The sequence below is a fragment of the Mya arenaria genome, chromosome 5 (genome assembly GCF_026914265.1).
Source record: "Mya arenaria isolate MELC-2E11 chromosome 5, ASM2691426v1".
NCBI lineage: Eukaryota > Metazoa > Mollusca > Bivalvia > Myida > Myidae > Mya > Mya arenaria.
This window is the reverse complement of record NC_069126.1, coordinates 76,748,255-76,870,564: the sequence shown is the minus strand read 5'-3', so window position 1 is coordinate 76,870,564 and position 122,310 is coordinate 76,748,255. Positions and strand designations below refer to the sequence as shown.

Below are 122,310 nucleotides of genomic sequence, written 5' to 3'. Positions count from 1 at the left end.
GTATAGTCACCTTATGGCTTGCAGATAGTTTAAAGTAAAACAGAGGATTTCTGGTAAAGCCGAAACTTTGCCTTTAAATCTTACATATTCCTTAGGGAGAGGACATCTTAGATTAAATATGTGAAGTGGACTTTGTTCGTCTGGAAAAGGCAAAACTGAGCTTGCACAATATGTAAAGCCGTACAAAAAGTTTCGTATGTACACCGAAATTCTAAATTATCATATAATATTCTTCAAATGTTGTTTTAAAAGTAGGGTATAACATTTTGTTTCATATATAGATTGTTATAATGTTGAAAATGTCATTTTTCCACAAGAACCAATCCTAATTTTATTATTGTATTTGGTGAGGCCGCGGACTCTCGTGTCTGCAATGTTTTTAGCGTTTCATTTAATTGGAGTTGGATTTTTTTTTCTCTTATTTGCTATTTTGTTTTTTGTAAAAGGGGTTATGTATTGTTTGTCCCACTTTATATTTGCTTTGTGTCAAAAGTCCTAAGCAATATCAACTATAAATTATATTTTCAGAACAAACAAACCCAACAACATTACGATGAACTATTACGTGAAAGTTGAGCTTGTGGCTGTAAGTGTTGTTCTGCTGATTTCATTTTTCTGCTCGGGAAAAAGCTTTCGGGAACTTGATGAAGACAAACTCAGCGAATCAACGACGCTTGATGAATTTACAAATTCAGTTCTGCCATCAGACGACATTGAAGAGACAGGATATGTCATTTCCGGTCCAAGCGATAAGAGAGGCTTCTGGGATAAACGAGGATTCTGGGATAAGCGCATGCCCGATCAGGCGTGGCTTATGTCGCGTTACTTTTTCCCGCGGTTTGCCTACATGATTGCACCCTACCCGACGAATCAAGAAAAGATGAGAAGACGTATGAATGGAAAACGTGGATTTTGGAACAAAAGAAGTGACCTTGGTGACGTAGAATCGTCGAAGGCTTTCAGCGATTTTTACATTAGAAAATGAAAGCAACGAATGGTTTAAACTACACTGTTTATAACATTGCTATTGACTAAAAATAATTGTTAATACTTTTATTTATTAACGGCCTAATTCTGTATTATGTACCCAAGGTATCGAAACTATTAAATATTCGAGTAGAAAAAGACAAGTTATAAGTAATAATAAGGGCTAAACTATGTTCCATATCACAAATTGACACTGTAGTTGCCAATGTAGTATTTCAATAATTGTTATATATGACTAATGATATTAAGAAAGAAAAATATCTTGTGTTATCAATGTCAAAATTATCATAAAACATACATTAGTATACAAACGTAATTAAATGAAAATAGCAATTATTTCTATAAGTGTAATACGTTTAACCCACTTCTGTGATTTTTTCAACAAGTGGAGTAACGTAGAAACTATATGAACATAAGATACCAACAGTGAGCACTAGATGTTCAGGTTTCTAGCCTCATTCACTTTAAAATATACTTTCTCAGACGTAAAAGATTTAAGGGCAAAACAATTTGAAAACAATGACTACTTGGTTTCCAAAATGTTCATTGTTATAGCAAACGAGTTTACTGATGACCATAAGATTAGAACTAGGTTATGGCGGTTCTCTGGTCGAAACTTGAACAAATATACACAAGTAATCTTTCACTTGCTTGCACATAAAGGCACTTTGATTGTTTAACAGGAAATCTTTGATTATTATGGACCAATAGCTAAAGATGTTTTCAAACTTAAACCAAAGCAATGGCTTTTCAAGTTTTATACAGGTGGACATATTATTAAAAAGAAATTCGAGGCGTTTTGGCTGTCGGTGTCAGTGCAATAGGAAATGATCTACTGACTAAAGTTTGCTCACTGCAAATTAATTAAATGAATTGGCAAGAAAAGTGATTGGTTACTTAAAGAGGCCTACCTAACACACATGACTGTTAAATTGGAACCACCCCATCCACGTGAAGCGCTTTTTAGAAATAATACGCAAAAACAAGTCTGCAATGATTGAACCTCTGATCAACTGGTTAGGTTTTCCTGCTGTTTTTTTTTCTAATATGTACATATCCATACCCATATAGGTGACTAATGAAGGAATGGTATAAAATTACTTGGTTTTCATCTATTAGTTATATTGTTAATTAAAAAACTAGAATTCCGTAGCTCAGTGTGCTCATCCTGTTGTTCGATAGTTATGAATCATCTTTGGACTATAGAATGGTTTGGATGTTCGACATGTAATGTAGATTATTTTTGATTTCTATTGGGTTAAACCTGAGTCAGAGCAGCTTTTTGAAAGGACGATCATTACCATGCATAGTGGTACAAGGTATTGAAATATGTGAATAAGCACGTGCTATTTTTCTATACAGAAATGTTTGCACTCTTAATAAAAAGTGGTAACAAAACACCATGTGCTGTATAATGAGATTTATTGCAGGGCGTAAATGAATACGACCAACAGGAAATCTTAAGAACATTCGTTTGGACTATCATGATCGACCTTCAAGGAATAAACCAGATTGTTTGTGGCTTTTAACTAAACACTCAATTAATAATGAACAAATTAATGGTCCATAATGAAACATAAAGTAATTTTTCATACTACTATTTCACTTCTAAGAATTTCCTTCTTTATTTATATGGGCAGCAATTGGTCAGATGCATCCCTCTATTTCTAAATCGTCAGCTAGTTGGTCAGCACTTTAACACAACCCGAAATGACGTGTCTTTTTTACGTAGGTCTAAATGCATGGACGGAACACAAAGCAGGACCGTATTACACCAAAGACAATTAAGTCCGAAAACAATGTATATACTACTTTTAGTGTTTTACTCGATGTGTTTACCCTTAAACGGTGATCTGCCTTACTTTTCTGAAAAAAAAATACATCAACTTTTAATCAATCAGAGATCTAAAAAGCTCGTTTTCGGAACTCCTTAAGTTGACTTATTTTATTATGACCAATGGTATTTCTAGTTGTAGTAGTATTAGAAGTAGTAGTAGTAGTAGTAGTAGTAGTAGTAGTAGTAGTAGTAGTAGTAGTAGTAGTAGTAGTAGTAGTAGAAGTAGTAGTAGTAGTAGTAGTAGCAGTAGTAGTAGTAGTAGTAGTAGTAGTAGTAGTAGTAGTAGTAGTAGTAGTAGTAGTAGTAGTAGTAGTAGTAGTGGTAGTGGGATTGGTGGTAGTAGTAGTAGCTGTAGTAGTAGTAGTAGTAGTAGTAGTAGTAGTAGTAGTAGTAGTAGTAGTAGTAGTAGTAGTAGTAGTAGTAGTAGTAGTAGTAGTAGTAGTAGTAGTAGTAGTAGTAGTAGTAGTAGTAGTAGTAGTAGTAGTAGTAGTAGTAGTAGTAGTAGTAGTAGTAGTAGTAGTAGAAGTGGTAGTAGTAGTAGTAGTAGTAGCAGTGGTGGTGGTAGTAGAAGTAAATCAAGTAGAAAATGCGTCTTGGCAACATCAGTTCTTTCACTTCGTAAAAGTCAGATTAATTGTTTCACACAAAGAACCATGCGGCTTCATGCGCTCCTCTGGGTGATCATATTCGATGGCATAAATTGGTTCCAACTCATAAATCACTCCCTCAAAGTTCCCAAAGTGCAGTCGTAACGATTGCGCGTCTGTTCAAAATATTCCACTAGGTGACAATATTGTCATTACCTGCGCATATATCAGCCCATCATTACGCAGGAAGCACGCTGTGTCCTTGTTGGATATCACAAAAGCTACTCCTCAAACAGTACATAGGTAGAATGTGTTATCGCTGAACTTTAGATCGTTGGCAACATACAATATCATTCTGACGTGAGAGGATGGTAAAGTAAGAAAAATCATCTAATAATTTGTTAAACTATTTAAAATCCTGTTTCAGCGTCGAATCGTAAACTACTTTTATAACCAATGTCTATGTTCTGGCATCTAACAACACTGGCTATTTATATATGTTCTAAAAAAAATCTTTCGACTGAGCTTCTGTTGAACCTTAAGAAAGAACATTGAATCACAGCAGGAATTCACAGGTAGAACAATGTGCTTATTATTACGGCAAAGCAGGATAGAGCACAATTGATCGTTATCGGGAAATATATGTATTTATAACTGCATTTAAACCTTAAACAAACAAACACAAATGGAAAAAATATAATAAAATAGTTTTGGAAATGTAAGAACTGAAATGATGGTTATACATAAAAGTAACCTCAGCTAACGCCTCAGTAAATATTGCTTCCGGTGGTGAGTTCACATCAAATTTGATAGATTGTGTAATAATTGATGACATCTATAGCTGTGCAGAACAAATCGGCAATATTCCACAATATGGTGCGTAAAATATGAACGACAAGTTTAGAAGGAATAGTGAACATGTTGTAGCGAATGCCGATAGTTTCATATAAATGCAATACCACTTTACAACATAGGGTAAAAAGGTAAAATATGGCTATTGCATTCACTCCAAGCATAATGAGAGAAAAAAAATGAAAAGTTGACAAGTATTAAAATTTATAATATAGTATTTATGCCCTTGCAAGATCATTCGCGCGAACAGTTATTCCTCAGTCCATGGGTATAATCGAATGATGTTCCCGACTGTATGGAAACTTAAAAGTGAAAGTTTGACAATTGTATTGCACATCAGTCGATATATTACGCACAAACACATTGTAGCCAAGTTTGGTATATCTTGGGTAAGAAAAGACTACTACTACTCGAGCTAACTGGAATAGGATTGTACAAAATATCCACTTTGTTTTTCTTGCAAAATCATAAATTTTAAAGTGTCATAATACACCAGTCAATCGTAACCACGCCCACACCCCATGTTCGGGGAATAGCGGGGACTTTGACTTTCGGTCAAGCCCAGGTAAAATCCCCGCCTTGCGGGGAATAACTGATGGTAAAATCTCCGTCAAATGCCCCCGCAACTCAGGGACCTTAGGTAAGGCCCATCCCCTGTATATTTGACGCGAAGACAAAACCACCGCATTCACACGGCACTGCGGGACCACCGGGAAGGTAAAATTACGGCCCATTTTCCCGGCGAACCCCGGTATAGCCCCTGGGGGACCGCTGTTTCAATTGACTGGTGAATAAAGGTGTAACGTTAAGAGCTGTATTAAAAGACAAATATTACCAGTTTGGATATGACTACTCACAGTGAGATGCGTTTTATTCTCTTTCTTTTTTTAATCAAGCACTGGACTCTGAATTAAAGCATAGTGTTTAGCCAATGAGCTACTTTCAATTTTCATTTATTTGAAAGATTAATGGTTTGTGATTCCAAAACCTCGATAAACATTTGTCGGAGTTGTTAAAATATCAGTGTAATTTCACGTGCAAGTAGCCATTCCCTTTAGAATATATAGGAAAAATATCTGATTGACTCTAACCTATTGTTTGCATTATATTGAAAGTAATTGAAAATGATAGATCCGTTTGGTAAGATGGAAGACTTATCTCTAATTCACTTACACATATGATATGCTTAACCTTTATGTTTCTGGAAACAGTTCGTAATGCAAATATGTACTCATAAACTTCCGAAATCCCAATATATCGGTAAGATATCCTATCAAACATATACGTAACTTAAAAAAATACAAATAGGTCGGGAAGGTAACTCAGAGATAGAGTGTCCCTCGTACGACCAAGAGGTCCAGGTTTCGATCCACGGTTAAGGAACGTTCTTTCTTGTGGCCACTCACATGGACACCCCGTAATGGTGGGCGAATGTTGCACAGCTTAATTTGTAGCCAACACAACACATTGTTGTGAAGGCCGATTCATTCAAAACTTAATTGGCAAAGGCATTGAAATTAACCGAAGAAATACGTTTTGATGTCACTTGTCTAATAGCCAGTTACTGTAAAATTAAAGGGACTTTTTATAGTTCCCGACGATATGTTACTAAATGACATGTGGTGTGTATAGTGTATAGTGTATAGTGTATTGTCATCACCTCTGGCATTATGGGCCCATCGCTGTAAAAACAAAACAATCAAACTTTATACACAACAACAAGTCAAGTCACAATAAAGTCGTAGGCAAAATATTTTTATTCTATTTATTCAACTTTTTTTCGAATATTCGAATACCGATTTTGACATTCGAATACCAAACGTTTGATCGAATATTTGAATATTTGTTTGCATCCTTAATAAAACTATACAATGCACGCGCCATGCTGCACGTGACTTATCTGGCATATAATATTTTCAGTACGATCAAATTCACCGGAAACTTCGGCCTTATATAAAGTTTCACATTAGTTTGTTTAAAAAAGCTATATATATATAGTAACGAATGTTATATTCGGTTTATCACTTGACACAATGATAATCACAATTAAAATGTCCCTCGGTTAAGCAATAATGCAGTTTATAGGCTCGGGCAGATCTATTTAGACTCCAATACCGACTGACTGAAAGTACATACATTTTTGTAAAACTACTGCAGACTTCAGTCTTAAACAATCAGTGAAATAAGTGGCCACTCATGAGATACAAAAGTAGTAAACCCACAAATAATTACTTGGTGTGTGATATTGTGGGGTGGCATAGAGGTGACATGTGTGATTGTTTATACCGTGACAACGACTTACTAACTCGCACCCACGCTTGACTGTGTTGTTGCCAAGACCTACTAACTCGCTCCCACGACTTACTAACGCGCTTACTCATCCAAAGACTTTCTAACTCGTTCCCACGACTTACCGACTCGCTCCCACGACTTTCTAACTCGCTCCCAAGACTTTCTAACTCGTTCCAGGAACGTTTCATATCAAAGACTGAATGAAAGACGTCCAGGAGAACCCTTATAAAGGACTTTTTAAACATGTCACATGAAAACACAATGACAGTTTAGACAGCTGGTTTAGTGTTATTGTTGTCCATTAAAAAGGCTTAAATCATGCTCATCAACTCGCGGATTTTTAAGTGTATGTGCCAATCTGTGAATTAGGCAACGGTAGCAAGAGAACACTTTGTATACAGTATGTCATTGAATATTCAGAGGTTGAAGTATTCCTGTAAGGTCGTCGATATCTTTTCAAACGAAACACACACAACAACTCCATCCGAATGTTGAAAACTTCTAGTATATTTTTTCTTCCGTCAGAACCATACAATACAGTCAAAACTACACTGTTTAACTGTGAATACTATTGAATATGGATTTCTCGAAGATGATTAAAAGTAACAAGTTTTCTTCATCATAGAATTTAGGTTAGCAATTGGTTTTCTGTGGACACCTGTGATATCGGTTCTGTGACTACCGCCTCCTCCTCCAAGCCTGCAGGTATATAAGCCGCTATCGGGAAACGCTCTGTAGCAAAAACCAGTCCTGATATTGCCGTTTTAATATGGTCTGAAATAAGCCGCGCCGTTAAAAAGTCGAAACCTGTAGGAGCGAGTTTTCTTTTCAATATCAAAGCTTTAAAAGAGGACTTCCCAGAATTAAAGGTAAGCTTTACTTTAGCAATTTTACTTTATTTTATTTTTTGTAATATACTTAAATTATTTATCGCTGATATTTTATTCGCATGTCTATTTTCCCTGTCATTAAACTTAACACAATTTAGTCTCAATTGTTTTGTTTTTTTTATTGTGAAATAACTCATATATACATGTACAAGTTAATGGTTTATCATCTATAATAATAGGCCAATCTAAACTTTTATCTTTCAGAAGTTAAATACAAGAATATCTTTACCATATAAAATAACTAAAAAAAACTTGTCGTTTAAATATTTTTTAATATTTGTTCATAGAGGGATGTGTGTGTAGCAGGACCTAATTATAATTCATCAACAGACCGTCTTTAAATACCCAGGTTGTCTTTATGAATAACTTGATATATATATTAAATATAAAATAGTTCAATTTCATAATCTTAATTTTACTTATTGATAGAGGATAAAGTCTGTGAATGATGAAATATGGAATTTTTATCAGTGGAATAATAACCGGTTGAAATATGAATTAGATATTTTTACAGCAAACTAAGGAGTGAAACAATCAGCTTTAGGAACTACTAGAAAATTAGTTGTAGGTACTTCCCCTAGATCAAATCCTAATATCTCACTTTTGAACCTGTTAATTTTGCAAAAAATAAAAAAAATGATATTAAAAAGTTGAATATGTTTAAATCAAGATTTAATTGTAAATAAACATAACAAAACGTTTATTAGAAAACTGGTTATCCTGATTTTCAAACATTTCTTAGAGCTGATTACTCGAACATTTGCTTACGTACAATACGAATTACAGACAAAAACAACTGCACGAACATAAATTCGATGGTTTATCATGTATCTTATATCTTCTGAAACTTTATGCCTTTGTAAAACGAACTTCCTGGCAAATTTACGCAATAACCGTTGCCCCACCACGCCTCGAAAAAGGCCAACAACAGAACGACGAAGACTGGTATACATCTATTCATCTTGAAGTGAATCAGCCAGATCTCTGATAGTCAGTGTGTGTATACCACGTGATAAATTACGTCATATATGCTATGTAGGATGGCAACATTTTGCTTTAAATGAAGACTGAAATCAAAGATAACTTTTCTTTTACTACACCGTTTCAATTGAAACAAATGCCAGTCTATGTCGCTTAAAGAGCCACGCCTTCGTTTTACTATCGGATTTTGATAAGGTAATTAATATAATCAGACACTTCGACAAACTTGTTTCCAAAATAATGTTTTGACAGTGCTCCTTCAGATGGCCGTATTGCGAAAAGGTTTGTCGAAGTGTTTTAAGAAACTAAACTCTGGTAAAAGACCTAAAGCGGGGCTCCGTAAGCGGCGTAGACTGCTCTTTGTTATATTTAAAATGGTTAAGATATAGGAAAGTTATCTTTGTTTAAAGTCTTCATTCAAAGCGAAATATTGCCTTCTGACGTAGCATTTATGACGCAATTTATTACGTGGTATACAAACACTGATAGTGAGGGGCTATTGAATAACCACGTATCATGAAACAAACTCTTACACTTAGAAAGTGTTTTAATCAAATGGAAATCGCCATTTGTTTTGCTAACACGTTCGACCGGTGTGATTTGGTCTTGTATTAATGCCGTGCGCAATTTGACAAAAAATGAATATCATGCATAAACGGTAATTATTTGGAACATTTTATGATTTATTTGAATTATTTTTTGTTCTTTCTTACGATTAAGACCATATTCTTTCTACCGATCATTGATATCAGCACATACCAACAGAAGAGTTATAGAGGGCAAGGTTAATATCAATAGCTGTACACTTTTGATCAGACCAATTTGTTTTGTTCCTAGATTCAAACTGACAAAGGAGAGCATGCATGTATAAAACGTTTGTTTTGTATACAACACGTGATAGTATGATATAATTGAAAATTTGTCATAATATTATGGAACGTTTGTCACAAGTTTAATTTGTCACACAGTTTTTTTTTTCATTTATAAAAGTGTCTTTCAGTGCAGATGCCAAAATGTGGTTGAACTATTTTTAGCACACATTTAGGTGGTTAAACCAAAATAAAATTACCACGAAGGCTCTTGTACAGCAAAGGAGTTGTCAGGAAATTAAAATACCACATTTAAATAATGTTAAAGCAGAAACCATTGCAAAAATATGTGTTTTTGGAACTTAATCGTCATAAAAAGTATCAAATTCTCGCTTCCCACAGTTGTTAACAACAGACTGGCCGAGGGTTTTCCTTCAATAACTTTTTTATTCGTAACCTAGACGCATGAAATAAAAAGCCGAGTGAGGCATAGTAATTGTAGAGCCGAATGCGCGTCATGATATTTTTGAAATATATACTTTATACCACTAACCAGGCGAAAACAGGTTCCAAAAATCCTATTTCGTCATGGTTTCGCCGCCATCTTGCATATCAAGCTCCAAAACCTCACTTAAAACCTTGCAGATTCGGAATACGTGTACCCCCTGGTCATCAGCGATCAAATCTTTGCGCGAAGAGAGTCCATAGGAAGCAGAGTAGCAAATGTATTCAAAAAAGGGCTATTAAAAATACCAGTAAAACTACGAAAATAAGCATAAACTTTTCTTTTATAGTGTAAGATCGCATTCCATTTCACTCGTTGTCATAGGAAAATATATACCAGATAATTGCTAGGTTTTATTACTACCTTCCCTTGCAGTTACTGGACCCAGAATATTAGGAAACACAGTTCTATGTACGCCAAAATGGAAAGAAAGTATTAATTTTTCATGAAGTCAAACTATATTGAAAAGTGGGTTCTATCGAAAGTATTTTAAAGGATTTAGATTAAAGCTTATTGGTTTAGATAGAATATAAGCTATGATAGTGGCGATTATATTAAATATATAGAGTCTTTCAATAGTTATTTAAACTATCCCCACGCAAGTCTATACGGCTCCCAAATAAGGTGGTATTACTATATACTGTTTATCATTAAAGGGACTCGCTCTTGTTTTTGGACCATCAAAAAATATCCCGGTAATGCATCTAAAACACTTATTGTCTCATTAATGTTCTCAATGATATTGAAATAACAAAAAAGGAAAGTATATAATAGGAAGACTTAAGTGTGGTGTCAAATCAAGAAAACATTGCGATAATGTCAATCAACCAATCTCACTACAACAAACGCTGAATCTCGTTAGTAACGGTATTCAAAATTGTGGTATTCAAAGACAATATTTGAGCAAATATTAACATTTGTTGAAGGGTCCCAGCCGTCAGCATCTTAGTTCTTACACTCCTAGCAATTTGCCACATTTTATTTAGTAATATTTTTTCAAACCTTAAGCGAGTCCCTTTAAAAGAGCGACAGTCTTAAAAGATTAAGTTAAAGTAACTGCTTCTTTATAGAAAAGTATAGTGCTCTACAAAGAAACTCTCTATGTTTATAGTATGTGTGAACTGCATAAAAAGCGTGAAATATATAGTAGACAAATAGCATTCTTGTTTAGTGTGTAATAACAACGTTTCAAATTTTCATTTTTGATTTCTTTATTACCCGGACATACTGATACAAATAAAATGAGGTCAGGCTTTAATATAGTAGTATGAGGTGAAAAGGAATAATTATTTTTGATGCCATAATGATCATTTTCCGTAGAGTGTTTGCAAGATATGCAATTTACTTCTATATTGTTAAAATCAAGTGTGCAAATGTGCTTGATATCGACCATGTTATTCGAGAAATTATTCCCAAGAAGCCAAAGTTAGCGAACTTCTTTTTCTACCAGTGGACTATTGATTGGCAAGACGTAGCAAAATAAAGATGTCGGAAATAAATCCATATTACATGGCCAAAAAATAACTACCTAATGGTAGAAATACATATAAAACAAAGTTGAATACAACCTACATTTACAGCCAATGGAAATGCAGAAAGGCAAGCATTAAGTATTAGGCTTACTCATTAAGAATTTCAACTTTCGCGGATGTTTAAAGGCCTGCCTATTGCCACTCATCCGATACACACTCCCTGCGTCAGATTTTGCGTTGACAATGTGTAAGCCAATTCGTGAGATGACCTGAAGTAGCACTTTAATAATTCAAAAAGGCTCATTCGCTTCGCTTACTGCGCCCATAATCTTAATCATTAAAATATTACTTCATACCAACTTACTACTGTGAAGCGCAATATAAACTTAAAAAACCGACACAACGCTTCCGCTTGGGTACAATGAGTGAATATGTTTACTAGAAGCACATGACTATTTCCATCATCAAATACCAACAGTAAAATGCAGGAAAATGAAACATACCAATTCATATTTCATATTTGAAACCATTATGCCCTTTCAAAATAAAGGTATTGTCTTGTTTGGCGAAACCACGAGTGAGAATATAGTTTTCTATGATCACAATTGAAATCTTAAACAATCGTACAACACTGAAATGAAGAAAGTGTCTGTTTCTTGTATGCCCTTTTTCGGAGTTTTATTGGTATTTCTTTTCTAAATACCCCTTTCTTAAAAGAGTGTTTGCTACGCCGCTACCTGTGGGACGCCCCTCATGAAAAGTTATAATTGATGACGTAGCTGTTATTTTCTATTTCCGGTTCGTGGATAAAAAGTTCTCGTTAGAGTTGTTTATTTCAGTTGATTGTATACCCGTTTTTTTGTTCAGAAATTTAATAAACATACATCAGTGAACTTTTTTAATCCATATATATTCCAAATGTAACCAGTTATGCATGATTGATTTCAGGATTGCATTTTTAAATTAAACAGGGCATAAATACCTGACCAAAAAAATACGCCGCCATTTACTGAATAAAACAAATAAAAGTTCGGACGTGTTATCAAACGATTGCGGATTATCATTGTATTTAAAAATTGTCTAAGCTTAGAGTTTGGTTAATGATACATGTGTATTCGGTCATACCTCAATGTCAGAGACCAGCCTGATTCGCTTGAGGACGGGTCATTTTCCACAAAAAGAGTGAAGATCACGTAAGATTGTTGAAGTGTGGGAGGGGTAAAGAGACAACTTCTAATTATTGGGTTAATTTCCAGGGAAGTATTAAAACAAAGTCAAACAGTACAACAAGATATTTGATAAATAATATAACATCGAACTTATGCTTAAGGAGTTGTTTTCGTCTGTACTTTGTTTTGTACGAAAGCAATTAATGGAATATTCGAAAGCTTCAACGTTCAAAAAAAAATGGAAGAGCAGGATTACCATTTTTATTTTTGGCAGCATTTTCTGGTTCAAAGGTGATGTCAAATTTTGGATCAGTAAGTACAAGTAACTACAATGGATTTTAAAAGTAGTTCTTAAAGTTGATATTTTAACTTCTTGGTTTGCTTTTCGATGATAAATGGAGTTTAATCAGTGAAAAACGAAAACAGTTAAAATAACACTTTGATATTTTCACTAATGTTATTTCAATTTTAAAACTCCATATTTCATCGAGAAACATGAAAGAAATATCTGTTCTGCAAAGTTCCAATATTGCACTATTTGTTGGTATGGTGGCCATAACGCGTGCGCGTCTGTTCAAATTCCACACTAAGTTACAATAGTGTTATTGCTTGCGCATATATCAGCCCATCATTACGTAGGAAGCAAGCTGTGTCCTTGTTGGACATCACACAACCTTACTCCTCAAACAGTTCATAAGTACAATGTGTTATCGCCGACCTTTATATCATTGACAACATGCAAACTAATTCTGACGTTAGGGGATGGTAAAGTAAGAATAGTTTGAACCTAGTATTTATTTTAATTATTAAACACCGCTGTTGCAGCGTCAAATCACGTCGTAAATTAATTAAATAACGAATGTCTATGTTCTGACATCTAATAACAATGCAATGTATGTATGATCTAAAAAAGTCTACGACTGAGGTGCTGCAGAATCTTATACGGAAAGAACATTCATACGGCATGAATTCACAGTGACACGTCTAATAGTAGAACAATGTGTTCATTGCTCTCAAACATGGCAAAGCAGGATAAAGCATAATTGAGCATTATTGGGAAATAGATATTGCCATAAACTACATTTATAACTTATAAAATGGAATTGTTAGAATTTTACTCTCCAGATGAAGACAATAGAATTCTCGTCTAACGCCGCAGTAAATATTGCTTCCGCTGGTGAATTCACATCAACTTTGATAGATTGTATAATAGTTGATGACATCCATAGCTGTGAAGAAAAAATAGGCAATTCTCAACAATATTGTTTGTAAAATATGACTGACAGACAAATTAAGTAGTAATATTGTACGCGTAATAGCGAATGCCGATATTTTAATATAGATGTAATACCTTTTATACCATAGGGTAAAAATGTTAATGTGACTATTGCATATATTCCTTGCATATTGCGAGAAAAGCATGACCAGTTCACAGGAATTAAAATAAACTTTAGTAATTATGTCATTGCAAGGTCATTCGAACTAATACTTTCTTGGTCCAGGTGGTATATTCGAATTATGCTCCCGATTGTATGGCGTTGCTTACTGAAAAATAAAAAGTGAATTGGTGATGGTTTCACAATTTCATGGTCCCTAACCCAGAAAGTGCGACCTGCTTGACTTTCATAAACAAATGAGATACAGAGTTGTATCCCCATTAGCATTGTCACTCCATTGTCACCATGGATACGAAATGTTAGGGTATGAGTGGAGAGTCAATGTGAATTTCAGTCCAATGTTAACAATAAAGGGCCCATAACTCGTGCGTTAATAGTGCTATCTGGCTGTTGGTAAAACGTATTTTAGATATTATGCCGTTAAACAGTGTTACTCATTTAAGTAAATATCAAGGGACATAACTCCAAACTTAATATTGTTTTCTGGTTGTTGATTGAACTCCATCGAGCAAAGTAACAGTGATGATAAGAAATGCATAAGTTAAAGAATGGACAAAGTGAAGTTGGTAAAATGCCGACAAAAAAAGGACTTAACTCTGGAGTGAAATTATGCCAATCTGACTATTTATCAAACTCTTGTAGCCAAGGTTAGTTAATAATGGTAAAGAACAGCCTTGGTGAAACTCGAGTTAACTGGAACATGAGTTAACTTTACGAAAAACCTACTTCGATTTACTTGCAAATTGATTGCAAATCAGTTATTCAGTTTCATAAAAACGTAACATAAAGGGTTATATTAAAAGGCAAATAATACAAATGTTGAAGTGACTATTCAGAGTGACTTGCGGTTCTCTCTCTCTCTCTCTCTCTCTCTCTCTCTCTCTCTCTTAGCACATGACGCTGAATTAAAGCATAGTCATACCATATAAGGCCATGGGCGACTTTAATTTTTTCATGTTTTAAAGATGAATGGTTTGTGATTCAAAAATCTCGCAAAAAATATATATTGTTTGGAGTCGTGAAAATCTTGAAATCAGTGTAATTTCGCGTGCCAATCGGTCTATTCTCTATAGAATATATAGGAAATTAATTTGATTATCTCCAACCTATTATTGGCATCGTATTGGACATAGATGAAAATGATAGATGCGTCTGTTAAGTTGTAAGTCATACCATCTATTCATTTAAAATATTGAATTACATAATAAATAGACAGAGATTATTATGAAATATTTAACCTTTATGTTTCTGAAAACAAACAGATGTGAAATTAAAACCAATATTGGTATTTATGCAAATGTCTATCCATAAATAAAGCAAATCCATAGTATATCCACAAGATACCCAAACTATTATATACACTGCACTGGAAACAACATATACAAGCTCGGCAGCCTTATACCAACTGTTGCCTTGTGAAATGGCATGGTGTTCAAATACCAAACAGGATCAATGCCACGTAATACAGCACACAGTGAACGAAAACCAAGGAGATCATTGAGGATTACATACAAATGATCACAGACCAAGTCGTTCATTTAAGGAATGAATTGCGGGGTTGATGTCATTATCGGGGTATGAACGCAATTGGGCTGGTCTAAGTGTGTGGAGTCCGAAGTACTCCACGCGTACTTTGACCAGCACAATTGCGTTCATATCCCCGATTATGACATCAACCCCGCAATTCATTCCTTATATTTAAACTTATAGTTCATTATTTTGTTCAAAAAACATTAAAAAAATATTTCATTTAATTTCAGATTACTTTTCAGTAATCCTTTCTGACCCATTCTGTAAATAGGACGACCCGACTGCTACCGGAAACATTTTTTTTCAAACGACGTCAAAATAACGCGGGAAAAGATCAACCACTTGAAATCACTTTTTAACGTAAAATTGAAACTCTTTGGGCAACAAAACGTTTAAAATATAATAACTTAGCACTTTCTAAAATGGTGATTTATATTTTACGGGACCTGCTGACACAATACAAACAATAACAAGATCAATAGTTTTCATGTATATTGTTATGCGATGAATTGCGATCCGAACATATCCGAAGATGTTGCGTTCATCGATTGATGAACGCAATTGCCGAAAGGCAGTTCATTTAAGGAATGTAAGTTGAGGTGTAAATTTTGAGGGTTAAACACACATTGAAGGAAAACCAACCAGTTCAATTTGGGTTAAAAACACATTGCGTCAGTTTATCTAAGATTTAAAACATATTTGGCCGATTGTTCATAATTTTTTAAAGTAAACAACGAATTTTCAAAATTGTATTTCTTTTAAAGCTGCACTCTCACAGATTGAACGTCTTCGACAACTTTTTTTATTTTTTTATCTTGGAAAGAGCAAATTTTTGCGTAAATATCTGCAAGCCAATGATAAGATTGCTGACAAAAAATCAAATCGCAGATTGTCATATTTCCGTTCGAAAATTAATGTTTTATGGCTTAAACCGTTACTTAACGGTTTAAGAAAATAACAAAAAAATCTGCGAACTTATTTTTTGTCAGCAATCAATATTACTGGTTTCCATGGACTTCCGCAAAAATTGGCTTGTTCCAAGACAAAAAATAAATAACTTGTCAAAAAGTTCAATCTGTGAGAGTGCAGCTTTAAAGCTTAGAGCTTTTCGCATAAATATTTAGAAGGGAAACACGTATGATCGGCACTATTCCTATCAATATTTCACACAACAGTTTTAGTTGTACATGTTTGAGTGAAATATATTTATTAACTCATCATAAATTGTTTCACTATTAAAAGTAAACAACGATATTGTTTAGTTCATTGGGGGTTAAACAAACATTGAGCGAAAATCAAGAAGGTCATTGCAGGTAACACCGGTGATCGATGCTCAAAGTTAAACTTGTCCCAATACTTATAAATGAAAGCGAAATAAAGCCTTATCGGAATATGAGACGCTAATATTTGAGATTCAAGATGATTTCCATGGCTTCACAAGTTTACATCGTTTGTTCGATGACGTATAGTCACCTTATGGCTTGCAGATAGTTTAAATTAAAACAGAGGATTTCTGGTAAAGCCGAAACTTTGCCTTTAAATCTTAAATATTCCTTAGGGAGAGGACATCTTAGATTAAATATGTGAGGTGGACTTTGTTCGTCTGGAAAAGGCAAAACTGAGCTTGCACAATATGTAAAGCCGTACAAAAAGTTTCGTTTGTACACCGAAATTCTAAATTATCATATAATATTCTTCAAATGTTGTTTTAAGAGTAGTGTATAACATTTTGTTTCATATATAGATTGTTATAATGTTGAATATGTCATTTTTCCACAAGAACCAATCCTAATTTTATTATTGTATTTGGTGAGGCCGCGGACTCTCGTATCTGCAATGTTTTTAGCGATTCATTTAATTGGAGTTGGATTTTTTTTCTCTTATTTGCTATTTTGTTTTTTGTAAAAGGGGTTATGTATTGTTTGTCCCACTTTATATTTGCTTTGTGTCAAAAGTCCTAAGCAATATCAACTATAAATTATATTTTCAGAACAAACAAACCCAACAACATTACGATGAACTATTACGTGAAAGTTGAGCTTGTGGCTGTAAGTGTTGTTCTGCTGATTTCATTCTTCTGCTCGGCAGAAAGCTTTCGGGAACTTGCTGAAGACAAACTCAGCGAATCAACGACGCTTGATGAATTTACAAATTCAGTTCTGCCATCAGACGACATTGAAGAGACAGGATACGTCATTTCCGGTCCAAGCGATAAGAGAGGCTTCTGGGATAAACGAGGCTTCTGGGATAAGCGCATGCACGATCAGGCGTGGCTTTTGTCGCGTTACTTTTTCCCGCGGTTTGCCTACATGATTGCACCCTACCCGACGAATCAAGAAAAGATGAGAAGACGTATGAATGGAAAACGTGGATTTTGGAACAAAAGAAGTGATCTTGGTGACATAGAATCGTCGAAGGCTTTCAGCGATTTTTACATTAGAAAATGAAAGCAACGAATGGTTTAAACTACACTGTTTATAACATTGCCATTGACTAAAAATAATTGTTAATGCTTTTGTTTACTAACGGCTTTATTCTGTATTATGTACCCAAGGTATCGAAACTATTAAATATTCGAGTAGAAAAAGACAAGTTATAAGTAATAATAAGGGCTAAACTATGTTCCATATCACAAATTTACAAGTAGTTTCCAACGTAGTATTTCAATAATTGTTATATATGACTAATGATATTAAGAAAGAAAAATATCTTGTGTTATCAATGTCAAAATTATCATAAAACATACATTAGTATACAAACGTAATTAAATGAAAATAGCAATTATTTCTATAAGTGTAATACGTTTCACTCGCTTCTGTGATTTTTTTCAACAAGTGGAGTAACGTAGAAACTATGTGAACATAAGATACCAACAGTGAGCGCTAGATGTTCAGGTTTCTAGCCTCATTCACTTTAAAATATACTTTCTCAGACGTAAAAGATTTAAGGGCAAAACAATTTGAAAACAATGACTACCTGGTTTCCAAAATGTTCATTGTTATAGCAAACGAGTTTACTGATGACCATAAGATTAGAACTAGGTTATGGCGGTTCTCTGATCGAAACTTGAACAAATATACACAAGTAATCTTCTACTTGCTTGCACATAAAGGCACTTTGATTATTTAACATGAAATCTTTGATAATTATGGACCAATAGCTAAAAATGTTTTCAAACTTAAACCAAAGCAATGGCTTTTCAAGTTTTATACAGATGGACATATTATTAAAAAGAAATTCGAGGCGTTTTGGCTGTCGGTGTCAGTGCAATAGGAAATGATCTACTGACTAAAGTTTGCTCACTACAAATTAATTAAATGAATTGGCAAGAAAAGTGATTGGTTACTTAAAGAGGCCTACCTAACACACATGACTGCTTAAATTGGAACCACCCCATCCACGTGAAGCGCTTTTTAGAAATAATACGCAAAAACAAGTCTGCAATGATTGAACCTCTGATCAACTGGTTAGGTTTTCCTGCTGGTTTTTTTCTAATATGTACATATCCATACCCATATAGGTGACTAATGAAGGAATGGTATAAAATTACTTGGTTTTCATCTATTAGTTATATCGTTAATTAAAAAACTAGAATTCAGTAGCTCAGTGTGCTCATCCTGTTGTTCGATAGTTATGAATCATCTTTGGACTATAGAATGGTTTGGATGTTCGACATGTAATGTAGATTATTTTTGATTTCTATTGGGTTAAACCTGAGTCAGAAGCAGCTTTTTGGAAGGACGATCATTACCATGCATAGTGGTACAAGGTATTGCAATATGTGAATAAGCACGTGCTATTTTTCTATACAGAAATGTTTGCACTCATAATAAAAAAGTGGTAACAAAACACCATGTGCTGTATAATGAGATTTATTGCAGGGCGTAAATGAATATGACCAACAGGAAATCTTAAGAACATTCGTTTGGAATACCATGATCGACCTTCAAGGAATAAACCAGATTGTTTGTGGCTTTTAACTAAACACTCAATTAATAATGAACAAATTAATGGTCCATAATGAAACATAAAGTAATTTTTCATACTACTATTTCACTTCTAAGAAGTTCCTTCTTTATTCATATGGGCAGCAATTGGTCAGATGCATCCCTCTATTTCTATATCGTCAGCTAGTTGGTCAGCACTTTAACACAACCCGAAATGACGTGTCTTTTTTACGTAGGTCTAAATGCATGGACGGAACACAAAGCAGGACCGTATTACACCAAAGACAATTAAGTCCGAAAACAATGTACTAGTATATACTAATTTTAGTGTTTTACTCGATGTGTTTACCCTTAAACGGCGATCTGCCTTACTTTTCTGAAAAATATATATCAACTTTTAAACAATCAGAGATCTTAAAAGCTCGTTTTCGAAACTCCTTAAGTTGACTTATTTTATTATGACCAATGGTATTTCTAGTTGTAGTAGTATTAGAAGTATTAGTAGTAGTAGTAGCAGTAGCAGTAGCAGTAGTAGTAGTAGTAGTAGTAGTAGTAGTAGTAGTAGTAGTAGTAGTAGTGGTAGTGGTAGTAGTAGTAGTAGTAGTAGTAGTAGTAGTAGTAGTAGTAGTAGTAGTAGTAGTAGTAGTAGTAGTAGTAGTAGTAGTAGTATAAGTAGTAGTAGTAGTAGTAGTAGTAGTAGAAGTGGTAGCAGTAGTAGTAGTAATAGTAGTGGTGGTGGTAGTAGAAGTAAATCAAGTAGAAAATGCGTCTTGGCAACATCAGTTCTTTCACTTCGTAAAAGTCAGATTAATTAATTCACACAAAGAACCATGCGGCTTCATGCGCTCCTCTTGGTGATCATATTCGATGGCATAAATTGGTTCCAACTCATAAATCACTCCCTCAAAGTTCCCAAAGTGCAGTCGTAACGATTGCGCGTCTGTTCAAAATATTCCACTAGGTGACAATATTGTCATTACCTGCGCATATATCAGCCCATCATTACGCAGGAAGCACGCTGTGTCCTTGTTGGATATCACAAAAGCTACTCCTCAAACAGTACATAGGTAGAATGTGTTATCGCTGAACTTTATATCGTTGGCAACATACAATATCATTCTGACTTGAGAGGATGGTAAAGTAAGAAAAATTATCTAATAATTATCTAACTATTTAAAATCCCTGTTTCAGCGTCTAACAACACTGGCTATTTATATATGTTCTAAAACAATTTTTTCGACTGAGCTTCTGTTGAACCTTAAGAAAGAACATTGAATCACAGCAGGAATTCACAGGTAGAACAATGTGCTTATTATTACGGCAAAGCAGGATAGAGCACAATTGATCGTTATCGGGAAATATATGTATTTATAACTGCATTTAAACCTTAAACAAACAAACACAAATGGAAAAAAATATAATAAAATAGTTTTGGAAATGTAAGAACTGAAATGATGGTTATACACAAAAGTAACCTCAGCTAACGCCTCAGTAAATATTGCCTCCGCTGGTGAATTCACATCAAATTTTATAGATTGTGTAATAATTGATGACATCTATAGCTGTGCAGAACAAATCGGCAATATTCCACAATATGGTGCGTAAAATATGAACGACAAGTTTAGAAGGAATAGTGAACATGTTGTAGCGAATGCCGATAGTTTCATATCAATGCAATACCACTTTACAACATAGGGTAAAAAGGTAAAATATGGCTATTGCATTCACTCCAAGCATAATGAGAGAAATAAAATGAAAAGTTGACAAGTATTAAAATTTATAATATAGTATTTATGCCCTTGCAAGATCATTCGCGCGAACAATTATTCCTCAGTCCATGGGTATAATCGAATGATGTTCCCGACTGTATGGAAACTTAAAAGTGAAAGTTTGACAATTGTATTGCACATCAGTCGATATATTACGCACAAAAACATTGTAGCCAAGTTTGGTAAATCTTGGGTAAGAAAAGACTACTACTACTCGAGCTAAATGGAATAGGATTGTACAAAATATCCACTTTGTTTTTCTTGCAAAATCATAAATTTTAAAGTGTCATAATACACCAGTCAATCGTAACCACGCCCACACCCCATGTTCGGGGAATAGCGGGGACTTTGACTTTCGGTCAAGCCCAGGTAAAATCCCCGCCTTGCGGGGACAAACTGATGGTAAAATCCACGTCAAATGCCCCCGCAACTCAGGGACCTTAGGTAAGGCCCATCCCCTGTATATTTGACGCGAAGACAAAACCACCGCATTCACACGGCACTGCGGGACCACCGGGAAGGTAAAATTACGGCCCATTTTCCCGGCGAACCCCGGTATAGCCCCTGGGGGACCGCTGTTTCAATTGACTGGTGAATAAAGGTGTAACGTTAAGAGCTGTATTAAAAGGCAAATATTACCAGTTTGGATATGACTACTCACAGTGAGATGCGTTTTATTCTCTTTCTATTTTAATCAAGCACTGGACCCTGAATTAAAGCATAGTGTTTATCCAATGAGCTACTTTCAATTTTCATTTATTTGAAAGATTAATGGTTTGTGATTCCAAAACCTCGATAAACATATGTCGGAGTTGTTAAAATATCAGTGTAATTTCACGTGCAAGTAGCCATTCCCTTTAGAATATATAGGAAAAATATCTGATTGACTCTAACCTATTGTTTGCATTATATTGAAAATAATTGAAAATGATAGATCCGTTTGGTAAGGTGGAAGACTTATCTCTAATTCACTTACACATATGAGATTGCTTAACCATTATGTTTCTGGAAACAGTTCGTAATGCAAATATGTACTCATAAACTTCCGAAATCCCAATATATCGGTAAGATATCCTATCAAACATATACGTAACTTAAAAAAATACAAACAGGTCGGGAAGGTAACTCATAGGTAGAGTGTCCCTCGTACGACCAAGAGGTCCAGGTTTCGATCCACGGTTAAGGAACGTTCTTTCTTGTGGCCACTCACATGGACACCCCGTAATGGTGGGCGAATGTTGCACAGCTTAATTTGTAGCCAACACAACACATTGTTGTGAAGGCCGATTCATTAAAAACTTAATTGGCAAAGGCATTGAAATTAACCGAAAAAATACGTTTTGATGTCACTTGTCTAATAGCCAGTTACTGTAAAATTAAAGGGACTTTTTATAGTTCCCGACGATATGTTACTAAATGACATGTGGCGTGTATAGTGTATAGTGTATAGTGTATTGTCATCACCTCTGGCATTATGGGCCCATCGCTGTAAAAACAAAACAATCAAACTTTATACACAACAACAAGTCAAGTCACAATAAAGTCGTAGGCAAAATATTTTTATTCTATTTATTCAACTTTTTTTCGAATATTCGAATACCGATTTTGACATTCGAATACCAAACGTTTGATCGAATATTTGAATATTTGTTTGCATCCTTAATAAAACTATACAATGCACGCGCCATGCTGCACGTGACTTATCTGGCATATTATATTTTCAGTACGATCAAATTCACCGGAAACTTCGGCCTTATATAAAGTTTCACATTAGTTTGTTTGAAAAAGCTATATATATATAGTAACGAATGTTATATTCGGTTTATCACTTGACACAATGATAATCACAATTAAAATGTCCCTCGGTTAAGCAATAATGCAGTTTATAGGCTCGGGCAGATCTATTTAGACTCCAATACCGACTGACTGAAAGTACATACATTTTTGTAAAACTACTGCAGACTTCAGTCTTAAACAATCAGTGAAATAAGTGGCCACTCATGAGATACAAAAGTAGTAAACCCACAAATAATTACTTGGTGTGTGATATTGTGGGGTGGCATAGAGGTGACATGTGTGATTGTTTATACCGTGACAACGACTTACTAACTCGCACCCACGCTTGACTGTGTTGTTGCCAAGACCTACTAACTCGCTCCCACGACTTACTAACGCGCTTACTCACTCCAAAGACTATCTAACTCGTTCCCACGACTTACCGACTCGCTCCCACGACTTTCTAACTCGCTCCCAAGACTTTCTAACTCGTTCCAGGAACGTGTCATATCAAAGACTGAATGAAAGACGTCCAGGAGAACCCTTATAAAGGACTTTTTAAACATGTCACATGAAAACACAATGACAGTTTAGACAGCTGGTTTAGTGTTATTGTTGTCCATTAAAAAGGCTTAAATCATTATCATCAACTCGCGGAGTTTTTAAGTGTATGTGCCAATCTGTGAATTAGGCAACGGTAGCAAGAGAACACTTTGTATACAGTATGTCATTGAATAGTCAGAGGTTGAAGTATTCCTGTAAGGTCGTCGATATCTTTTCAAACGAAACACACACAACAACTCCATCCGAATGTTGAAAACTTCTAGTATATTTTTTCTTCCGTCAGAACCATACAATACAGTCAAAACTACATTGTTTAACTGTGAATACTATTGAATATGGATTTCTCGAAGATGATTAAAAATAACAAGTTTTCTTCATCATAGAATTTAGGTTAGCAACTGGTTTTCTGTGGACACCTGTGATATCGGTTCTGTGAATACCGCCTCCTCCTCCAAGCCTGCAGGTATATAAGCCGCTATCGGGAAACGCTCTGTAGCAAAAACCAGTCCTGATATTGCCGTTTTAACATGGTCTGAAATAAGCCGCGCCGTTAAAAAGTCGAAACCTGTAGGAGCGAGTTTTTTTTCGATATCAAAGCTTTAAAAGAGGACTTCCCAGAATTAAAGGTAAGCTTTTACTTTAGCAATTTTACTTTATTTTATTTTTTGTAATATACTTAAATTATTTATCGCTGATATTTTATTCACATGTCTATTTTCCCTGTCATTAAACTTAACACAATTTAGTCTCAATTGTTTTGTTTTTTTTTATTGTGAAATAACTCATATATACATGTACAAGTTAATGGTTTATCATCTATAATAATAGGCCAATCTAAACTTTTATCTTTCAGAAGTTAAATACAAGAATATCTTTACCATATAAAATAACTAAAAAAAACTTGTCGTTTAAATATTTTTTAATATTTGTTCATAGAGGGATGTGTGTGTAGCAGGACCTAATTATAATTCATCAACAGACCGTCTTTAAATACCCAGGTTGTCTTTATAAATAACTTGATATATATATTAAATATAAAATAGTTCAATTTCATAATCTTAATTTTACTTATTGATAGAGGATAAAGTAAGGATAAGTAAGAGGATAAATGATGAAATATGGAGTTTTTATCAGTGGAATAACAACCGTTGAAATATGAATTAGATATTTTTACAGCAAACTAAGGAGTGAAACAATCAGCTTTAGGAACTACTAGAAAATTAGTTGTAGGTACTTCCCCTAGATCAAATCCTAATATCTCACTTTTGAAACTGTAAATTTTGCAAAAAATAAAAAAATGATATTAAAAAGTTGAATATGTTTAAATCAAGATTTAATTGTAAATAAACATAACAAAACGTTTATTAGAAAAATGGTTATCCTGATTTTCAAACATTTCTTAGAGCTGATTACTCGAACATTTGCTTTCATTCAAAACATTACAGACAAAAACAACTGCACGAACATAAATGCGATGGTATATAATGTATCTAATTTCTTCTGAAACTGTATGCCTTCGTAAAACGAACTTCCTGGCAAATTTACGCAATAACCGTTGCCCCACCACGCCTCGAAAAAGGCCAACAACAGAACAACGAAGACTGGTATACATCTATTCATCTTGAAGTGAACCAGCCAGATCTCTGATAGTCAGTGTGTGTATACCACGTGATAAATTACGTCATATATGCTATGTAGGATGGCAACATTTTGCTTTAAATGAAGACTGAAATCAAAGATAACTTTTCTTTTACTACACCGTTTCAATTGAAACAAATGCCAGTCTATGTCGCTAGTCTACCCGCCTTCGTTTTACTATCGGAGTTTGATAAGGTAATTAATATAATCAGACACTTCGACAAACTTGTTTCCAAAATAATGTTTTGACAGTGCTCCGTCAGATGGCCGTATTGCGAAAAGGTTTGTCGAAGTGTTTTAAGAAACTAAACTCTTAATCAAACTCTGGTAAAAGACCTAAAGCGGGGCTCCGTAAGCGGCGTAGACTGCGCTTTGTTATATTTAAAATGGTGAAGATATAGGAAAGTTATCTTTGTTTAAAGTCTTCATTCAAAGCGAAATATTGCGTTCTGACGTAGCATTTATGACGCAATTTATTACGTGGTATACAAACACTGATAGTGAGGGGCTATTGAATAACCACGTATCATGAAACAAACTCTTACACTTAGAAAGTGTTTTAATCAAATGCAAATCGCCATTTGTTTTGCTAACACGTTCGACCGGTGTGATTTGGTCTTGTATTAATGCCGTGCGCAATTTGAAAAAAAAATGAATATCATGCATGAACGGTAATTATTTGGAACATTTTATCATTTATTTGAATTATTTTTCATTCTTTCTTACGATTAAGACCATATTCTTTCTACCGATCATTGATATCAGCACATACCAACAGAAGAGTTATAGAGGGCAAGGTTAATATCAATAGCTGTAAACTTTTGATCAGACCAATTTGTTTTGTTTCTAGAGTCAAACTGACAAAGGAGAGCATGCATGTATAAAACGTTTGTTTTGTATACAACACGTGATAGTATGATATAATTGAAAGTTTGTCATAATATAATATTATGGAACGTTTGTCACAAGTTTAATTTGTCACACAGTTTTTTTTTTTAATTTATAAAAGTGTCTTTCAGTGCAGATGCCAAAATGTGGTTGAACTATTTTTAGCACACATTTAGGTGGTTAAACCAAAATAAAATTACCACGAAGGCTCTTGTACAGCAAAGGAGTTGTCAGGGAAATTAAAATACCACATTAAAATAATGTTAAAGCAGAAACCATTGCAAAAATATGTGTTTTTGGAACTTAAACGTCATAAAAGTATCAAATTCTCGCTTCCCACAGTTGTAAACAACAGACTGGCCGAGGGTTTTCCTTCAATAACTTTTTTATACCGTAACCTAGACGCATGAAATAAAAAGCCGAGTGAGGCATAGTAATTGTAGAGCCGAATGCGCGTCATGATATTTTTGAAATATATACTTTATACCACTTACCAGGCGAAAACAGGTTCCACAAATCCTATTTCGTCATGGTTTTCGCCGCCATCTTGCATATCAAGCTCCAAAACCTAACTTAAACCCTTGCAGATTCGGAATACGTGTACCCCCCTGGTCATCAGCGATCAAATCTTTGCGCGAAGAGAGTCCATAGGAAGCAGAGTAGCAAATGTATTCAAAAAAGGGCTATTAAAAATACCAGTAAAACTACGAAGATAAGCATAAACTTTTCTTTTATAGTGTAGAGACCGCATTCCATTTCACTCGTTGTCATAGGAAAATATATACCAGATATTTGCTAGGTTTTATTACTACCTTCCCTTGCAGTTACTGGACCCAGAATATTAGGAAACACAGTTCTATGTACGCCAAAATGGAAAGAAAGTATGAATTTTTCATGAAGTCAAACTATATTGAAAAGTGGGTTCTATCGAAAGTATTTTAAAGGATTTAGATTAAAGCTTATTGGTTTAGATAAGTATAAGCTATGATAGTGGCGATTATATTAAATATATAGAGTCTTTCAATAGTTATTTAAACTATCCCCACGCAAGTCTATACGACTCCCAAATAAAGGTGGTACATGTATTACTATATACTGTTTATCATTAAAGGGACTCGCTCATGTTTTTGGACCAGCAAAAAATATCCCGGTAATGCATCTAAAACACTTATTGTCTCATTAATGTTCTCAATGATATTGAAATAACAAAAAAAGGAAAGTATAAAATAGGAAGACTTAAGTGTGGTGTCAAGTCAAGAAAACATTGCGATAATGTCAATCAACCAATCTCACTACAACAAACGCTGAATCTCGTTAGTAACGGTATTCAAAACTGTGGTATTCAAAGACAATATTTGAGCAAATATTAACATTTGTTGAAGGGTCCCAGCCGTCAGCATCTTACTTCTTACACTCCAAGCGATTTGCCACATTTTATTTAGTAATATTTTTTCAAACCTTAAGCGAGTCCCTTTAAAAGAGCGACAGTCTTAAAAGATTAAGTTAAAGTAACTGCTTCTTTATAGAAAAATATAGTGCTCTACAAAGAAACTCTCTATGTTTATAGTATGTGTGAACTGCATAAAAAGCGTGAAATATATAGTAGACAAATAGCATTCTTGTTTAATGTGTAATAACAACGTTTCAAATTTTCATTTTTAATATCTTTATTACCCGGACATACTGATACAAATAAAATGAGGTTAGGCTTTAATATAGTAGTATGAGGTGAAAAGGAATAATTATTTTTGATGCCATAATGATCATTTTCCCTAGAGTGTTTGCAAGATTCCCATTTTACTTCTATATTGCTAAAATCAAGTGTGCAAATGTGCTTGATATCGAGCATGTTATTCGAGAAATTATTCCCAAGAAGCCAAAGTTAGAGAACTTCTTTTTCTACCAGTGGACTATTGATTGGCAAGACGTAGCAAAATAAAGATGTCGGAAATAAATCCATATTACATGGCCAAGAAATAACTACCTAATGGTAGATATACATATAAAACAAAGTTGAATACAAACTACATTTACAGCCAATGGAAATGCAGAAAGGCAAGCATTAAGTATTAGGCTTACTCATTAAGAATTTCAACTTTCGCGGATGTTTAAAGGCCTGCCTATTGCCACTCATCCGATACACACTCCCTGCGTCAGATTTTGCGTTGACAATGTGTAAGCCAATGAGTGAGATGACCTGAAGTAGCACTTTAATGATTCAAAAGGCTCATTCGCTTCGCTTACTGCGCCCATAATCTTAATCATTAAAATATTACTTCATACCAACTTACTACTGTGAAGCGCAATATAAACTTAAAAAACCGACACACCGCTTCCGCTTGGGTACAATGAGTGAATATGTTTACTAGAAGCACATGACTATTTCCATCATCAAATACCAACAGTAAAATGCAGGAAAATGAAACATACCAATTCATATTTCATATTTGAAACCATTATGCCCTTTCAAAATAAAGGTATTGTCTTGTTTGGCGAAACCACGAGTGAGAATATAGTTTTCTATGATCACAATTGAAATCGAAAACAATCGTACAACACTGAAATGAACAAAGTGTCTGTTTCTTGTATGCCCTTTTTCGGAGTTTATTGGTATTTCTTTTCTAAATACCCCTTTCTTAAAAAGAGTGTTTGCTACGCCGCTACCTACCTGTGGGACGCCCATCATGAAAAGTTATAATTGATGACGTAGCTGTTATTTTCTATTTCCGGTTCGTGGATAAAAAGTTCTCGTTAGAGTTGTTTATTTCAGTTGATTGTATACCCGTTTTTTGTTCAGAAATTTAATAAACATACATCAGTGAACTTTTTTGATCCATATATATTCCAAATGTAACCAGTTATGCATGATTGATTTCAGGATTGCATTTTTAAATTAAACAGGGCATAAATACCTGACCAAAAAAATACGCCGCCATTTACTGAATAAAACAAATAAAAGTTCGGACGTGTTATCAAACGATTGCGGATTATCATTGTATTTAAAAATTGTCTAAGCTTAGAGTTTGGTTAATGATACATGTGTATTCGGTCATACCTCAATGTCAGAGACCAGTCTGATTCGCTTGAGGAAGGGTCATTTTCCACAAAAAGAGTGAAGATCACGTAAGATTGTTGAAGTGTGGGAGGGGTAAAGAGACAACTTCTAATTATTGGGTTAATTTCCAGGGAAGTATTAAAACAAAGTCAAACAGTACAACAAGATATTTGATAAATAATATAACATCGAACTTATGCTTAAGGAGTTGTTTTCGTCTGTACTTTGTTTTGTACGAAAGCAATTAATGGAATATTCGAAAGCTTCAACGTTCAAAATAAATTGGAAGAGCAGGATTACCATTTTTATTTTTGGCAGCATTTTCTGGTTCAAAGGTGATGTCAAATTTTGGATCAGTAAGTACAAGTAACTACAATGGATTTTAAAAGTAGTTCTTAAAGTTGATATTTTAACTTCTTGGTTTGCTTTTCGATGATAAATGGAGTTTAATCAGTGAAAAACGAAAACAGTTAAAATAACACTTTGATATTTTCACTAATGTTATTTCAATTTTAAAACTCCATATTTCATCGAGAAACATGAAAGAAATATCTGTTCCGCAAAGTTCCAATATTGCACTATTTGTTGGTATGGTGGCCATAACGCGTGCGCGTCTGTTCAAATTCCACACTAAGTTACAATAGTGTTATTGCTTGCGCATATATCAGCCCATCATTACGTAGGAAGCAAGCTGTGTCCTTGTTGGACATCACACAACCTACTCCTCAAACAGTTCATAAGTACAATGGGTTATCGCCGACCTTTATATCATTGACAACATGCAAACTAATTCTGACGTTAGGGGATGGTAAAGTAAGAATAGTTTGAACCTAGTATTTATTTTAATTATTAAACACCGCTGTTGCAGCGTCAAATGACGTCGTAAATTAATTAAATAACGAATGTCTATGTTCTGACATCTAATAACAATGCAATATATGTATGATCTAAAAATTCTACGACTGAGGTGCTGCAGAATCTTATAGGGAAAGAACATTCATACGGCATGAATTCACAGTGACACGTCTAATAGTAGAACAATGTGTTCATTGCTCTCAAACATGGCAAAGCAGGATAAAGCATAATTGAGCATTATTGGGAAATAGATATTGCCATAAGCTAGATTTATAACTTATAAAATGGAATTGTTAGAATTTTACTCTCCAGATGAAGACAATAGAATTCTCGTCTAACGCCGCAGTAAATATTGCTTCCGCTGGTGAATTCACATCAACTTTGATAGATTGTACAATAGTTGATGACATCCATAGCTGTGAAGAAAAAATAGGCAATTCTCAACAATATTGTTTGTAAAATATGACTGACAGACAAATTTAGTAGTAATATTGTACGCGTAATAGCGAATGCCGATATTTTAATATAGATGTAATACCTTTTATACCATAGGGTAAAAATGTTAATGTGACTATTGCATATATTCCTTGCATATTGCGAGAAAAGCATGACCAGTTCACAGGAATTAAAATAAACTTTAGTAATTATGTCATTGCAAGGTCATTCGAACTAATACTTTCTTGGTCCAGGTGGTATATTCGAATTATGCTCCCGATTGTATGGCGTTGCTTACTGAAAAATAAAAGTGAATTGGTGATGGTTTCACAATTTCATGGTCCCTAACCCAGAAAGTGCGACCTGCTTGACTTTCATAAACAAATGAGATACAGAGTTGTATCCCCATTAGCATTGTCACTCCATTGTCACCATGGATACGAAATGTTAGGGTATGAGTGGAGAGTCAATGTGAATTTCGTCCAATGTTAACAATAAAGGGCCCATAACTCGTGCGTTAATAGTGCTATCTGGCTGTTAGTAAAACGTATTTTAGATATTATGCCGTTAAACAGTGTTACTCATTTAAGTAAATATCAAGGGACATAACTCCAGACTTAATATTGTTTTCTGGTTGTTGATTGAACTCCATCGAGCAAAGTAACAGTGATGATAAGAAATGCATAAGTTAAAGAATGGACAAAGTGAAGTTGGTAAAATGCCGACAAAAAAGGACTTAACTCTGGAGTGAAATTATGCCAATCTGACTATTTATCAAACTCTTGTAGCCAAGGTTAGTTAATAATGGTAAAGAACAGCCTTGGTGAAACTCGAGTTAACTGGAACATGAGTTAACTTTACGAAAAACCTACTTCGATTTACTTGCAAATTGATTGCACATCAGTTATTCAGTGTCATAAAAACGTAACATAAAGGGTTATATTAAAAGGCAAATAATACAAATGTTGAAGTGACTATTCAGAGTGACTTGCGGTTCTCTCTCTCTCTCTCTCTCTCTCTTAGCACATGACGCTGAATTAAAGCATAGTCATACCATATAAGGCCATGGGCGACTTTGATTTTTTCATGTTTTAAAGATGAATGGTTTGTGATTCAAAAATCTCGCAAAAAATATATATTGTTTGGAGTCGTGAAAATCTTGAAATCAGTGTAATTTCGCGTGCCAATCGGTCTATTCTCTATAGAATATATAGGAAATTAATTTGATTATCTCCAACCTATTATTGGCATCGTATTGGACATAGATGAAAATGATAGATGCGTCTGTTAAGTTGTAAGTCATACCATCTATTCATTTAAAATATTGAATTACATAATAAATAGACAGAGATTATTATGAAATATTTAACCTTTATGTTTCTGAAAACAAACAGATGTGAAATTAAAACCAATATTGGTATTTATGCAAATGTCTATCCATAAATAAAGCAAATCCATAGTATATCCACAAGATACCCAAACTATTATATACACTGCACTGGAAACAACATATACAAGCTCGGCAGCCTTATACCAACTGTTGCCTTGTGAAATGGCGTGGTGTTCAAATACCAAACAGGATCAATGCCACGTAATACAGCACACAGTGAACGAAAACCAAGGAGATCATTGAGGATTACATACAAATTGATCACAGACCAAGTCGTTTATTTAAGGAATGAATTGCGGGGTTGATGTCATTATCGGGGTATGAACGCAATTGGGCTGGTCTAAGTGTGTGGAGTCCGAAGTACTCCACGCGTTCTTTGACCAGCACAATTGCGTTCATATCCCCGATAATGACATCAACCCCGCAATTCATTCCTTATATTTACACTTATAGTTCATTATTTTGTTCAAAAAACATTAAAAAAAATATTTCATTTAATTTCAGATTACTTTTCAGTAATCCTTTCTGACCCATTCTGTAAATAGGACGACCCAACTGCTACCGGAAACATTTTTTTCAAACGACGTCAAAATAACGCGGGAAAAGATCAACCACTTGAAATCACTTTTTAACGTAAAATTGAAACTCTTTGGGCAACAAAACGTTTAAAATATAATAACTTAGCACTTTCTAAAATGGTGATTTATATTTTACGGGACCTGCTGACACAATACAAACAATAACAAGATCAATAGTTTTCATGTATATTGTTATGCGATGAATTGCGATCCGAACATATCCGAAGATGTTGCGTTCATCGATTGATGAACGCAATTGCCGAAAGGCAGTTCATTTAAGGAATGTAAGTTCAGGTGTAAATTTTGAGGGTTAAACACACATTGAAGGAAAACCAACCAGTTCAATTTGGGTTAAAAACACATTGCGTCAGTTTATCTAAGATTTAAAACATATTTGGCCGATTGTTCATAATTTTTTAAAGTAAACAACGAATTTTCAAAATTGTATTTCTTTTAAAGCTGCACTCTCACAGATTGAACGTTTTGACAACTTTTTTTTATTTTTTTATCTTGGAAAGAGCAATTTTTTGCGTAAATATCTGCAAGCCAATGATAAGATTGCTGACAAAAAATCAAATCGCAGATTGTCATATTTCCGTTCGAAAATTAATGTTTTATGGCTTAAACCGTTACTAACGGTTTAAGAAAATAACAAAAAAATCTGCGAACTTATTTTTTGTCAGCAATCTTATATTACATGGACTTCCGCAAAAATTGGCTTGTTCCAAGAAAAAAAAAAATAATAACTTGTCAAAAAGTTCAATCTGTGAGAGTGCAGCTTAGAGCTTTTCGCATAAATATTTAGAAGGGAAACACGTATGATCGGCACTATTCCTATCAATATTTCACACAACAGTTTTAGTTGTACATGTTTGAGTGAAATATATTTATTAACTCATCATAAATTGTTTCACTATTAAAAGTAAACAACGATATCGTTTAGTTCATTGGGGGTTAAACAAACATTGAGCGAAAATCAAGAAGGTCATTGCAGGTAACACCGGTGATCGATGCTCAAAGTTAAACTGGTCCCAATACTTATAAATGAAAGCGAAATAAAGCCTTATCAGAATATGAGACGCTAATATTTGAGATTCAAGATGATTTCCATGGCTTCACAAGTTTACATCGTTTGTTCGATGACGTATAGTCACCTTATGGCTTGCAGATAGTTTAAATTAAAACAGAGGATTTCTGGTAAAGCCGAAACTTTGCCTTTAAATCTTAAATATTCCTTAGGAAGAGGACATCTTAGATTAAATATGTGAAGTGGACTTTGTTTGTCTGGAAAAGGCAAAACTGAGCTTGCACAATATGTAAAGCCGTACAAAAAGTTTCGTATGTACACCGAAATTCTAAATTATCATATAATATTCTTCAAATGTTGTTTTAAAAGTAGTGTATAACATTTTGTTTCATATATAGATTGTTATAATGTTGAATATGTCATTTTTCCACAAGAACCAATCCTAATTTTATTATTGTATTTGGTGAGGCCGCGGACTCTCGTGTCTGCAATGTTTTTAGCGTTTCATTTAATTGGAGTTGGATTTTTTTTCTCTTGTTTGCTATTTTGTTTTTTGTAAAAGGGGTTATGTATTGTTTGTCCCACTTTATATTTGCTTTGTGTCAAAAGTCCTAAGCAATATCAACTATAAATTATATTTTCAGAACAAACAAACCCAACAACGTTACGATGAACTATTACGTGAAAGTTGAGCTTGTGGCTGTAAGTGTTGTTCTGCTGATTTCATTCTTCTGCTCGGCAAAAAGCTTTCGGGAACTTGATGAAGACAAACTCAGCGAATCAACGACGCTTGATGAATTTACAAATTCAGTTCTGCCATCAGACGACATTGAAGAGACAGGATATGTCATTTCCGGTCCAAGCGTTAAGAGAGGCTTCTGGGATAAACGAGGCTTCTGGGATAAGCGCATGCACGATCAGGCGTGGCTTATGTCGCGTTACTTTTTCCCGCGGTTTGCCTACATGATTGCACCCTACCCGACGAATCAAGAAAAGATGAGAAGACGTATGAATGGAAAACGTGGATTTTGGAACAAAAGAAGTGACCTTGGTGACGTAGAATCGTCGAAGGCTTTCAGCGATTTTTACATTAGAAAATGAAAGCAACGAACGGTTTAAACTACACTGTTTATAACATTGCTATTGACTAAAAATAATTGTTAATGTTTTTATTTATTAACGGCCTAATTCTGTATTATGTACCCAAGGTATCGAAACTATTAAATATTCGAGTAGAAAAAGACAAGTTATAAGTAATAATAAGGGCTAAACTATGTTCCATATCACAAATTGATACTGTAGTTTCCAACGTAGTATTTCAATAATTGTTATATATGACTAATGATATTAAGAAAGAAAAATATCTTGTGTTATCAATGTCAAAATTATCATAAAACATACATTAGTATACAAACGTAATTAAATAAAAAAAGCAATTATTTCTATAAGTGTAATACGTTTCACTCGCTTCTGTGATTTTTTTCAACAAGTGGAGTAACGTAGAAACTATGTGAACATAAGATACCAACAGTGAGCGCTAGATGTTCAGGTTTCTAGCCTCATTCACTTTAAAATATAATTTCTCAGACGTAAAAGATTTAAGGGCAAAACAATTTGAAAACAATGACTATTTGGTTTCCATGTCAACAAATGGTCATTGTTATAGCAAACGAGTTTACAAATGACCATAAGTAAAACTAGGTTATGGCGGTTCTGTGGTCAAAACTTGAACAAATATACACAAGTAATCTTCGATTTCCTTGTACATGAAGGCACTTTGATTGTTCAACAGGAAATCTTTAATAATTATGGACCAATAGGTAAAGATGTTTGCAAACTTAAACCAAAGCAATGGCTTTTCCAGTTTTATACAAGTGGTCGCTAATGGACATGCCTTGGTTTGACATACGGTAATGCACCCTAATACAGAGTTTTATTTGAATCTGAATGTGCCTTAGAAAACATGGTCCTGGTATGCTGAGCCAAGTCTTTACAAAAATGGCCCTTGACTTTTAGCAAACATGGAACATTGTATAGAAATAAGCATAGGGGGCTATCTCATAAACGCACCGTATGATATTTGTTTTCAATATACTCTATTTGACATAATATTCCTTATTTGTTTATTGAAATAAAGAAACAAGTTAATATGTTTAATTAAAAGTCAACGCATACTTGTCAATTATAGCGTTAATCAATGGTGAATTTCTGTACGGATATTCGAGGTTAGTAGTAGTAGTAGTAGTAGTAGTAGTAGTAGTAGTAGTAGTAGTAGTAGTAGTGGTAGTGGTAGTAGAAGTAAATCAAGTAGAAAATGCGTTTTGGCAACATCAGTTCTTTCACTTCGTAAAAGTCAGATTAATTGTTTCACACAAAGAACCATGCAGCTTCATGCGCTCCTCTGGGTGATCATAATCGATGGCATAAATTGGTTCCAACTCATAAATCACTCCCTCAAAGTTCCCAAAGTGCAGTCGTAACGATTGCGCATCTGTTCAAAATATTCCACTAGGTGACAATATTGTCATTACCTGCGCATATATCAGCCCATCATTACGCAGGAAGCACGCTGTGTCCTTGTTGGATATCACAAAAGCTACTCCTCAAACAGTACATAGGTAGAATGTGTTATCGCTGAACTTTATATCGTTGGCAACATACAATATCATTCTGACGTGAGAGGATGGTAAAGTAAGAAAAATCATCTTATAATTTGTTAAACTATTTAAAATCCCTGTTTCAGCGTCGAATGAATGTAAACTACTTTTATAACCAATGTCTATGTTCTGGCATCTAACAACACTGGCTATTTATATATGTTCTAAAAAAATTCTTTCGACTGAGCTTCTGTTGAACCTTAAGAAAGAACATTGAATCACAGCAGGAATTCACAGGTAGAACAATGTGCTGCAGGAATTCACAGGTAGAACAATGTGCTGCAGGAATTCACAGGTATAACAATGTGCTGCAGGAATTCACAGGTAGAACAATGTGCTGCAGGAATTCACAGGTAGAACAATGTGTTGCAGGAATTCACAGGTAGAACAATGTGCTGCAGGAATTCACAGGTAGAACAATGTGCTTATTATTACGGCAAAGCAGGATAGAGCACAATTGATCATTATCGGGAAATATATGTATTTATAACTGCATTTAAACCTTAAACAAAACAAAAAATGGAAAAATAGAATAAAACAATTTTGAAAATGTAAAAACTGAAATGATGGTTATACACAAAAGTAGCCTCAGCTAACGCCTTATTAAATATTCCTTCCGCTGGTGAAATCAAATCAAATTTTATAGATTGTGTAATAATTGATGACATCCATAGCTGTGCGGAACAAATCGGCAATTTTCCACAATATGGTGCGTAAAATATGACTGACAAGTTTAGAAGGAATAGTGAACATGTTGTAGCGAATGCCGATAGTTTCATATAAATGCAATACCACTTTACAACATAGGGTAAAAAGGTAAACTATGGCTATTGCATTCACTTCAAGCATATTGAGAGAGAAAAAATGAAAAGTTGACAAGTATTATTTTTTTTAATAAGAGAACAATTATTTCCCGGCCCACGGGTATAATCGAATAATGTTCCCGACTGTGCCCATCAGTCGATATATTACGCACAAATACATTGTAGCCAAGTTTGGTAAATATTGGGTAGGAAAAGACTACTACTATTCGAGCTAACTGGAATAGGATTGTACAAAATATCCACTTTGTTTTTCTTGCAGAATTATAAATCATAAAGTGTCATAAAGGTGTGACGTTAAAGATGCACTCTTACTACCAGATAAGATTTACCACTTTAATAATATTGCTTTAATATTCCAAAATGGATGAATACATGCGAAAACAATTGGACTTATGAAGGATACAGAGATTTATTTGACAGAAATTAGCATAAAACATTGTAATTATACCTTATGAGACTATAGTAGACCACAGACAATCTTTTAGCATACACCAATCATTTAATATTTTTGCGCTTTCTGCTATTAAATACACGGTTGTAATCTTGTTATCAGTAATTAATATGTTCCATAAATGCATTATTTAGTAAGCAGTTAAAGGTTTATCAGTCAAAATTGATGTTTGTTATACATGGGTATGTATTGATTTTGAATAAGAGTGTCACTTTAAGAGTTGTATTAAAAGGCAAATAACAATAGTTTGAAACATGAATACTCACAGCGAGATGCGTTTTATTCTCTTCTGTTTTTTTATCAAGCACAGGACCCTGAAGTAAAGCATAGTGATACTATATCAGCCATTGATTTACTTTCAATTTTCATTCATTTCAAAGATGAAAGGTTTGTGGTTCCAAAACCTCGATAAACATATATGGGAGTTGTTAAAATCTAGGCAACCGTGTAGTTTCACGTGCAAATAGCTATTCCTTTTAGAATATAAAGGAAATGTATTTGGTTGACTCTAACCTATTGTTTGCATTCTATTGAAAATATTTGAAAAAGATAGATGCGTTTGGTAAGGTGTAAGAAATATCTCTAAATCACTTACAATTATGAGATGCTTAACCTTTATGTTTCTGGAAATAATTCGTAATTCAAATATGTACTCATAAACTTCACAAAACTCAATATATCGGTAAGATTTCCTCACAAACATAAACGTTACTTTTGAAATAATTACAAACAGGTCGGGAAGGTATCTCAGAGGTTAAGACTCGCGGTTAGGGAACGTTCTTGTGGCCTCTCAAATGGACACTCCGTAATTGTGGTTTTGACCCTGGAAGAGAACTCAAGAGTGTTTAAATAAGCTGTTAGCTTTCTTTGCAATGGGGCTAAAGTTAATAGGCATAAGCTTAACTTGACAAACCGAGATATGATGGTACACGATGTGGAATCTAATAGTACAATGTGTGAACAATCTGGGGGGAAATCGTTCAGATTAAGCGGAAAACCGTAACAAAATATTACGAGTGCAAGCTACGGACGAATTTTTCACTGGGCTCTCTGTACTTATGCTTTGGTAATGGATATATATTTTATGAGATATGTGTTTTTCTCAGTGACTGTGTTGTGTTACAAGTACCACATAATTATGTTATACAGTCAAAGTAAAAGTACTATAACTGACTACAAATATATTGATTAAATCGACACGCCAACAAGGTTTATGCCTTTAGTTAGTATATGTTTCGTTTAACACATTTATGTAAATACTTATTGAATCAAAGCACTGAAAGAACTTAGAGACGGAAGGAATGGTATAGTGGGTGTCGAAACTAATTTTGATGACGAAAGTCATTGAATGGATGATTTTAAGATGCGGGTAATAACATCAATTGAAATATCTTTAATCCTAAAAAAGACTTATGTGTTAGTACTGTTGATGTGTATGTGCACGAAGTGTGGTTTTATGGAAAATGTTTGTAATAGTGAATTATATTCTTTGAAATAACTTAAATTCTTAACATGACTAATGGGTATGTATCTTAAAATGTGTCTGATAGTGTATTACATTGATACTCTTGGTGTTGTTGAAACGATTGGTCTGTGAATTCTGCAAACTATTAGTGAAATGCATAAACAATGTTAGATTATTTTAAAGACAATTGATGGTGCAAAAAGTCAGTTGTGAGTGATAACTCTTCAATTATTTTCATCATCAAAATCAGTCTCGATAATCGCTTAACTATTCCTCCAGTCTCTGAGTGTTTTCAGTGCTTTGGAAAACAACCCCGAATATGTAGGCAGCAGGGGGATGCTTACGATACACGACAGTTTCATTAATATCTAAAGGCGGTTTATCAACAATTTCTCCTTTTTCATTAGTACATTAAGTTTTTTTCTTAGATTATCTCTTCATATTTATGATGAAAAGGTATATTCCATGACAACTCAATAAACAAATTAAACGAGAAACTGCTGTCTTTATTACATTTCGCGCATCTTCATACGCAAAACTACCAAAATGTGAAGGAGTTTTAAAAACAAAATTTGTCTCAACGCAGTTGCCTATGTGAACCACTTCAAATGATGTCATATGGAAACCATATTCTCATTCATTGAACATTTCCTGATCTGTTTAATGCTTTGCGCATCAGTCTCTATACCGACTATACCATTCCTCCAGTCTCGCAGCACTTACAGTGCTTTGATATTCAGACCGTCCCTGCAATTTCTTTCATAAAAACTCTTTCGATAAAGCATACATACATAAATACACCAAAAATAGCTTAATCTAAAGGTCCATTTCAGATTTTTAAAATCCACTCTCTGTCATCCAATGGCCTGTGCATCCGTTTAACGCGTTTGGGTCAAATATGCCATTCTTCCAAGTTTTTTTAACTGAACCTGGACTCAAATGGCATTTCTGGCATCAGTTACACATCTGTTCACACATTTGAGTTATTACAGTCATCTTTGCACCAATTTTGAACATTTTGTATGGTAGTAGGAAAGCAGAAGAGTTTCTGTTTTAGATAATGTAGCCTTTTCAATAAATAAAAGCTGTGAATACCAGGAATTTGTGTCTTTTGATCAACCGGACAAGATTAATGCATTAAATAGTGATCATTTGCCAGAAATAGAAAATTGCAATACATTTCTTGCCAAAAATGACACTTGTTTAAAATAAAGCAACTTAGTCCCGAAACCGTCCCAGCATTTTAATGAAAAACACTTCTACATACATAAATACACCCAAAATTAGCTCAATCTGATAGTCTGTTTCCTGTTATTCAGTTACACTGTTTTTCATCCAAGCGCAAAATTGAATCCAATTATTTTAATTATTGAATTTCATTATCATCAGATAATTTTCTTTAAATGCTATTATAAAAGAAAGTGAGTGAAAAACCATTGTTTTCCTTTTCATATACGAGGGTCGGGTTCAACCATATGTCGTAATATGATTGTAATTTAGCGAAAATTCAATATTTTGCTCTGAAAATTGCAGGGATTATATAAGATATGTTATATGTATTGAATGTGAAGTTTCTACGTTCTATGTGAAATGATATTTGAATTATTAAAAAAGTCCACGTAATTCTGGATCAACCCTCGTAGTGTTTGTGAATGTTGGATATGTCATTTTCCACTTGAACCAACCGTATTGTTTATTGTTGTATTTGATGTGGCCGCAAGTGTTCGCGCCTGTGTTGTCTATTGCGTTTATTTCAATTGGAGTTAGATTTATTTTTTTTGTTTTTTTTTGTTATTCGTTTAACAGAACCTGTATTTTTGTCCCACTAAGTTTTAGCTGCGCCTCAAAACCAACAGCATAACGACGAACACTTATGTGAAAGTTGAGCTTGTGGCTTTTTCTGCTGATCTCATTTTTCTCGGCAGAAAGCTTTCGGGAACTTGCAGGGGACAAACTCGGCATTTCACTAACGCTTGATAATCTTAAAATTCAGTTCTGCCATCAGACGACATTGTAGAGACAGGATACGTCGTTTCCGGTCCAAGCGATAAGAGATGCTTCTGGGATAAACAACGATTCGAGAATAAGCGCGTCAATGATTAATGGTGGCTAATGTCGCGTTACTTTTTCCCGCGGTTTACGTACATGATTCCACCTTACCGGCGAGACAGGAAAAGTTGCCTTACAGTCAAGGACCATGTTTCCCAAGACTGCCTTACAGTCAAGGACCATGTTTCCCAAGACTGCCTTACAGTCAAGGACCATGTTTCCCAAGACTGCCTTACAGTCAAGGACCATGTTTCCCAAGACTGCCTTACAGTCAAGGACCATGTTTCCCAAGACGATGTTTCCCAAGGCTGCCTTACAGTCAAGGACCATGTTTCCCAAGGCTGCCTTACAGTCAAGGACCATGTTTCCCAAGGCTGCCTTACAGTCAAGGACCATGTTTCCCAAGACTGCCTTACAGTCAAGGACCATGTTTCCCAAGACTGCCTTACAGTCAAGGACCATGTTTCCCAAGACTGCCTTGCAGTCAAGGACCATGTTTCCTAACACTGCCTAACAGTCAAGGACCATGTTTCCTAAGACTGCCTAACAGTCATAGCTTAGTTTTTTTCGGTAATTTTATGGTTTAAATATGTTACACCAGTGTATCATAGAACATTGTGTCACAACGTCCTCCGGCACACGTGCGTTTTAAATAGACTTTATGTTTATAATTTCAATTGTTATCAATGGTGACAACTAAAAGATGTTTATACAGGTTGAGAAAAACTCCCAGACAACTAAAGCTAAGCTCCGGGTGGTTGGTCCGCAGCTCAATATTTAGTCCATGTCAAATGTACGTGATCCCATCTAGCTAGATTCTAAGCACAGATGGTACCCCAAGGGTAATGATCTCGTGTATATGAAATATCGCATTGTATTACAATCATCATTTTCAAAGATATATAACCCTTAATTTGTATTGTATTGATTCAATAACCTTTATATTATAGTCTGTAATTTAAATAGTTCGGGAATTTTAATATCTGTTTTTGATACTGTTCTTCCTCACTATGTTCTTGGTATAATATTTTATTGTTTTTTGAAACTTTGTGGATGCCGGAAACCAGAGAAGAAACGAGTCATTAACTTGAAGCATTGTTCGTGTATTTGTAGCCGGCAATAAATAATTATTAAAAATGTTTTTTGCATAATTTGATTGCACCTTAGAGCCCACTTAAGCGATTGAATTTCTAAATTTTCTCTCCTACAAAGGATTTAAATTTGATTAAGTTATAATTGCACCTGTGTTGTCGTTCATTTGAAAGTCTCGGCTTTACCTTATTAACGTAAGGAGATAAAAAAAGAAAATATTAAAGGTAATAGGACATAAATAACTCATTATTTGTGGACCTTATTTACGATGGTAAGCTTTTTTTCTAAATATCGCCTCAGGTAATATGATGTAGTTGTGTGATGATCTTGTACTAAAGCTCATGTAATTCGATACTTTCTTCTCCAAAAAATAATGTTCCTTCTTTGAACATATGGACGGGAAAAAATAGGATAATGTGTACGACAATGGAACGATAATGTGTACGACAATGGTACGATAATGTGTAAGACAATGGTACGATAATGTGTACGCCAATGGTACGATAATGTGTACGACAATGGTACGATAATGTGTACGACAATGGTACGATAATGTGTACGACAATGGTACGATAATGTGTACGACAATGGTCTGATACTGCAAACATGGTCATGGACTTGCAATTTATTAGTTCATTTTAAAACCACGTGCCCGGCCCACGCAGTGGTACAATGGTCTATGCAGACACACTGATATAACATAACTAAACAATAAAATCACTCAAAACTATCTAGAGGTATCTCGTTAATATTCGATACGTATAAGGTATATGATTTTAATGCCACTCCAACGAGTCATAAATAACTCTATATAACAGTACATATTGATTATGACTCTCTTTTTTGTAAACGTTAAACGATTACATACAGACGTGTTTGTTTATTATAATAGTGTAACACGTCTACATTAAGGGCCAGCCGTTGGGCTTAGTTTAAACATATTTTATTTATCAGAGTATACACACATATTATAAAGACAAACATAAAACACATGTACACACTAGAAAATGATTAGAACGAAAGATAAATATATCCTAAAAAGTTATTTTCCAAACTTTAGCAGAAGTACATATTTAATGACAGACATTTGTACAGCTTACAATGTAGATGACAAAATGATATAGATATTGTTGGATTAGATCAGATGGTAGTCTTTAATGTGATTTAGCTTCATTTACTTTTATTAAATATTTAAAGATTTTTTACAGACGATGTACACAGATAAGATAGTAGCTAAAAGTTAAACATTTTGTGTGATTAACAACGCTATAATAAGCTTAGTTTATTTTCACTTTTCAAATACAAAAGTCGTTAATTTTGTTTGAGAACAGAATAAGATAGTAAAGAGAATAATAGTGAAGAAAGAGGGTAGGTTGGTTGGTTTAGATGAATAACTTCCAGTGCCTTTTCTTCACTGAGCCCTGATTGGTAGTACTAAATAACATGTATTTAGAAAGGAGATAATCATGGAAGGGATTGATATTAGGTAGTATGTGACTGTCACTGGCTATCAAGTCATTTGAATAAAGAGGTGAACTGCATCGAGCAGTGTCTTATTTTGTTTTTCGTTGAGGGCAGTGACATCGTATAGTTAATTGCGAAGCGTTGCGTTAGTCAAAGCCTCCACAGAGTTAAGAAGAAGTCTCCTTTGTTCAGTATAAAGGTGACAGATAAGAAGATAATGATATGTTGTTTCCTGAACCCCACACGCACAAAGGGATGAGGGCACAATATTTTTAACAAAAAGGTGATGGTTCAATGAACTGCATTCGTTCCGTAAACGAGTGTGAATGACCTGTTATCGACGTTTCCCATAATAAAACAGAGTATTTGGTTTGGATTTATCCGACTTAAGGTACGCCTTAAAACCAGAGACAGTGTCAATGTTTTGTGCTTCAGCTGGGAGACTATTCCATGCTGAGATTGCTGAAGGAAGGAATGAATCCATATAGAGTGACGTATGTGTACGAATGCTAGAGATATTGGATGCGTTTCGAAGTTATCTAGTTGATGCTTGACCGACTGTCTGAGGAACCAAACTTGAAAGATAATCAGGAGAGAGAGCATTTTTCATTTTGTAGACAAGTAAAAGCTTGTGTTTTTCACGCCTTGTTTCCAAGCTCTCAAAGCCGGATTCAATGTGAAGCAGACGCAGAGAAACAAGGCGAGTGCAACCAGTAACAATGCATTCGCATTCGTTTTGAATTTTGTCAAGATCGTTTTTTTCATACTGTGTACAATTATTCCAGAAGACATTCGCATACTCCAAGATTGGCCTAATGAAAGAAAAATAAATAACCTCCAGAGACCTCCTATCCAGTTGATAGCGTAGACGTTTCATGATGTTTACTCTAGACCAAGCTTTTTTTGTTTAATATAGTTAATGTGAGTATGCCAATTTCCCTCAATAGAAAGAAAAATACCCAGGTGTTTGTGAGATTGAACAAAGGGGATATCAGTGTCAAACATGTACACAGACGGATGAATGGGTTTGTTTCGTTTTCGAGATATGACCATTGATTCAGATTTGTTGGGATTGAACTTTACAAGCCACTTATCAGCCCAAATAGATATTTTGTTTATACCTGTCTGTAGTTTTAAAGCTGCAGTCTGGGGGTGTCCACTATAACAAATAGACTTGTATCATCAGCAAATAGGTTGACATTTGAATCTTTCTCGTTTACTATGTCATTTATGTATATAAGAAATAAAAGAGGACCCAAAATTGAGCCCTGGGGAACTCCAGCCTCAATTGATTTTTATGCCGAAGTTGCTCCCGGAATAACCACACACTGGCGCCTTTTCTCTAAGTTGTTGGAAAACCAAGACAGTAAGTGACCACAAATGCCTGCCTCCGCGAGTTTATATAGTAGACCACGATACCAAACGTTTTACTTATATCAAAAAAGACAACTCGTATTTCAAGACCATTGTCGAGAGCTTGACAGAAACTATTATATCGGTAGGTAAGCTGATTGACAGTAGAATCACCTGGTAGAAAGCAGGATTGGGATCGAGTAAAAAACTGGTATCACGAAGAAAGTTGAATACATGTTGAAATATAATTTTTTCAAAGACTTTCTCAAAAGTGTTCAAAAGAGAGATTGGGCGATAATTTGATGAGTTGGAAGGATCCCCATTTTTAAAGACAGCGCAAACATTTTAATATTTCGTTGGGCTTATGGGACACATTGAAAGATACACCTTTTTTCTCCCGATTATTGTGCCAGTCGCCCGACAAAAAGGCAATCGGTACGCATTGATCCAACTAGCTGCTGGGTCAGCAACCACGCTACAACAGAACAAACCCTGTGTGGAAATCGAACCTTTGACCCTCCGCTCCCTACGCGGACGTCTTTACCACGGAGACGGTCTCAAATATGAAACTGTGAGCGCTTAAAGAGGAATGTAATCAAATACAATTGTTAAAGGTTCCCTTGAATAAAACATATATAACTTAACGAAGATACATGTGTGTGCATGAATAAAAATACATATGGTTGGTAGTTGGGAGTAGGATATTCTCGGCGTCGTAGACTTCGCTACGTTTCATTATAAATAGAGAAGGAATGGAAAAGTTATCTTTGCTTAAAGTCTTTATTCGAAGCAAATTGTTGCCTTCCGACGACGCATTTATGACGCACTTTATAATGTGGTATACACACACTGAATATGACAGTATAATCATTTGGACAATGATCTCACATATATACGACCAGCATATCATTGCAAAACCTGTCATGTGTGCTGACTTATAAGATTCTACTTTCAAGCCACCTGTTGTTCTATTATTTCCACATAGCGACATTTTAAGTCAGCGAAAGCGCGTGTGCATCCATTTGAAATTGTGCAAACTCGATGCCATCTGATCATATCCAATGATGGCTCCTTGATGTCTCCTAGATGTTTAATTTTACAAGGTGAACAGCAGGTCGTAAGTTCGCCATTCGTATAATAATAATAATAATAATAATAATAATAATAATAATAATAATAATAATAAAAATAATAATAGTTATAATAATAATAATAGTCAAAATGGTCAGTTATGATTCCAATTCATAAACGTTTCAAATATAATGAATTTTGTTATTGTCGAAAGAAAAACGCAACAAAATCTCAGAAATTTAAAGTCACGAAGACAAGAAGATAAGTGGACCGGAAACGAAAGATTTCAAAATGTGATACAACTCATAATATTCAAACAGTGTCAGTTCGGATTTGCGTGTGTTTTCTAGGTGCATTTGGAATGGGCATTTAGGTGCATTTGGAATGGGCATATATATTGGTATGAACATATGTCATAGGCTGTTCCCTGTCGAAACCCTGCTGTTGTGGCTTCTATACCAGTCGACAACTGTTCCAAGTTTGCGGCATATAATTATATGAGCATGATTTAAAAAGTAAATTTTATCAGTACCAGTATCCAAAAGGTGTCAAAATAAATTCACGTAAAACATTTAAAATATTATTTCATGAAAAGAAAAGCAGGGACACGAAAGTATGAAATTTGTGTAATTAGTTTTTGCATGGTATTAAACCGTATTTTGCTTCAAAATGATTGCTTTTGTTTATTTATGTTTCTTTCTAAACGATATGTTTTTTGATATAAAAATAATACATCATGCTTGAGTAAAGGCTATTATACGGATCCCTTGAATGTTTATGTGTATATACATATAGTGATACAGAATGATAGAATGCCTAGTAACTTCGTCGTTTACAATTAAAAAATAACCTGTACATTACGCTGATGACAAAATACGATGAAATGAATGTCTGATGAAGAAATAGTACAAGCAAAAAAGAACTTACATGGCAGGAAAATAGTTTAGTTGCATCACACACAGAACGGAAAAGCTTGTAAACAACTTTGAGTTAAATGTTTGCATTTCTACACCGGCATGCTAACAATCGTTCAGAAAAAAAATATATATAATTTCATTCAACTAGCTCTCCTGCACAAACATATGTATGCGTGTTTGAACACTCGGCACGATTTATCCATTTGTCTGTTTCAGGCAATTATTTTATATGACTCGGCCACATCACTTTCTAAGTAGCCAATAAACAGCAGATCATCATGTGGAGAGCATGTGATAGTAGCCGCGCCATTCAATGAATCATTAACACAAATCGCCTCAGCAAAGTCATAAGTTAACCTCAGAATTCCTTTATTGCAAAGTACATACACGAATCCTCGCCTGTCCACAGTTATTCCAACCTGCATGCCTAGCTTTCGCACATCACTCTCAGACATTTCGTATTTTCCTTTGATGTTCCCTTTTTTGTCAAAGCACATTAATAGGGGCTCATTACGTACACACATATAAACATAACCGTTGAAATGGCTGAGCGTCAAAAAGCCGATTGCGGTCGATTGAGTCATGACGAGCAGCGTTTCTAGTCTTGTTCCGTCCATGTCGATATTTTCTACTTTTCCGCCAACGGTGCTTACAAGAAATCCCTGACCAGTAAACAATATTGGACCCTCCAAACTTATCTGAACATCAATAATTTTACCTAAATCAAGATTTCCTTTTGAAGACACGGTAACTATGCCTAGTTTCACTGATCCAAGATTCCGCCAAACGATGGCTACCATCTCTTTAAAGCTTGACATGTCATATATTTGCCCTTCCATCGCCAAGCTAGAAAGTACTCGATCTCCGTCCACGTCTACGCACTTGACACAATTGTTACTATCGCCAATGACGAGTCCGGCTTCCACAACGGCCATGGATACTACAAAGCAATACGCTGTGTATCCTGCTTCTTTAATCTTCGCGACGCTAGCCTTCCGTAAATGGATACTGTAAAAAGATCAAACGAGTAGCCAAAATTAATGTATTCATTTACTTTCCATTTTTATTAATTATTGTATGATAATTATGTGTAAACTGGATAAAGAGAAAAGAGGGAATATCTACAGAATAATACGCATCTTACAAGTTTGGTTATTATCCTGGTTGGTTATAGGTTTGGTAGCAATTCTTCGAATGTTCATACTGTATGAAAGCAGGAGGGCACACAATTCATTTTATGCATAAATTTATATTTTATATTACCAGTGTGTGTATACCACGTGATAAATGACGTCATAAATGCTACATCTGAAGGCAACATTTTGCTTCAAATGAAGACTTTAATCAAAGATAACTTTACTATTTATTCACCATTTTAAATTAAACATAGCGCAGTCTACGCCACTTACGGAGCCCCGCCTTCGGTTTTTTAACTAGAGTTAAATTGCGAGTTTTGTTTCTTAAAACACTATGACAAGCCTTTTCACAAAAACCGCCGCCTAATTAAGCACTCACAAAACATTATTTTGAAAACAGGTTTGTCGAATTGTTTCAGGAAACTAATCACCTAATCAAACTCTGGTAATAAAAGGAAGGCGGAGCTCTTAAAGCGGCATAGACTGGCATTTGTTTCAATTAAAATGGTAATGAAAAAGATAAGTTATTTTTGTTTTAAGTCATCATTCGAAGCAAAATTTGCCTCCCAATGTTGCATTTATGACGTAATTTATCACGTGGTATACACACACTGATAATTGCTCATCGCTATTACAAAGAAGCATAATCTGTATCTCAGTATATATATGAAGAAGGCTTATCGACGATTTTTGTATTAATAATAAGGACGTCATATCCATTTACGGTTCGGACAATAAAATGTTTGGTGTTATCTTAACTATAGCGAATGCAAATATTTAAAGTTTGATGCTCTGGTGTATTTGGTCTCACGTTTCTACTTTAGATGCGCTTATCCCCATTCGCGTATCCTGTAAGCTTGCAGCAGTACCAAAGTTTTCATCTTCTTGATTTACTATATTCCACCTACAACAAAATAGTTCTGTGTAAGAAATCAGATACAAAGCGTATTTGTTTTTAATTCTTGGTATAGTTGTTAAGCAATAAGTACATAACTTCTAATTTATTTTGATCTCATGAAGCCCATATTTTTTCAGCAAATGATAATTCGTTCGAAAAGAAGTACACATTTATTTATAAAACTAATAAAACTAAACTGTGTGTATCGTATTTGCTTCTCTTACTTGGCATCCATTTTGGCATCTTCGAGTTTTTTCACTTTCTGTGCAAGTTTCGTCTTTTCTTTCCTATAAAGTATAATGATTTTTTTTTTAAATAAGTAAGTAAGTGTGTTTTCATGAACGGTGTATATTTGACGATGAAATACTAGTAAGCACCATAAACAGCCTCAATGTTAGTAAATAATACCGATTATTGACAGTGACCAGCTAGTTTTACAATGAAATAGAAGTTAAATTATTGTAGTGTTTTGCATGTACGTGAAGTTAGCGGCCTTGTGGCCTAGCGGTCTAGAGGAGTCAAGTTGGCTGCCTAGTAGCGTGAAGTTAACGGCCTAGCGACCTAAAATATTTTCCTATTTCAAAGCATGTATACATGACCTTTCTACAAAAACAATGATATATTTACTGTTTTATGCACAAATAAGCACTCTGAAGCGATTATCAACATTTTTTCAAAAAGTCGATCAAGCAGTTCGGCGGCTTAGCGGCCTAGCGGCGTGAAGTTAGCGGTCTAGCGGCCTGAAATGTTTGTTTTATTTCAAAGCATGTATACATGTTTTTTCTACTAAAACTATTATATATTAATTGTTTGTATACACATGTTATCAATCTGGAGCGATAATCTTTTTTTTTCTTCAAAAAATTCGATTAAGCAGTTCAGCGACCTAGCTGTATTGGAAAACTATATTGGAATAACAATTTGACGAGACATTGAAAAGGCGTGTAGGAGAAAGAGAGAATGAGCGTTTACAAAGTTCACTGGGGCAAAGTTCAACACAAACCCGACATATGTAATATATAGCGGCAAGAGACCATTTCGAAAAAGCTACTAACATATCGTACAAATAAGGCCTAACGTGAGAATATGATAATATAAAATCGTAATCAGTTATTGGATGAAAAGCAGATTAATTCCGCGACGTGATACCTATATCACCCTTCATACAACAAATAGTGAAGGTAAAGTCTCAATTGTTTCATAAACAAGAACGTAATGCGTTTATGGTTCAAAGTGTACTATAATTTAAAAAAAATATACTGTTTCCTGCTCTGTCTTTAAAATGGTCATACCACTACATGTTTTATTCACTTAACATGAACATTTGAATACGTTCAGTCATAGTTCAGGGGAGTCTACAATGTGTAAACTATTGTAGGCATTACACTAACAGAAACAAACTGTTTCAGATAAGGACACTTGTTATTTGCTATCGTTTACGTAAATGTGTTTAAGGCTATTTTGATGCGTGTGTTTGCAATATGAAAAAAATATGTTTATACGCAAACATTATTTTATACGTTAATTTTATCAGACAGACCGACAGACAGACGGCACAGACATACAGACAGACAGTTTATTGACTTGCACATAGTACATCGTCACAACACATACATATCATAATACAATTTGTCAACGTGTATGAGCAATGATAATAAACAATAATAAATACACATCACAACATACAAATATGTAGAAAAAAACGCACAAAAAAGACGAACAAACAAAAAAAGTTATAAGTGAGAAGGTGAACATGGCTTATAAATGAAAATAAGTATTGACATTTAGTGAACTTGATCTTATTTTAAGGTATTCTTTAACAAAGATACATAGTTTTATGAGCTCCGTTCTTTAGTTTAGTTCTTTTATTAACTGGATATATTTAAATACTGACGGCCTTACAAAATAGTATTTCTTTATATATTTCCTTCTAAGAGCATCAAAATAAGAACAGATGCATATAAAGTGAAATTCATCTTCGATATCCAAAGAATTACAGCATTGACAATATATTTCAGCTATAGGTATGTTATTTTTGGCATATCTACCAGTTTGGATACGAAGTGGATGAACACCACACATAAACACCATGTATTGAATTTTCTTTTTATTCTGTTAGGTTAATGTGTCAATCTGCATAAATCTAAGAGATAATTTTGTTAAATTAGAAGTAGCTTTTAGTAAAAGGTGTGGTTCTTGTGTACTTATTTTTACATTGAATTAAAGAGTTAGTGCTGATTACTACGTGTACTTTTTTTATTACCGCTACACAATAACTGCGGCAACAGTTAAATACAGCACTTTAAAATAAATACAGAATACTTACTGAAGCGTTGTTTTCTCTGCTTCAAGTGACTGAATTTTCCGCTTATGGCCTTCATTTTCTCGACTTGATAAACAATTAAAACATATTATTTGATGAGCATTAAACTAATGTTTACTTTAATTTTATTAAGACTTCCGGTGCTATATTATAATGAGTGGCATACATTTGAAAAAAATCACCGTTTGAAGCACTGTGAATTTATCGAACTATAATTCATCTCAGTTTAGCTCGTTTAAGTGACACTCTTATGCAAAATCAATACATACACATGTATAACAAACATAAATTTTGACTAATAACCCTTTAACTACTTATTTAATATTGCATTTATGGAAAATATTATTTACTGATAACAAAATTGTAACCGTGTATTTAATAGCAGAAAACGCGAAAATATTAAATGATTGTTGAATGCTAAAAGATCTACTGTGGTCTACTATAGTCTCATACCCTTTTTTATGCTCATTTCTTTCAAATTAAACACAGTATCCTTCATAAGAACCATTGTTTTCGACTTTTGTTATCCTTTTTGAAATATTAAAACAATACTTTTAATTGTGGTAAATCTTTTTTGGGAGTAAGAGTGCATCTTTAATTGTAACCAATTGAACGTCATCGTACACGATACAGAACGAACAATCAATGACGTCATATCGCTACAATTTGGCGTTGTTTCATTTAATTATCAATTGGTTATTATTATGATAAATGTATTGCTTAAGTGTAAAATAGCAATGTAGTTCAGTTCTTGATCACTTAAGTAAACATTTGACTCTTTAAAACAAATACTCGTAAAATACAAATGCTGGTGCTGGTTCGGTGAAATATGTTCCTATCTTACGCTTTCCATTATGATCATATTGATGCCAGGAATGTAGCACATTTAATCGTTGATCAAGTATAAAAATACCTTTGTCAATCTATAAACACTTGGAGGAAGCGAAATTAAAATCGACTCAGATGTTCCAGTTGGATGGAGAAGTAGAATAATATATTTCCTAGAGATTCAATTTTCCACCAACACGTGGACATGGAAATGTTAGATAACACAAACTTGCGACGAGTAATAAAGATTATATTGTATAACATATATATACATTAACTTCCAATTTTAGTAGAATAACAACCCATAAATTACACATAATTAGCTCAATATAGATCCTTCAACATAATAAAGACAAAATTCTGACAGAAGACAGCAAACTCCAAACAATGTAATTCGATTTCACTTTTAAAAAGATTTATGGGACATGCTAGTCTGATATCCCTGACAGCGTAGACTCAGGTGGATTTATTTTCAATCTCAAGAGTTCCTAGGTTACAATTATCCTAAAGGCGTGTAGTTATGCTATGCAATCGCTTCTCATTACGTTCAATAAATCACTTATGAATTAACAAGTACGCTAAATCGTAAAATACTTACCGAAGAGTTGTTTTCTCTGCTTCAAGCTTCAGTAACTTGCGCTTATTGTCTTCATTTTCTTGACTAAAAAACATGTGTTATTTCATACGCACTTACTCAAATTTTATTTCTCATCTTGATGCAAAAACTACTAAAAGCATCTCTGAACATTAATTAAGTATAATAAATGCTGACAAATTCTGCCAATGTCGGAGAAGCCAGAGAGGTTAAGATGCACAAGTAGAATAAGATATTTGCTAGAGATACAGTCTTCAACACCCTCCACATGGAGATGATATGTTTTTAATTACACGAAACTTGCAACAATATTAAAAAGGTTATGTAGTCCTTCAGATATATAACTCTACTACATCTTATTTGAGTAAATAAATTACTTTTAATTTACACAGAATAAGTAAAAAGTTCTGTCAAAAGGCAAGTACATTCAATAATTCTTCCGATGTATAAATCGATTTCGGTCAACGATATCTCAATACAAGAAATAGTTAACGGACATGATTGTCTGATTTTTGAATCAAATTCATTTCTATGTTGTGTATATGTTAGTGACTTGTAGCTAGTTTTTTTTAAATGCAAACCCTTCCAAAAATTGTCCATAACGTGTCTATCAAATCAACAAATACGTATTTAGCCTTGTATGAAAAGGTCAGTATACTTACTTAAGGGTTGTTTTCTCTGCGTTCAGTAACCGTATCTTCAGCGTAAGGTCTTCATTTCTTTTACTTTAATGCAAAAAAATATACTAGCGGACAAACTTTAATAACTTTTTTTATTATGTCCTTTGAGTCTTTTCCTGAACATATAAATTATCAGCCATTAAATTTTATTCGGATGATAAACAAATTATATTGAATCACCAGACCTTAACAGTTATCATTAACTTAACCTAATTAGTTGATACGCAAGGGCCCCGTTACAACTGTGATCGTAAGGCGTAAGATCATAACATTCCAGGCGTAGCCCCGTTTTGGCGTTGTGTATCGTAACGACATTTATCGCATAGACCCTGTCCATGAACATGGGAACTCTTAAGCAGTGTAAGCATTACGACTGAGAGATCTTATTGAAACGCCCCCAGACTATTATTTATTCCACTTAGACCTAATACGGTAGAGATCCTTGGAACCTGTGTTGAAAATGCTTCGACGCGTCTTCCGTTATGGTGCCAATTAGTTTAAAATGGGATTTAACGGTGGGATGGGAAAGGTACGTTGTTTTTTCCTTTCCAACACATTCCAGGATTTTTTTAATTGTACTCCTATATACATCTAGAAAGGCAAAACAATATACCAGTCTCACCGTTGACCACCTCTATTTTAAACTAACTGGCACAATAATTGACAACAGTAATTTGTTTTTGAAATACAACATAAAGATTTTCGTTATGCACAAGCAACACAATGCATTTTTGTTTAAGCAGGTTAGCATTGGTAATGTGTGTGTTTTGTCCTTTAAAATATCGCATAGTTATTTGACCTCGAAGGTATTTACTTTCCTGCCTACGTGATTTTTGCTATAAATCTTACAATAGTCTTTGTATCAGCAGATACCTATAACAGCAAGTTTTATACAACACTTTAACAGTTTCAATAACGTGAACAATATTTCGTCCTTCTATGTGAGAAATTTTATGAAAAAATGCGAGGGTAGGGGGTGTTCCCTTGAAAAAAAAGATAATTTCTAGTAATCGAAATATAATCAACACCATCGTCAGAAATATAGTGTTTGTATTCATTTTAGAGACTCATTCAGTTTTGACGTCCATGTATGACGTCTACTTCAGCTTCAAATATGAATGTATATTTTTGACAATAATGATACTTACGACAAATCTGTGAGCAATCTTATTTTTTCTTCAAGCCGCGTCTTTTCTCGGCTGAAATATTAAAAGAGTTCAAACATGAAACTCATAAAAATATATTTGTCCAACACACTTTCAATCATTTCATTTAAAAGATTCGTTCCAAGTATCTATATCGTTACCTTATAATTGGAACAAAACAAAGATAAACCTCTTAAACTTCACTGTGGCACACGATTGTGCATGCCATTTCAGAAATGTAATGGGAAACCGAAACCATTGATATTTTCACTTACTTTAGCTCCGTGTTAATATCCTGCTTCTCAGTTTCTATTCTGGAAAGAATAAGAAGGAATAAAATACAAACTAATTATGTTTTATGAAATCAAGTGAAAGTATTTAAGCCTAAAAAGATATTTAAATAAAAATAACACAACAAATACCTGTTACGTTCTTGAACCTGTTTGGAACTTTCTATTTCCAAATCACTGCAACGATAGGAAAAGTGTTTTATATATATGTGCCTTAGTCTCAGTTATCAATTACGTTTTTAGTTCAAATTTATCTGTCAAAACAAATACATACATTGAGTTTAAGTGTCATTTTCAGGAACCTGTCCAAATGAGGCACATAGGATAAAATAAGGCATTTTGAGAATGGATGAGTTTTAAACATTTTCAAAGCTTCAGTTTCTGTAACAGTTTTTTCAGCTCGTTCGTAAATAATTTATCCGTAAGAAAATACACACATGGTGTCAATAATTCGATTTGACTGTGTTATTGAAAGTAACTTGAATTTAACTCACAATTAAGAAGTTTTTGTTTTCCATTATAATCCATAAAAACGTAAATACATGCGTAAAAAGATACAAAACATTACAGGTAAGCAGAAAAAATAAAAGGTCAATGTTGCATGTTGGAAAAGGCTTAAATGAACTCCCACCATGATCAAGTAACTGGGCGTTTACATTTCCGGTACGCATTCCGGTCAACAATAAATAGTTTTATATTTGTGCTGTTGTTCTATGTTTCTTGTTTGTGATTCTTTGTTTTTTGTGTTCTATGTCTTTACGTTAATCTGCGCCATTAAACAGGGTTTATGTTTAAACTTTTGGCTACTGAGCTTGTTTCTGTAATTTTTCATACAAAAATTGGTTTCGTTTGAAATGATATAACCTGCTGGAATATAGTATATTAATGTAGTATGTTAATGAAACGACCAAAACTTAAAAATGCATAGCGTTATTACAGTTTGTATATCGGTTCATTGTTTTAACTACTTTGTCAACTTTGAAGCAAACGGACTTGTTTTGATATTATTTTGAGAATGAGTATTGTTTATCATTTCTGCATATAAACACTTTCAAATTATATCATAACAGCATTGGGACACCAGGCTTCCGAAAATAACATAATTGTGAACGGGTAACTTTAGACCAAACCCTTAAACATTCGTAATTTTGGGTTAGGTAAATTGTTTAGAACATTTTTCTTTACAAAATTGCGTTTTTTTCAGGTGAATGTATACAGCTATGTACTGTCACTTATTTTATATGTCATTTCTTAATGTCGTTTCAGCAAACGATGCATGAAATATATGGAAATTTAAAATTTTTATTAAAATGAAGTAGTCGTATTATTTGAACTTGCGTGAAACGTACCTTCACAATTTACGATTTAATTCCAGTATATGTTATTACGAAAATGGGTCAGTTTCTTAATATAACGTGACGATTTCATTTTTTCCAATGGTCCATGAACACTACGCTAATTCAATAAGTATCAGACGCTCCTTGTTTTTCTACCAAAAGTAAGGTAATTTATTTAACAAACTCAAGCAGCAAGAACTATTTTATTAAAATAAGCATTAATAAGGCAGTTAAAACCACTTACTTCAGTGTATCATTCAATTCGCTCTCTTTTTCACTAAAATTGGAAAAAAACATGAACACTAAATATAATGTGGTAAAGACCAGAGCGCAAACCTAAAAATTCCAGGTATTCAAAAGTACTTTGTAGGGATAATTTTAGTATATTAAGGATATTTTGGATCATTTACAATATCTTGAAGAGCCATTATGTGAGAATTGTTTTTGTTTTTTTCATTTTTTCAATTGTGTATTTCCATTTTTATAAATAAGTGTCCAAATAATAAGTTTGCAGCATCTTCTAAGCGCAATACACACGTTATATGAACACACATTAAGCTAAAACGGATATCAGTCTGGTATATTTCGAAAAAGTGGTAGGTCCCTTATTTTTATAACCATTTTGAACGGTAAGTCATAAACAAAATGTATTCAAAGCGGACTGACCAATTGAAACTTTCATGATAAGTTTGATAGGACATTTGATAAGAAAATATTGTAATGTAATTGAAAATATTAAATTTTGAAATGTTTTTAAAGTTTCACCATGCATGAGCCCTATCAAAATTAACTTTCCGCGAAACTGTTTGATTTGAAGAATCATTAGACAACTATTTTCTCCGAATTCCATTAATAACTATTGAATTGTAATAAGTTACCTGGATGTAAAACACTCAATTATAAGAAACAATCCGACAGCCATATATTTTTGCAACTATACTTACCTAAGATCAGTTTCCAATTGTGCGATCTTTTCCGAAGATTTTCTGCAATTATGTAATACAAACATTGTTTCTTAGTCCATCACAAAAAAGGTAGATCAAACAGTATAATATTAATAATTTAATGAGCTTTTACCGAAGTGACCAAAGGCTACTTAGTTACTTACCTCTTTTCTGCTTCCAATTTGGTGATATCTTCTCTTTGCTTTCTAAAACATACACATTATAATGATTATTAATATAACTGATAAATTCTCAATAAACTAAACAAATAATCTAAACCAGACGTTAACATTCAAATAAAATATTGTAACTGAATTGTTCCTTTTCTTTTATACTTTATAAAAGGGACTAATTCAGTAAACAGACCCGCCAACTTATCGCGACAAGTCCGGCACAGAAAATCCCCATGTGCTTACGTTTTAGAAGCAGTCAAACTATCACAAAGTTTCTTTACACCTTATTCCCAGAAAAGTTCAAATGGCTGTGAACCTAACGTATTTCATAATGAAGTTTAAGGTTGTTTGAATGTCTGTCTGTTATAATAGTATGTCGTGTTTTAATAAAAAAAAGTTTAAGGTACAGGATAAATAGAATACTAGGTTAGTGTCGTGAATGGAGGAAGTTTATCTGGCTCGGCTACGGAATTTACTCCACTGCCAGTAGTGTTACCCTTTGACATAACGCTCTCTACCAGGTGATCTGAATATGTAACCAGTGCGTGAGTCAAAAAATAGACACTTGGAATTCCCAATAGATAGATAAGACAGACACTCAAACATCAAACAAAAGTCTAGCGCTAGTAAGTACAAAAATGAGGTTTAAAATAACTGGAAACAGTTGATCACATTAGGTCATAATAACGCGAGAAATAAAGATCACTTCATTGTTTACCCAATATCACATCAAACACCACAACTACAGACGTAACCGGTGTAAACAAAATTGTTTCGGTATAATAAAGTACATATCAGATGCCTCAGTTGACATTAATTTCTCTATTTAACATTATATGCTACCGCTCTCCATGGCATCTGATATTTATGTAAACATGCGATTTTTAACATCGCAAGCATGATTTGTTACGAATATTACTTACTCTACTTTAACATTGTACTTTCTTATGGTTTCCTCTTTAACTCTGGAACATAATTAGAAAGTTAAGAAAAATATCTCAGTTTCTTAAAACATTTACGCTGAAGGCTTAAATAACAATTAACAATGTTAAGATTTATACAGTATTAAAACTAATAGTGTTACAATCATGATATAAAACCCGAAAAGGGATTATGTTATCCAATCAATATTTTTCATCTTAAAAACATCATGCAAGTTAATTGATAGCGTATACATAAAGTTTGTGCAAGAGGAGTCGGAAAACACTAAAAACCAACAAATTTCGTTTAAACAAAACTTCGAAGAATCCTGTTTATCCAAACACATATATTACCGAAGATCAAGCTGCACACGTTGAAGTTCCCCTCTACTGTCCTCTAATTCTCTCTCCTTTTCATGGAGTTCGCTCGAAGCCCTTTCCCCTTGTTCTCTAACAGACAAACAGCTTTTCAATTTAAACAATTTATGCAGATGATGTCTTAATAGCTTATTATCATACGCTTTAAAACTGCGAAAACCTAAACTCTTATTATTGGTTAATCGAACACTGTTTTAAACGTTGAATGTCTTATAAATACGTTGATAAGGTATTCATTAAGGTATATAGTTTATATGTAATGTTTCAGCAAATTAACGTATTCTGGAAAAGGAGGTATTCGCCTTGCATGTTCTTGTAATTGGATATTAAGAACATGAACGACAGCGTAAGATAATATTTAGATGTTTGTGCAGATTGAATTTCTCTGTCATAAAACCTGTTAAAGTTCGTATGATAGACTGTTACATTTTGTTTAGAAGCATTTCCTAAAGAGGGAAACATACCTGAGCTCAATGCACTCCTGTTCCAATGTAGAAATTCTTGCAGCAAGGTTTGATTCTTTATTTCTAAAAAATAATAATTTATTAGATATTTTTTCAGGTTCTTGTAAAATTCGTTCTATATAATATATGAAAAAATGTTATTGTATTATCAAAATGAATTACTGAAATCCCGGATGGGTTTGTGGTTGTTGAATCTGTGTCGATCATTGCCGTCTTTATAAATGTTGTACATCCCCTTGTTCCACTTGCTATTATAACACATCACAATAGTTTGATCATTATTTTTCAGAACATTTTAGATCATCCACAAATAGCATGGTACATCGTTCATGATTGCAGAGTTGTATACTTTTAAGAACAAGTGAAGTAATACAATGGCGGCTACTATTACATTTAATTGGTACATAGACATTTGATTAAACATGAAAGAACGTTTTGGCACTGTTACACAATGCTATATTATGCAAAAGTTATTAAATTATACACACTTCGTGTTTACAATTAATAAACATTATTATTTTGGTTTCGTCAACAGTATGACCAAAACTGTAAGTGTGTTACTTTGATGTTTGGCGGTCAGTGCCAACGGTAACTGATAAGCGTGTTTCGTCTGAAAGAAACGGTTGCCTTTCACATTGCTAAATTTGTACATGACAATGACCCAAGAGATATTCACTTCCTAAGCTTTATGTAGATAGAACTAAATTGCTCACCATATTACATAAACATATTTTCTTGTGTAAGAATGAGAAAAACGCAATATGCAAATCTCATATTTTGCCAAAACACAATGAACGCTATAGCAGATTTGTCACGTGACGGTATTTCAACTAGTGTTCCTAGAGGACATTTATTTATTCGTCATTCTCATGATCAAGCAAAAACACGAACTACAATATACCTGCTATCTCTTAATTCATTCTCCAGGCCGACGAGTTCTTTTTTCAATTCATCTTCTTTTTGTCTGAAACAGAGTTAAGAGATATAAAAAGAAGGAACGATGGATGAAAATAGTAGATTAGCTGCAAATTAAGCAGATCACTAATGCCGTATATCATATTATCAATATGTCCTTCAGACTAAGGTATTCCATCTGACTGCTTAGTGTATTCAAAGGATTTTGAATTTTGAATTTTCAAAAACTGTGCTTCATCTTATAATTTTCATTGTAATACCTAATCAGATTGTATAATAAATAGTCTTTATTTACATTGAAATATTTCACTTTATAGCAAGTACATCCTGAGACTTAATTTCCGACTTAAACAAATGTAAATGTACATTAAGAAATGGTTAAAACATGTTACCTGGCGTTCTCCAAATTCTTCTGGAGTTTGTCTGACTCTCTCTGATTTCTGTTTAAAGTGTCTTTCATTTCTTCAAGGGCAATAGCTTTTTCTTGCCTGTAAATAATTTCAAATAAATCTTTTTTGTTTAGATAAATTATATCACTTTGTAAAGTATTTGTTTTTGTATCAACAATGATAAAAATATTGGAAAATAAGCGCTATAAATGCTATCTAAATGTTTGTTCATTTGGTTGAGTTAAGGTATTCAATGTACAATTATCAGTGTGTGTATACCATGTGACAATTTTCGTCATAAATGCTACGTCGGAGGGCAACATTTTGCTTTGAATGAAGACTTTAAACAACGATAATTTCACTATGTCTTCACCATTTTAAATGAATTAAATGAGCCCCGCCTTCGTTAGTTTACCACAGTTTGATTGAGAGTTTAGTTTATTAAAACACTTATCTTTTTCACGACATATCTTTTCACAACTGGCCTTCTGACGGAGTACTGTCAAAACATTATTTAGGGAACAGGTTTGTAGAAGAGTTTGATGAAACTAATCACCTTATCAATCGCCGGTTATCAATCGAAGGCGGAGTTTTTTAAGCGACATAGATTGCCCTTTGCTTAATCTAAAATGGCGTAGTTAAAGAAAGTCTTCATTTTAACCAAATTGTTGTCTTCCGATATAGCATATATGACGTAATTTATCACGTGGTATACACACTCCGAGTATGTGCGTTGTGGTTGCGTGGTGAACCCATAGTTTGTTGGTGTCATTTGAGTAGAGAAAGAAAAAAATACTCCGATTTATTTTTCTTTCTTGTTTGGCCAAATAAGATAAACAAATTAGACATGACAAACTGCAATATCTTTTTGTGACAAGTGCCGTTTAAAATGGAATCTTACCTACAAGGGGTCACCGGCATCACAATATATATATATGAATTGAATAGCTTATTGGTACATCATATACCTTGATATGTTGCATACAGCCAGTACCGATAAGTGTCATTTTTGCACAGTACTATTTAAAGATAATGATAAGGGGACATATTTCAAGGTCCGAAATACTGGGAAAATGGTTCTATAGTGTATATATCACGTGAGATATAATCGATGTGTAAAGCTTATTTGCATTTAATCTCTAGAACATATATGTCCAAATCTTTGCAAATTTCATTTTTGTTACAATATTTTTAGACTTTTTTATCCTACATATTTTTTTTCAAACAAAAACATGTTTTACCTGGCCTCTTTTAAATGTTGTTGAAGTTCACCTGCCTCTTTCAAAAGACTTTCCTCCTTTCGTTCGGCATTTTCCTTGTCGAGCATCGCTTTTCGTCTTTTAAAAAGGTAACCATTTATTTAACTGCATTTTATCAGAAACAATCGTATTTGCATGACTGTGATATACTGATATTGATAAAAAACAAAACATCATATAAAAATGAACATTTTCTTTCAAATATTTAAACATTAATCATTAACGTTTAATCAAGTTAAATATTTATGCAAAAAGCTACAGAAACAAGCTCAGTAGTAATTTTTTGTAACATAAACCCGGTTTAGTGGCACTGGGCAAACGCCAAAGACATAGAACACAAAATCACAAACAAGAAACATAGAAGAACAGTACAAAACTCCACAAACAGCACAGTGCATACATACTATATATATATATATATATATATATATATATATATATATATATATATATATATATATATATATATAGAGAGAGAGAGAGAGAGAGAGAGAGAGAGAGAGAGAGAGAGAGAGAGAGATATATATATATATATAATAGGTATGTTTATCAAGAATTGTTAGGTTCCGCCTTGGAACGGTCAGTAAAATGTACATTTACTTGGGGTTTAAACCAGTTTATGTGCACAAACCTCACTCTTATCCCAACAATCCTTAATAAAGATAAAACGCAAAAGGTAAATCTTATCAAAGTATGCATTAACTTGAGGAAACTTAAAACAAATAATAATAAACGTAAAGGTAAACCCCAAGTACTTCTATGATTTGAGATCCCAACTCTATCTGCAGACGGAGGGAAACAATTAAGAGCACCTAATGCAAAAACTTTTCAAAGATACGATGCAGTCATCGTTAGAAACTATAAACATCCCACACAGTCTGCCTTATAAAATAAAAGGTTTAAAACTGTGTGATCATAGAGTTGCATAATAAAAAGCATCATTGTACTAAAACTGGGAACAAATAAGGAAAACATTATTAAAAATAAAAGCGAATACTTAAAAATCATTTCTTACTTGATTTTTTCTAAATCTTGCTGCAGTTTTTCTATTTCTTCTTGAGAGGCTTCTGACATCAGGTTGTCTTGTCTGTCATTGGACTCGGTACTGATAAAACACAAACATAGTCACACTTCTTTATCAATATTGCTACAATCACCAATGCAAAAGAGAAAGAGAAAACAGCAACAGACGTAAACAGTAACACAATAATATTTATAACTATTAGTAATTTCAAATAATTAATGTTGAAAAAATCTGAAATAGAATAATAAGTTAAAGCAATGAATCAAATCTTTATTCACAAGATATGCTTATTTATTCATAGATTACAAAACTCTCTAACACTGAGAAATATAATATACATTAGAATTTTATATATTCCAGTATAACTTATATGTACCGATAGCTGTATTAATTGAATGGCTTTTTGGTACATAAGATACCTTGATATGTTGCATACGACCAGTGTGATAAGTGTCATTTTGCCTAGTTTTCTTTGAAAATGCACTTTTACTCCCAAATACAATTTTCGACAATTAATACAATTGTTTAAATATACCAAAAAGGATAAATGAATGTAGAGAACAATGGTTTTTATTAATGGAAAACGGGGTTTCATTTAAAAAGGATGTGCAGAAAATACGGTATTTCTACCGTATTAGCAATAATAGATCGCAGTAGATCAGCACTCACCAATCATGTAATTCTTTTTTCGTTTTCAGCTCTTTAATACACGGTGACAATATTATTATAAGTAATTTACATTTTCCATAAATGCATTTTAAGTAAGTTGTTAAAGGTTTATCTCTCAAAATGTATGTTTGTAATACATGTGTATGTATCAATTTTGAATAATAGTATCACTGTAAAGTCTAATACATGGACAACTTAAAAGGTCCGAAAAACTGATTTGATTTAAAGCTGCACTCTCACAGATTGAACGTTTTGACAACTATTTGTTGTTTTTTTACTTAGAACGAGCCAATTTTTGTGAAAATACATTGACACCAGTTATATAAGGCTGCTGACAAAAAATAGATCGCAGACTTATATATTTAAGTTCAATAATGATGTTTTATGCATATTTCTCCGTAAATAACGGTTTAAGCCATTACACATTTATTGTTGAACATAAATATGAACATCTGCGATCTGATCTTTTTTCAGCAAACTTTTATCATTGGTTGGCAGATATTTACACCAAAGTTTGCCCTTTTCAAGACAAAAAATAAAAAAATAAAAGTTGTAGTTGACGGTTTATCTGTGAGAGTGCAGCTTTAAAGGGTTTCTCGATTGTATTTATCTTGTGGTAAGAAAACATAACCAATGTGTAAAACTTACTGGCATGTAAAATCTAGAACATATACGTCCAAGCAAATATTATTTTTGTTGCAATATTTTTAGTATTTTTGTCTCTTCCAGAAAATAAAAGAAAACAGACGCGTTACAAGAGCAGCAGGACTTGTACTAAAGTGATGGATAGTTTTATCTTTTAACAATACATTTATAGCATGAGGTGATAATGTCAATCAAACAATAACGTAACAATGAATCGCTCATAACCATTATTAACACTAACGAAAATTGTGGTCTTCAAAGACGACATGTGAACAAATATCAGCATTTGCTGAAAGGTTCCAGCCTTTGAAATCTTAGTTTTAACACTCCTAGTGATTTGCTACACTTAATTCCGTCACACAAAACAAGCGAATTATGCAAAAACATGAACGAACTCTTTCAAATAACTTAAAAGAAAATGATTAAGTGTGTTTATTGTAACACATTATACGAATAATATAAAACGTCACATCATATATGGCACATACAAATGTTGCTTTGTTAACATCTGAACACTTGCAATACGCGAATCTAGCTTAATTATTTCCAGAATAGGTTCCGACATATCTGATCAAGTAAATGCAGGCAACTACGAAGTGCTGGAGACTTTTAAAAGCTAAAGTTACAGCATTAGTCATATTGTTTTCTTTAAAGACTTGTGGAGACTAAGAGGTTAACACCAGAAAGGACGGACACTATGCCCGACCTCTGACATTTAAGACTGCCCTCTTCGGAAATGCCTTGGTGCGAAATTAATGTAACACCTATTATTTCTTGGTCCCCATTGATAATGCATATATGTGGAAATGTTTGCAGTATCCATCATGTGCAGCAGCTCGTAACAGATATATGTGAGATATTGTCGGCAATTTTTGGGCTACCACAGTAGACAGACATAGGTAGGGAGCCAAACTTACTTAACTCTTAGTCTTGAAATGGGTTATTGAGATAAACGAAATAGTAAAGCCTGGATGATACTTCCCCTTGACGTACGCCAAGTATTACGACGAAGGTGTCTGATATTATTCCATGGAAAACACGTAATGCACATTTGAGTGATGGTATTCATATGAATACTTGATTTTAATAGAAGATAGACTGATTGGACTTATCCGTGTTTCTGTTATTTGTGTTCTGTGATATTTATATGAATTTTTAGAATCCTGATTTATTTTTTATTGTAATATATTGTAATTTAAAGTGTTTAAAGTCTTAAGTTGAGTGTACTTTTATCATCTTAATCAAGCTCATGTATAATTTATTTTTATTTTTATTAATATAATTCAGCTGATTCGAGCCTCTGTTATTCGTGGCATCGATGTATAAATTTATTTTAGTCACAACGATCCATTTTTTAAAGCAGGTTATTTAAATTTTTAGAAGTAGTATGTATCGTGAATTGTTAATATTTTAATAATTCTCTTATTGTTTTATAGTTTTGCTACCTACGTTTGACATGTTTTATATGGTATATGTCTCAGTGTTTGATTTTTTTCTATAATTTGTGATTCTTATATTTTGTATTGTGTGTACAACGCCATTGAATATTTATATAGAAATAGGCGTTTAATGAAATAAATCAGTTTCAGTTTCAGTTTTTATGACCCTTAGTAGTTTACCTTTAGGCCAAGTCGACCTTATTTTGGAAGTAATGCAGGGTACCACATGTATGATATTTTGATATGGGCCTGCAGCTGGAAGTCAAGTTTGTATTTGTCTTCACCCTTATATACAGGGAAAATAACGTTGGTTTTCCTGGTGTTTTAATCAGGAGAATAGTCAAAAGATAATAAGAGCTCTTTTGTTAAAAATGATCTTATTTGAATTCTTTACGACTGAGCTTTCCCTGTAGCTCCTATTGATGTATTGGTAGATTATTAATCACAACATATATCTACAATTTACCGATAGTGTTCACACCAGAGATCACGCAAGAAATACAAATATATGAAACAAACTTTCCTTTTAATTGGTCGCGTTGAAAATTAAGCTGTTGCCCTTTGACTTTGTGATTAATAATGCATTCCACCTGCGTTGCAAATCTTGACTTTTGAGTTCCTATTATATCTACATATATTTATACATCTCTTTAAATATTCGTTTTTATTCTTATTTTTACAAAGGCAATGATACAAGTCATCCTAATGTTTCCTAATATGCGTTGTATGTGTGTTTTAAATGAAAACAACGTTAAAGATTTTGATAATGTTTTGTTATCTTTTTTTGTTCATCCTTATTCATTCTTCATCTTTTAAAGAATACCCCGAAGGTATCTTGACAGAACAAAATTGACAAAACATCTCCTAGAGATTGTTACTGGCTTCAAACTTAATTCTTTGATCTTTTCTCCAGATGTATTGGTAGGCTGGCCTTTATTAAAAACAACTATATTAATAGTATGTCGTTGTTTTTTTCTGTAATTTCTTGTTTTCGCATTTCTTATGCTCCAAAGACTAAACTCCGGAAAGTAAGGGCGAAAATATAATTTTAGGCACAGTTGCAGGCTGAAAATGGCGCGCCAAAAATACACACATACGTGGTTGCGATACATAAAAATGGATGTCCCCTCACTTCGAACATTTTTAAATTATCTGTTTCGGCCAGCCACTTGCCGCAGTTCTGCTCCGGAATTGATGCATTATGGCCATTTTGCCACATCTATTTGTTCAATGTCTTGAGCATTCCATGCAAGTTCAAATACAAATGACATGAAATCTATGTAAAAATTGTTTTTGGGGAACAATTTGTTCTTTAAGATGTCCAAATCTCGCCGTAAACGTGGTCTTGCTATTTATGTCAGTTAAAACACCGTACTCAAATGGTATGGATTTTGAAACAAATATTTTCTTTATTATGTCCGTGAGTATGTACAGTTTAACAACCGATAGCTTACTTGTCAAGCTCTTGAATGTTAGGTGGGACACTAGATTCGTTTCCGGTCTCTATTGTGGGCATTCCAGACAAAGCGCCAGATCGAGGATCGTATGTTTGGCTTTAGTAATTGAATAAACAGGGCAAATATTAATACATCATATTTAAAAGAGTGGTTATATATATATGTCCACTAAAGAAAAATGCCTTATTTTTAACTGTATAAGGAGCAAGCTGCGAAACTATAATTACATATACTACACAAAGTATCGAGTTACTGCCTTGAAGTACATTTTTGGAGATACAACCTTTTCTTTTATAAGTCATGAGACGTCGAATATTAAAGCTGGTTAGTAAGTTATAGTGTTATGTTCAACATAATTGCAGTTCGTTTAGTTCTTTTTATGAAACTTTTTGTTCTATTTAAAGATCATCTTAAATGGAATTAAATTTATATAAAGCTAAAATCGTCCAATTCATTTATTATATTTCGGATTGCTTTCTTGTTCATGACAAACGTAGAGTTTGAACATCGTGCCATTATTATTGTGGTAATGAACGTTTTACGTTGCCTTTGGACAAGGTTAAGGTCTTTGCACAACAAACGCCACCGAGGTCATCTCAAAACCCTGATGTTTTCTCTTTGAAAATAGATGACCCAAAAACAATACAAAACAAAAACAACAAGATTTAGCTTTTGGTGAACGAAGATTAGTTTGATAACTATACTTCAGTTTAAAATATCATACTTACCTGTCCAACTCTCTAATATGGGATAGGGTTTCTTCTTCTCTCTCATTGGTATCCTCAGCAATCTCTGGTATGGTCATTCCAGCCAAAGCTCCAGAACCTGAATGCCATGTTTGGCTTAAATAATTGAATATACTTTATAAAACTTACCCCGTACTTCAGATATTATTCAAAATATTACGCTGAATTATACGTGCATATAATACAAATGTTGTCGAATACAAAACACGTATGACAACAATATTAACTTGCACTAGGTGGTCCGGTTAATCTGAGAATTGAAAATGTATATCACATACTGGCGTGATCATACACTTCTCAAGTATTCCGATATTTAGTACAATGTAGAATTCTATGATTGATGTGATAATGAGTACATATATCCACTTGGAATCCTTAAATTAAAATTATTTGTACACGTTTTCGGCAGGTTGGTATCATGGTATTTGACTTGGATGTTAAGTATTTTTTATTATACATACAGCATTTGCCTTTTGTTTGGTATATCTACATCACCCTGCACTGGGACATGAACTGTTTGCATCATTGGCAATTTAGACGATGAAGTTATCTCCTCTGGAAATTTGCTGATGCTTAAATGGTCTGGCATTTCCAGAACATCTTCTTCAAAATGCTGACTTGATCTACAACATAAATATTATACTTTATAGTAACATCAACTGTTCTTATGTTGAGAGTTTTGGTTGCGAATGTTTGCAATTTTGACAAGAAGTTAAAATGAGTTTATTATGTGAACATTCAAATCTGTATTGTGAAATACAAAATGAAGTGCAGAATTAGTGCATTTTATGGTCGGTACATACAGAGTGTTAAAGCGTTACTGTCAGTGTACTGTATGGACAGTATATTAAGTGCGAAAAGGTAACTGCAAGAGCATTGCAAATTGACTTACAGTTATTAGTTGTTACCCCTGATGTGTATTTGTATTTACTTTATGCCCGTAGATTTCAGCCAATTTTAAGCAAATGAACATAATCTGACCCATTGTTGAGCAAATAATTTCAACACCCTTGCCCCAATTTCTCGAAACCTCTTAGGCTTTAGTCGCTTATTTTGATTAGCCAATATACATACTGAAAATGGATTTTGATGAATGAAAATTCGTTTATTCTGATAATTTTATAGATTATTCCTACATAATATCTAAAATATATTCCAGAAGTAAATATAACACATTTCATTGAACAACAAAAATATTGAGATTAGCTTAATCCTGTTATAAGGGACTTAAGAACTTTCGAGAAATTGGGGCCAGCGCTTTCGTACTTTGCTTCTCGATCAGTGTGTGTGTGTGTGTGTGTGTGTGTGTGTGTGTGTGTGTGGTTTTATCTATTCCGAAGTAAAACAGGATCTTAGTAAATAGCTAACAACAACAAAGACAGAATAAATACATGTGAAGTATGAAAACCCATGCCTTAAGTATTGTATTTCGATAATTGTAAAACTGCAAACCCCTTTTCTTGTGACTAACAGGAATCTATTTTATTTAAATGAAAGTATAACTTGTCAATATTTAACTGCATCATACTCAATAACATAGCTGTAGTAAATATATTCATAGTATGTCTGGTAAATGCTATATGCATTATATTTCAATTAGACTGTAATTACGTAAGACTATCTTACACGTGTAGTATGAGTAGATGACCACTCACCAAATAATATATCTACCAATAACCGATATTGTTCAGACCAGATATCACAAAACAAATACAATTGTATGACACAAACATTCTTTCCTTGTATCTCGTTGAGTGTCCATCTGTTGCCCTTTGATCAGGACTGCAAATCATAGCCCTTAAGTCTCATGGTATTCAAATAAATAAATTATTTTGTAAATGTACTTCTTTTATCTTCTATGCACAAATTAAAAAAAATCTAATTATCTTAATGTATATCTAATATGCGTTGTTGATGTTTGTTATGGACTTCACTTAAAAGATTTCGACAAGGTACGATAACCAAACAGTTCATCCGTCATCATTCAAAAAGAACCATTTAAGTATCTTGACAGAGAGATATTGACAAAGAATATCACCTGCTGATTATTCATGGCTTCGAACTCATTTTTTTATTATTTCTCCAGATTTCGTAGTAGACGTGGCCTTTATAAGTTTGAGAGTTAAACAATGTTACAATCAAAGTGTATGGATTTAGAAATTTACGTAAAGTACGATTTTGGAGAACAAAAATATATTTTCTTTAACATGTTCGAGAAAACGTTACAGTTTAACAACCGATAGCTTACCTGTCAAGCTCTTGGCTGTGGGATGGGTCACTGGATTCCTCTCCGGTCCCTATTGTGGGCATTTCAGATAAGGCGCTAGATCGAGGATGCCTTGTTTTGCTTCAATAATTGAATATAAAAGGTAAATATAAGTAAATCATATCAAAAGGAGTTCAACATGTCAACATAAGAAATATATGAATTATTTTAAACAGTATACGAAACATGCCCCTACCGTAAAATAGTATAAATTACACAAAGTATCGAGTAACAACCTTCAAATAACTTTGAAGTTGAAACCTTTTCTTTTATTTGTTATTAAACGTTGGAAATTAAAGCTTGTTTATATATGGTTTGATGTTCAAGATAATTGCCGTTCCTTTTGTTATTATTTTAATGAATTATTAATTCTACTTATGAACGATTTATAATAGGACTTGTAACAAAACAAAACATATGATAAATGGTTTTATGTATAGAGAATTCTTGTTTGTTTCGATTTACGGTCGTTATACTTTGCACCAATTGAGCATTAAAAGCTGTAGTTCATTGTATTTGTATAATATAAAACTTACAGCATTTGCCTTTTGTTTGGCATATCTACATCCCCCTGCACTGGGAAATGAACTGTTTGCATCATTTGCAATTTAGAAGATGAAGTTATTTCCTCTGGATGTTTGCTGATACTTAAATGGTCTGTATGTTCCGGCACTTCTTCGTCAGAATGCTGTTTTGGTCTACAACATACATATTATAACTTATATTTAATATCAACTACATGTATTCTTGTGTTGAGAGTTTAGGTTGTGAATTATTGCAACTTTGACAAGAGGTTAACATGAGTTTATTAGGTTAACATTCAAATCTGGATTGGAAAAAACAAACACAAATGCAAAATAATTGTTTCAAAATATTTACTTCATGAACGTAGATTTCATCAAATATTAAGCAAATAAACATAATCTAACCTATTGTTGAGCACATAATTTAAACACCCAGTGCGTTCGTACTATGTATCTCGATCAGTGTGTGAGTGTGTGTGGCTTTATTTATTCCGAAATTCAACAGGATCGTAATTAATAGCAAACAAAAAATTGACGCAATCAATACATGTGTATGTACACCAATGTATTTACTTATTGCTTCTCAATGAATGTAAAACTGCAAGCCCATTTTTCTCGTGCCTAAACAGGAATCTATTGTATTTAAATAGAAGTATATCTTGTCAATATGTAACTTGATATACTCAATAAAAAAGCTCAAATAAATATAAACATAATGTGTCTGGTAAATGCTTTATGCCATATATACATCAATTATAGTGTATTTTCGTAAGACTGTCTTAAATCATCAGACAACTTAAGATATTTCGACAATATTATGCAATAATTTCGTTCAACTGTCACCTTTTATTAATACACCAAAACAATACTCTCTTTGAAATTTAGCATTTAAATTCAATCATTTCAAAATATATTCTCTTATTAGTTTACTGATCATGATACATTATTTATTGACAAGGCACACCTCCTGCTGATTGTTCTCGGCTTCCCACTCAATTCCTTGATCGTTTCTCCTGATTTCGATGCAGGCATTGTCTTGCTTAACCTGTAAGTGAACAAATATTTATATTTTTCTTGCCGTTTTGTAAATGAATATGAGATCTTTTTGGTGATTCTGTTTCATTCAAAACTCATTTGGAACTAGACATTTTTTGTATCGACACAACTTGCCACCCAAACTGTTCATAAAGAAATAAAAGTGTTACTCATGAGATCAGTAAAGGATTATCTCAATCAAAACTTGAGTTTGGTGCAGATTTGCTGTCTTATGTCTGCTAACTTATCTATAACTTTTACGTTACTCAAATACTAGCTATCATTATATTATTCTCAAGAATGCAAATACAGTTCAAATAGCAAATTAATTGGCAAGTTAGCGCACTATTTTTTGGCAAAATCAACTAGCATGTAAATTATTTGTGTTATATCAAAATTACATATTTTGCCTGTTGTTAGGTATTTCTGCATAACACTGCACTGTTTGCGTCATTGGTAGTTTAGAAGATGAAGCAACTTCCCCTGGATTTCTGCTAATGCTTAAATGGTCTGATAGTGCTAGATTTTCTTCTGCATGATGCTCACTGGTACTACAACATCAATATTCTAATATATTTACTTGTCATCCAGAGTTGCCATGTTATGAACTTAGGTTTTAGGATGTTCAAACTGTATAACCAAACTAAGATGGGTTAATTATGCAAACACTCCACTTTTATCTCGATAATACAAAAGATATACACAGTAAACAATACGCGTCGTATACAGAGATAGTAGAAAGGTAACTGACAATCTGCTCTAAAAAATACTTGGTTTCAGACATGAACACTTAAACATTTTATGCCTAAAAAGATAAACGTCTGATGTTAGAACAAACTCTGACTCAACGCACATATTTTGGCCAAGCTGTTGACCAAGTGTTAACCAGTTAACACTCCCACTGAACTAAAGTTTATGAGAATTCTGGAGTTAATCTCTTTTGGTCTATCAATAATTCTTTAAATTTAGTTAATGATATTGAAAGAAGACGATATGAGGTCTCAGTGCTTAATACTTAGGACTTTCAACGCTCTTTACATATTTTCCACAATCTTTAGTTACAAACATATTGAATCCTCTTATTGAATACACTTTTTTAAATTTTGTACTTAATAGTTCTTTTCCCACAATTCGGTAAATGTTTATATAAGCAAGCAATTGGCATTCCAATGGGTGCCAATTATGCACCTTTACTTGCAGACCTCTTTTTATACTGCTATGAAAGTGAATATATATTAAAATTATCTAAGTCTGGAGATCTCCCTCTTCATGATAAATTCAATAGCACTTTTAGATTTATTGATGATATTCTAAGTTTGGATAATCCGATGTTTACAGGTAATATAAAATCGATACACCCTTTACAATTGCAAATTAATAAATCTAATACATCCTATTTAAAAGCATCCTATTTAGATCTGCAACTCGAAGAAATCCTTGATATATTGAGTATCAATCTTTATGTCAAACGTGATGATTTCAATTTTAAAATAATTAATTACCCTTTTTTATATGAAGATGTTCCTAGTTCACCATCATATGGTGTTTTAATTGTACAGTTGATAAGATTCACTAGAATATGTACAGATGTAAAAAAAAAAACAGCACTCGTAGTAAACTTATGACGGAAAAACTTCTTAAACAGGGTTTCGGATATTATAAATTAAGGAAAACTTTCTCAAAATTTGTTAATTGTCATTATAATCTTATGACATAGTACAATAGTAGTTTTAATTCGCTGATTGCTAATAGAATTGCTCATTCTGATTTTTATTGTGATGTTTTAAAGAAAATTCGTTAAATTAAAATGTTTCCAGCAGGTAGATGGGCATATAGACTCAATGAATTAGTTGGATTTTTTTTAAACCGTGGATATAAAGCCAATACTTTGAAGAGTACTTGCCTTCTAGTGTTTGAATTCTTAAATTAAAATATTCGATTGAATATAGCATCCTTACATAACTAAGCTTTCAGTCCTTTGATTTTATGAACATTTTGCAGCTTCATGTTATTTTCAAACCGACTTTGGCTGGCTCGGAATATTTTGGCATGTGACGTCATTTTCTTCAACTATTTTACATAGGTAATCATTTGGAAGAAAAGATAAGCTTATACATGTCGCTTTTACTTTTAATCATGTTTTCTTTATTTGTTCCAAGTTTTAGTACAATGGTGCTTTTTATTATGAAACTCTATGATCACACAGTTTTAAACCTTTTACTTCATTAAGCAGACTGTGTGTGATGCTTATAGTTTCAAACACTGACTGCATCGTATCTTTGAAAAGTTTTTGCATTAAGTGTTCTGAATTGCATTCCTCCGTCTGCAGATAGAGTTGGGAACCCTAATCATTGAAGTCCTTGGGGTTTACCTATTATTTTATTATTATTTGTTTTACCAATTTATTAGTTTCCTCAAGTTAATGCACACTTTATAAGATTTACCTTTAACGTTTTTTCTTTATTCAGGATTGTTGGGATAAGAGTGAGGTTTGTGCACGTAAACTGGTTTAAACCCCCAGTAAATTTACACTTTACTGGCCGTTCCAAGGCGGTACCTAACAATCCTTGATAAACATATCTAGTTTTTTATATAGTATATATGCACTGAGCTCTTGATCCATGTTTCTGTTTGTGATTATTTTGTTTTTTGTGTTCTATGTCTTTGGTGTTTACCTAGTGCCATAAAACGATGTTGATGTTTAAACCTTTGGCTACTGAGCTTGTTTCTGTAGTTTTTCACATAAGTATTCGAACTCAATTTTCTATTATTTCCCAAGATCTCGTTAAAGACGTGGTATTTCTAAATTTGAGAGTTAAACAATACTATAATCAAAGTGTATGAGTTTTGAAATTTACGTAAAATGTGTAAAATTGGAAACAAACACATATTTTCTATAACATGTCCGACAATATGTACAGTTTTACAACTAATAGCCTACCTGTCAAGCTCTTGAATGTGGGATGGGACACTAGATTCTTCTCCGGACTCTAATGTGGGCTTTTCAGACAAATCGCCAGATCGAGGATGCCATGTTTGGCTTCATTTATTAAATAAACAAGGCAAATGTAAGTACATAATATTAAAAAGGAGTGGTCATATTTTCACATAAGAAACACATGTCTTATTTTAAAATATATAAGAAACATGCCACAAAACAGGAATAATATATACTACACAAAGTATCGAGTAACAACCTTTAAATAACTTTTGAAGTTGCAGCCTTTTCTTTTAGTTATTAAGCGTTGGAAATTTAACCTGTTTTATATAATAATTGCCGTTCCTTTTGTTGTTGTTTTAATGACTAATTTATTCTACTTAAAGACGATTTATAACAGGAATTAAGACAAAACTAAATAATGGTTTTATAAATAGAGGATTCTTGTTTGTTTCGGTTTAAGATCATTTTACTTTTCACCGAGTGAGCATTAAAATCTAGCTTTCACGGGTGTTTGTACCATATAAGACTTACCGCATTTGCCTTTTGTTTCGTATTTTTTCTTCACCCTGCAGTGGGACATGAACTGTTTGCATCATTGGCAATTTAGAAGATGAAGCACTTCCCCCTGGATGTTTGTTTATACTTAAATTCTCTGAAAGTTCCAGACCTTTTTCTTCAGAAGATCTACAACACAATTAATATAATTTATATATTCATCACCTGTTTTTTATGTTGAAAGTTAAGGTTGCAGTGTGTTTCCAACTTTGACAAAAAATTAAAATCAGCTTATTTTGTGTATTGACTCTGCATTCGAACATACAAAACCAATTGAAGATGTGGTGCACTGTATGGACTGTCTATTGAGAGCGATAACATAACTATTAATGCACTGAACAACTAAAACATATAGAGCAGAAAACGAAACATCAGTGTACTGTATGGCCATTTTTAGACCGTTCATAAACAGCGAAAACGTAACTGTCAGTGCAGTGTATGAATAGTACATATAGAGCGCGAACGTCGAACGTAGCAGTCAGAGCACTGTACAGACACTACATTCAGAGCGAAGGCGTCAATGTCAGGGAACAGTATGCACAGTACACGAAGAGCATAAATGCAACTGTCAGTGCACTGTATGGACAGAACATAAAGAGCAAAAAGTTAAGTGTCAGTGAACAGTATAGACCGTACATTGGATCCAAAACAAAGCTGTCAGTGGACGGTCTGAACAGTAAATAAGAGCGAAAACGTAACTGTCAGTGCACAATATGTGCTGTATATAGCGAGGAGAAATATTGTTCACAGTTGGGACCGTACATATATGGCGAAAACGTATGTCAGTGCACTGTTTGGACCGTATATACAGAGCGAAAAACTAATGTCATTACCTTTTAAGGACCGTACATATAGAAGAAAACAAATGTCAGTGCACTGTAAGGACCGTTCATATAGACGAGAACTAATATCAGTGCACTGTAAGGACCGTACATACAGAGTGAAAAACTAATATCCGTACATTGTAAGGACCGTACTTATAGACGAAAACTAATATCAGACAATGTAAGGACCGTACATATGGACGAATACTTATGTCAGTGCACTGTTTGGAACTTACATACAAAGCAAGTTTATGAACCGTACAATGTATATGTAGCTGCGCCACTGTACATATAAACGCGTTAGCCAGAGGTCAGCCAAAATGGTCTTAAAGATAACTTTCTATCTTCAAGAAAACCAATCGCAGACTGCAGCGCTCACCTCAATCAAAAAGGGAAGTGAGAAATATTATAATATCGGAAAGAAGTAAATGAAGTAAATGTCAAAAAGAAGTTAAAGTCAAACTTAATCATTGCTTAAGAGGAATATAATAAGAGCACCACTAGTGTTGTAAATTTATGTTGTCGCAATAAGTTCAGATCAATTAGGATATAATCTTCATGAAAATCATTTTCAAATGATAGACATGTAGCATGTATATAGTACTATTATACCCGCGACTCAAATAAGTATTTAAAAGGTCATTAAAACGGGGACAAGGTAATTAAGAGACCCAAAATTTTCACTTTGGAAATCATTCTGACATATACAATATTTGGTTTGCTTTCTTTTTCATAACAAACGTTGTGTATGAGCTAAATATTGATCAATTTTTACTGTAGTAATGAAAGTTTTTCTCTAAAATTCGCCAAGGTTAAGAACACCAAGTGCTGTTCAGTTTAAAATATTATAACTTACCTGTCAAACTTTCTAGTATGGGATAGGGTTTCTTCTGTTTTCTCATTGGTATCCTCAGCAATCTCTGGTATGGTCATTCCAGCCAAAGCTCCAGAACCTGAATGCCATGTTTGGCTTAAATAATTGAAAATTCATTTTAAAACTTACGCCATACTTCAAATACTATTCAAAATATAACGCTAAATTATACATGCATATAATGCTACATATGTTGTCGATTACAAAACACATATGTACATGTATGACCTTAATATTAACTTGCACAAGGTGGTCCGGTTAATCTGAGTATTGAAAATGTATATCACATACAACTACTGGCGTGATCATACACTTCTCAATTATTCCGATATTTAGTACAATGTATAATTTTATGATTTGATGTGATAATGAGTACATAGATCCACCTGGAATCCTTAAAAAAATATTTGTTCACGTTTTCGGCAGGTTGGTATCATTGTATTTGGATGTTAACTATTTTTTATTATACATACAGCATTTGCCTTTTGTTTGGTATATCTACATCACCCTGCACTGGGACATGAACTGTTTGCCTCATTTGCAATTTAGAAGATGAAGTAATTTCCTCTGGATGTTTGCTGATGCTTAACTGGTCTGATAGTTCCGGAACGTCTTCTTTAGAATGCTGACTTGGTCTACAACATAAATATTATAATTTATATCAACATCAACTGTTTCATGTTGAGAGCTTAGGTTACAGAATGTTTTCAACTTTGACAAAAAGTTAAGATGAGTTTATTAGGTGAACCTTCAAATCTGGATTGGAAAATACAAAAACAAGTGAAAATAAGTGCATTTTTTTGTCGGTACATACCAAGAGTTAAAGCGTTACTGTCAGTGTACTGTATGGACAGTACATAGAGTGCGAAAGGGTAACTGCAAGAGCATTGCATATTGTCTTACAGTGTCTTACAGCGCTTACCCCTGATGTGTATAAACATTGACTTCATGACCGTAGATTTCAGCCATATTTAAGCAAATGAATTATGTATCTCGATCAGTGTGGCTTAATTTATTCCAAAATTAAACAGGATCTTAGTTAATAGCTAACAACGGAAATGACGCAATTAAACGTCAGTATGACAAATATGTACTTAGTTATTGTTTTTCGATGAATGTGAAACTGCAAGCAACATTTTCTTGTGCTTAAATAAGAATATATTGTATTCAAATAGAAGTCTCACTTGTCATTATTTAACTGTAACATTACCAATAACATAGCTCTAATATATACATAATATGCCTAGTAAATGATATATGCAATATATTTCAACTATAAATATAATGCTATCTCAACTCATAAGACAACTAAAGATAATTCAACAACAGTATGCAATCATCTCGTTCACCTGTCACCTTTTATTGATACACCAAAACACTACCCTCTTTGAAATATAGCATTCAAGTTCAATACATGTAATCATAAAATATATTCTCTTATTAGTTTACTGATCATGATACATTATTTATAGACAAGGCACACCACCTGCTGATTGTTCTCGGCTTCCCACTCAATTCCTTGACCGTTTCTCTAGATCTCGATGCAGGCATTGTCTTGCTAAATCTGTCAGTGTACAAATAACTATGATTTAATTGCCTATTTGTAAATAAACATGATACATTTCCGATGATTCTGTTTTATTTTAAAGCCATGATAACACATAAATATATTTTATGTTCAATTTAAAACAAGAAGTTTTAATATCGACAAAAGTGTTACTAATGAGATCAATCAAGGAATATCTCAATCAAAACTTCAGTTTCGTGCAGATTCGCCGTTCTATGTCCATTAACTTAGCTATAACTTTAATGGCACCCAAATGCTAGATATGTAAATATTATTCTGAAGAATGTAAATGCTGTTCAAATAACAAATTAATTGGCAATTTATTGTACTGTTTTGGCAACATCAACTAGCAGGTAAATTGTTTGTGTTATATCAAATTACATATTTTGCCTGTTGTTAGGTATTTCTGCATCACCATGCATTGTTTGGGTCATAAGTAATTTAGAAGATGAAGCAACGTCCCCCGGATTTCTGCTGATGCTTAAATGGTCTGACGGTGCCAGATTTTCTTCTGCATGATGCCCACTTGTACTACAACATCAATATTCTAATATATTTACTTATCATCTAGAGTTTTTATGTTACGAATTTAGGTTTCAGAATGTTTCAGACTGTATAACCAAACTAACATAAGTTAATTGTGTAAACAGTCCACTTTGATCTCGATAAAACAACACAAACTACACAATAAACACTATTTGCCGTATAGGGAGAGAACGGAAATGTAACTGACACAACACTGCATATTGTCTTATAAAATTCTGCTCTTAGACATAATTTGGTTTCAGACATGTACACTTAAACATTATATGTCTTAGTAGATAAATCTCCGAGGTTACAATAAACTCTGACTCAACGCACATATTTTGGCCCAGCTGTTGACCGATTGTTAACCAGTTTACTCTCACAGTGAATTCTTACAAGGTTTCCATTGACCATTCCGAGGTAGGTAACCTAATATTTACTAAAAATGATATTTGCATATGTTATATAAATATATTTTGATGTGTTGTGATCTTGTGACGTTTTATATCTTGTTCAATGCTTGTTTGGCCCCGTTCCTTGTGCCTGTAAATAGGATTTTATGTAGATTATATACAACTGAGCTTTCCTCTATAGTTTCAAGTGAAGTATGTGTTGATGACCAATCACCAAATATATCTACCAATAGCCGATATTGTTCAGACCAGATATCACAAAACAAATATAATTGTATGACACAACATTTCATTTCTTGAATCTTTTTGAAATGTTCATCTGTTGTCCTTTGATCAGGACTAAACATCTTAGCCCTTAAGGCTCATGATTTTCAAATTAATAAATTATTTTGTAAATACTTCTTTTCATCTTCTATGTACAAATTTAATAATTCTAATTATCTTAATGTATATCTAATATGCGTTGTTGATGTCTGTTATGGACTTAACTTAAAATATTTCGATTATGTAAAATAACCAAATTGTTCATCCGTCATCATTCAAAAAGAACCATTTAAGTATCTTGACAGAGAGATATTGACAAAGAATATCACCTGCTAATTCTTCATGGCTTCGAAATCATTTTTTTATTATTTCTCCAGATCTCATAGTAAACGTGGTTTTCTAAGTTTGATAGTTAAACAATACTATAATCAAAGTGTATGAGTTTTGAGATTTACGTAAATTACGATTTGGGAGAACAAACATATATTTTCTTTAACATGTTTGAGAAAATGTACAGTTTTACAACCGAAAGTTTACCTGTCAAGCTCTTGGCTGTGGGATGGGTCACTGGATTCCTCTCCGGTCCCTATTGTGGGCATTTCAGATAAGGCGCTAGATCGAGGATGCCTTGTTTGGCTTCAGTAATTGAATATACAAGGTAAATATAAGTAAATAATATTTAAAAAAGTTAAACATGTCAACATAAGAAATACATGTCTTATTTTAAACAGTATAAGACACATGCCCTAACAATAGAATAATATATATATACCACACAAAGTATCGAGTAACAACCTTAAAATAACTTTGAAGTTGCAGCCATTTCTTTAATTAATTATTAAACGTTGCAATATAAAGCTGGTTTATATATGGTTTGATGTTCAAGATAATTGCCGTTCCTTCTGTTGTTGTTTTTATGAATTATTTATTCTACTTGCAGACGATTTATAACGGGAATTATGACAAAACAAAAAAATGGTTATATAAATAAATACTTCTTGTTTGTTTCGCTTTACGATCGTTATACTTTGCACCAATTAAGCATTAAAATCTATAGTTCACTGGTGTTTGTATAATATAAGACTTACAGCATTTGCCCTTTGTTTGGTATATCTTCACCCCCGTGCACTGGGACATGAACTGTTTGCATCATTGGCAATTTAGAAGATGACGTAATTTCCTCTGGATGTTTGCTGATGCTTAAATGGTCTGTTGGTTCCGGCACATCTTCGCCAGAATGCTGTTTTGGTCTACAACATACATATTATAACTTATATTTGATATCAACTATTCTTGTGTTGAGAGTTTAGGTTGTAAATTATTGCTTTGACAAGAGGTTAACATGAGTTTATTAGGTTAACATTCAAATCTGGATTGGAAAAAAACAAACACAAATGCAAAATAATTGTTTCAAAATATTTACTTCATGAACTATTGTTGAGCAAAACATTTAAACACCCGGCGCGTTCGTACTATGTATCTTGATCAGAGTGTGTGTGTGTGTGTGTGTGGCTTTATTTATTCCGACATTCAAGTGGATCTTAATTAATAGCAAACAACAAAATCGACGAAATCAATACATGTGTATGAAAACCCATGTCTTAGTATTGTATCTCGATAATTGTAAAACTGCAAGCCCCTTTTTGTGCCTAAACAGGAATCTATTGTATTTAAATAGAAGTATAACTTGTCAATATTACACTGTTTCATACTCAATAACATAGCTGTAGTATATACATTCCTAGTATTTCTTGTAAATGCTATATGCTTTATATATCAATTACACTGTAATTACGTAAAACTATCTTTACTGCTTCGACAACTTACGATATTTCGACAACAGTATGCAATCATTTACCAGTCACCTTTTATTGATGCACGAAAAACACTACCCTATTTAAAATAAGTCAATCGAATCTTTTATTAAATATGATATCTTATTAGTTTAATCATCTTGAACCATTATTTATTGACCTGCTGATTGTTCTTGGCTCCCCACTCAATTCCTGGATCGTTTCTCTAGATCTCGATGCAGGCATTGTCTTGCTTAACCTGTCAGTGTACAAATAACTATAATTTACTTGCCCTTTTTGTAAATGAACATGATATATAATCGTAGATCATATTTGATTTTAAAGCCATCGTAGCACATTCGTATATTTCATGTTGATTTTGAAACTAGAAATTCCCCCTGGATGTTTGCTTATACTTAAATTATGTGATTGTTCCACACCTTTCTCTTCAAAAGGTCTACAACACAAATGATATAATTGATATATTCATCAACTATTTTTATGTTGAAAGTTTAGGTTGCAGTGTGTGTCCTACTTTGATAAAAAGTTAAGATCAGATCATCTCGTGTAAATCGAATCTGCATTCAAAAATACAAAACCAAGTGAAGAGGGGGTGCACTGTCTGGACTGTATACTGAGAGCGAAAACTATTAATGCACTGAACGACAAAACATATAGAGCGGAAAATGAAACATCTGTGAACTGTATGGCCATTATTAGACCGTTCATAAACAGCGAAAACGTAGTTGTCAGTGCGCTGTATGAAAAGCACATGTAGAACTCCAACGTAGCAGTCAGAGCACTGTACAAACTCTACATTCAGAGCGAAACGTTACTGTAAGGGAACTGTATGCACAGTACACGAAGAGCGAAAACGCAACTGTCAGTTCACAGTATGGACAGAACATATAGAGCAAAACCATAAGTGTCAGTGCACTGTATAGACCGTGCATTGGATCTTAAACGTAGCTGTCAGTGGACGGTCTGGACAGTACAGAAAAGCGAAAACGTAATTGTCAGTGCACTATATGTGCTTTATTTAGCGAGGAAACTGTCTGTTCACAGTTTACATAAATGGCGAAAACTAATGACAGTGCATTGTTTATGACCTTACATACAACGCAAAAACTAATGTCAGTACCTTGTGAGGACCATACATTTGGACGAAAACTAATATCAGTGCAGTTTTTGTACCGTACATATGGACGAAAACTTATGTCAGTCTACTGTATGAAACTTACATACACAGCAAAAACTGATGTCAATGCACTGTTACCTTAATTATAGAGCAAAAAGGTATTTGTAAGTAAACAGTATGGACCGTACATATAGAGCAAAAACCTCGCTGTCAGTGCACTGTAAGAACCGTACATATGCCGAAATTAATGTCAATGCACTGTATGGACCGTACATACACAGCAAAAACTGATGTCAATGCACTGTTACCTTAATTATAGAGCAAAAAGGTATTTGTAAGTAAACAGTATGGACCGTACATATAGAGCAAAAACCTCGCTGTCAGTGCACCGTAAGAACCGTACATATGCCGAAATTAATGTCAATGCACTGTATGGACCGTACATACATGTATATATAAAACGTTATTGTTAGGGCACGTAATGGATCGTACAAATAAAGCAAAAACGTCACTTTCAGTGCACTTTTAAATAATTCTAAAAATGTAAGTTTTAACCATTTTGCGCTAAGCTCGCAATATTTTAAGTATCAAATCACAATAATACACTGACAATTAATGGGACAAGCCAAGAAGTCAGAAATTCAAAAAAAATAAGCCCTGTTTAGGGGTATAATGCAAGGACCTTAGCGATAATGAACTACAGACACAAAACTATTAATATCACATACACAACAAAACAAACACCAAAACAAATGTTCACCACATACACAATTATAAACACCACAAACAAACTATACCATCATCAAAATTGCTTTAACGTTAAATGATTGGATTGGATTGTCTTGGGACGTTCAGTGAAACAAGAATTCACTGGAAGTCGAATCTACTGGGGCTTAAACTAGTTAGTATTACTATAACCTCATACTTGTTCCTTTAATTATCAATAATTACTAAAATAAAGTATATTAGCCTCATCATAGCTCGCGTTAATTTGCAAACAATGAAGAATAACGCAGACAAACAACAGTGCTAAATCTCAAAAGTACGATAAAGTCATTCAAAGACAACTATCAGATATATCTCGCCTTAACAAGATTTAAAATCCTGTCTTCATTTTGTCTAATAGTGAACGTATCATTGTACAAACAAGGAGGAAAAACAGAACGAAAACATAATAAAACAATCAAAATAATTAAATGCTTTGTAATATTCTTCGGGAAATAAAAACGAAATTTATCAAAAAATTACGAACAGTCGGCAGAAGCGTTAGCCAAAAAGGTCAGCTAAAATGGTCTTAAAGATAACTTTCTATCTTCATACGACTGCAGCGCTCACATCAATCGAAAACGAAAGTGAGAAATATTATAATATCGAAAAGCAGTAAATGAAGTAAAGGTCAAATAGAAGATAAAGTCAATATAATATTTGCTTTAGAGGAATATAATAGGAACACCACCAGTGTTCAGTGTTGTAAATGTTTGTTAATTAATGTTGTCGCAATAAGTTCAGATCAATTAGGATACTATCTTCAGGAAAATCTTTTTTTCATACTAGACATGTATCATGTATAAAGTATCATTATACACTCGATTCAAATAAGTATTTAAAAGGTCGTTCAGTAAGTCTAAATGGAGGAAGCATTTTAATTTATGAAGCGTTTTGAGAATGTCGCCATAGACATCCGGATGAGTAATAACATTTAAGACTGTAATTGTATTCAGAGAATATGGCGTAGTGCTTATTAAAAGAATTTAGAAAAGGTTTACTTCGATTTCCGATATCTAAATCCTTGTTTTAACAATTAAGCTGTCATTAATTTACTACGATAACAAAATTCATCCACGTCCGAACATAGAATCTAACTAATTGCGAAATGAATACACACGGTGACAAGGTAATTAAGAGACCCAAAATTTTCACTTTGGAAATCATTCTGACATATACAATATTTGGTTTGCTTCCTTTTTTTATGATAAACGTTGTATATGAGCTTTATATTGTTCAATTATTACTGTAGTAATGAAAGTTTTTCTCTATTATTCGCCAAGGTTCAGGACTTTTCACACTTTGTGCTGTTCAGTTTAAAATTTTATAACTTACCTGTCAAACTCTCTAATATGGGATAGGGTTTCTTCAGCTTTCTCATTGTTATCATCAGCATTCTCTGGTATGGTCATTTCAGCCAAAACGCCAGAACTTGAATGCCATGTTTGGCTTTAATAATTGAATATACATTTTAAAAATGACGCCGTACTTCAAATATTATTCGAAATATGACGCCAAATTATAATTGCATATTATGCTACTTATGTTGCCGACAACAGAACACATATGTACATGCATGACCACAATATAAACTGGCACAATGCGGTCCGGTTAATCTGACTATTTAGAATGTATATCGGATAAAGCTATTGGCATGAGCGTACCATTATATCTATGATCTATAATTTAATGTTATAATGAGTACATATATCCATATTAACTACTAAAAACGAACAAAACCTTCAAGATTTATTGTCAAGTTGGTATCATTTTCTTTGTTGAATTTGACTTTGATATTAATTGTTTGTGCTATATTAGAATTACAACATTTACCTTTTGTCTGGAATGTCTGCATTACCCTTTACTGGGACATAAACAGTTTGCATCATTGGTAATTTAGATGAAGTAATTTCCTCTGGATGTTTGCTGATGCTCAACTGGTCTGATAGTTCCGGAACGTCTTCTTCAGAATTCTTACTAGGCCTACAACACAAATATTCTTATTAACATATACATCTACTGTTTTAATGTTAAAAGTCTAGGTTGAAATATGTTTTCAACTTTGACAACAAGTTCAGATGAGTTTATTTGGTGAAATATCAACTCTGGAATTGGAGATACCCAACCTTGTGCAGAAAATTGGCATTCTTATGGACAGTATATAGAGATAGAAAGCGTTACTCTCAGTGCATCTGGTCAGTTGCCAGCGTTAACCCCTGATGTGTATTAATACTTACTTTATAACCGAAGTTACAGCAAATTTTTAGCAAACATTTTTATGCAAATGAACATAATCTGAGCATTCTTGTGCAAATAGTTTAAGCACCAAGCGCGTTCTATTTATGTATCTCGATAAGTGTAAATGTGACTTTTTCATTCTGAATTTAAACATGATGATTAACTTAGTTAAAACCTAGTTGAATTTAGTTAATAACTAGTGTTTCACTGTTCACAACTAAAATGACGCAATCAATACAGATGCATGTAAAGCATGTATTTATGGTATCTCGCTGAGTGCAAAACTGCGAGGTCTCTTGTGCCTAGACAAGTCGCTATTGTATTTAAATAAAATAATAACTGTTACAATCACTAACATAGCTTTTATAAATATATAAATAATAGGCCTGGTAAACATTACCGTCTTTAAATATATTATTCAAATTTAATAAAAGATATACGCTTATTTGTTCTTATGCATTTGATATTGACAAAGCACATCACCTGTTGATTGTTCTCGGCTTCCCACTCAATTTCTTGATCGTTTCTCTTGATCTCGGTGCAAGCATTGTCTTGCTCAAACTGTCAATGTACAAATAAACATAATAAACTTGCCCTTTGGTAAATGACCATAGGAAAGTTTCATTGATTCGATGTTATCATAACGACACATATATTAATTTATCTTGTTCATTTTGAAACAAGACATTTAATTAGGTAAGCGCACTGGCTTCTCACCTAGGCGACCTGAGTTCGATTCCAGACTAACGCGCATTTGAGTTTGGTTTGTGGTCACCAAGCCGGACAAGTTCCCCCACAACACAAGACATCACTCTCGCGTAAAATCGTGCCAACGAGAGTGATTAATATAATGTTGTAATAACTTGTTTCACAATCGTTATAAGATAAATATGTTTAAACTCCAACTAAATATTTAAATGACATCAATATTGTCCATTAAGAAAAAAAATGCTTATTAATCAAATCAGTCAATGATGACCATATAAAAACATCGGTTTTGGTTCAGATTCGTCGTCTTATGGTCATTGCCTTATTTGTTTACATATATCATTCTGTAGAATGTTCTTACAGTTCAAATTACAAGTTAATTTACAAGTCAGCATATTGTCTTTAGCAAGATTAACCAGCCGGTAAATTGTTTGTGTTATTGAGGAATTACAGCTTTCGCTATTGTTTGGTAGCTCTTCATTATCCTGAAATGGGATTTGGACTGTTTGCATCATTGGACAGTTTGTAGATGGTGAATTTTCCTTTAGATTTCTGATAATGCCTAAATGTTCTGATAATTTCAATGCTTCAAACACAGAGTGTTCCAGACAGTTTCCATCAGTGATCCTACTCCCCTACAAATCATTTACTCGTCATCTGCTGTTTTGATGTTTACAATTTAGATCAAAGTATGAATCAAAATTAGACAATAAATTAAGGTGAGTTTATTCTGTGAGAACTCAATCTCAATTACGATACCAAAAAAAAAAAAAAGTCAAACGGGCCGTAAATTAAGAGCGGAAATGTTTCAGCAATATCACTGTTTATAGCAATCTGTGCTTAGACGTTTAGTTGTTTATAGCATGTTTATTATCAAAAACATAAAAATGACCGATGGTGCTACAAATTCTTACCCAACTTACATTGAGCGAGCGATGCGAACGTAAACTGATTGAAACGCCAAATGAGTTTTTACAATTTTCACTTAGGTGTCTGCCGTAAAAGAAATGCCCAAACCTTTATTTATAGCGACATTGTTTGTATACTTATATTCAGTGGGATGAAAATTTAAAAAACACACGTGATAGAGTGATTTTCCAAATAAAGGCCAAGTAGCGGGGAATGCTTGGTATACGTGTTCATGTCTTGAAGATTGCTGCTTTGAATGATAGTGTTACAGATTCAGTTGTTTATTAAATTGTTCATTATATTATTGCTTTAAAAATAGTTTTGGCCCTGTAACTTAAGTCACATGGGCAGGGTGCGTTGAATTGACACACCCCTATGACCGAGCACCTCCCCCCGCCCATTTATTTCTTAAAAGTCCCAGGCTAATTAATAATGATTGGGGGACTGTTACTAGTGATAACTTTTAACTATTCTATAATCTTTGTTAATGGTGACGACTGGCCCCTGGGTTTCCCCATGTTTGCCGAGATGACCATGTTCAAGAGGCCATACCTATGTCAAATATCAGCCAAACCCTAACAGTTAAAGATAAATAAAAATACAAAGAATTTGGGGCTTTCATTGTAGAGTTGATACCAATATTTCAGAAAATGTACGCTTGTGTTTGAAGTGTAGAGTTTACTAAATGTCTGAAGCAAAATTCATTGTTTATGAATAATTATGTGAAACACTCCAGAAACAAACTCAGTAGCCTAAAGTGTAAAAATAAACCCCTTATAATGGCGCACAGGGTACACGGCAAAGACATAGAACACAAAAACAAACAATCACAAACGAGAAATACGGAAGAACAAAACAAAACTCCACAAACAACACAGTGCATATATACTATATAAAAAAATCTAGGTATTTTATCAAGGATTGTTAGGTACCGCCTTGGAACGGTCAGTAAAATGTAAATTTACTGGGGTGGAAACAAAGTTCAAGATAAGGTTTCATATGCAATTTTGTATAACTCCATACCACGTATTAAATTAGTATTTCAAGTGACCGATACTACATCGTTTTGATTTAATTGAGTAACAGTATAACACTCTTAAAGTATCTTTGCGAAGGGATTCATGATCATGCATAAACTATCTTTATCTTTAACTAAGTTATTTATATTTTTGTTTTTACAATTACATTACTATACTGTTTTGTAACTTATCGTAACATATGATTTTGGTTCTATTTGATCATATATTTGCAGTTTTATTTTAATATCTCGGATAGTTTAAAAGTTATTAAGAAAATATATAAACAATTTGGATCGACAGACAGATGAATAGACAGGGTGATTACTAAAGGACAACCGGGTGTTTGTGGCTCCTTATCATTAATTAGTTCTTATTTTAAACAAGGACTTGTTTGATAAGCTTAAAAAGTATAAAAAGCAAATAGTGTTACACCGAGTTTTTTTCTTACACTCAAAAATAAAAGTGAACAATCCTTCAGATGATTCGACTTCATGTCTATGTTAGAAAGTTTCTGTTTTTTAACGTGTGTTTTTAATCATCACGCGTAAGCAGCGAGGTTATTCTGTCTAAAATACTATGGCTCTAAAATGTCCTCCTTCCCCATATTATTCATAAGTTATTAGCGTAATGGTCTTGCATTCAATGATCTTTTAGGTGAAAATATGTCTTTATACTCCCCACTTTCAACACCAAGTCATCGGAATTAAGCAACACCAAACTCTTTAATATGCTCAATAAACATTTGTGTAATAACATTCGCTCATGTTTAAACGCTATCATTGACGTCACTACACTGCTTACGTCACAGCGAGCCATTGGTTAACATAATCATCATGACTTTCAAACATGGATAAGATGATTAACTCTTCACGGTATTCGTCGTGTTATGCAGTTGTTATTTCCCTTACACTGGTAAGTACAACATCGTTATACAACAATCTGTGTATATTTAATATTTTACTCCTACCTCGCAAAGTCCCAAATTATCATAAATTATTTTCCTTATATATTAAAATGGATCAAAATATCATAAAAATGAGTCCTGCCCCTTTAAGGGCAAAAATCTCTCAAAATAAGCAAATCTTCGCGAAATGAGTAATTAATATCACCGCAAAAGCGGTTCTCACCTTCCTCCCATTTTCTTCTACTTACTCTACAAAACACATATGTACATGTATGACCACAATATTAACTTGCACAAGGTGGTCCAGTTAATCTGAGTATTGAAAATGTATATCACATACAACTACTGGCGTGATCATACACTTCTCAAGTATTCCGATATTTAGTACAATGTAGAATTTTATGATTTGATGTGATAATGAGTACATAGATCCACTTGGAATCCTTAAAAAAAATATTTGTTCACGTTTTCGGCAGGTTGGTATCATTGTATTTGACTTGGATGTTAACTATTTTTTATTATACATACATCATTTGCCTTTTGTTTGGTATAACTGTTTGCCTCATTTGCAATTTAGAAGATGAAGTAATTTCCTCTGGATGTTTGCTGATGCTTAACTGGTCTGATAGTTCCGGAACGTCTTCTTTAGAATGCTGACTTGGTCTAAAACATAAATATTATAATTTATATCAACATCAACTGTTTCATGTTGAGAGCTTAGGTTACAGAATGTTTTCAACTTTGACAAAAAGTTAAGATGAGTTTATTAGGTGAACCTTCAAATCTGGATTGGAAAATACAAAAACAAGTGAAAATAAGTGCATTTTTTGGTCGGTACATACCAAGAGTTAAAGCGTTACTGTCAGTGTACTGTATGGACAGTACATAGAGTGCGAAAGGGTAACTGCAAGAGCATTGCATATTGTCTTACAGTGTCTTACAGCGCTTACCCCTGATGTGTATAAACATTGACTTCATGACCGTAGATTTCAGCCATATTTAAGCAAATGAACTATGTATCTCGATCAGTGTGGCTTAATTTATTCCAAACTTAAACAGGATCTTAGTTAATAGCTAACAACGGAAATGACGCAATTAAACGTCAGTATGAAAAATATGTACTTAGTTATTGTTTTTCGATGAATGTGAAACTGCAAGCAACATTTTCTTGTGCTTAAATAAGAATATATTGTATTCAAATAGAAGTCTCACTTGTCATTATTTAACTGTAACATTACCAATAACATAGCTCTAATATATACATAATATGCCTGGTAAATGATATATGCAATATATTTCAACTATAAATATAATGCTATCTCAACTCATAAGACAACTAAAGATAATTCAACAACAGTATGCAATCACCTCGTTCACCTGTCACCTTTTATTGATACACCAAAACACTACCCTCTTTGAAATATAGCATTCAAGTTCAATACATGTAATCATAAAATATATTCTCTTATTAGTTTACTGATCATGATACATTATTTATAGACAAGGCACACCACCTGCTGATTGTTCTCGGCTTCCCACTCAATTCCTTGACCGTTTCTCTAGATCTCGATGCAGGCATTGTCTTGCTAAATCTGTCAGTGTACAAATAACTATGATTTAATTGCCTATTTGTAAATAAACATGATACATTTCCGATGATTCTGTTTTATTTTAAAGCCATGATAACACATAAATATATTTTATGTTCAATTTAAAACAAGAAGTTTTAATATCGACAAAAGTGTTACTAATGAGATCAATCAAGGAATATCTCAATCAAAACTTCAGTTTCGTGCAGATTCGCCGTTCTATGTCCATTAACTTAGCTATAACTTTAACGGCACCCAAATGCTAGATATGTAAATATTATTCTGAAGAATGTAAATACTGTTCAAATAACAAATTAATTGGCAATTTAGCGTACTGTTTTTGGCAACATCAACTAGCAGGTAAATTGTTTGTGTTATATCAAATTACATATTTTGCCTGTTGTTAGGTATTTCTGCATCACCATGCATTGTTTGGGTCATAAGTAATTTAGAAGATGAAGCAACGTCCCCTGGATTTCTGCTGATGCTTAAATGGTCTGACGGTGCCAGATTTTCTTCTGCATGATGCCCACTTGTACTACAACATCAATATTCTAATATATTTACTTATCATCTAGAGTTTTTATGTTACGAATTTAGGTTTCAGAATGTTTCAGACTGTATAACCAAACTAACATAAGTTAATTGTGTAAACAGTCCACTTTGATCTCGATAAAACAACACAAACTACACAATAAACACTATTTGCCGTATAGGGAGAGAACGGAAATGTAACTGACACAACACTGCATATTGTCTTATAAAATTCTGCTCTTAGACATAATTTGGTTTCAGACATGTACACTTAAACATTATATGTCTTAGTAGATAAATCTCCGAGGTTACAATAAACTCTGACTCAACGCACATATTTTGGCCCAGCTGTTGACCGATTGTTAACCAGTTTACTCTCACAGTGAATTCTTACAAGGTTTCCATTGACCATTCCGAGGTAGGTAACCTAATATTTACTAAAAATGATATTTGCATATGTTATATAAATATATTTTGATGTGTTGTGATCTTGTGACGTTTTATATCTTGTTCAATGCTTGTTTGGCCCCGTTCCTTGTGCCTGTAAATAGGATTTTATTTAGATTATATACAACTGAGCTTTCCTCTATAGTTTCAAGTGAAGTATGTGTTGATGACCAATCACCAAATATATCTACCAATAGCCGATATTGTTCAGACCAGATATCACAAAATAAATACAATTGTATGACACAAAATTTCTTTTCTTGAATCTTTTTGAAATGTTCATCTGTTGTCCTTTGATCAGGACTAAACATCTTAGCCCTTAAGGCTCATGATTTTCAAATTAATAAATTATTTTGTAAATACTTCTTTTCATCTTCTATGTACAAATTTAATAATTCTAATTATCTTAATGTATATCTAATATGCGTTGTTGATGTCTGTTATGGACTTAACTTAAAATATTTCGATTATGTAAAATAACCAAATTGTTCATCCGTCATCATTCAAAAAGAACTATTTAAGTATCTTGACATGAAGATATTGACAAAGAGCATCACCTGCTGATTATTCTTGGCTTCGAACTCATTTTTTTATTATTCCTCCAGATCTCATAGTAAACGTGGTTTTCTAAGTTTGATAGTTAAACAATACTATAATCAAAGTGTATGAGTTTTGAGATTTACGTAAAATACGATTTGGGAGAACAAACATATATTTTCTTTAACATGTTTGAGAAAATGTACAGTTTTACAACCGAAAGCTTACCTGTCAAGCTCTTGACTGTGGGACGGGTCACTGGATTCTTCTGCGGTCTCTATTGTGGGCATTCCAGACAAGGCGCCGGATCGAGGATGCCAAGTTTGGCTTTAATGATTGAATATACAAGGTAAATATAAGTAAATAATATTAAAAGGAGTTAAACATGTCAACATAAGAAATATATGCCTTATTTTAAACAGTATAAGACACATGCCCCAACAATAGAATAATATATATATACCACACAAAGTATCGAGTAACAACCTTAAAATAACTTTGAAGTTGCAGCCATTTCTTTAATTAATTATTAAACGTTGCAATATAAAGCTGGTTTATATATGGTTTGATGTTCAAGATAATTGCCGTTCCTTCTGTTGTTGTTTTTATGAATTATTTATTCTTCTTGCAAACGATTTATAACGGGAATTATGACAAAACAAAAAAATGGTTATATAAATAAAAACTTATTGTTTGTTTCGCTTTACGATCGTTATACTTTGCACCGATTGAGCATTAAAAGTTATAGTTCATTGGTGTTTGTATAATATAAGACTTACAGCATTTGCCCTTTGTTTGGTATATCTTCACCCCCGTGCACTGGGACATGAACTGTTTGCATCATTGGCAATTTAGAAGATGACGTAATTTCCTCTAGATGTTTGCTGATGCTTAAATGGTCTGTTGGTTCCGGCACATCTTCGCCGGAATGCTGTTTTGGTCTACAACATACATATTATAACTTATATTTGATATCATTATTCTTGTGTTGAGAGTTTAGGTTGTAAATTATTGCTTTGACAAGAGGTTAACATGAGTTTATTAGGTTAACATTCAAATCTGGATTGGAAAAAAACAAACACAAATGCAAAATAATTGTTTCAAAATATTTACTTCATGAACGTAGATTTCAGCCAATTTTAAGCAAATGAACATAATCTGACCCATTGTTGAGCAAAACATTTAAAAACCCGGCGCGTTCGTACTATGTATCTTGATCAGAGTGTGTGTGTGTGTGGCTTTATTCATTCCGACATTCAAGTGGATCTTAATTAATAGCAAACAACAAAATCGACGAAATCAATACATGTGTATGAAAACCCATGTCTTTAGTATTGTATCTCGATAATTGTAAAACTGAAAGCCCCTTTTTGTGCCTAAACAGGAATCTATTGTATTTAAATAGAAGTATAACTTGTCAATATTACACTGTTTCATACTCAATAACATAGCTGTAGTATATACATTCCTAGTATTTCTTGTAAATGCTATATGCTTTATATATCAATTACACTGTAATTACTTAAGACTATCTTTACTGCTTCGACAACTTACGATATTTCGACAACAGTATGCAATCATTTACCAGTCACCTTTTATTGATGCACGAAAAACACTACCCTATTTAAAATAAGTCAATCGAATCTTTTATTAAATATGATATCTTATTAGTTTAATCATCTTGAACCATTATTTATTGACCTGCTGATTGTTCTTGGCTCCCCACTCAATTCCTTGATCGTTTCTCTAGATCTCGATGCAGGCATTGTCTTACTTAACCTGTCAGTGTACAAATAACTATAATTTACTTGCCCTTTTTGTAAATGAACATGATATATATTCGTAGATCATATTTGATTTTAAAGCCATCGTAGCACATTCGTATATTTCATGTTGATTTTGAAACTAGAAATTCCCCTTGGATGTTTGCTTATACTTAAATTATGTGATTGTTCCACACCTTTCTCTTCAAAAGGTCTACAACACAAATAATATAATTGATATATTCATCAACTATTTTTATGTTGAAAGTTTAGGTTGCAGTGTGTGTCCTACTTTGATAAAAAGTTAAGATCAGTTCATCTCGTGTAAATCGAATCTGCATTCAAAAATACAAAACCAAGTGAAGAGGGGGTGCACTGTCTGGACTGTATACTGAGAGCGAAAACTATTAATGCACTGAACGACAAAACATAAGAGCGGAAAATGAAACATCTGTGTACTGTATGGTCATTATTAGACCGTACATAAACGGCGAAAACGTAGTTGTCAGTGCGCTGTATGAAAAGCACATGTAGAACTCCAACGTAGCAGTCAGAGCACTGTACTGACACTACATTCAGAGCGAAGACGTTACTGTAAGGGAACAGTATGCACAGTACACGAAGAGCGAAAACGCAACTGTCAGTACACAGTATGGACAGAACATATAGAGCAAAACCATAAGTGTCAGTGCACTGTATAGACCGTACATTGGATCTTAAACGTAGCTGTCAGTGGACGGTCTGGACAGTACAGAAAAGCGAAAACGTAATTGTCAGTGCACTATATGTGCTTTATTAAGCGAGGAAACTGTCTGTTTACAGTTCACATAAATGGCGAAAACTAATGACAGTGCACTGTTTATGACCATACATACAACGCAAAATACACAGCAAAAACTGGGGTGGTATTCAATATGTAACTTAAGTCAATCTTATGGTCATACATGATTGACTTCATTCACTCTATTGGTCAGTTATAAACAACAAGCAACCTGATTAGCTACATTGTTCTTAGATCCAGTTAAGACCAGTATAGAATACCAGCCCTGATGTCAATGTACTGTTACCTTAATTATAGAGCAAAAAGGTATTTGTAAGTAAACAGTATGGACCGTACATATAGAGCAAAAACCTCGCTGTCAGTGCACTGTAAGAACCGTACATATGCCGAAACTAATGTCAATGCACTGTATGGACCGTACATACATGTATATATAAAACGTTATTGTTAGGGCACGTAATGGATCGTACAAATAAAGCAAAAACGTCACTTTCAGTACACAGTGCACTTCTAAATAATTCTAAAAATGTAAGTTTTAACCATTTTGCGCTTGTAATATTTTAAGTATCAAGTCGTAGTATAAAATCACAATAATACACTGACAATTATTGGGACAAGCCAAGAAGTCAGAAATTAAAAATAAAATAAAAAAATAAGCCCTGTTTAGGGGTATAATGCAAGGACCTTAGCGATAATGAAGTACAGACACAAAACTATTAATATCACATACACAATAAAACAAACACTAAAACAAATGTTCACCACATACACTACAAACAAACTATACCATCATCAAAATTGCTTTAACGTTAAATGATTGGATAACCGCCTTGGGACGGTCAGTGAAACAAGAATTCACTGGAAGTCGAATCTACTGGGGCTTAAACTAGTTAGTATTGCTATAACCTCATACTTGTTCCTTTAATTATCATTAATTACTAAAATAAAGTATATTAGCCTCATCATAGCTCGCGTTAATTTGCAAACAATGAAGAATAACGCAGACAAACAACTGTGCTAAATCTCAAAAGTACGATAAAGTCATTCAAAGACAACTATCAGATATATCTCGCCTTAATAAGATTTAAAATCCTGTCTTCATTTTGTCTAATAGTGAACGTATCATTGTACAAACAAGGAGGAAAAACAGAATGAAAACATAATAAAACAATCAAAATATTTAAATGCTTTGTAATATTCTTCGGGAAATAAAAACGAAATTTATCAAAAATTTACGAACAGTCGGCAGAAGCGTTAGCCAAAAAGGTCAGCTTAAATGGTCTTAAAGATAACTTTCTATCTTCATACGATTCGCAGACTGCAGCGCTCACATCAATCGAAAACGAAAGTGAGAAATATTATAATATTGAAAAGCAGTAAATGAAGTAAAGGTCAAATAGAAGATAAAGTCAATATAATATTTGCTTTAGAGGAATATAATAGGAGCACCACCAGTGTTCAGTGTTGTAAATGTTTGTTATTTAATGTTGTCGCAATAAGTTCAGATCAATTAGGATACTATCTTCAGGAAAATCTTTTTTTCATACTAGACATGTATCATGTATAAAGTATCATTATACACTCGATTCAAATAAGTATTTAAAAGGTCGTTCAGTAAGTCTCATTGGAGGAAGCATTTTAATTTACGAAGCGTTTTGAGAATGTCGCCATAGACATCCGGATGAGTAATAACATTTAAGACTGTAATTGTATTCAGAGAGTATGTCGTAGTGCTTATTAAAAGAATTTAGAAAAGGTTTACTTCGATTTCCGATATCTAAATCCTTGTTTTAACAATTAAGCTGTCATTAATTTACTACGATAACAAAATCCATTCACGCCCGAACATACTCTAGCGAATCTAACTAATTGTGAAATGAATACACACGGTGACAAGGTAATTAAGAGACCCAAAATTTTCACTTTGGAAATCATTCTGACATATTCAATATTTGGTTTGCTTTCTTTTTCATGATAAACGTTGTATATGAGCTTTATATTGTTCAATTATTACTGTAGTATTGAAAGTTTTTCTCTATTATTCGCCAAGGTTCAGGACTTTTCACATTTTGTGCTGTTCAGTTTAAAATTGTATAACTTACCTGTCAAACTCTCTAACATGGGATAGGGATTCTTCAGCTTTCTCATTGTTATCATCAGCATTCTCTGGTATGGTCATTTCAGCCAAAACGCCAGAACTTGAATGCCATGTTTGGCTTTAATAATTGAATATACATTTTAAAAATGACGCCATACTTCAAATATTATTCGAAATATGACGCCAAATTATAATTGCATATTATGCTACTTATGTTGCCTGCCGACAACAGAACACATATGTACATGCATGACCACAATATAAACTAGCACAATGCGGTCCGGTTAATCTGACTATTTAGTATATATATCGGATAAAGCATGAGCGTACCATTATATCTTTGATCAATAATTTAATGTTATAATGAGTACATATATCCATATTAACTACTAAAAACGAACAAAACATTCAAGATTTATTGGCAAGTTGGTATCATTTTCTTTGTTGAATTTGACTTTGATATTAATTGTTTGTGTTATATTAGAATTACAACATTTACCTTCTGTCTGTAATGTCTGCATTACCCTTTACTGGGACATGAACTGTTTGCATCATTGGTAATTTAAATGAAGTAATTTCCTCTGGATGTTTGATGATGCTTAATTGGTCTGATTGTTCAGGACCTTCTTCTTCAGAATTCTTACTAGGCCTACAACACAAATATTCTTATTAACATATACATCTACTGTTTTAATGTTGCCATTGCCTAAACTATTTTTTTTATATACATCATTCTGTAGAATGTTATTACAGTTCAAATAACAAGTTAATTTGCAAGGCAGCATATTGTCTTTAGCAAGATTAACCAGCAGGTAAATTGTTTGTGAGGAATTACAGCTTTCGCTATTGTTTGGTAGCTCTTCATTATCCTGAACTGGGACTTGGACTGTTTGCATCATTGGACAGTTTGTAGATGGTGAATTTCCTGATAATGCCTAAATGTTCTGATAATTTCAATGCTTCCAGCACTGAGTGTTCCAGACAGTTTCCATCAGTGTTCCAACTGCCCTACCAATCATTTACTCGCCATCTGCTGTTTCAACGTTTACAATTTATATCAAAGTATGTATCAAACTTTGACAATACATTTAGGTTTATGCTGTGAGAATACAATCTCAATTACGATACCAAACAGACAAAACAAAACAAAGTCAAACGGGCCGTAAATAGAGAGCGGAAATGTTGCAGCAATATCCAGAGGCGGTAATCACGTGGTGCACATTTCGGCTCGATTGAAAACTTCTGACACGCATTCCAAGTAAACTACAGAACTGTCTGACAAAATGAAGGTACCATATCACAGGGAAAATTGGGCGCTGGAACATGGTTGATGTTAGGAAATTTAATTGTTTAATTATGGAGAGAAAATAAACAAAAATACATACCGTCTCACTGCGCGCAGCATTTTTTTAGTGCTTGGTATCAAAACAATGTACCACGTGATTACCGCCTCTGATATCACTGTTTATAGCAATCTGCGCTTAGACGTTTAGTTGTTTTTATCAAGTTTATTATCAAAAGGCATGTTTTAAATATTAAATAATTAATTATACTTTGCGACATTTACTTTCTCTTTGGTGCATCCGGATTTACATATCTACTTTCACTTTGTCTCATTCGGGTTTGATGCAGTTAATTTTTACATTGAGTTTCATTGGACGAAATATTGGACGAAATTTGATTGGCTGTTCATTCGCGCTAAAGAAATTTCTTGGGTAAATTGTTCCGCGGTTTTTGTCATTCGATCTTAGTTGTCGTGACAGTCAGTTGACTTTAGAATAATTTTCAATTTAAGATTCGAACGCTTGAGCGTGTTTCGCTTGGAATACTCTTTGTTTCAGTCGATTTCGGAAAGAAAACCGAAGTAGGGAGGGGAATGGAACAGCGGTTTGACAGGTTTTGGGCGCGGTCCTACCTGCAGAAAACATTTATACGTTTGTTAATGTTGTGCTGTTGACTTTTGTTTGAAAATACATTATTAAGTTGTATAATGGCGGCGAGAAAAAGAAATGCTATAGACTATAAGAAGATGAATGCTGTAGGATGGACAAAGAGTTTAGGAGAGGATTTTACTGGAGGGGCCTCAGAGTCGGCAGCGGGAGTTATTCCCCTTTTTGCGTCACCGGGAAAATTATGTTAATCGGATGCCAATGGCGACGGAGAGTCTCTAAGGACGAAAATCGAGACTGATTTGGAGGATGAGGAAGGATCCGAGTCGGATGGAGAGGTAGCGGTGATGCTAGATGCGTTGGAGCAGTTGGAGAGGGAGGAAAGGAGATTGAGACGACAGAGTGAGAAGGAGGAGCTGAGGCAAAGGTTGAATGAGAAAAAGAAGACTGTAAAGGAGCTGAGAAAGGGTAAGATTATCGTTAAATCCTCTCCTTCAGTGCCTAAGACGTCAACTGCGGATCTGCAGGATGAATTTAATTATCAGCATTACGACAAATGTCGAACTTAAAGAAAGTGGTAGGAAAAAAAATGAAGAAAAGTCTAAAACCGATTCGGGTGGTTCATCCAGTTCGGATAGTTCTTCAAGTTCGGATGGTTTTATTAGTGCATCCAAGGGTAGTGTGAAAACAGGGTCTAGGAAGCATAGGAATTCAAAAAAGTCTGGAATTAAAGCAAAATCAGCAGACAAAGTTATGCATACACAGAAGTATCCACATTCACAATTGAGATATGAGTTTGTAACTCAAAACATTGAATTCAAAAACTTGACATTTAACCTATTTGTGGCAGGTCAGCTGGAAATCATTTCTGACTTGACGCTAACTTCAAAAGAAAGGAACGGTCGTCGAAATTTGCTTAAAAGAATCATTGCGCGGGCGCATCGGCGCCCGGCGCATATATTGATGGTTTTAGAAGTGTCCCTGGTGCAATGGGCTTGCGCATGCGGCGTTTTAATTGTTTTGATCGCGCATGCGCCGTTTCTTACAGTCCGCTCTCGGATAATTCCGAACCAGTTCGCCATTAGACTAGTTCCTGTTCGATTTTGCAATAGAAGATAAAGATTTGTAATCTTCTAATATGTGAAGCTTTGAAAATAAATGGAAATTAAAACTAGAGAGTTTTTTAAATAACTGTTTTAGAGAAAAAATATCATTAATGCACGGTTGTTGAGAAAACTTCTCTTTTTTTATTTAAATATTTTTACATAAAAGAACAAACCACGAATGCGCAGAATGTATCTTACAATAATCTTAGAAAATCGGTGAACCAGTCTATTATCTGATTACCCGGTTATGACACGGGTCAGATGCAAGCGTCCAGTAGACTAGGGATATCGAGGTCAAAACGCTGGCGGTTTGAGAAAGGTATTATTATTTTCTTTTTTTCATAGTGAACTGAAAAACCGTTGTTTTTTATAATTATCATTTTACAAGCAGGTTTCGTGTCTTTCGATTTAAACAGTTTTTTTCCGGTATTTCTACTTTCATTTTGGACAATATTTGAAGGCTTTTCCAGATTGCGTCATTAAAACCAGGGATGATAGCCGTCCAATGAAAACGCTTCTTGCATTTCAGACATATGCGAGTGTGCGGTCAAGGTCAAAATTGCGGGAGGGTAATTTGAAGTGAAATACCGCAACAAAAAACGTTCGATTTGGACATTTACGCGTCTAACTCAATGAGTCACAATGGTAGGGATGATATTTCAAGCTCCTCTTTGTAATGCATGCGCAAAGTTTGCATGTCAGTCTGTATATAACGAGTTTAAGGTGATTTGTTCGTAGTCATTAAACTTTTGCATCGTTTTCATTATGCACCAGATATTATTTTAGACTAATGCATCAGTCAATTGAAACCACGACCCCCGGTCCGGGGATTAGCGAGGACCCTGACCATAGGTCCAGCCAACCCCGGCTTAAATCCCGTCCTGCGGGGATGAACAGATGGTTAAATCTCGCCAAATGCCCCCCATCCCAGGGGCCCTAGGTTAGGCCCATTCCCCGGTATATTTAAATCGAAGACATAACCATCCCATTCACCTGGCACTGCAGGGCCACCTGAAAGTTAAAAACATGGTCCATTTCCCCGGCTTTCCCCGGTATACCCCCGGACCTTGGGGGCCGTGGTTACAATTGACTGGTGCATTAGTTTAAAATAATAAACATGTTTTACAGGATTCTGTCTAAATACAATGTATATTTATATTTACCATCCTACATTCAAGTTTCTACCACAAGAGTTGTTATATATTGAACAGATAGGGCTTCATCTTCGAGATGACAAAAAACAGCACCAACAATGATGGGCCAGGACTGAGGAGTTCCAAGAAATGAGTATTCTTCAGCCCACAAATATCAGTGCTGCCCCGCTGCCCAAAACCAGGTTTGTTCTCTTTCTTAGTTTCCTGTTAACTTTATGGTTTCCGAACAATAGCCAGCATTCATATTGAACATGAAATCCAAAACCTTCTGCATTTTGTGTTGTTATGTAACACAACTAAAGCTAGGCAAATCTTTTGCTAAGTTTTTAACTGCAACTTTAAATAGCATTGCTTTTGGTATTAACATTCAATCTTTAATTAAACGAAAACATATGGATGCTTCGATGCATTTCAATAAATAATGGAATGTAATTACAATTATTCACAATTTATTATAATGTTTAAAACAAATTAACTCTACAGGCTTACATTATTTCACAATATAATCTTTTTTTAGACATCATTTTGAAATTTATTTCGCACAAAAAACATGACCTATAAACAAGCCTTCCTAAAAATTAATAACATTTTTTTCACTTTTTCTTACAAAATTGCTTAACTTAATGGCTGAATAAATGAATAAAATCATTACTTGTATATAAATATTTAATCTTTATTATTATTATTCTGCAATTCATGCATCAATCTTTGATTTGTATAATCTGATTCAGAATTGACATCAAATTGCAAATTACCTGTCAATTCACATTTCGAATAAAGCTTATGAAATCAACCTTGAACCCTAACAACTTCACCTCAGTTTAATGTTTAGAGTTATTTTATTTCTTATGTTTCATGTTATCAGGTCTTCAGTGCTACATTCACTTATCATGATATCATAACAAATTCCTTTCATATCTTTTTAGAGTGAGGCAACAAGTAAATAGACCTTGACAATCGTCCTCTATGTTATAGCCAGTCCCTTACACAAGTGGCCTACTATTGCACAGCTGAGGTTGTTATCAAACGCAGCAGTAGGTATGAAATGCGGAAACTGTTCCAACTTGATCTTCAACAGTTGAGTTACTCCTCATCACAATTCCTGAACTGAAAACAATCGGTGACGATCCTGCGCTTCACTTCTACCTCACAGAGCTCCTCCCTGTAAACGCTAGAGGAAAGTTTGAAAATGGAAAACTTGTCATTGCAAGCGTGAAACGACCAATTGGTTCTTAACGAAACAACCTGCCTCAATGCTTTAGCTGACACTACATCAAATCAACACAAGGCAATTTGTTTTTCTCGCAACCTGACCGGTATGTTGAATCTGATCAAAATTGTACACAACCACTGGTCAAGAGTGGGAATATAGAAATACAAGTTGTTTGATCAGTTACCTAAAATATTCTTGAATATTTGAACATATAATAAAAGGGTATTTGTTAAAGCTATTCATATTGTGTGTAGTGTATGTAGGTAAGATCAATGTCAAGGTTATTTTGGCTAAAAAAAGAAGGAAAATGACTCTTGATTCATAACATCGATGAAATAGCAAGCCTTAAGTATTTGCGATAAAGTGATACATATATTTTGTGGTGATGTCATAACATTGTTTTACTGTTTTTGAAGAGAAAACACATGTTATAAATATATTATCACATTTGTGTTTTTTAGCTCAACTATTTGAAGAATGAGGTGGGCTATACTATTCGCCCTAGCATCGGCGTCCGGTTAAAGTTTTAGGGCAAGTTGGGATTTTCACTTATCAGTCCAATACCCTTCATTCAATTGACTTAATACGTCACACAGTTGTTCAGGGCAATCATATAATGAGAATAGATAACTCCTTTATACAAGTTATGGCCCCTGATTGACTATCAAACTTAGGTTAAAGTTTTAGGGCAGGTTTGGGATATTTATTAATAACTTCTATACCATTCGTTCATTTAACTTAATACTTAACACATTTGTTCAGGCCCATCTCACAATGAGGTTACATAACTCTGTATTATCTTTAATACAAGTTATAGCCCCTGATTGACTTAGGTTAAAGGTTTAGTTCAAGTTAAAGTTTTAGAACAAGTTGGGATTTTCACTTATAAGTCCAATACCCTTCATTCAATTGACTTAGTACTTTACACAGTTGTTCAGTTCCATCACATAATGAGGTAAGATAATTTCATATCATATTTTATACAAATAATGGCCCCTGTTTGACTATGGAACTTAGGTTAAAGTTTAAGGGCAGGTTGGGATATTTATTGATAACTTCTATACTCTTCATTGAATTGACTTAATACTTCACATAATTGTTCAGGGCCATCACACAATGAGCTTACATAACTCCATATTATCCTTAATACAAGTTATGGCCCCTGATTGACTTAGGTCAACGTTTTGGGGCAAGTTAAAGTCAAAGGGCAAGTTGGGATTTTAATAAAAAAAACTTCTATATCTTCATTCAATGCACTTAATACTTCGCAGAATTATTGGCAACCATCTTACAACAAGGAACATAACTTCATGTTAGCCCTAAATACAAATCATTGACCTTGAATGTGTTTTTTTTTTCTTTTTAACTCTTCTTTTTAACATTCTTATATTCCTAACCACATTTTCATAAAGGGAAAACAAGTTATTTGAATGACCTGTGTTATTGTTCGGGCGGGCTGGTGTTAGGGCAGCGTGTCAAAGTCACCTTATGTATCGAATAATTTAGCTAGGTTTGACATAAAGAGACAAAACTTGGTATATGCAAAGAGTTTAAGGAGACCTTTTTTGGGGAATGCGTTTGAGGCCCCTATGATCAAGGTCAAGGTTGCTATTAATAGAAAAAGGGTTGGTTTTGAATAACTTAGGTAAGGTTCTTCATACTGGTACCAAATTTGGTATATAGGAAGAGTTTATAGAGACCTTTCCTGAGATTGTGTTTTTGACCCCGAGAGTTATGGTCTAGGTCAAGGTCAAAATAGAAATATGGTATGTACTAAATAACTCAAGTAAGGGTTGACATGGTAACTTGGTTTATAGGACAAGTTTATGCAGAGCTTTAATGGATGCTTTTTAGCCCCCTAGGGTCGAGGTCACTGTTACTAAAAATAGATTACTCTTTCAGTTAAGGCTAACAATTAAGGCTGACATACTGTGACAAAACTTGAAATATATAGGAAGAGTTTAAAGCGCGGACACGAGTATGAGGACAACATTTGTACCAAGTATTATGGTAATCCATCAATGCATAAGTAAGTTATAGCACGGACATGAAATGTTACAGCCAGACGGACAGACAGACTGACCAAGTGTTTCTATAATCCGGGGGATTTGAGATTTGATATTTATAAAATAGTGTACTTCCATTTTTGCCATTGTTGTGTTTTACCATTATGTCAATATGTTCAGTTACAGTTTTGCCAATATTTTACAGTCACCATATATGACTTTACAGAATCGTTACATTATTTAATAACCTCATCATAATGATTACTTATCTTCCTATTGTTTTAATGTTCTGCAATTTCAATAATTATTTCCAAAACATGTTCTTAAAATCAGAGACATTTGACAGTATTATAAGACTTCTCACTCAAGGTTTTGTCCATCTGAACACTGATGTTGACATTCCAAATAATGTTTAAATTAATTTCTTATATGTACATATATTTAACAATGTTCCGTTATTCAACATCTTACTTAAACAGTTACAAAATGTTAATTTACAAGAAATACTTGTATTTATATAACTATGTCATTTTGCCATGTCACCCTTCTTTACTACCTATTTTGCTTAAAGCTGCACTCTCACAGATTTACCATTTTTACAACTTTTTTTATTGTTTGTCTTGGAAAGCGCAAATTTTGTGTAAATATCCGCAAACAAATGATTTAAGATTACTGACAAAACATCAAATCACAGATTTTATACCTGTGTACCATGTACACTTCGCACATTTCTTAAAGCAGCTTTCTTGTTCCATCATGCATGCCTATAAATCATCTGCGCCACAGATCATTTTGGCATATTTAACATTTCAGCTATCATATCAGCCACTCCAAAAGAAAACCACCACTGTGGCCATGTTGTATTTTATAAATGTGTGTTTTTTGAATACATGAATAAAGTTATAAAGTTATTTGATACAATTATGGATTCTGTCATAGTTATACCATCAGTTGTACAATTGTTATTGTTTTTTTTTCTTTTCAAAACAACAGCCCAATACTGTCATGTTTTAAGTAGCTTCATTTCACTGACATCTACAATCAATGTTAGCCCTTACTTTATTTATTTCGTTCGACCCTACATATATATGCATAACAAATAGTTGGCCCGCGCTAACATCTAATTGCTGCATCTTGCAGCAACTTTTGTACTTGTGTACCTTAATGCTCATTTTTCATTTCAGAATTTGAAGTATTTTATGCTGCGGTTCTGAGGAAGATAGAATTAGGGGAGAAAAAATGGGGGGATGATTTTGATTATTTAGAAACATGTATTTGGTACAAGCCAATTCCCTCAGGAGCTCAACCCGGTCGAGTTTCGAACCCACGTTCTCGTTCCAAAGTTTTGGACAATGCTCAGTCAGAAGATGAAAAGACAATATGATTTTGTTCCTTTATCAAAAACAAATAAGTGTTTGCAAAAAGGTAATCATTCATTGGTTTTTAAAGGCAAATTGAGGGCTGCACAACATAATTGTGCAGCTTGTTGGATGAAGGACAAAAGGAAACTGGAACATCCTGAGTGTTCCCCTAATTGTCCTCATTCTGGTTCAGTCTGACGGTGGTGTCAATGGCCAAAGTTTCAAAAAGAGGATAATTTGAATGATTTATTTCTGCCGAAATTCTGTTTTGTACAATCGGCAATTAAGAGCTGTGTAACAGAAAATTTAGAAATGACACAGAATGTTAAAAGGAAGATAAATTTGGAGAAGAATGCTTTTTCTTTAATGTATAATCATTCGGGGTCATGTAAAGTTTGTCGAATTGTAAAACCTTCAGAGTTTGCCACAGAAGTGTTAGATTTAGTTAAAATTCATGAATTGGTAAAACAGTCTGGGAAATTTAATTTTGAAGGATGTCGGATTCGAATAAATAATAAAATAAATACTGATTATATGAGATTGATGTTAAAAACTTTCTGTTATAATGATTTAATAGTTTGTGATTTGTTGAAATTTGGTTTCCCTATTGGTTTTGAGGGCGATGAGAACAAAATGTCAAAAACAAAAGAATCTTGGAAATACAAAAATTACAAAGGCGCGGAAGAGTTTCCTATTCAAGTAAATGATTATCTGAGGAAGGAATTAGAGTGTAAAGCTATTATTAGTCCTTTTAATGGTAATCATTTCAGTTCAAATCTTTTGATTTTACCATTGAATTCAGTTCCAAAACAAACTATTTATGATAGGAGAGTTATTTTAGATTTGAGTAGTGTCACAGGATGTGCAGTTAATGATTTTGTGCTCAAGGATTGCTATTTAGGTGATGAGATATCTTTGGTTTTCCCTAAAGTTGATGATTTCGTTCGGTTAGTGATGATGAAAGGCAAAGGGGCTCTTATGTATAAAAAGGATTTATCAAGAGCTTATAGACAGATTAGTATCTGTCCGTCAAATTATAATTTGGTAGCTTATGTTTGGCAAAAACATATTTTTTGTGATACTGTGCTCACTATGGTCTGTAGACCTTCGGCCCAGATTTGTCAGAGAGTATAAAATTCCATTGCTTTTATAATGTAAATGTTATGAGCAACCATTTAAAATTATTTGGATGATTTGGCAGGAGTGGAAAAACCAACTGAAGCCTTTTATGCTTATAACACTCTCGGGGTGTTGTTGGAGAAATGTGGTTTGGAAGAATCACAGAAGAAAAGTTGTCCCCCTTCAGAAGAAATGACTTTCTTAAGTGTGTTATTTAACAGTAAAGATTTGACAATTACCATTACGGTAGAAAGGTTAAAAGATATTAAATTGTTATTTAAATGTTGGATAGTAAAGGATTATGCTAGTCGAAGAGAAGTGCAGGTGTTGTTAGGAAAACTGAATTTTATTGGAGCTTGTGTAAAGCAAAGTCGAGTGATGGTGAACCGAATTTTGAATTGGTTAAGGGAAATATATGGGAGTACTGATAATAAAGATTTAGCCGTTTTGATTCCCTTACAAGTATGCAAAGACTTGCATTGGTGGGATACATTTTTACCATTATACAATGGTGTTTCGATGATGGCAACTGAAAGTTGGTCGGAACCTGATCATATATTTAGTGCTGATAGTTGTTTGGTTGGTTGTGGCGGATTTGGAGAGGGAAGTTTTTTCATGCTCCTTTTCCAAAGTTTATATTAGAAATGAAATTGCATTGGAAATGTTGACATTGGTGGTGTGTCTATATTTATGGGCTAAGAATTGTAAACATTTAAAATTTTGTCCTAACCGAAAGGGTGTTTTGTTTTCAGTGGGATGGTTACACCCACTGGACAAGATTTGGTATTCGTAAGCCAGTAAAGATTTCAGTGAACATGTTTGTTCTTACTGCTTATTTATATTATTAAGTGTGTTATAATTGAAATTACAAAAATGAGCATACACCAGTGTGTTATATTGATTGTATTTTATGTTATCTATGATGTACTTATATTTTGAAATTGAATGTGGTTTTTTATTCAGATATTCGTTGCGGTATTATTGTTGGGGATTCGATAATAAAGCATTTATCTTCTTTTAAGGGAGTACAGCTTTATCCTTTTCCTGGTACAACTATTTCTAGGCTGACACATCAAATAACGAGGTGCTTAAGTGGGGCTTCCTTTAGTTTGTTTTGGTTCATGTTGGCACTAATAGTGTGGCCAAAGGAGAGAGTGTATCTTTTATGGGTAGCGCATTTGCGGATTTGGTGTGTGCTATTCGTAAACAACAGCCAAATATTCGTGTGATCATATGAGCAGGACTCCCTCGGTCGGTGGATGATGCGTCTACAAATAGAGTTATTGTTAGTTTAAACTCATATATGGAAAAGACCATGGCTAAGGACTTTTTATTTATTAAATCGTATAGACCCTTTTGTTATCAAGGGGAAATTAAACGTCATCTATATGCTCTTTTGGATGGGGGTTTATATTTGAATTTCGAAGGTACAAGACGTTCGAGAAAAATTTTCCTACGTGTGATTTCTAACTTGTGAAAAAAGAGGAGTAATTAAAGAGGGAATTGTGGTCATGGCCTTTTTGGGATTTAAAATTATTTTTATTTCTGGAAAATTTTAATTGAAATTCAATTGGTATTTTCATTATTGATTGGTAAAGTAAAACGAAGATTATAATTGATATTTTTGGATTGCAGGGGTTTTCAGTTTATATAAGGTAAATATAGTTGATACAGCATGATAAATTCTGCATGTTGCATGTGTATTTGTTGATGTCAATATGTTTGTTACCTTTGTGTTACGAAGATTTATCTTGTCTGTTGTTTTGCTTTGTGTGTTGCTTTCGGTGGGCTTGGGTTGGCGAATTTATACAAATATGTGTTGAGTTATTTCTTTAAAATGAGAATTATTTGTATTCCAAATTATGTCACGACGGAATAAGCTATATAAACTTGACTATCATTCTGCGTTGTTCTTATTATTCCTAAGTAAGAGTTTTTTTCTTTAATAATGAGCTATATAAAGAGCTGAGGATAATTGGCATAGTTTAAATATAAAATAATTAATTATACTTTGCGACATTTACTTTCGCTTTGTCTCATCCGGGTTTGATGCAGTTAATTTTTACATTGAGTTTCATTGGACGAAATTTTGATTGGCTGTTCATTCGCGCTAATGAAATTTCTTGGGTAAATTGTTCCGCGGTTTTTGTCATTCGATCTTAGTTGTCGTGACAGTCAGTTGACTTTAGAATAATTTTCAATTTATTTATATTCAAAAACATAAAAATGACCGATGGTGCTCCAAATTCTTACCCAACTTACATTGAGCGAGCGATGCGATCCTAAACTGATTGAAACGCCAAATGAGTTTTTACTACTTATTTCACTAAGGTGTCTGCCGCAAAAGAAATGCCCAAACCTTTATTTATAGCGATTTTACATACTGCAGTGGGATGAAAATAGAACACGTGATAGAGTGATTTTCCAAATAAAGGCCAAGTAGCGGGCCAAAAAAACTAACATTGCAACAAAAGGGCGGGGGCGGGGGCGAAAACGCGCATTTATAATGGCGGGAAAGTTATGTGAAATAGAAAAGCTGCAAATATTTTGCCCACCACTTGACACATTTTTGCATTAAGGATTATCGCTTGCCACGAAATCGATTTTTTCACCCCGGAAAATGATGACATGTCGCTACATCTGTATGATCAATGCCTTGAAATTTCCAAACATATTCAAATACAAAAGACAGTTTTGGGGAAAAAATGTATATTCGTAAATATATCCCAGAATATGTACAGTTTAACATCTGATAAGTTACCTGTCAAGCTCTTGGTTGTGGGATGGGGTCGTGGATTCCACTACGGTCTTTAATGTGGGAATTCCAGACAAAGCGCCAGATCGGGGATGCCATGTTTGGCTTCAGAAGATACACATAAAATATATGCATATATTATTTACGGAAGTTGTTGTATATAATAAGTATATAATGGCATATGCTTTACAAATTATAGATCTCAAAACATAATCATATGTAGGATCGAAGAATCAACTCGCACCTGTTAGTCTGGTCAATCTTTTTATTGAAGGTGTACATCAGATAAAGTTACTACCAATCTAACGTTATTTCATTGTTAAGCTGTTTGTCTTTGAATAAGCGATTAAACAATTCATACATTAAACGTTGGCTCCAAATCTCGTCCCATTAGTTTCAAATTAAGATTTGTTTTGCAAATTCCTGTCCTTCCCTTTTTACAACCAATCAATAATAATGAATACAAATACATATTGTTTGATACTGGAATGTTTTAAAGATATTTTCCGGTGTAAGGGCTGAATTAAACAGTCAATAACACGAGCTGTAGAAGAAACATTTATATCCAACGAACAGTTTCATGAAAACATGTGTTTGATCAATATATTTATCTGTCCGCATTTAACGCATATGAAAACTAGTATTTATTATCATAGTGTCACATAGAATGGTTTAATCTTGACCGATAATCTTGGAAAAAAATTATTAGTTTTCAATTTCTTGTTTAATTGAAATAAAAACACGAAATAATAGATAATTATTTTAAATTAGTGTTTTGGAGAACAAAATCTTATCTTGACAATGTACATAGGTGAAGGTGCGCTATTGGTTTCCTCTGTGGTCTCTAATGTGGGCATTTCAGACAAAACGTTTAATCTAGGATGACATGTATTAAATAATCGAAAATGCAAAAATGCAAGTACCCTGTACATTATATTTAAGGGAGTTGCAATATGTTCATTACTGAATATTACGCTGTAGTTAAATCACCATGAGAAAGATACTGCATGTTACTACAAATAGGATTACAAGGTGATCCAGTTTATCCATTCATTGAAAATGCCGAATGTCAAAAACATATTATATGGCATTCGCATACAATTATAACATGTTTCGACACATTATTAAAAAAACTTAATACAATATGGAATTATTATACCTCAATATATAAGGTAAACTTTAGCGGGCTACACTTTTCACTGTTTTCGCGCACTTTTACTCGCGCTGACTTCAGAGTTCAATGTAATACAGGGTTTATTAAACTAAAATATGCTTAGTATATGTGTTCATGTCTTAAAGATTGCTGCTTTGAAGGATAGTGTTACAGTTTTGATTGTTTATTGAATTGTTCATAATATTATTGCTCTAAACTTTGTTAAATATTTTGGCCCTGTAACTTAAGTCACAGGGGCAGGGTGTGTTGATTTGACACACCCCTATGACCACGCATCTCCGCGCCCATTTATTTCTTAAAAATTCCAGGCTAATTAATAATGATTGGGGAACTGTTAATAGTGATAACTTACAAAACCATATTCTATAATCTTTGTTGATGGTAAATTGCCCCTGTATTTCCCCATATTTGCCGAGATGACCATGTTCAAGAGGCCATACCTATGTCAAATCTCAGCCAAACCCTAACATTAAAAAATAAATAAAAATAATAATAATTGGGGCTTTTCTTGTAGAGGTAATACAAATATTTAAGAAAATGTACACTTTTACCGAAAACAAATGCCATTACGAACCCGAGATGCAAAAAACATGCTACTCGACGAACCAACTATCCGCTAAATTCACCCAAGTTTGCCAGACTAAAACTTCATTATCACGCTATAGCATCATCAATCCAACACGTGTCCCTATAATAAACACCATACATCTATATAGATACATGTGAAATAGAGGTCAAATGTCGTCCCATAGAGCCGTGCACACAAATATGTTTGAAGTGTAGAGTTTACAAAAATGCCTTAAGAAAAATCCATAAGTGCATTTTTCATGAATACTTATGTGAAAAACTACAGAAACAAGCTCAGTGGCCTAAAGTTTAAACATAACCCCCGTTTGATGGCACAGGGTAAACGCTAAATGCATATAACCCAGAAACAATTATCACAAACAAGAAACACGGAACAACAGTACGAAACTCCACAAACAACACAGTGCATATATACTATATATAAAAAATATATAGGTATGTTTATCTTGTAAGGTTCCGCCTTAAAATGTAGATTTACTGGGGGTGGAAACAAAGTTCAAGATAACGTTTCACATGCAATTGTGTATTACTCCATACTTCTGTAAATATTCGGTTATTTCACGTATTAAATGAGTATTTCAAGTGACCGATACTACATCGTTTTGATTTAATTGAGTGACAGCATAACACTCTAAAAGTATCTTTGCGAGCATGCATAAACTATATTAAGTTAATTATGTTTATTTGTTTTACAAATACATTACTATACTGTTTTGTAACTTATCGTAACATATGATTTTGGTTATTATTGATTTTAATATCTCGGATAGTTTAAAAGTTATTAAGAAAATATATAAACAATGTGGATGGACGGACAGATGAAAAGACAGGGTGATTACTTTAGGACAACCGGATGTTTATGGCTCCTTATCATTAGTTATTTCTCATTTTAAACAAGGACTTTTGGGATAAGCTTGAACAGTATAAAAAGCAAATAGTGTTAACCGAGTATTTACCTTACACTCAAAAATAAAAGTGAACAATCCTTCAGATGATTCGACTTTATGTTTATGTTGGAAAGTTTCGGGGGGGGGTTAAACGTGTGTCTTCTTTTGTAAATCGGAGTTATTTTAGATTGGTATTTCATCTCAGTTATTTCTTATCAAAGAAGTTTTCATTATCAGTCTTTTAGCATTTGAATACGTTTCGAGTACAACAAAGACACATTTAACAACAACCAAACACAATGAAAAAATTGTTTCTTATAGGTCATTTTATTTTACTACATTCGACATTTTGTTTTACTTATGACAAGTATGTGTTGCCAAAAAAACGTCCTGATCGTTCATCCATCGTTTATGTAAGTAACAGTAAATATTCCGGGATATTTGTATTAAGAATACAAAAATGTTTCCGCGCACCCGCGTAAGCAGCGGGGTTATTCTCTCTAAAATAATATGCCTCTAAAATGTCCTTCTTTCTTATGTTATCCATGAGTTATTAGCGTACTGGTCTGGCATTCAATGATCTTTTTAGGTGAAAATGTGTCTATATACTCCCCACTTTTAACACCAAGTCATCGGAATTAAGCAACATCAAACTCTTTGTTTTACACAGTACACATTTATGTAACAAACTCTTTGTTTTACACAGTACACATTTATGTAATAACATTCGCTCATGTTTAAACGCTATCATTGACGTCACTACACTTCTTACAATACAACGACCTATTGTTTAATCATTCTATCAAACATGGATAAAGAGGATAAACTCTTCACGGTATTATGCGCATTATGCAGTTGTTATTTCCCTTACACTGCTAAGGGCAACATCGTAATACAACAATGTGTTTATTATTTATGTTTTACTCATACCTCGCAAAGACCCAAATCATCATAAATTATTGTCATTATATAATAAAATGGATCAAAACATCATAAAAATCAGTCCTGTCCCTTTAAGGGCAAAATCTCGCAAAATAAGCAAATATTCGCGAAATGAGTAATTAATATCATCACAAAAGCGGTTCTCACTTCTTCCCATTTTCTACTACTTATAGCTACTAATAAAGCTTATAGTATCCGTTCTTACTTTGGAAACTGTTAGCTGTTTGACAAAGAAGGCTGTGTTGGTTTAAATTTGTAATAAAGAAACGTTCTAGTAATTGCAAAAAGATCAATCTGCTCACATTTCACTTCATATTTCAGAATGATCATATATTGATAAAATTATTTTTATTTAAAGAAATAAATTACAGTCGTACCTGGTTTTGTCCCATTCGCCTTCTTGTTTGTTCATATCTGGATAGTCCGCTGTATTTGACTAGCTTAAGGAATTAAACAATTATATATGTTTCCAAACAATTTAACTCGTCCTGTTCTTTCACTAATCTGTGTAATTACAGTGAATATAAACTGTTGTGAAATGTCTTTTATTTACTGATTTTGTATTGTATCGTGTAACCGTCGTATAAGTATTTGCCATACTATTTCATAAAGGTCTGAAATATGACTGAAGTACAGTATGTTCAAGTTGGTTTGTATGAGCTCAATTCAATCGTAATTTAATCCTTAAGATTTAAGTGCATGCTCTTATCATATGTCATCTTAAACCTCACCAACTATATCGAGATGTTATAGAACTTATATCAAAGTTTATGTGTTCAGGAAGTTTTTAAATTGAATTAAAAAAACATTTCAGAGTGTATCACTTTTGTTAAAGTTTTTGATATAAAAAGGTGAAATTTTAACATGTTCACTCAAAGCTGTATAATTAGCAGAATAAACATTATGTCTTGTTAAAAAATATTAAAAAATATAATAATTGTTCAATATACTAGTGAAGTGGGAAGAAATGTACTCTAGGAACATGTTTTCTTAACTATAAATATATACCGTGTAAAACCTAGATTTTGACAGAAAAACATAAAAGAATTATTGCTTTTATTTTTAACAGAAATACGATCCAAATTTAGAAGAACAATATGTTCAACTTTTTGAACAATGCATGGATATATAGCCTGATAATTATCGAGTGTTTGGTTTTGCTGGAGGCGTAATGTCGGTGGTAACATGTGTACAGCGTTCCATGTAACCCTTGAACGGTATCTGAAAGACTCGTGGCACAGATAACGCTGAACAATATTATTGCTACAGCACTTTTTAAGGGCACACTAAATGCCTTTTTTAATAAACTTCGTACGGACACTTACGAAATTATTTGCAGATAGATGTAGTTCAATATGAATATTTCATATTGAAAAAAAAACTTTAAAGACATATTGAATGTAAAGATATCACTGGCACTTGAAACTATAAAATATTACTTTGATAAAACATCACGCTCAGATTATACGGGTTCTTATAGCTTTTTATGTGAAATAATCGGTTTTATAACTAAAGTCAATCTTAACCTGTACTGTATGGTGTTAAACATACCTACCAGCTATTATTTATGTTCGTCAACACTGCCATGAGTTCTCGTTTGGATCAGTACTGTTGGCAAATTTTACATAAAAAGGTGCAATTCTAATTTCATCAAAACGTTGAACAACACCGTTAAATATCCAGCTTTATTTCCTCCATTGTTCTGGAGATGTACATGGTATGTGGCAATACATACATAATGCTAAATATTTATAAACAGAATAGAAATTTAATAGAACATAGCAATGAAAGGAAATCAAAGTAACAGTTATTTCAACAAGTTTGTTCTATACACATAAAGTTTGTCACATTTATAATTTAGGCTGCATACCAGTCTGACCTTACAAACGATTAAGAACGAAAATAATGCATCGGCTAAAATCAATAGACACTTGTTTCCTATCAATTTGAACAATATTTCTTCGAAAGCGAAATAGAAATAACTGTTTCAGGATTAGCTTATGTTGTCGAGCAGCATTGTCATTTGCTAACTGCACGCATCTTAATTCGTCTTAGTTAAATAAATCAATGCATAATTTAGCACAGTTGATAAGAAAGTCTATAATTGTACATCAAGTACCTTTATCAGATGTTCGTCGATTTTCCCAAGTGTGTACAAAATAAATGACTGCCTCGATGTCGTATTCAGTAAGTCATGCATAGGTCCACTCAAACTTCAAGGAAGAAAAGTCGAATAGCTATTGTTTTTTGAACAACAGACAGACAGAAATATTTATGTGCTCGAGCTGGTGGCTGCATAGAAGGTGGTATCTGCGGCAATCAGTCGGCTTGTCTGGGGGACGCTTACAGCACAGACATGCTAGCAGCTTCATGCGGGAGGGCTCTCGGAACAAACTCTCGCGACGGATCACACACTTGATAGGCGCAAATTCGGATGGATTCGTTCAAACAGATTAAAGTCAGAGCTGGTGTCCATTCTTGCATTCCACGCCTTCACTTCGTGGTTGTAGACGGCTGTCTTGCAGATACGTTACCAGATGTATTTGTTTGGCAATGACTCTTCCACTAGGTTCAACATGTAAAGTGAAAGGTTTACCATGAGTATCAAACTTTTTTAAATGCATTCACCACTTACGAGTTATCGTCCTGACAAATCCAACCGTGATGTACTTAGTTTTGATCCAAGGGAAGTAATTACAACTAGAGATAATTATTTTTTAAAGCGCTCGTCTCCCCCATTGTGTGGTCGTCACTTATAATCAATTAAGGACATCATTAAACTTGTTCTTTTTGAGTGGAACTGGATACGAACCGACAGTGACCTTGAAGTTTGGCCTATTCACTCGTATCCAGTGCCGTAGTCAGACTTAAAAAATCACCGATGCAGAACGGTCAAGTGGTGAACGGGGGCATGCCCCCTCCCCTCTCCCGGATTTGTTTTGGCAGAAGCGATTTCCTGCATTCCGGAGTATCTTTGATCGATGGTTTGTGTACATTGAGGCAAATGAAGTAAGTCGAAAAAAGTTAGTTTTAGAGCTATAGAAATTGTTATAAGTCCTAAAAACACCGAGGCTCGGTTTAGCTACGGCACTGAGTATGGGTCATCTACTAATCATGACCAGCTTGCATACCAAGCATTAAGTTCCTGTGCCCAAGCGGTGTTTAGTAATTGAGCAAAAACCTAAACCTATAGTTCACCGCGACCTTTAACTTTTGCCTACGGATCTAAAAATAAATATGAGTCAGCCCCTAGTAATGACCAACTCGTATACCAAGTATGAAGTTCCTGGACCAGTTCTTAAGCGGAAACCATTTTCCTACCTCAATGCTCCCTTGGCCATTGACCAGCTGATCTCAAAATCAAAAGGGATTATCTTCTTGTCTTTACCAACCAACGTCTTAAGTATTAAGTTCCTGGCTCCATGCGTTCTATAGTTATTGAGCGGAAAGGAAGTGGGACGGACGGACGGACGGATCCCCGGACAGGTCAAAAACAATATGTCCCAATGAATGGGGTAGACATAATTAATTTTAAATGTTTTTCTAAAACTTATTTTCACTTCTTAATTTCACTGATAAAACTTCACATTTCACACGAAAGCACGAACGCACGAGATACAGTCAAATATGTTATACTCCTAACCTCTTAAACAAACAAAAGATTTGTAAATACAAGTCATACAAACATTTGACTAAGCTTGCCGTTGTTTTTTACAATTTAGCAAGTAACCATGCAAGAAAAACTCACGTCGGCTCATTATTGAAACTTATTTGAAAGTCAAAAAACAATAAAAACATATTTTTCGGAAATTTCAAGCAACATTCAAAACAATATCGCTTTTTATGCATCCAAATAATCACACATCTTTTTTCATTAAAATTTATCAAACTAAACAGTCTTTATGTTATTGTTTACGCATGCGTTAAACGCCCACATTCTACTGATGTTCGCCCCGCCTTCCTGGATTTTCCGTGTACACACCTCGCTGCATAAGGCTATGGAAATTAGTGTTTTCGATTGGCTTGGGCAAGTACAAAAGAGTGGCAGAGAATGGATGCACCGCCGGATGGGGTACAGAAGAGCCATCGGGGGCATGAGAGTGAATATGAAGACTTTCCAGAAACGCGGGGGGGATGAATATATGCCGGTCAGCGTATCGCTGTTTGGCATATTACTTGCAGGATTAAAGGCAGGACTTTCAAGGTGCATATCTCGTTTTGGTTTTAATAACACGGCATCTTGCACTACTATGTCAAAGTTACACTTAAAACGGGAGGAGTTGCTATATGTTGAGCAAACGGACTTGATTCAGTGATTCCTGCGGGGATTAAAAGCTAAAGCTGTTGTAGTTCCTTTATCTCTTCGACACAGTGAATCAAAAGTATATACATGTTCCGTCGCAACACAATTCAAAATATATTGTTTGGAGACTGACATTTCATCAATGTTTGCAGTTTCCAAATGATCCATTGTACTTTTATTTTCAAAAGCGAATGCACCCGTTCCTCCTGATTCTATGTCAGCTTCTAATTCATCCATGCTATTTGGTATCATAATCGTTTCATTTTCTTTCCAGCTTGTTTATATGCTTCGTGCACCTTTTGTAATTGCTCCGTTACCTTCGCTCTACTCAGTCCGTGTGTATTCTCTATATGAACAAAATAGGGATACACTGATTAAATGCATGAAAGCATTTGTGACACTTGTACATCTTGTTTCCGGTATGAACTCGCTCATGGCGCTTTCGAGACGATGTATCTTTAAGTTTCCGATCACAAAACTTACATTCAAACTGAGCTGCAAAATGGGTGGCCTCGTGTGCATCCAAACTAGATTTCTGAAAAGACCAATGGTGTATAATATATAAGATAAATGTACAAATAACATATATCACGGATAAAATTTTGACAAATTAAGGCTAATACGCAATTAATTTCTTGCGAAATATTAATTCTCATGTAAATTAAACTTGGTAAATATATCATTCATTTGGAACTTCCTGCACAGAATCAACAAATTTGGCATTACAATATAACTTTGATTCATTTTATCAAGTAAACAAGAGCACACGAAGCATATAAACATGTCCGTCTATTTTTTTTCTCTGTCGACTGAGCGAACCTCTTTTTTTTAACCAGAATGAGGAGAATTGGAGTGTTGCTGTACAAATGCATTTTAGTTAAGTGAAGTAAAGTAACTATTATTATTGATTATTGAAATAGCTTTGTCATACCCAACGACAAAACAGCAATGAAAATACCTCAACTGTTTTAAAACAACACCAAACTCAAAAGAGTAGTCTCAGGCTCGTATATCACAAGACAAATTTCAGTTTTGATTTGACATACTGGGAAGAGTTAAAGAGGTGAAAAAATATAACAAAAATAGTTATATTTTCTTAAAGCGGACTTGCAATAAAGACAACATACTTTGAAAAACCTGCGATCGCACTGTGAACAATGGAATTTAATTAAGCCAATGTGAATATTTTCAGTATGTTGAAGCAGGCTCTTCTGTGTGATGAACCATTTGCAACACACATGGCAAACATTGGGCCGGTTATCTAGACGTAGAAACGGTTGGCCTCAGAGGAAACATGGTTATCACAGAAGACATTTACAATTGCACATAGGCTCTATACATATAACAATGCTATTTACAGAAATGAAAATGCAAGACAAGACCATGCCAACGGGCTAACATAAAAAGAGCCGCCGTAAGACAGCACGATAGACTAAACGCCGCTTTGTTTTAGAAATGAATACAATAATGATGTAGTGTGTGCCTGTCAAAAGCAATAGAAAAGTGAAATTAAAAAGGTAAACAAGAAATGCCACAATGCGACATAACCATGTTTAAATGATTGACAGAATAACATTAGCCTTTGTTGTGAGATTCAGTTTCAACTTTCAACTTGTTTTTTTTTCATTTTTAAGTAACAGTAAAATTGACCTTGACCCATTGGGCCCAGAATGCAGTCACATTGAAGTCCTATAAAAATATTCCTACCTATTAAATATGGCCACAATATATCAACCCTAACTTGAGTTACTCAGTACTAAACAGTTATCCATTTTTAGTAAAAGTGACCTTGAACTTAACAAAGAATAACCTCAAAATTCTTCTTGGATACTCCGGCTTTTATCGATAAAAACATACTTAATAGATAAGCATATTCATGGGTACCTACCTCTTTGAGTGTTCATATGAGCCTCATAGTCCTTCTTTGCACATAACTCGGCGGGGCAAAGCGAGCACGGCCAAGGCTTCACATCTCGATGAGTTATCTGGTGTTTCCACAGCTGCTGACGCCTTGTAAAGCTACGTCCACAACTTGGTACAAATGAACTCCTTTTCTGAAATAATTAATACGTGTTATGAATCAAACTATTTTTTAATAGAAACATAAGATTGAAAAATTCAAGTAGTAATCGAACTGTGCTTCAAAGTTATGCGGTTCGTATCTTCATGTGTATGTGCAATTTGCCTGATAACAAGGGAAGACACTCAGAAAAGTAAGCATTAATTTACAGTACTAATTTTCGGAACCCCGTACCATTTTTACCCTTTTATGATCAAATTATAATTTGAATACTATTTTCTTATGCCATGTAATAAAACACTTATTGAATAGCTTGGAAATTAACAAGAAAATACATATGTCCCTAAGTCGGGGAAAGAACAAGTAAACTACTGCCCTCGTTCTCGAATGTGCATAGTTAGAAATAGTGCAGTCACGTGTAACGTGTTGAATTGTGGCCAATATTTAAAACAATTGCACAAGAACTACAGCGACTGACCAAGGCTATGACAATACATTCATTTCCTTGAAAAGACGAGCTATTTATCAATAACCTTTACCTGCATGTGTAGACATGTGGTTCTCTAACCGCTTTATTGGCAATATAACCTTGCACACGTGACACTGTTATCAACGGTTCTGAAGACTCTGTTCCTCTTTCTTTCATAGTACGCCACCTGCGCTGTGTTTTCGGTTTTTCATCATTGCTTTCACATTTAATTTCTTCAAACCTGACCCTCGTATCACTATCATCGCCGCTGTCATCACTAGCGTCGGCGTTCTCCCTTTGGCGGCGTTTTACTTCTGTATTAACACCAGCATTTAACACTGCTTGCTTGTTACCCTTGATTCGTTTCCTAGCTTTTTGTTTTATTCGTGATATGCATCTATCGTCATTACTATGCTTTTTATTTGCATTCTTTGTTTCAATCTGAAGTACATTGGGGTTTTTAATGCCATTTGTATTTTTTATATTGATAACGAATGTTAAACCTTTTTCAATTGGTAGTTTACTCAAAGTTTTAGTAATTTCCGTATTTGTTTCAAATTATGGTCGATGTTGATGCTGCTGCTATAACTTTCTCTTGTTCAACATCATAACCATCAGTGCAGTCTAGAGTGTCATCCTCTAAAGCATCATCTTTATTTTTCAGATTATTTTTCATTTTAATCACAGCTGAAATACTAGGGCGTGGGTTAGCTTGTTTACGCATTCTGTTCCTGTCTGGGATAACTATGACCTCATCACTGTTTTGGTCAAACATTGATAAATCAGACTGAATAGATCTTGAACATGTATATGAAGCATAAGCTGTCGAATTGTTTTGGTTGAAGAAGTATCCCATTCTATGCCGAATAACGTGATAGTGAATCTGGCTAGCACTAGCAAATTCGTCTTCACACACTTCACATTCAAAGTTGTACTTGTGCGTCTTTTTAACTTGACAAATATCTTAAAGGCATGCGCGAGGTGGATGATCGACATTAAGATCCTTCAGATCAAATATAATCATATCATGAAGAGGTGTGTTCGAATTTGTGACCATGTTAATCGGTTTGGACAAGAAATAGTCTCCGAATGTGAAGCATTGTTCCTTGCATATTTAGCACAATCAATGGTCTCAAAATAAGTTAAAACGTTCTTGGTGTCCTTGCAATTAATGAAGAACAAAGAGCAAAGAGCAAAGTGCAATAAAAGTTACAGCTATATTCCCACAAGGCAATTTGCCATAATAGTTACGACTATATTCCCCAAAGGCAAAGTGCCATAAAAGTTACAGCTATATTCCCACAAGGCAATTTGCCATAATAGTTACGACTATATTCCCCCAAGGCAAAGTGCAATAAAAGTTACAGCTATATTCCCCCAAGGCAAAAAGCCATAAAAGTTACAGCTATATTCCCCCAAGGCAAAAAGCCATAAAAGTTACAGTTATATTCCCACAAGGCAAAGTGCCATAATAGTTACGATAAAGCTAAAGAAAAGTAACAGCTATATTCTCCAATGACAAAGCACCTCAAGAAGTTACAGATATATTCCCACAAGGCAATTTGCCATAATAGTTACGACTATATTCCCCCAAGGCAAAGTGCCATAAAAGTTACAGCTATATTTCCCCAAGGCAAAGTGCAATAAAAGTTACAGCTATATTCCCACAAGGCAATTTGCCATAATAGTTACGACTATATTCCCCAAAGGCAAAGTGCAATAAAAGTTACAGCTATATTCCCACAAGGCAATTTGCCATAATAGTTACGACTATATTCGCCCAAGGCAAAGTGCCATAAAAGTTACAGCTATATTTCCCCAAGGCAAAGTGCAATAAAAGTTACAGCTATATTCCCACAAGGCAATTTGCCATAATAGTTACGACTATATTCCCCAAAGGCAAAGTGCCATAAAAGTTACAGCTATATTCCCACAAGGCAATTTGCCATAATAGTTACGACTATATTCCCCCAAAGGCAAAGTGCCATAAAAGTTACAGCTATATTCCCCCAAAGGCAAAGTGCCATAAAAGTTACAGCTATATTCCCACAAGGCAATTTGCCATAATAGTTACGACTATATTCCCCCAAAGGCAAAGTGCAATAAAAGTTGCAGCTATATTCCCACAAGGCAATTTGCCATAATAGTTACGACTATATTCCCCCAAGGCAAAGTGCCATAAAAGTTACAGCTATATTCCCCCAAGGCAAAGTGCAATAAAAGTTACAGCTAAATTCCCACAAGGCAATTTGCCATAATAGTTACGCCTATATTCCCCCAAAGGCAAAGTGCCATAAAAGTTACAGCTATATTCCCACAAGGCAATTTGCCATAATAGTTACGACTATATTCCCCCAAAGGCAAAGTGCCATAAAAGTTACAGCTATATTCCCCCAAAGGCAAAGTGCCATAAAAGTTACAGCTATATTCCCACAAGGCAATTTGCCATAATAGTTACGACTATATTCCCCCAAAGGCAAAGTGCAATAAAAGTTGCAGCTATATTCCCACAAGGCAATTTGCCATAATAGTTACGACTATATTCGCCCAAGGCAAAGTGCCATAAAAGTTACAGCTATATTCCCCCAAGGCAAAGTGCAATAAAAGTTACAGCTAAATTCCCACAAGGCAATTTGCCATAATAGTTACGCCTATATTCCCCCAAAGGCAAAGTGCCATAAAAGTTACAGCTTAATTCATCGAATATGACGGTCTGTAAAAAGCGCCACAAGAAATACAGCTTTATTCCACAATGACAAAGCTTTATAAAAAAAAAAAACAGCTTTATTCCACACAGTTGCTTGATTTTTGGAAAGTTTATGTTAAGGAATGAATTGCGGGCTTGATGTCATTATCGGGGTATGAACGCAATTAGGCTGGTCAAAGTGTGTGGAGTCCGAAGGACTCCACGAGTACTTTGACCAGCCCAATTGCGTTCATATCCCCGATAATGACATCAAGCCCGCAATTCATTAGTTATATTTACACCAATAGTTTATTATTTCATTCAAAAATAATGACGTCACAATATCGCGGGAAAAGATCAACCACTTTTAAACGTAAAATTCAAACAGTTATGCTTTCAA

General features: G+C 33.8%; 2 protein-coding genes across 3 annotated transcripts; both read right to left on the bottom strand.

The window, feature by feature from the left end:
- Positions 1 to 42,800: 42,800 nt before the first annotated feature.
- Positions 42,801 to 67,846, bottom strand: LOC128233745 (myosin-11-like). 2 transcript variants are annotated; one of them, XM_052947569.1, is made up of 22 exons: positions 67,689 to 67,846; positions 67,210 to 67,323; positions 66,479 to 66,577; positions 62,263 to 62,352; positions 61,230 to 61,325; positions 59,992 to 60,087; positions 59,586 to 59,648; positions 58,685 to 58,747; positions 58,197 to 58,292; positions 57,846 to 57,887; positions 56,914 to 56,955; positions 56,750 to 56,791; positions 56,050 to 56,082; positions 54,601 to 54,645; positions 54,454 to 54,492; positions 54,182 to 54,232; positions 53,016 to 53,078; positions 52,357 to 52,419; positions 50,934 to 50,996; positions 48,832 to 48,894; positions 48,521 to 48,613; positions 42,801 to 47,581 (listed from the first exon to the last, which is right to left on the bottom strand). In XM_052947569.1, exons 1-22 carry the CDS (start codon positions 67,814 to 67,816, stop codon positions 46,786 to 46,788), a joined length of 2,280 nt encoding a protein of 759 aa, XP_052803529.1. In that variant the 5' UTR covers positions 67,817 to 67,846; the 3' UTR covers positions 42,801 to 46,785. The 2 variants fall into 2 exon arrangements, with proteins under 2 accessions (XP_052803529.1, XP_052803531.1); XM_052947571.1 differs by lacking the exon at positions 66,479 to 66,577.
- A 1,625-nt stretch (positions 67,847 to 69,471) lies between these two features.
- Positions 69,472 to 113,066, bottom strand: LOC128235976 (uncharacterized). The gene is made up of 15 exons (XM_052950759.1): positions 112,810 to 113,066; positions 96,738 to 96,887; positions 96,243 to 96,356; positions 92,376 to 92,537; positions 91,825 to 91,923; positions 78,195 to 78,344; positions 77,733 to 77,810; positions 76,720 to 76,881; positions 76,229 to 76,342; positions 74,525 to 74,677; positions 73,994 to 74,092; positions 71,454 to 71,603; positions 70,982 to 71,062; positions 70,030 to 70,191; positions 69,472 to 69,574 (listed from the first exon to the last, which is right to left on the bottom strand). The coding sequence occupies exons 1-15, from the start codon at positions 112,842 to 112,844 to the stop codon at positions 69,472 to 69,474; spliced, it is 1,812 nt and encodes a 603-aa protein (XP_052806719.1). The 5' UTR covers positions 112,845 to 113,066.
- Positions 113,067 to 122,310: the final 9,244 nt, after the last annotated feature.

Excerpts from the sequence above, each read along its gene's own strand:
- LOC128233745 (XM_052947569.1), bottom strand. The coding sequence starts at position 67,816 with ATGCCAGACCATTTAAGCATCAGCAAATTTCCAGAGGAGATAACTTCA. Across the intron at positions 62,353-66,478 it reads AACATTCAAGAGCTTGACAA|TACCGAGTCCAATGACAGAC; the intron begins GTAAGCTATCGG and ends GTGTTTTATCAG. Across the intron at positions 52,420-53,015 it reads GCAGAGAAAACAACCCTTAA|TCAAGAAAATGAAGACAATA; the intron begins GTAAGTATACTG and ends CATGTTTTTTAG.
- LOC128235976 (XM_052950759.1), bottom strand. The coding sequence starts at position 112,844 with ATGAACAAACAAGAAGGCGAATGGGACAAAACCAG. Across the intron at positions 77,811-78,194 it reads CCTAACAACAGGCAAAATAT|ATTTAGCAAGACAATGCCTG; the intron begins GTAATTTGATAT and ends GTACACTGACAG. Across the intron at positions 71,063-71,453 it reads CCTAACAACAGGCAAAATAT|GTTAAGCAAGACAATGCCTG; the intron begins GTAATTTTGATA and ends GTTCACTTACAG.